This window comes from Chamaea fasciata, unplaced genomic scaffold (genome assembly GCF_029207755.1).
Source record: "Chamaea fasciata isolate MVZ Bird 193981 ecotype frontalis unplaced genomic scaffold, bChaFas1.0.hap1 SCAF_26, whole genome shotgun sequence".
Lineage (NCBI taxonomy): Eukaryota > Metazoa > Chordata > Aves > Passeriformes > Sylviidae > Chamaea > Chamaea fasciata.
In genome coordinates, this window is record NW_027094111.1 from 1,037,381 (window position 1) to 1,172,500 (window position 135,120).

The window sequence follows — 135,120 nt, forward strand, 5'->3', positions numbered from 1 at the left end:
TGTCACGTCCCATTAACTTCGAGTTCAGCTCCGATCCCTGCCCTGAAATGGATAATGAAAGACGTTCAAAATATATCAAAATGGCACCGGTATTGATTTATTAATGCTGGGGAATGCTGCCCTAATTGAATTTAGGTCCAGGAAGTCAGTTAATGCAGCTGACAGTGATACAGGAATTCAATCTCCCCAGCGCACTGAGTTAGGACTGTTTTCTTCTCTCTTTGTTGTCAGTTGGATAAATAACAAATCAATTTAAATTTTCAACGAGGTTGCTAAAAAAACGAGGCAGGCTCAGCGCGGGGCCGAGGGCTCAGCCGGGGCTTGGGCTGCTGGGGAGGGTCGGGGGTGCCTGGGGAGCACCCCTGGGTGCTCTGGGGGTCTCCTGGGTTTGTCCCGGGCTGCAGAGGAGGGTCAATCCTGCTGCGGCCCCTTTCCCGCTGATCCCGACGCGGAGGACTCGGAGTCTTCTCCTCCCAACCCCACCTGGGCTGGGAGCTGCAGCTCCTGGGTCCCTTTCCTGAGCTCTGGGGGTGTTTCCCTGCCTGACCTGCCCAGAAACTCCGACATTCCCTGGGTTTTTTTGTAGGGAAAGCAATCAGAAATCTCATTAAAACGTGCGGAGCTGCCCTTGGGTGCCGCCTCTCTCAGCATCCCCGTGGCTGCACCTTCACTTTTTTGGGTGCTGGACTCATCCATTAACTCCTGGTTCAAGCTCAGGCACCAAATGTTTCCTAACCGAGTTCAGGATTAAACAACCAACCCCACAGTGGCAGAGCCCGGTCCCTCAGAGCCGTCATTTTAAATTTCTCAGCGCTTTTCATTTTAAATCTTGAGCTCGAATCCCACCCCCGGCCTCGACCTCGATCCTGTGTTTGCTCTCCAGCCCTGCTGGGGTTGGTATGGTCAAGAAGGCAGAGGAGCCTGAGTTAATTAAATCAACAGCTAACAGTGGAGGTTACCCACAAAAGTGAACCTTGGTGCCCCTAAAACCACTGACCAGAGAATGGCTGGAAAAAAAAAAACAACAAACGAAACCACAGTTGGAGCGAAATGGAAAAAGAAATCTTCAGCTCTATATCACTTCAGCCGGCCACAGGTATCAGAATATTAATTGCTCTTTGACTTGATTTTGTTGTGGGATTAAGGGCACATTGTGGCTTATGAAGATATTCTAGGAGCCACGGGGATGGATGCAAAATCCATCTCGGCAGCGTTTCTGCGCCTGCTGGAGCCCAGGACGCTGCTGGGGGAGCTCCAGGCTCCTGTGGGGCCCGGCAGCTGCTCCTGTTGCCCCAATCCCTCTGTTCCCCTCCCTCTGCCCCAAATCCCTGCCCCTGGCAGGGAGCGAGTGGGATTTCCCCCGAGCTTCTCTGGGCGTGGTGGTTTCCCTGCTCTGCGGAGGAAACTCTGGGGTCCTGCTGCTCCCGCTGCTCCCCAACCCTGGTGGATGCTCCAGCAGGGAGGTTTGCAGGGGGGAGCGCTCGTGGGGGAGGTTATAAACCGTTTGGAAGGGTTTGAGGCTGGGGTGAGCCGCACTTTGGGATTTCCTCTCTCCTGCAAGGGGCTCTCGCTCCTCGGGTGCTCGAGGGTTCATCCTTGTCCCTGGGTGTCCCTGTCCCTTCCCCCTGGGTGTCCCCATCCTCTTTTCTGGGCATTTCCATCCTTCCTCCCCACGTGTATCCATCCCTTGTCCCTGGATGTCCCTGTCCCTTCCCCCTCGGTGTCCCCATCCCTTTTTCTGGCTGTCCCCATCCCTTCTCCCTGAATGTCTTTGGTAAATGTGTCTCCCCAGTGCAATAATTAACATTTTGTGCCCAGTCCTGGCTGGGCAGAGGTTTCCTGCCTGCTGTGGGTGCTGGCGGGGGCTGCCTCCACCCCCTGGAGAGGCCGAGGAGGATGAGGATGAAGGGATGTTTGGGACATTTGGAGGATGAAGGGATGTTTGGGACATTTGGAGGACGAAGGGATATTTGGGGGATCAACCTGCGCCCTTTGGAGGAGATGGAAAACCTCCAGCAGCTGTTCCCAGCCTGGCTCAAACCCTCACTCCCATGCCCTTCCCTGCTTTCCTTCGTTCCCCTGGTGTCCCCAGCCCCGGGGGACGCTCGGGGGTGACCTGTGCTCCTGGGGCAGGCTCCAGCTGCGGGGACCGGGCTCTGGGCAGGGCAGGAGGCTGCAGATGGAAGTGGGAGAGCAGCTAAAGCAGAAGCAGGAGGGTGGTGAACCGCCTGGCCCGGCCGTGTCCCCAGGCACAGCCCCGGGGTGACCCTGGATGGGTTTTGGGTGTCTGGTGGCCCCGTGGTGGCCTTGCCCTGCTGGGGCTGGTGGCAGCAGGGTGGCAGAGGGGCCCTGCCAGCTGTGCCCCCCCTCCCCGTGGGGCCGTCGGAGGGTGACACTGGCTGGTGTCACCCTGAGCCGGGAGCGGGGACAGGCCACCCCCGGGGTCACCAGGGACAGGGATGTGTCGCTGTTGGGGACACGAAAGGAGCACGCTCACTCAGGTTGAGAGGGGAGCAGGGAGAGAGGAAGTTCATTATGATCTGGGGTTTAAATAGGATTTGGAACGTGACCGAGGATTTGGGGGATGAGAGGAGCGCCCCTCCGACCCCAGCGGCCAGACCAGCAGTCCCTCAGAGACCGGAGCGGAAACAATCCTCTTTGTTTGTGCTACGGGTGCGAGAAAGCTCCAGCAGAACCAGGAACAATCAGCAGAGGCTGAAGGATCGGGGTGACATCCATGGAGAACCGAGAGGCTGCCAGGACCCTGCCCCGGCCCCTGGGCTTGCCCTGCCCCAAAGCTGTGACCCTGATATTTCTGGGCCTGAGGGATTTTAGCCTGCTAGCAGCTGCTGATTTTTTCCCAAGGAAAAAAATTCCTCAAGAAAGCTTCTTGAAACCATCTTGGCAAACAACTCTCCTTCCTCAAATCAATCCCTCTCCAGGCGGTGTTTGGCCGTTTCTCTGGTTTAGCCCACGGGATCAGAGAGGTGTCGTTCCTGTTCCCCAACCACGTTAAGTCCGTATCAGAGCACCTTGTAACAGGTAGTGAGAATTAGACAACAAAACCCTTTTTTTTTTCTGTGCTCTTTGCCTTCTGAAATACTCGGAGTCTTTCCCTCGTGTCCTACAGCGGCACAAAGGGGGGTTTGGGGCGTGCCCACCCTGGCAGGGGGTGGCAGCAGGGACACTGCCCGTCCTGGCCGAGGTCACCCTTTGGTCACCACCTCTGCCACCCTGGTGCCTCCTCCCGGCCCTTCCTGGGCTGTCGCTCTGGTTTTTAGGCACTCCCATCTCCTGTCCCCGAGGCCCCCGGGGAAGGCGGGAGTGGAGGACGTGAGCCCAGCCCTCATTAAGGAGCGCATTAACGAGCCCCCCGTTTGTTTATCTCCATCTCAAAATCTCCGAAGACGCTCCTGGACCCGCACAGGGCAGCCCAGCCCGGCCCTGTAATGGCTCATTAATGTGTTTGAAGCCGGGGAGACAAGTTGGGGTTGGCAGGGGAGGAGGCTCAAAAATGCTTTTACAGCAGAAGGGCCAGGAGTGCCTCCGTGATTGCCTCCAAATTCCCAGCGAATTAATGAATAATAGACAGATAGATGAATAATAGATATTCCAGCGGGTCGGGTGTTGCCAGGCAGGGATAACCAGCCCCTCTGCCAGGACACTGGGGTGACAGGACACGCTGGGAGAGCCAACACAGCTGGAGAGGCCGAGGAGGATGAAGGGATAAAGGCATGAAGGGATACTTGGAGGATGACGGGATATTTGGGATATTTGGATGATGAAGGGATATTTGGGATATTTGGATGATGAAGGGATATTTGGGGGCTCAACCTGCGCCCTTTGGAGGAGATGGAAAGCCCTCAGCTGCTGTCCCAGCCTCATTCCCATCCCTTCCCTGCTTTCCTTCCTCCCCCTGGGTGTCCCCAGCGGAAGGGGCTGTGCCCTCAGGTGACAAAGCCGGGGTGCTGCTCCGGGGGGTGTTTTGGGGGTGCTGTGCCCGAGCTGTGCCCTCAGGGGGTGACAGACACCGCTCGCTGTGCCGGGACAGCGGGACACGCCGCGGGATGTGCCGCTGGGGCTTTTTGGGGACACAACTGCAGCTGTGCCCGGGGTGGGCTGTCCTGGATGGCCACAGGCTCCGGCCGTGCCCGGACTGTCCATCCCGCTGGTCAGAGGCTCCGGCCGTGCCCGGACTGTCCATCCCGCTGGTCAGAGGGAGCAGCACTAGAGGGAGACAAAGGCCCACGCTCAGCTGGGGGTGCCCAGGGGTGGGAATGGGATCCCATGGGACGGGAATGGGAACCTCATGGGATGGGAACGGGAATCTCATGGGATGGGAGTGGGATCCCCAGAAATGGGATCCCATGGGATGGGAACGGGAATCGCATGGGAAGGGGAATGGGAACGGGAAGCCCGAAAAATAAAACAAGTAAATTAACCACAGGGAGTAAGCAGAGGCTGCTCTGCCCGGCACAGCTGAGGCTTTCCGCTCCTTTCCCCACCCTGCCTGGGCCACAGGAGCTGGGGCACTGCTGAGGTCGCAGGTGATGCTCTTTTTGGGGTCACAGGGAAACCCCCTCACCCAGAGCGGCCCTGGGCCAGCAGCTCAGCCTGGCACGAGGCAAACCGGATCAAATAGCGATTAAATCATCGATGGCACCCTCTGTGCCACGGCATCGGGGTGGGGACAGCCCCGGGTGAGATTCTGGGGAGGGGTTTGGGGTGTTTGGGGCCAGGGTTCAGTCCAGGTGTCAGACTCTGTCTGCGCTGCCAGCCCAGAATATCCCCTGTGGTCGGGCTGAGGGATGCAAACCAGCTCTTGCTTGACTCTGTTTATTTGTTTAGAGCCACCGTTTGTCTTTTTTTGGCTCCTAAGCCGGCCTCCTCCGAGCAGCCTCATTTGTTTAGGCAGCTCATCTGGCCCAGGCCTTGAGGGGAAAGAAAAGGGTTTTTCTGGGACTCTTTGCAGGCATCGAGTGCGGCCAGAGCTCCTCGGGGACAGCCCCGGCTGCGGGGGCTCCTGGGGGACCTGGCGGCTGCGGAGATTTTGGGACACCCGGAGGAGCCACAGGGAATCCCTGCAGCTCGTGCAGGGGGATCCCCGCGCCTCTGTGGGGTGGGGGGCTGGAGCATCTTTAGGACACCCCATGGAGGACCCCAGATCAGCCCCTGCTGAGCATCCCGATCCTGTTCTCCAGGACGTGTGGCACCCCCAGGTGACACCCCAGGTGACATCCTGGCCCCCCCATGGCTGGCCTGCTGGTGGCATCCCCAGGGAGGGGTTTGTAGCCAACCTGGGTGAGTTTCCCCTCCTTCCCCCATTCCTTCCTTCTTCTTTCCCCCCTTCTCTCTCTCTGAGCCGACCTTAAAGCCGTGGAACTCAATATCCAGACCAAACAGAGCAGCTCCTCCCCCTGCCACCCCGACCCATCATTAACATCCAGGGATGTTAATTAATGACAGCCCAAATGACCTCGGACAGGCCTTGCTCAGGAGCCTGGACCTTGGCAGCCAGGAATAATTTTATTGTTTTCCATCACGCTGCTGCAGTTTGGGGGGTGAGGGGTAGTTGGGGTTGTTTTCATTCCTGGCCGAATTTTCATTTGGGGTTTGTTTTGGTTTTCGGTTTTGTTGTGAGCATGTTTCACTAGTGCAATAATTAATTAGTGCAATAATTAACATTTTCTGCCCAGTCCTGGCTGGGCAGAGGTTTCCTGCCTGCTGTGGCTGTTGCCTGGGGCTGCCTCCATCCCCTGGAGAGGCCGAGGAGGAGGATGAGGATGATGAAGGGATATTTGGGGGATCAACCCGCACCCTTCGGAGGAGACTGAAATCCCCCAGCAATCGGGGTCAGAAACATCACAAAGCCACCACGGGACAGCCCTGGAGCTGCCGAATTCCTCCTCCCGGCTTTGGGGCAGATCCCCCGGCTCCCGGTGGGGAATCCCAGGGCGGGGAGAGAGCCGCCCGTCCCTTCCCAGGGAACGCAAATCCGCCTTTCCCCCGTCGCTCACACAAAGGAGGAAGGTGCAGCAGCGGCCCGGCCGTTCTCCGCCGTGAATCACTCCGTCCTGCAGCGCTGCCGCCGGGGCTAAAACGCTGCCGCTTGTGCTAATGTAGGAAATCATTAAAGATCAATAAAGGGATCATTAGCAGCGCGACGCCCTCGCCCGACCGCCCGGGCTGCAGATATATCTCCCACCCCCCCCACCCTCCCACACTTAATCCGGCCATAAAAACGGCACCATGAGCTCATTTTAATGGGTGTCAGCAAGATGGATCGGCCGGGGCCAGAGGTTACGGCGGCAGCGCCGCTAATGCACTCGGAGCTCTGCTACACTTTAGTGCCGGTTAAACAGAAAACGCCCCGAAACCGCAGCCCGGCCGCCCCTGCAGGCGCTCCGAAGGACTCTCGGCGCAATAATTGCGGGATTTGGGGAGGGATGGGGGGTTGGTTAAGGCACCACCGGCCCCGGGGGGGGGTTCCGTGGGGAGGGGTCCCTGCAGCCTCCCGTGGGGCGGGGGGTTTGGGCTTCCAGAATTATCCCATCGCCGCTTTCCCGGCTCTGGGGGGGGCCTTTATCTGCTTCACCTGCGCTTTGGAGGGACCTTTAGGGCTGTTAAAGCGTTTGTTTTTCTTCAAGAGCAGCCCCACATCCCCTCTTTTTTGGTATGTTTTCCCTGTTTTTTGTTTTGTTTTGGTTTTTTTGTGTGTTTTCCCGGTTTTTGTGTGTTTTCCCGTTTTTTGTGTGTTTTCCCAGGTGCGGGGCACGCCCCGAGGTGACCTTGGGCCGCCCCCTGCCCGTGCCTCAGTTTCCCCGGCCGTGGGATGGGACACCGGGGACAGGCCGAGCGGTGTCACCGGGCACTGAGGGGACCCCCAGAGCAGGGCCGTGCCCTCCTCCAGCCTGCGGCGACCCCCGGAATGGGGAAAATCCGGATTTCCGTGGGGAGCCCGCGCCTCCCCACGAGCCCCAGGGAAGGAGCCGGGAGCGGAGCCGCCAAATCCCGGCGCATTCCCGGGGAGGGGAAACTGCGGCCGAGCTCAGCGGGGCCACTAGCGGCCAGCGCCGCTGGAATCCTGAAATGCTGCGGGCACTGCCGTCCAAATAAACCCCGCAAACGCCGTCCCGGGCCAGGAGAAGCAGCCGCCGCCTCCCCACGGGGGATTTTCACGGCCTTGGAGGGGGGAGAAGCTCAGCCCCGCCGAGCAAACCCCAGCGAAGGGCGCTGCGGTTTCTCCCTCCCGGGCTTTGCTGTTAATCGGTCTTTTCCTTCGAGGTTTGTCCTTGGGGGTGAGCCGGAGGTTTTGGCCGGGTCTGGGATGAATTTGGGGTTGGTTTGGGTTGGTTTTCACGCCGCGCTGCAGCTCCGGTTTTGTCAGGGAGGAATTCATTCCCTTCCCTGCCCCTACACGTGTCACAGACCCCCAGGATCCTCAGAGATTGTTTTTGTTTGTGCCACAAACACCCCCCGATCCCCACAGGTTGTTTTTGTGTCACAGACCACCCGGATCCTCACAGATCCTCATTTCTGAGCAGATCAAAATATCAGAGCAGTATGTCCCCCAGTGTCCCCCAATGTCCCCCAGGGTCCCCCAGTGCCCCCCCTGTGTCCCCCAGTGTCCCGCAGTGTCCCCAGTGTCCCCCAGGGTCCCCAGTGTCACCCAGCGTCCCCCAAGGTCCCCCAGTGTTCCCCAACGTCCCCAGTGCCCCCCAGTGCCCCCCCAGTATCCCGCAGTGTCCCCAGTGTCCCCCAATGTCCCCCAGGGTCCCCCAGTGTCCCCCAATGTCCCCCAGTGTCCCCCCAGTGTCCCCAGGATCCCTCAGTGTCCCCCAGTGCCCCCCCAGTGTTCCCAGTGTCCCCCGATGTCCCCCAATGTCCCCAGTGCCCCCCCAATGTCCCCAGTGCCCCCCAGTGTCCCCCAGTGTCCCCCAATGTCCCCCAGTGTCCCCCCAGTGTCCCCAGTGTCCCCAGGATCCCTCAGTGTCCCCCAGTGCCCCCCCAGTGTTCCCAGTGTCCCCCGATGTCCCCCAATGTCCCCAGGGCCCCCCAATGTCCCCCAGTGTCCCCAGGGTCCCCCAATGTCCCCCAGTGTCCCCCGATGTCCCCCAGTGTCCCCCAGTGTCCCCAGTGCCCCCCAGTGTCCCCCGATGTCCCCCAGTGTCCCCAGTGCCCCCCAGTGTCCCCAGTGCCCCCCCAGTGTCCCCCGATGTCCCCCAGTGTCCCCAGTGCTCCAAGCTGTGACCTTTTACACCGAAACCTTCCGAAGGTCGGTGCCTCAAACGAGGCGTTTCCTCCCGGCCCAAACCTCGCTGCAATTTTTTTGTTTTGGTTTTTTTTGGTTTGTTTCTCCCTTTCTGATCTGCTTTTTAGGTTTGGATCCTTGATCTGCCCCCTCGCAGTTCTCGAAATCGCTCAGGAACCGGGAGGAGCTGGAGCTGGGGTGGATTTTTCCTTCCACGGCGGCCTGGCCCTGTGCTGGTGTCACCCATTGTCACCCGTGTCACCCACCCCCCCAGCCTGCCCCCAAAAACGAGTGAAACGTGGTCATTGTGATCTATTTTGGGGGTTTTTGGGAATTTTTTTGTTTGTTTTGGGGGTTTTTTTGCGCTTTTTTTTGGGGGGGAGGGTATTTCTGGTCGGGTTTTTCTGTTTGTTTTCTGTTTGGTTGTTTTTTGGGGTCTTTTGGGGTTTGTTTTTTTTTTGTTTTTTGTTTTTTAGGCAGCGGACTTTTTTTTTTCTGTTTGAAGCTGACACACCAAAAAAAAAAAAAGAAAGAAAAAAAAAAGCGCCTTATTAAAGCTTCATCCTGTGAAAAGATCAGCGAAAAGATGCGCCGTGGGCTCGGGGAGGCACCAGCACCAATTACCGCTGCCGGGGACCGGCGTGGGGGCGCTTTTCTTAAGGAAAAAAAAAAAAATTACTTAAAAAATTTTTTTAATTTTTTTTTTTTTTCTGTCTGGTTTCTTCCTTTCCCTCGCCGTCCCTGCCGTGCCTGTGACTCACCCGGCGGCAGCGGAGACACGAGAGGAGCCGCCGAGCTCGGAGGCACAAAAACCGCACGTCTGCAGGAGGTTCCCACGGTCTGCCTTTAAATAAAGCCCGAGCCGCGCTTCCTCCTCCCATCCTCTTCCTCTCCTCACGCCTTCCCCTTTCCCCACAACCCCCCCCCAAAAAAAAAAAAATTAAAAACCACCTCACGGGGGATTTTTATTTTTTTTTTTCATGGGTTTTCCGGCGCGTTTTTGGTGGCGCAGCCCGGCCTTGGTGGCACCTGTCACCGCCGTGGGGACAAGCGCCGCTCCCGCCGCGGGGCTGGCGGTGTCGGGGGCGGCATCGTGCCGGGAAAAGTGTCAGCGAAAAGGGAAGGGGGGGGGGGGGGAATAAAAAATAATTTAAAAAATGAATTAATAAATGAAACCAGAGCGAATAAATGAAAAAAAAAAAAAAAAACAACAACAAAAAACCAACGCGGGGTGAGAAAGGAAGGAGCGAGGGAGGAGAGGGGACAGGGACAGGGGGGGACAGGAGAGGGGACAGGAACCCCCAGAATTTCGAGACCTTCGTGGGGACCCCCAAACTTTCTCGGGGCCCTCCAGCTCTTCACCAGGACTTTCAAACTTTTGGGGGATCTCCAAACTTTCAGAGGGACCCCCGACCCTTTTTAGGGACCCCCAGAACTTCTCGGGGACCCCCAGCTCTTCACCAGGACAGTCAAACTTTTTTGGGATCTCCAAACCTTCACAGGGACCCCCAGCCCTTCTCAGAGACCTCCAGAACTTCTCGGGGACCTCCAGAGGACCCCCGGGCGTTTCTGGGGACATCGGGACCCTCACCCTTGGGTGCCTTGGAGACAAAACCAGCCCCGGTTTTCGGCAGTTTTCAGTTGAGGGATGGAGGCGAGATTTTGTATTGAAAAGCGAGAGAGAAGGGTGGGAAAAATGAGGTTTTTGTGGAAAAAAAAGCTGAATCTCAGCCAAGCTCCAGTGTAAACTTTTTTTTTCTCCAAAAATGAGTTGTTTTAAGCTAAAGGTTTTTGGTGAAAAAATATGTGAATTCTCACGTTCTGGATTGAGATGTGTGAGAGGCTCTGCGAAGGGCAGGAAAGAATTCAATTGATATAAAAATTAATTCAAATAAATATATCTGTATTTTTTTTAAATATCTGCTCATCTGCAATAAGAATCACTGAAGGTCTCCCCTCCAGAATTTCATGACAGTAATAACAATAATCATTATAATATTTATTATTATAATCTTGTTCTACTACTCCTCCTCCTTTCCTTTCCTTTCCTTTTCTTTTCTTTTCTTTTCTTTTCTTTTCTTTTCTTTTCTTTTCTTTTCTTTTCTTTTCTTTTCTTTTCTTTTCTTTTCTTTTCTTTTCTTTTCTTTTCTTTTCTTTTCTTTTCTTTTTTCTTTTCTTTTAATTATCATTATTAAATGTTTTCAACTGTTTTGTGACCACGCATCAAAAACTTTCTCGACTTTCTGACCTGGATTTTAAACTTGAAAAGGACAACGAGCCCCACGGATCAGACCCTCAGGGCCGGAGTGTGGGATCAGGAATTGCTGCTCAGGAGGAGCAGTTCCCACCTTTCCTCTGGTGAATTTTCCTCTGGGTATTTTCACGGTTTTTTTGCCCAAACTCTGCAGGCAGTGCAGGGTGTGAGGGAGGGGTCTGGTCACCCCTGTGCTGAGCCCTGACGTCCCTGAGCTCATCCTGCCGAAGGCAGTGGGGCCTTTATGGGGGAAAAATTTGGGATTTTGAGCTTGCTGAGACCCCCAAGCCCCCCCTGCCCTGTCTGCCCCTCGAGGTGACACCACCAGGGACCCCTGAGCTTCTGCAGGAAACTGTCCCTGGAGCGCAGAGATCCCAGCCCAGACACAGAAATTCCCCTTTTGGCCATAAACCGTTGTTGGTTTTCTGCGCAGAGCCGGGCAGGGCAGGGCTGGACGGTGCCCGCGGTGTTGCAGACGCCCTTGACCCCAAAAAGGGAAGCGGATTTCCTCGTGCTCCGGGCACGAACTGAGCTCTGGGGGATTTTCTGCCTTTTCCCTCCGTGGGGCTGGAAGTGGCTTCGGCCCCGTGAGCACCTCCTGGCCCCGCTGGGCTGGGAAATGTCCCGGAGCTGCTCAGAGGGGCAGGGCTGTCACCCCGGGTCACCGTGCTGGCGGGGTCAGGCAGGGGACACTGCCGTGACCTCCCTGCCTGCCCTGCCCTGCGACAGCGGCGTGACCCGGCCTGGGGCTCCTTCCTCTGGGGTGAAATGTCCTGGCCTGGTGTCACCTCCATCCTGGCCTGGTGTCACCTCCATCCTGGCCTGGTGTCACCTCCATCCTGGTCTGGGTGTCACCTGCATCCTGGCCTGGTGTCACCTCCATCCTGGCCTGGTGTCCCTCCATCCTGGCCTGGTGTCACCTCCATCCTGGCCTGGTGTCCCTCCATCCTGGCCTGGTGTCACCTCCATCCTGGTCTGGCTGTCACCTCCATCCTTGTCTGGTGTCACCTCCATTCTGGCCTGGTGTCCCTCCAACCTGGTCTGGGTGTCACCTGCATCCTGGCCTGGTGTCACCTCCATCCTGGTCTGGGTGTCACCTGCATCCTGGCCTGGTGTCACCTCCATCCTGGTTTGGTGTCACCTCCATCCTGGTCTGGGTGTCACCTCCATTCTGGCTGGCTGGCTGGCTGGCGGGATGGATGGATGGATGGATGGATGGATGGATGGATGGATGGATGGATGGATGGATGGACGGATGGATGGATGGACAGACAGAGGGATGGATGGATGGATGGATGGATGGATGGATGGATGGATGGATGATGGATGGACAGACAGAGGGATGGATGGATGGATGGATGGATGGATGGATGGATGATGGATGGAGGGATGGATGGATGGATGATGGATGGAGGGATGGATGGACAGACAGAGGGCGGGATGGATGGATGGATGGATGGATGGATGGATGGACGGAGGGAGGGATGGATGGATGGATGGATGGACAGACAGAGGGATGGATGGATGGATGGATGGATGGATGATGGATGGAGGGATGGATGGACAGACAGAGGGCGGGATGGATGGATGGATGGATGGATAGATGGATGGATGGACGGAGGGAGGGATGGATGGATGGATGGATGGTTCAATGGATGGACGGACGGACGGACGGAAGGGTGAGGGATGGACGGGGCGATGCTGTGGCCGGTCCCTGCCCAGGCCCCACAGGCAGTGGGGTCACAACGGGGGCTTTGTGCCGCCCCAGCATTCCCAGGGCGGGCTGGCGCCGGCCGGGAGGTGTTCCCGGGTCGTGACCGCGGGCATTCCGGGATCACAGGGATCACAGGGATCACATGCCTGCTTTCCCATGGCCGGGCCAGGGATGTGGCTTTGTGGCCTCGTGGCTCGGGCACTGGGTCATGCCCTGGTGAGCCCTGGGCTCCTAAAGCGGCTCTGGGGCCTCCTCCTCCTCCTCCTTCGGGCAGGAATTCTGGAGCTTGGGCACCTAAATCCTCGGGCATGGCCATGACCGTCCCCTCCATGGAATTCACCGTCCATCCCCCTGGTGTGCTGGCACTGCCCCGCAGGAGCCACCCCTGGATAACCCGCGGAAAACCCGCCAGGCTGGGGCCCTGGGGCTCCCCTTGCCCTGCCTGCAGCAGTGGCTGGGAGAACGCGGATTGAAACCCCACGTGAGGGAAGAAAACACAGTCTGGAAGTGGCAGGGTGAGAAATCTCAGGGTGAAGGTGGATTTTGTAGTTCATGTGGGAACAATGAGAAGCCCTGGCCGTGCCTGTTCTGCGCCATCATTACTTCATTACCTTAGCACAGATTGGTTTTATTACTTAAAAATATATGAATTTAATAACGAATTTCTGCCATTTGTGCTCAGCAGGAGCTCAGCTGTACCTGCTGCCTTCCTCCTCCTCCTCCTCCCTCCTCCATGGTGAGTCCAGCTGGGACCCCCCGTTCCTCATCAGCAGAAACATCTTTGGGGGTTTTGTGTAAATTTGGGGGTTTTTTTGGGGGGTGTTGTGTTCATCCGAGTGATGTTTTTGGCGAGGCGCAGCAGCAGCAGCCGAGGCCTTGCCGGTTCTCCCGGCCGGGGTTTGTGCCGTGGTTCTCCAGGCCTGGGGAGGTTTGGTCCCGTTTTGGGTTTTTCCCTTTTCTGGGAAAGGCCTCGGGCGGGGTCGGGGCTGTGCTGGGATGGGTTTGGGGTGTTTGTTGGTCCAGGTTTGGTGGGGTCAGCCCCAGGGAAGGGGAGAAGAGTCGGGGGACATCGGGGCTGCCCTCCAGCTCAGTGTTCCGTACACTGGCTTTATCTAACACCCCAAACACGCAAACACACAACTCTGTAACCCCTCCGGGAGACGGATCTGCCCACCCTGCCCTTCCTGGGGTCTCCTCGCCCCGGGACACGATCCCAGGAGGGGCTGGGAGGTCCCCAGCCGGGCAGGGCAGGGCAGGGGGGGCCACGGATGACAAAGCAGAGCCAAAATTAGTCCCACAGAGCAGGTTTGGGGCTGGCTCTGAGGGTGCAGAAGGTTCTGTGTCCTCCTGAGATGGGTTTTGGCGGGATGACGCCACCTTTGAGAGTCCTTCTGAGCAGGAGGAGCCAGGGATGTAAAGGGAGCGCAGAATCCCGGGATAATTTGGGTTGGAAGGGATTTTAAACCCATCCAGTGCCACCCCTCCCGTGGCAGGGACACTGTCCCAGCTTGCTCCAAACCCCGTCCAGCCCGGCCTGGGACATCCCGGGGGTGGGGAATGGAGCTGTGGATGAGGTGGGGATGGGAGAAGATGGAGCAAAGGGTAAATCCAGCCTGCCTTCCCCACCTCCGTGTCCCTGCTCGGGGCCGGTGGCACCACAGCCGTGTCCTTTGTACTCCCTGCAGTTAATTAAAGGCATTCCCGTGGCAGGGAAAGAAGAGAAGTTTATAAAAACCACTTGCAGGGCCCTTTTGAATCTCTCCTTCTCCCTCCCTGAGCCAGATGAAGAAACGTCGGGGTTTGAGCCGCTCGTTTAAAAATAAAACAGAAATCTCACGTCTCGTCTGCCATTTCCACACAAATAAGGGGCTCGTAAAAGCAATAAACATCTTTGTCTCAGACATCGCTTTTTATTAAATGGCGGGGGGAACGAAATGGTTGCACCAAGGCTGGAGCGTGGCCAAATGGCGAAACATTTGTTTAGGATTAGGACGAGGAATCCTTGTTTTCCTGAGGGAGCTCGGTGGGGCTTCTCCTGCCCGGCTGGATTGGGCCGAGAGCAGCAAAACCTCCCGGGCTGTTCGTTCCAGCCCCTCGTGCCTTTGGGGGGACACGACCACAGCCGCAGCTCGGCTTTGCTCTTCTGGGCACGTCCAGAGGGGATGGAGAGGTTCCTCCTCCCGTGCAGGACGTCAGCATCCACCCCGGGATGCTTCCAAAAAAATCAGGATGCTGGTCTCCGGGCACAGCCTTTATCCTCTTCTTCCTCAGCTCTAAAAAAGCTTTAAATTATTATTATTATTATTATTATTACTATTATCGTTATTATTATTATCACTATTATTATTACTATTATTATTTTTATTATTATATGTTAGTGGTTTTATTATTATATTGCTATTATCATTTTTATTTTATTTTAGTATTTTTTTGTGATTATATTGCCATTCCTATTACTATTTCTACTATTATTATTTTCAAGACAGTGGGACAGCCAACATCTCTGTGATCCGGGGATATTTTCCACAACGTAAATGTATCAAAAGGGGGAAAAAAAAATGAAAAAAAGAAAGAAAAGGGAAAATAAACCAGAAACAATGATTTTTCCATTCCCGCTGGAAGCAGTGAGCGCCTTTGGAACATGAGGAATGGATTACTGGGGCTATTGTAAAGCAAAATGTAAAAACAACCAAAATAGGAGGAGAAGGGAGAGATTTAACAAAAAAAAAAAAAAGCCTCAATTGGTGAGGGAGACACTGAAAATTTGGCTTTTATTCAGCAATTGGTGAATCCTGGGCAGAGGGAGAGGAGGCTCCGGGGTTTGAAATTCCACGTGAGGAGGTGCAGGGATCCCCACGACACTGGAAGGGGCATCCTGCCAGCACCCCCGCAAGGAGCATCCCTGAGGGGTTCACATCCACGAGGGATTCAGATCCCTGAAGGTTTCACATCCCTGAGGGATTTACACCCCCCAAAGGATTCACATCCCTGAAGGATTCACATCCAGGAGGGATTCACATCCATGAGGGATTCACATCCATGAAGGATTCACATCCATGAAGGATACACATCCCTGAGGGATTCAGATCCATGAAGGATTCACATCCCTGAGGGATTCAGATCCATGAGGAATTCACATCCCTGAGGGGTTCACATCCAGGAGGGATTCAGATTCCTGAAGGACTCACATCCATGAAGGATTCACATCCATGAAGGACTCACATCCCTGAAGGATTCACATCCATGAGGAATTCACATCCCTGAGGGGTTCACATCCCTGAGGACTTCCCACCCCACGAGGGATTTGTGCCCCGGCCAGGAGGAAACACCTTCCCCGGCTCTTTTCTCCCGGGATTTTGGGCTCCGGGGCCGCTTTTCCCCACTCTGTGCGTTCACGGCGGCTGCCCTGGGGTGTGATTTGAGAGGCCGCCTGGGTTTTATTAAAATAACCCCTGAACCCCTCCGAAGAGAAGGGCAGGAGTGACACGAGTGTCCCAGCCCGGCCGGGGACAGACAGACGGACAGAGGCTGTGACAATCCCCCGGGCCTGTCACTTCCCGGGCTGATCTGCTCATTAAAGGATAATTAATTAGTTAACGAGCCTCGCTCAGCGCCTTGCAGCACCCCCGGCTCCGTCCGGGGTGTCGTCCCGCAGCTGGAGGGAATTTTCCCGCAAGGAAAACCGCGGGCTCGGCGATCCCGACGGGATATTCCCGGGAGCAGCATCATTCCCGGCCGGCACACGCCTCCCGAGGCTGCCACGGGAACATCCCAGCTGCAGCTCGGCTTCCATCCCGGGGAAAAGCCAAAAAAAGAAAAAAAAAAACAGCAGCCGCGGAGGAAGCTCAGCTCAATCCCAAACACCAAAATATTCCCGGCTTCCGTTCCCGTTTTTTTCTTTTTTTTTTTTTTTTGTGTCTCTTCGGAGATGCTGAAGGGAATGTTGCTGCTGCATCCCAGGGTGGGGCAAGAGGATGCTGGAGCCGGGATTGGGGCTCTGGACCCCTGGAAAAGCCAGGGGAAAAGCCAGGGAAAGAGCCATGGAAAGGCAGGGGGAAAGCCGGGAGAAAAACGGGGAAAAGCTGGGGGAAAAGCAGCTTTTTTTTTTTTTTTTTTTTTTTTTTTCTTTAATTGGCCCAGGGTCAGTTTGGAAAATGAGGGAGTTTTCCATTTTGTTTTCCCATAGGATCTGGGAGGGGCAGCCCCAGCCCCGAGTCCTGGTCCCTGGGGCAGCTGAGGGGGCTTGGGGCCCCCTGGGGCAGTGGGAGCTGTCCCCGCCCGTGGCTGGGGTGGCACTTGGGTGGGTTTAAGGTCCCTCCAACCCAAAGCATCCCACGATTCCCCGCCTTGCCAAGGCCTTCCCAGACCCAGCCCGGGGGGAAAACCACAAACCCACCTCCCAAAGGCCTCCGTTTTGGAGGGTGGGCAGGTGCAGGGCGGGTGGGGACACTCCGAATCGGCGTTTCCCAGCCCGTGGGAGAGCCAGAGCCGCTCCTGCCCTGTCTGGGCGAGTTCTCCCTTTCTCACCCCCCTGCTCCAGAGCCCCCGTGACTCCCCAGGCTGCGTCTGAGGAGCCTCGGTGGTGGCAGCCAGCTGACCCAGGCACCTCCTGCTTGCGTAGGAAACTTTTCATGAGGAACTTCTGCAGAAAGCCCAGATGAGCTCAGGCTGCCGAGCGCGGGTTCCCTGCCCCAGCCGGAGGGACGAGGAGCAAACAGTGACTTCAGAGTGGCCCGAAAATAACAGCGAGCTGGAGCTGGCTCAGCTCACAGCCAGACAGCAGAAAAGCACCTCCTGCCTCGTTTTTAGGCTGTGACTAATTCCCCCAAACCGGGGGTTGCTCTGGGCCTCAGGGGATGTGCTGATGTGGGGTGGATTCACAACCCCCCTCCCTCCAGGGGATTTTTTGGGAGCTGCTCTACAACCTCCAGGTTTGTGGATAGGCCACGCTGGGCAAAGTCACAGCCGTGAGTGTCCTCATGGAAAGGCGGATCTGAAAGGAATGTTTGTGCAGGAAAAAACAAATCTGAGGAAGGAGCAGGAGAAGCACAGCCCAGCCAGAGCAGAAATCACATCCCCGGGGTTATTCTTAGAGTGCAAGTGGTGAATAATGGCCAAAAAAAAAAAAAGAAGAAAAAAAGCAGATTAACCTGGCAGAAATGGTGTGGCAGGTACAGGCTGAGGTCTGGGACAGGAGGAAACTCTCCCCCTGCAGCCGGGGGATATTTCAGGGTATTTTGGGAGTTCAGCCCCGAGGTTTCCCCACTGCCCTGCGGGGTCTGGGTGGGACAGCACAGCCCCGTTGTCCCATCCCAGCGAGGTGCAGGCGATGCCCAGGCCGGGGGGTGTCTGGGACCAGGGGCTGCCCTCGGGGTGAGCAGTCTGGGTTCCTGTGGCCACTCTGGTGTCCCACAGAGGAGTTCAGCAGAACTGGGGAGCGCTGGCCCAGCCCGTGAAGCTTCTGCTGAGACGTGACCTCCGTGAGACCCGAGCCAAAAGGGAAACTGGAGTTCCCTGTCTGACACCAGCAGCGCCTCGGGCAGCTGCCAGACCCTCCTGGGAGGGGGGGACACAGAGGGGGACAGAGAGGGGCAGAGGGGGACAGGGAGGGACAGAGAGGGGCAGAGGGGGACAGGGAGGGACAGGGAGGGACAGAGAGGGGCAGAGGGGGACAGGGAGGGACAGAGAGGGGCAGAGAGGGATAGAGAGGGACAGAAAGGGACAGTGAGGGACAGAGAGGGACAGAGAGGGACAGGGAGGGACAGAGAGGGACAGAGAGGGACAGAGGGGGACAAAAAGGGACAGAGAAGAACAGAGAGGGACAGAGAGGGGCAGAGAGGGGCAGAGATGGACAGGGAGGGACAGAGAGGGACAGACCCCGTGGCCCTGGCTCAGGGAGGCCCCGGGCCGAGGTTTGCCCTTGGCAGGGACGGGGCTGAGCTGTGGGATCGTGTTCCCCAAGGGTCACTTTCTCTCCCCACCTTCGACTTCCCCAGCGGGAACTTTCCACGGCAGAGCCCAGCACAGCTCCCTCCCCCCGGGGCTCAGGGGCATCCCTGGACCCTCTCTGGGCCACGGTTTGCTGACCCTTGCCGAGGAAAGGGGTGACAGCAGCGCTGCCACCTGCTCCACACCCGCAGCCATCCCAACATTTGGGGCCAGGCTGTGGGAACAGAGCTGAAAAATGCTCCTTGGGCAGCCCCACCGCCCCTCCACGGGACTGGGGCTGTGTTCCCCAGCCCACCAGGACGGCAGTGAGGGCTGGCTCCGGCTTTGCCCAAGCACCACGACCTCTCCAAGGCCAGAATCAACTCGGTGCAGCATTTCCCCGTGGCAGCAGGGCTTTGCTCGGCACGTGCGGGAGGATTTCCCTGTGCCTTGGAGCTCTGCCCGGGAGCCTTTCCGTGACAGGGCTGCTCCCAGCTCCTCTCCCTGCAGCCAGCACCCAGACCCTGCTTTTTCTGCTCCCCTTGTGCTTTTCTGGCCGTCATGTGCCTTTCGGTTCCTCTTCTCGCCGTCCAGACGTTTCCCCTTTTTCTTTCCTTTGGAATTTTTTTTTAATTTCTCCCCCTGTCGCGTTTTGGGCTTGGGGGGTCTGGCGGCTCTGCTGTGGGACAGGAGGACAGGAGCCTGGTGCTCTGTGACCTCCAGGGTGGGTTTGGCTGGGCTGGGCTCCGGGAAAAATCTCTCCAGGGCTTCCAGGAGTCCCATGGAATGCCTTGGACAAGCTGGAGGTGTCTCCAGCAAGGAGAGCCCTCATTCCCTGCAGGACCTGCCAGAGACGTTGCCACCCCTCCCTAAAACCCCTCCGAAACCCCCCGAGAGGGAGAAGCTCCCGTGAACCCGAGCAGCTCTGAACAAAGCCCGGCGTTTCCAGTTGTGCTCTGCACCTCTGGGCGGGTTTTTTTGGAGGAGATGGGGCGTCCTCAGGTGCTCCATAACCTTTGCATGAATGGCTCCTCTTCTCTGCACAAGCACATTCTTGAAGGAGCGTCGGGCTCTCGCTCTGCCCTCGCCCCAACCCTCCGACTCCTCTGTTCACTTGTTTAAATCAAGCATAAAGCTCGAACTGTTCTTTGAATATTTATGACCAGTTTTTATCTCATGCCATGCATACAAAACATACTTGATCCCTTTCCTAAAAGTTTTTTCTTTTTTTTTTTTCTTTTTTTTTTCCGAGTGCAAAGTTTTAAAAACATGTGGCTTTTATTGCAGGCAGGAATGAATAACAGCATTCCACCCACGACCACATTAAATGGAACAGTAATATTCGTATGCGTAAAGGGGCAGAAAGCTGCCTTGTTTCCTATTTGCAGCCCGGACTCTGAAATTAATTAAGAACGGAGAGGATCTGACAGTCATTAGGATCTTTTTAAGCAGCGGTGGAAGCGGCAGATGGGACCCACGCTCCGAGAGCGCGGCCGCGCTATCAATAGCACGGAGGATGTGAGCCCCGAGCGCGGGGCTGCCGAGGGAGGGGAGAGCGGCGGCCCCGAACAATGAAGAACGGCACTTCTCGTGACTTCACAGCCGCGGCGTTCGCGTCAGCCGCACTCGTGCTCTCCCCGGCCGCTTCGCAGCTTCTGAAAACCCCGTCTGCATCCCCGGGCTGTGCCACACCCGCGGGGCCCTGCAGCCGCGGGCGGAGGGTCCCGGGGGTCCTCGGGAGGTGACGAATCCCCCCCGAGGGCTCGGGCGGAGGGTCCCGGGGGTCCTCGGGAGGTGACGAATCCCCCCCGAGGGCTCGGGCAGAGGGTCCCGGGTGTCCTCGGGAGGTGACGAATCCCCCCCGAGGGCAGTGGGATGGCTCCTGGGGCCCCCCCGAGCCGCGTGTGGCTCCCACCGCTCCCGGTGCGGGTGTGTCCCAACCCCGGGGTGTCCCCCCGGGGGATGAGGGTGGAAATGAGGGCTGGTGACAAAACCTGCAGCTCTCAAACGGGAGCCCAGCAAGCCCCAAAGCTGTCGGGAGTGTCACTGGTGACGGTTTCTCCAGCGCAGCCCTTTCAGACGCTGCCGAACGAAACCTGGCCCGCGGCAGCCAGGTGGGAATCGCGGACTGATTTTCCCTGCCCGCAGCGCTCCATGCCAGGATCTGAAACTCCGGCTGAAACCTCGCTCGGGCTCCTCCTCCTGCATCCCCGAGCGAGGATCTCGGGCCGTGCACACACCCCGAGCGAGGTGGGACCGGGCAGCCGCGGCTCCCCGGGGTCACTGCATGTCCCGGCCCAGGATCCGACCCCAAACAGCACCTTCGGGGCCGATCCCACGGCGGGATCCTCAACCCCAGGGCACCGCGGAGCCCGGGGCAGCCCCCAGAGCCATCCCGGGGCCGCTCTGACAGCTGCTCCCTGCCCAGGACGAGATTTCCCTGATTTATGTCGGGGGCAGCCGCTGCCTTTTCCTCCCCCCAGTTTCCCCTCGTTCCTCCCGCAGGAACCTCTGCCCCCAGCGCCCGGAGCTGCCCCGTGGGAGCCCGGCCGAGCGGTGACACTCAGGGGTTAAAAACTGTCACCCCCTCGGCCCCGGCATCTGCTGCGTGATTTATGAATGAATTGCACGCTCCCTCCCTGCGTGCTGCTCTCAGATCCCCTTCCCTGAGCTGCAAAACAGATCCAGACACCCGCCCGGCCCCACTGAGCGCCGAGCTCCTGAGAGTTCGCGATGAATTTTTAATAGAAAGCTTCCTACGAGCCCCTGCGCTCGCTGCTCGGCTGTGGAAACCAGCGGCCCCGCCGCTTAAAAGAGCAGCTCAAAGGAATTAAAAAAAAAAAAATAAAACAACCCCAAAACTAACTACGGAGGAGCCTGTGAGGGAAGTAATCCCAGCGAGGGATGATTTAAAGAGCTGCTGACCTCCCCGCGATGCGAACAGTAGCTTTTGAGCGTTTGTAAAAGAGGCCCATGCAAATCCCGGGGCTGATACTCTATTAACCTCCTCGGGAGCGCGGGGAGGGCGGCGCGGGGACGATCCAAACCCCTCCTGTCGACATCTCCAGCTCTGCGGAGCACCAGAGCAGCGGGAGCTCCGCCGCTTGGAGGCTCCGGGTGCTGGAAAAGCAGAACTCGGATGGAAACTCCTTCCCCCCGCAGCCCCGTGGGTCCCCGGGGCTCTGGGGTGGCTTTGCTCTGGCAGGAGCAGCCGCGGGGTTGATTTTTTGGGGTGTGCAGCTCCTCTGGGGGGGTCTCCAGACAGTTTTGGGGGTGCGGGGAGCCGGGTTTGTCACAGCTCGCCGTGGTTTGGGTTTGTCGCAGCTCGCAGTCAGCGCCCGAGGGCAGGGCCCCGCTGCGGGCTGTGGGGTGAGGCGGCACCCCGTCACCCCGGGGGGAGAACGGGGCACGGCGGGAGGGCAGAGAGGGGTGACAGGGAGGATTTTGGGAAGGGGTCACGACGTGTTACCCGGCACACCTGGGACTGCAGCCCGCGGTGACTCGGGAGGCGGCAGGTGATGCCTCCAGCGCCTCTTGCAACAGGGGCGTAAAAAGGGGATCAGAGAAACCTGCGGATGGCGGGGCTGTGGCACCGAATAAATCAGCGAGGGCAGGGAAGGAGCAGCCCTGCTGCAGGGGAGGCACCGCGGTCCTGCAGGGACACAGCCCCAAACCGCCCCCGGCCCCCGCGGGGACCCCGGAGGGGTGACAGTGACACCGCCAGGGCCCCGCAGAGCCGGGACAGCCCCGGGGCTCGGCTCAGCGGCGGGAAGGGGCAAGAGAAGCACCGGGGCGGGAGGTGTGGGTAGGGCGGGATGATGTGGGGGTGTCACAGCCGCTCGGGGGGGTGTCGTCATCCCGGGAGGGTATCAGGAGCCCCGGGAGGGTGTCAGCATCCCGGGAGGGTGTCAGGAGCCCCGGGGGGTTTCAGCATCCTGTCCATCTCATCCCGTCCCGTCCCTTCCCGTCCCGTTCCCGTTGCCGTCCCGCCCCGGCGGAGCCCCGGTGCCAACCAGCGGCCTCACGGCGGAACTGCAGCCCGGCCCCGCATGCGCCCCGTGCCCCCTGCCCGCCGCTCCGTGCCCCTCCCGGGGCTACCGGGGGGCACCGGGACGGGCCGTGCCCGACCCCCGGCAAACCCCGGCCCCGCTCGCAGCTCTGCCCCCGCCCCGGGGTTTGTGCGGGTTCCTCCCGCTGGAGAACGGGGGGCGAAAAGTAGAACTGAAGCGGCTGCCGCTTTCGCCTAAAAAGGGCAGAATTTGAGCGCCGGTAGCGGCGGGGGCCGGCCCGACACGCGGGAACCGGCGCGGATCCCGGGGATCGCCTCGGTGTAACGGGAGCTGCGGGGAGGGAGCCGCTGCTCCTGATTTAAAAAAAAAAAGAAAAGCAATTATTGTTGTTTTCGTTGCTTATTTCTGGAGGAGCACCGCGGCTTTCTGGGGCTTGCAGAGCCCGGCCCGGGCTCGCCCCTCGGGGCACCGCAGCTCCTGGAGGAAAACGGTTCATGACAGAGTGAGGGGAGTCCGGGAAAGGAGGATTTTCTGATGTTGGGCTTTATTTGGGTTTGTTTTAGGGAAATCTGCGTTTCACACCGGGCAGAGCGGAGCCGGGAACGCCGCGGCCCGGCCGGCTCCTCTCGGACGGACGGTGCCGGTCTGCGAGTACGGCCGAGCCGAGCCGGGCGCCGGGAAGGAGCCGGGAGCAGCGCGGGCACAGCAGATCCTCCTCTGCCCCGGTTCTGTCCCGGTTCAGCCCCGGCCCGGCCCGCGGTTCGGGGCACCCCCGGGGCGCAGGGAGCCGCCGCCTTCGTTGTGCTCGTTCCCGCAGAATCGGTGGCTTCACCACCGGAATTTTCTCGCCAACGGATCCCGGCCGGAGCCGCCGGCCCTGCCCGCAGCCGCAGCCCCGGGGGAGCAGCCGGGGCCGCCGGGGGCTGCGGGCGCCCCGAGACCGCCGGGGAGAGGCGGGTCACGGTTTTGGGGAGGGCAGAAGGAGGAGGTTTGAGAGCCGCGGTTTTCAGCGCAGGCCGAGAGGTGAATCCCCCGCCGGGGACGCGGGTGCCGGTGCTGCCGGTGCTGCCGGTGGTCCCCGCGGCCGCCGCCCCGCCACGCTCCAGTCACCGCGGGGCCGGGTGGCACGGGAGCAGCGGGCGGCGGGGCCGGGCCGTATCCTCAGCGCTCCGGACGGCCGCGGCTGCGGCCCCAAACCGGCCCCACCGCACCCCAAAACTTCCCCGGCGGCGGCGGCGGCGGCGGCGGCGGCGGCGGCGGCGGCGGCGGCGGCCAGAAACCACCGGAGCCCCGACGTGCGCCGGGGGGCGTGTCCGGCACAGACCACGCCTCTTCCACACAAAACACGCCCCCTCGTGTATTAACCACTCCCCTTTCTCCATAACCAAGCAGGTGGGCGCGGCCAGGTTCTATCGCTGGGCTCCCATTGGCGCAGCGACCCGTCCGTCACGGGCGCCCCGCCCAGCCGGGGCCGGCAGTAAATACGGTACCGGGCGGCGCGGCGGGGCCGGCAGCGGGGCTCGGGCTCAGTACGGGGAACGGCACCGGGAACGGGGCACCAGGAGCGGCACCGGCACTCGGCACGGAGCTCAGCGCACCCACCGCCCGCCGGCCGCGCATCCCCGCCCGCCCTCTCCGCCGCCCCGCCGAGCACGGCGCTCCGCCGGCACGGAGCGAGGCAACGCGGGGCTCGGCCGCCTCCTTCCCCCGCCGCCCGCCGAGCCCCGCCGGGTGCCCGCCCGTCCCGCCCGGCTCCCTGCCGCCCGCCGTTGTGATGCGTATTCCCGTAGACCCGAGCACCAGCAGGCGCTTCACTCCCCCGTCCACGGCCTTCCCCTGCGGTAAGATGGGCGAGAACAGCGGGGCGCTGGGGGCCCCCGCGCCCGCCGCCCGCGCCCGGCCCGAGGTGCGCTCCGTGGTGGATGTGCTGGCCGACCACGCCGGCGAGCTGGTGCGCACCGACAGCCCCAACTTCTTGTGCTCCGTGCTGCCGTCGCACTGGAGGTGCAACAAGACGCTGCCCGTCGCCTTCAAGGTAAACCCCGAGCCCCCCCACCCCACCCCGAGGGCTGGAGGGGACCGAGCTTGAGACCCCCGGCTCGTCCTTTCTTTCCCCTCCTCTCTTTAAATCGCTCCTGACATCACCGCCGAGGGAGCGCGGGTTGTTATTTTTAATCAAATAGCCCGGTTTATTATTTTTAATCAAGTTCTCCGCGTTGCCCCGCGGTCACGGCATCTTAGATATTCCGTACAGTTAGGAGCTCTCAGGGCAACTTTGAAGTTTAATGAGATGGAGGTTAATTACCTTCCTGGGAGAGGGAGAGCGAGGCAGCGAAGGGAGATACAATCTGTAAAAAAAGTCGAGCGAAGAAGAGCCGAAGCCGCCGTGCCGGGGCTGCGCTGCCCGGGCTCCCCGGGACACCCCCGGGCTGGGCATCCCCGCCGCCCCCGGGGGAAGCCGAAACCGAGCCCGGGGAGCCGGGCAGGGCGGTAACGGAGAACGGGAGCCCGGGGGGGTGAGCGGGGCTCTGAACCGGGTTCCCCCGGCCCCGGGAGCTGCTCCCCGGGAGGGGTTCGGGCCCTTCCCCGCTCCCGGTGCTTCTCCGGGGCCTCGCAGCGCTTTATTTTTATCCCGAACGCAACAAAATAAACGCACAGACTCCTCCGACGGGGCCGAGGGCGGCCTGACCCACCCTTCGCCCCCTCCCCGAGCACCCCCCGTCTGCTTTTAACCCTTTGGGAGCTCATTTTCCCCTTCCCCCTCCGATTTTCTCCGCCTTCCTCGGGGGGCTCGGGTTGCTTTTGGTTTTGCTTTGGGTATTTTTGGTTTTGTGCGGGTTTTATTGGGGGAACAGTAGCGCAGGTTGGCTCCGGTGATGGATAATTTTAGCCTGAAATGCTCTGGCCCTGCCCTAGGTCGTGGCGCTCGGAGACGTCCCCGACGGGACCGTGGTCACGGTGATGGCGGGGAACGACGAGAATTACTCGGCGGAGCTGCGCAACGCCTCTGCCGTGATGAAAAACCAAGTGGCGAGATTTAACGACCTCAGATTTGTTGGGAGAAGCGGCAGGGGTAGGTACCGGCCAGGAAATGGTTGGCCTTTTATTTGGGTTGTTTTTTGGGGTTTTTTGTTTGTTTTTTTTTTTTAGAGGGAAAAAAAAAGAAAAATGAAAGAAAAGCGTTTCTCCCTTTTCTTTTGGTTATTTTTATTATTTGATTTTATTTTTTTCTTTTATTTTTAATTTTTATTTTGTTCGTTTGGTTTTTTCATTATTGTTTTTTAAATTTTATTCTATGTTACATTTTATTTTAACCGCTGTTTCGTTACCGGGAGGAGCCCCCCCGGCCCCCGAGCGGTTCCCGAGGGATGAGAGGGATGCGGGAAAGGTGCAGGAGGGATGCGGGAGCAGCCCCGGCCCCGCCGGCAGCTCTGCCTCGCTCCTCCCGGGGCTTCTTCTCTGCCGAGGTGTCGGGAATGGGCAGCGGAGATGAAAACAAAACAAAACAGAATTTAAAATCCAGACTTAGCTTTATAGAATTTTAGATATATTTATCTGAGTACAAATTCGGCCCCAGCCCGAATCTTCCCCAATTTCTCCCATCACGCAGGAGCAAAACCCCACCTGGCAGCTCGGCTTTAAATAGCGAAAATCAAGAGTTTAAAGTGAAATAAAAACGCGGAGCTGGGCCTGGAGGGCGGGCGCGGGCGGGGAGCTGCGGGCTCGGCTGCTCGGGGGGGATTTTGCTCCTTTTCCCCTCGCCCGTGGCAGGGAAAAGCAGGGCTCGGCTTCCCCAAATTTTTGCCCAACAAATGGGTCCGTGCCGTGCGAGCAGAGGGAAAGGAATCCCCTGGGAATGTTAAACCCTGCCTGCCCTCCCCGCACCTGAGTGTCCGAGGGTGTAAATAAACAGGATTTCGGCGTTCCATCAGCAATGGGCGCTGCAGGTCGAGGCGCTTCGTTCTGCATTCGAGTCCCAGAAAGCGCTCTGGGTTTTAACGGCCACATGGCAGCGTTTTCTCAAAGGCTTCAGATGTGTGCACACAGTGTCAGATACATTTTGACTTCTCCGCATTAATTAAAAGCAGTGATGTTAGGAATTATTTGCATGTAATAACTGTTTACTTGTTCCTCTTTATGAAACTTGAATAGTTTACATTCTTTCGTACATTTCCTTTTTCCTGTTGGCTCCTTCTCCCCTGTTGCAGTTTCTTTAAAACTCCCCACTTAACTGGTTGCAGGTTGATGGATGGAAAATGTTTTTCTTTTATGAATTAAGCTTTCATTTCTGTAATCAATTATTCTCTTAGGCTCTTTTCTTTCTGGTTGGGCTTTTTTTTTTCTTTTTTTTTTTTTCTTCATCCTCGCACTAATTTCCAAACTGAACGCAACCCAATCTCAGCGTGACTCTTGAATTCATTATTAACTCTCTTCCTCCGCACTCCCGAGCTGGGAATTAGCAGGGTTTTGGTCTCATAAAGCCCGTGGTGAATAAACTCCCTCCTCGGGCAGAGTCCTCCCGAATTCTCATTACAGCACTGGCGGCACCTCCGCTGCCTCTAACGGGCGGGACAGGGCGCTAATTATTTTAATTTCTTTTTTTTTAACATATTCGTGTGGGGTGAGGCTTTGTCATATTCAGAGAGGAACAACCCCGGGGGCGGCTCAGTGGGGTTTTCTCGCCGTGGATTTCACTGCCCGTGTGAACTCTCCCCGCACGGGGCTCTTTCAGAGCAATTTACTGTTTAAAAAAAAAAAAAATTGAATTTTTAATTCCGGGTGCCTCTGCCGTGTTTGGCTCCATCCCTGACAGCCCGGTGCCGCTTTCATTTCTCCTGGCAGAAATTCGGAATGTTGTTCCCCCTGCGTGTGTACAGATGTTTGTGTAAATCCGAAGTGAGGACGTGCGGATCCGTAAACACGGGTCCTGCTCCAGCCCCGCCGTGTGCCCGAGCTGCGGGAGCCTGGAAAACCCCGGCAGGCGGGCTCTGCTTGGGAAAACACCCCTCGAAACCGGCCAGATTCGGGTATTTTTAATCATAAGGTGTCAGGGATTATTATTTAATAATAAGGTGTCAGGGATTTTTTTTTCCTGCTGCTGTGAGCTGGGAAGAGCCGCTCCCAACTCCCCCCCCCCCAAAAAAAAAAAAAGTAAATTGCCATCTCCAGGTGCAAGAAAAGGAGGAGGAAAAAAAAATCAGTTTTTTTAAAAATTATTATTCAGATTGAGCTGTATAAAATGAAATAATTCCTGCTGCCCCCCAGCTGGAATCTGCCCCCCCGGGGCCGGCGGGGCTCCCAAACCCACGATTCCGCCCCGCTGAGGATGAGAAACCCCAGGCCGGCTTCCTGAGAAGGCGGGAAATGACTCAAAATGATGCTGGGGCACAATCATCATTTTCGGTTCAGGGCAGGGGTTTTGAGAGAGGCAGAACCGGCCCCGGCTGGGCTTGTGTCTGCAGCGAGGGATTCCGGGGCAGGGAGGTTATTTCACGTGGAGAATAAGAAAAAAAAAAATTAAAATTATAATAATTGAGGAATCAGTATAAATTATTAATTCAGAATAAATCAGTATAAATCAGTATTCAGTTAAATCAGTATAAACAGGGCTCAGCTCTGGGGTTCTCTGCCTCACAGCCGGGTTTTCCTGCCTGTCAGTCCTTCCCTCTCCTCCTGCTAATTCCCTAAATATTTGCTCCTCATCCTCCTCAGCCCGTGCTCTGGCTCTGTAGAGGTTTTTCCCCGCAAACCCTCGGTGCTGGTTGGTTTTTTTCCGTGGCCGCGGTGGCGCCGGGATCCTCGGCGGGCTCGTCCCGTCCCTGCAGGTTGGCAGCAGGGATCCATCCCTGGGGATTCAAGATGCAATCCTTGCGTTTCTTTGGCCCTCCCGAATGCAGGAGATGAGCTGAGGGTTTGCGCGCTGCCCAGTGCTGCTTTCAAAGCCGAGGTCAGGCGGGGATTGGTGCCGGCTGTCGGCGTTAGAACCAGCATTCCCTCCTCTCCGTGCTCCACGGAGGAATTCTCCCACCTGGGATCATTCCAGGATGTTCTCCGGGAGAGATAATTTCTTTTTTTTTTTACAGTTTATTCCTTTTCCCCCCCCTCTCCTCTCTGAATAAATCCTGTTTTGTTTCGCTGTGGGTATTCTCAGGTCCGACCCCGCAGAGAGCCGGTGGTCGGGATCTGAAAACCCCTGATTGCTTCGGGGGGAAAAGGGAAAGGAGGTGGTTTCTCACCGCTTTTATTTGCGGAATAAAGGCTGGAGGAGCAGAAATCCATCCCACAGAGAGGTTTATAGCTGATTTCCCGCTGGGGCCCAGACCTCTGGAGCACCTGATCCCTTTGAAATCCTTCAAGGGTTGCTGCTGGGCCTTGCTCGGGGTGGCTTGTGCAGCCTCCAGCCGAGGGTTTCCTGAATTTGGGGAGCCCTAGGGAGAGCTGAGGCCCTCCCTGGGGGGGTTTCTGTTCTCCCCCAGCCCCGGGCAGGCCGGGACAGGGCAGGGCACTGGGGTGAGGCTGCCCAGGCTGCGGGAGGTGAAGGCTTTGGGGTCAGGGTGGGCCCAGCGGTGCTACCATCACCTCTGTGATGACAAAGGCGTTTTCAGGCTGCGGGTGGGAGCTTGTTCTGCTGGGACAAGGAGTGCTCTTCTTTCAAAATCTGCCTCCCAAAAAACCTTTTCACTGCTTTATTCCTTTTTTTTTTTTTTTTTCCTGTTTTTTGGATAAAAGGTGACAGCTCGGTGCTTCAAAAGCACCTCGAGGGTGTCCAAACCCTTTTCCAGGGGCAGATTCCTGCTCTATGGGCAGGCCGGGGAGAGGGGACAGTCCCCGGTGGCCAGAGCCGGCCGGGTTCAGTTCCCATTTTGCAGTTCCCAGTTTTTGGCTCTCCCCTGCAAGGCCGAGGGCAAGCACAGCTCCCTCCGAGGGAACATCCACAGGGATCCCCCCGAGGCTGATCCCAGCTCCTTCCCAGGGGAGCATCCCGCGGAGGGTATCCGGCACCCAGCGCTGGGTTCCCAGAACATTCCCAGAGGGAAAACCCTCAGGAAGCCGCTCTGGGTGGAGGGGGCGACACGGGGCAGGCCAGGGGAGGGGGATCACTGACTTTTCCATGCGGGCAGGTGGCGGCTCCAGGGCTGTGTCTGGGCAATCACGGCTCGTTAAATGCAATTTGTGTGCGGGGATCTGTGTCCCAGCCCGCTCCGGCAGCAGCTTCTCTCTCTCTCTCTCTCTCCCACGAGAGCTGAACCCGCGTGGGATCCTCACACTCCTTTTGTGGTTTGTTTTTTTTGGTTTGTGTTTTTTTTTCAGGGAAAAGCTTCACGCTGACCATCACTGTGTTCACCAACCCCACCCAGGTGGCCACCTACCACCGAGCCATCAAAGTCACCGTGGACGGGCCCCGGGAGCCGCGGAGTGAGTGCGGGCTTGGATTTGGGGTCACTCTGGGGAGGGGCCGCAGGGTGGCTGAGGGATGGGGAGCTCGGGGATGGCCCCGTTGGCTGCTCGGGTTTTCCCGTGTGTCCCTGCCTGCCTGCCTCCGGCTCCACATCCCATCACGGAGCGATGCTTTCGAGCGCCTCGCCCCGCTCCCCAGCCCATCCTGGAGGGACAATCGCTCAGCTCCAGGTGGGGATGTCGGGAAAGCGCCTTGCGGAAAGCACAAAGGAGCCAACCCGGATCTTCACTGGGGGGGGTGGTTATAAAACCAGAGATAAAACCAGAGATAAAACCAGAGATCCGCGCTCGGCTTCGGGGGCTGATCAAACTAAAAACGCTGCAGGTTCCCCGGGCGCTCCGGCGGTGTCTGCCCTGTCCCCGAGCTCCTTCCCCTCGGCTCCGCCGTGGTTTCGCTTTCGGGGCTGTCAAAGGCTGGGGCTGGCAGCGCCCGCGGCCGGGGGCTGAGCCTGGAGAAACCAGAGAGACTCTGCAGACCGCAGAGCCGTCTGTGTTGTGCTGCCGAGGCTCTCCCGGGGGCACGGTGGTGCCTCGTGGTTGAGGGAAGGCTCCGGGAGCTGCCCTGCCCGGCTTTGGGTTTCGGCGTCGGGCTGCTCCCAGCTCCCCTCGCCGTTTTCCAGGGAATCGCTCCGCAGCTGCTGCCCGCGGGGGTTTCCTCTCGCCACGAGGATGATTCGCCCCGTGGGGACCCCGCGGTGCCGGTGGGATTTTGTCCCCGGGGGCTCCATCTCCGGCTTTTCGCTCCGGCTTCGCCTTCCTGCCCGCCCAGGACTATAAAGCCGAGTTTTGTTCCCTTTGCGTGTGAGGCTGTCAGTGCCCGCATTGAGGGGAAGCGGTTTGATCCTTCCAAAAACGCCTCAGAAAACATTTGCTGTTGATGCTGTCGCCGGGCCCTCGGTGGCCCTTGATGTCAGGCCAGGTGGAGGCCGTTACCTCGGCCGGGGGGGGTTTCGTTTGCATGGGGCTCTGGTGGATTTCCCCCCTTTCCTTGATTTTATTTTGGAGCCTGCCGAGGATGGATTTAGAAGGTGGAATGCAGGAAACCCAACGCTGCTGTTGTGGGGTGGTTTTTGGTGTGGGGTTTTTTGTTGGCTTTTTTTTTTTTTTTTTTTTTAATTTAAGCCAGAAACATCAGGCAGGTCCCAGGTGAGGGGCACCTGTGGGTGCTGGGCAGGGAATTTCACAACTCAGCCAGGAGTGTCAGGAATAGAAACCGGCCCTCGTGGCTGCCGGCTCAGCCCCTTATCGGCTGCATCAGATCGCCTTTCTAATAATAATAATCATCATCATCATCATCGGGAATACATAAATAATAATACAAGGTGAGATAGTTGCTACTCTCGGAGCTCCCCGACAGCCAAACCCCGGTGAATCACACCCGCTCCTCCTGAATTTCAGCATTTCTGCACCCCCCCCAGCTCCCCGTCCTGCATTTCCATTTTCCGATCAGGCCCAAGCCGAGGATGGAGCAGCTTGTCCTGGCTCAGGTGTGGGGTGTCCCCCCAGCTGCAAGGGCAGCGTTTTCCTGGGGTTTTCTCTCTTCTTTGTTTTTTTTTTTGGTGATGATTTCTGGACCTCAAATCGTGCAGGAAGCGTTGGCTCCTTCGGGAGATCTGTGTGGTGGTTTTTTGCTGCTTGTGCCCTTGCCTCGTGTGGCCCCCAAAGGCTGATCTCTCTCTCTCACATCTCTGCATTCCCCCAACCCGTAAATTGCTGATTGAAAAAGTTTAGGCCCAAATTGTGGCCATTTGGGAAATTTCTTTTTAGGGAATCATGGATTTGTTGGTCATGTTTTGGCTCCCTGGGGCTGGAACTCATGGTTGACGAATTTCCAGTGGGAGAAAATCCTTTTTTTTCTAAAAAAATCCCTTTTTTGCCACATTTTCAAATGAAGATGACAATTAAAAAAAAACAAAAAACGAAATAACATCTTTATGCCCTCCCCGCTCTGCAGAATCCCTAGGTGTGGAAACAGCGGCTGGAATCCTGGAAAGGCGAGGTGCTTTTCCTGGCTCACCTGCCACTGGGTGGCTCCCGGGCACAGCGCCCTGGCACTGCCAGCCCCGGGGTGGCATTTGGGGCTGGCACAGCCCTGGGGTGGCATTTGGGGCCGGCACTGCCCTGGGGTGGCATTTGGGGCCGGTGCAGCCCTGGGGTGGCATTTGGGGCCGGTGCAGCCCTGGGGTGGCATTTGGGGCCGGCACAGCCCTGGGGTGGCATTTGGGGCCGGCGCAGCCCTGGGGTGGCATTTGGGGCCGGCGCAGCCCTGGGGTGGCATTTGGGGCCTGCAGAGCCCTGGGGTGGCATTTGGGGCCGGCACAGCCCCGGGGATCCCAGCCTTGGACCGAACCCCGAGCCTGGGGCTGCCCTGCCTGCTTTGCTGTGGCAGGTGAGAGCTGCCAGCAGGAACTGCCGTTTTTATTTATGTGTTTACACGTGTTTCGTACACTTTTGAACATGTGTGGTGGTACGTGCGTGTATTTGTGCGGGCACATAAAATGCGCGGAATTTTCCCTCCTTTTTGGCTTCAAAAGATGGGCCACGGTGTGTGCTGGCTCCTGTGGTGAGGATCAGCACTCCGGGCAGGGCTGGAGGCTGATGTGGGGCTGCTGGGGAGGACAAACCCCACCCTTAATGTGGAAAGAATTGGCCATTTGTCTTGGCACCCTGGGAAAGCCCTGGGCAGCGTCTTCTCAGCTGCAGCAGCATCCCTCCAGCCAACGTCCTTGTGGGGTTTGGGGGCCAGAGCTGCGGCCGGCCTCCACCTCTGAGCATCCCATTCATCCTCCAGCCCCGGCCCATCGCTTCATCTCAGCCCTTGAGCGAGGCTTTTAACTCGGGCCGTGCGCGGATCAGGCTTGTGAGGAGCCCGGCTGGGGATGGGTGGGGAGAGCGGGGCAGGGGGGAAGGCAGAGCCCTGCCAGGGGAACACGGGAGGCTCCTTTGGGATCCCCCAGGAGCGTGGGGTGACACCAGCGATGGTGCCTCTCCCTGAGCATCCCCTCCGAGCCCTTCCTCAGGCTCCTCCCAGCGCCCCGCTCCCTCCGAGCTCTTTTTGCTCCGGCTCTTTCTGGGTTAGATCAGGAAGGGAGGGGGGGAAAAAAAGGGACATTCTGTCAAGTTGGCACCTTAGCTCTAAACAAATAGCGCAGCGGGTGCCAAGTGTTGACATATTTTGTACAAACAGGAAGTAATAAAATATTTGAACTTCCTGTGGAATTTCCTTCTTTTCCCCCCCTTTCTGCAGCGCTGTGTTCAGCAGGAGCTGCACAAAACCCTCCTGCATCCACAGCTGCTGCAAAATAACCCCCGGCGGGCACAACGTGGGGAACTGAATGGCTGCGAGCTGCACAGGGGGTTCGCTCTGTTCCTGGGGAAAAGGGAGAGTCCCCAGGGCGTCCCCTTCCCCTTTTCCTTCCTTCCCTTCCCGAGGCTCTCACCTTCTCTCCTCTCACTTTTCCTTTCTCCCTCCCAGCTCCCTCTCGCAGCTCCAGCCCCTTTCTGCCCAGAACTCTCGTGCAAAATCCTTTCCCCCCCCTTTTTAAATTCCTTTTCTCCTTTCTTGGACTTTGTTTTTAGGTTGGTTGGTTGGGTGTTTTGTTTTTTCCCCTGCCACTCAGTCTTTAACCTCTCTCCCCACTTTCTAAACCCCTTTTGGAATCAATCCCTTTTTTTTCTGAGTCGCACCCCATTGCTGCTGCCCTTGCTGGGGAGGAAAGGGACAGCAGGAGGATTTGTCACCCTCGGGGTCCCTGTGTCCCCCCTGTTCCCTGCTCAGCCCTGGCAGCGCTGTGGCCGTGCTGGTTGTGGGTGCCTCCTGCCCTGATGGGTTTTGAGGTGTGCATCAGAGATTTGGGGCTTTCGGCCGTGTCCCTGCTTGGTGTGAGCACAGCGAGTGACAGAAACGTGACAGAAACGTGTCCCCAGTGTGGCTGGGACCCGGAGGAAGGGGCTTGTGGCCAGAACATCTCACATCCCCTCTCCCACCTTGTCCCTGCAGCTTTTTTCTGTCCGGGCCCATCCTGCCCTGCCCCAGGTTCCCTCGGTGGTGGCTTTTCCCTCCCCACACAAGGCTCCTTGCCCCCCGCGGGCTGTGGCTGTCCCCAGGCTGTGGCTGTCCCCTGTCACGTAGCCAGCGGGTGGGAAAGCTTCTCACCTCCGCCGTGCTGAGGCGTTTCCAGGAACCGCCGCTGCTCTTGGGCTTTCAGAGCTCTGAGAGCCTCAGCTGAGCGAGGGCTCCCCTCCCAGCAGCGCTCACAGCCCGGCCCCGCGCCCTGGGCTGCGGAACGAGGGCTTTGGGGTGTGCACGGATGAGTCTGGGGTGTGCAGAATTGAGGAGTCTGGGGTGTGCAGAAATGGGAATTTTGGGATGTGCAGAGGTGAGTTTGGGGTGTGCAGAGATGGGAATTTTGGGGTGTGCAGAGATGGGAATTTTGGGGTGTGCAGAGATGAGTTTGGGATGTGCAGAGATGGCAATTTTGGGGTGTGCAAAGATGGCAATTTTGGGGTGTGCAGAGGTGAGTTTGGGGTGTGCAGAGATGGCAATTTTGGGGTGTGCAGAGATGGCAATTTTGGGGTGTGCAGAGATGGCAATTTTGGGGTGTGCAGAGGTGAGTTTGGGGTGTGCAGAGATGGGAATTTTGGGATGTGCAGAGGTGAGTTTGGGGCGTGCAGAAATGGGAATTTTGGGGTGTGCAGAGATGAGTTTGGGATGTGCAGAGATGGCAATTTTGGGGTGTGCAGAGATGGCAATTTTGGGGTGTGCAGAGATGAGTTTGGGGTGTGCAGAGATGGGAATTTTGGGGTGTGCAGAGGTGAGTTTGGGGTGTGCAGAGATGGGAATTTTGGGGTGTGCAGAGATGAGTTTGGGGTGTGCAGGGGCTGACACCCCCCTGTCCCTCCCGTGGAGGTGTTTGTGGCACTGCTGTCCCCACAGTGCTGGTTGCCCTCACCTCATGCCTTGTGAACTCTTGGCTTTACTATGAGGTGAAATAGCGAAAATCCTGGATCCTTTCCCCTTGGGTTCAGAGGGGTCTGTGCTGCGAGGCCTTTCACAGAACCACGGGGTCGGGAAGGACCTCAAAAACCACCTCGTTCCAACCCACACCTTCCACTGGAAGGGATTTTCCCCCTCCCTTTTATTCCTAGTAGAAGGCAGAGAGGAAAAGGAAGCACAGGATCGAGCTAAAAAAATGAGTGACCCTCCACTGCCGTCCCCATCCCTTGTGGCTGAGATTTATTCCCGGAAACAGCAAAACCGAAACCCGCTTTTACTGAGGTTCAATAAAAGAGGTGCAACATCGTCCCTGGATATCAGCAGCCTATTTCCCTGCCTTCATGCCTTCAATGCCACCAAAAGGACCAAGTGCCCTGTTTATTAGATTGCAGAGTTGAATTTTGGATTTCCGCGCTGAGTTTTGGGTTCTTTAAAAGCACTGATGGTTTCTGGTGAGATTTCTGACCCCTGGCCACTGCTTGGGACAAAGAGCATCTCTTAGGGCTCCGCTCTTTGTTTTGAAGGGAAAAAAAGAGGGAAATATGACAGGGAAACCTTCCTGTTACCTTTGAGAAAGGTGAATTACGTCTGCAGGGCTGGGAACCCCCAGCTAAGCTGCTGCCCAGCCTGGAGGGATTTTGGCCGCCCTGCCTTGGGATGTTTTGTGGCCTGGACCCGTGCCCCGAGGGGATTTGTGTCAATCCACGCTGTGCTTTCTCCTCAAAGGAGATAAAAACAGGTTTTCTCTTAGTTTTTTTATGATTTGAAGCAGCTCTGAGAGGAGCAGGGAGAGCTCTGCAGGGTTTGGGAAGTTTGGGATGATGCTCTGTGGGATGACAGCTCCAGGAACCCGGAGATAGGGAAATAAAATTCTCCCAGGAATCCGGAGGTAAAATCCAGATTTCTCCCATAAAATCCAGGGGCACAGGGAAACTGGGATTTACTGAGTGGCAGACGAGTGTGGGTCAGTGGGGGCAGCCTGAAAAGCTGAGGATGGGGAAGATGGAGTGGGGTTATGGGATGGGAGCCAAAGAGGAGCAGAGGCAAAATCATCCCCTGTTCCCATATTCCTCCGGGCAGTTTTTGGACCTCGAGGCAGAGCTCCTGTTCTTTCTGCACATTTATTCTCACAGATTTGGAGAAAAAATGATTGGAGAGCCTTGTGCCTCTCAGAAGCTGGAGTGGAGACCCAGGACAGGGGTGGGTTGGGCCAGTATTGTCCAATTCCAGATCTTTATCTCGGCCAAAAGGCTCCCTCGTGGGGCTGCGTAAAGCTGGAGCTGGGGATGCTTTCTGTAATTAAAAGCAGGCTCGGTGCTGAAGTGCTCCCGTGGGGTGATAGTTTTGGGTATTATTGAGGTCTTTTCTTCTATTCCCCTGGTTGTCCTTAGCTAGAAATAAATACATAGACAGTTCCCAGATTGTCTGGGAATAAGGGAAAAAAAAAAAAGAGAGAGAGAGAGAGAAAAAGGAAATGGCAAAAAGAAGGAAAAAATAGGAGAAAAAGAAAAGCAACAAAATCAATTCAAGATAATTTCAATAAATAAATAAATGACCTCAGCACTTCCTGGGCAGTGATTTGTCCTCGTCAGATTGTGGTTAATCTGCTCTAATTTCATACTCAGTTCTTAAAACAAGCTGATTTCTCACTTCTGGAGGCCTGTCCTTGGCCCTGGTGAGGAAGAGGAGGAAATCCTGAGTGGCCCTTTATGGCTTCCCTATTGCCTGAGCTCTGGCAGGGCCGCGGCTGTTTGAGGAAATTCCATGTGCCCATCCCGGGGCTTTGGCATCTCTCCTGCTGCTGTGGGCTTCCCTTGGGATATCCCGGTGATATTCTTGGGATGGAGCTGCTCAGAGGCATCGGGGCAATCCCAGCCCTGCTCCAGCCTCTGGTTGTGTGGACTGGGTTCTGTGCGGCACCTCGTGGGTCTCTGCTCCTCCCTGCGCTGATCCAGCCCTGTCTGGAGGAGTGGAAAGGCTTTGGTGCATCCAGGAGCCTTTGGGGGAGCCTTGGGGCTCCCCAATTCCTGCAGGAGCCTTTGGGGGAGCCTTGGGGCTCCTCAATTCCTGCAGGATCCTTTGGGGGAGCCTTGGGGCTCCCCAATTCCTGCAGGAGCCTTTGGAGGGGAGCCTTGGGGCTCCTCAATTCCTGCAGGATCCTTTGGGGGAGCCTTGGAGCTCCTCAATTCCTGCAGGAGCCTTTGGGGGAGCCTTGGAGCTCCTCAGTTCCTGCGGGATCCTTTGGGGGAGCCTTGGAGCTCCTCAATTCCTCCAGGAGCCTTTGGGGGAGCCTTGGGGCTCCCCAATTCCTGCAGGAGCCTTTGGGGGAGCCTTGGGGCTCCCCAATTCCTGCAGGAGCCTTTGGGGGAGCCTTGGAGCTCCTCAATTCCTCCAGGAGCCTTTGGGGGAGCCTTGGGGCTCCCCAATTCCTGCAGGATCCTTTGGGGGAGCCTTGGAGCTCCTCAATTCCTGCAGGAGCCTTTGGGGGAGCCTTGGAGCTCCTCAATTCCTGCAGGATCCTTTGGGGGAGCCTTGGGGCTCCTCAATTCCTGCAGGATCCTTTGGGGGAGCCTTGGAGCTCCTCAATTCCTGCAGGAGCCTTTGGGGGAGCCTTGGGGCTCCCCAATTCCTGCAGGAGCCTTTGGGGGAGCCTTGGGGCTCCCCAATTCCTGCAGGAGCCTTTGGGGGAGCCTTGGGGCTCCCCAATTCCTGCAGGAGCCTTTGGGGGAGCCTTGGGGCTCCCCAATTCCTGCAGGAGCCTTTGGGGGAGCCTTGGGGCTCCCCAATTCCTGCAGGATCCTTTGGGGGAGCCTTGGGGCTCCTCAATTCCTGCAGGAGCCTTTGGGGGAGCCTTGGGGCTCCCCAATTCCTGCAGGATCCTTTGGGGGAGCCTTGGGGCTCCTCAATTCCTGCGGGATCCTTTGGGGGAGCCTTGGAGCTCCTCAATTCCTGCAGGAGCCTTTGGGGGAGCCTTGGGGCTCCCCAATTCCTGCAGGAGCCTTTGGGGGAGCCTTGGGGCTCCCCAATTCCTGCAGGAGCCTTTGGGGGAGCCTTGGGGCTCCTCAATTCCTGCAGGAAGGCTCTGGGGGAGCCTTGGGGCTCCTCAATTCCTGCTGGAGCCTTTGAGGCAGGCTCGGCATTCCCAATTTTCCCCCTTTGGGGATGTCCCGTGTTCCCGCCGGGGCTGCGGGGATGCTGTCCATCCAGGCAGGGAAGGCAATTCTGTGAATCCTCCTCCTCCTCCTCCTCCTCCTCCTACCCCGTTGACCCTCCCGGGGCCGGTCCTGCCGGGGGAATCGGGGCTCAGCTCCTGGGGCTGGATAAAAACCCCTCGGGGACAAAACCAGCCGTGCCTGGGCTCTGTGCAAGACCCCCAGCCCCAGCGGGGACCCCAGTGGGACACGGGGATGTCCCAGGGGACGGAGAATTCCCTGGGGAGAGCAGAGCAGGGATGAAAGGTGCCTGGCGGGGCTCCAAGCGCCGGGTCTGCGGCACCAGGGCCTTTGGTGCCGCAGCTCGAGGCTGCAACCCGGCCTCAAAGGGAATAACAGAGCAGCTGGAATTCTCTGGGCTCCAGTAAAGGCACTCCTCTCATGATTCCACTCCCCGCGTGCATCAATTCCACCTCCCCTTCCCAGTGGCCTGCTGCGTGACAGCTCCAGAACCACTTCCCTTGACAACGACCAATATTTTCTAAGTGCAGCGATATTGGGAGTCAGAACAGGGAAATTGGTTTTTTGCTTGCGTCCCACAAAGGAATCTTTGTTGGGATCGGTTGCAACACCTCCTGCTTTTGAAAGCTCTGGGAAAACCCTGGGGCACGGTTTTCGCTGGGGTGGAAGAGGCAAACCCGGCCCTGGGGTGGCTTTGGAAATAACTCAGGACGGAGAAACGGGCATTGATCCTGTATTTGGGAGAGATTAAACTCATCAAAAGGCTTTCCTGGTGATCAGTTAGGGATGTTCGGGGGAATGGGTTGCCATGAAGGTTTTTTCCAGGAGGGTGTTGGTGGTGCTCTGTGTCGGGCTGTGTCAGGGGCTCTTCACAGACACAGAAATTCAAATACAACTCCAACGCACAGCAGAAGAAATTCCTGCTGGATGCAGCGGCACGGTCCAGAGGGAGCTGTGCAGGATGGGATGCAGGTGGCAGCAAAAAGGAATCTTTGTGAGCGTTGCAGCAAGGCCACTGACGAGCTTCGAAGGAGCAGCACTTTGCCCTGTGCCTCAGTTTACCTGCCTGTAATTCCTGGGGATTCCAGGGGATGTGGAGGAGGCTGGCAGGGAGGACCTGCAGGGTGGTTAGTGCAGCCCAGCTCCCTCGGGCAGGATCCAGGAGCTCGGGAGGACACAGCAAAGGCTCACAGATTGGAAAGGAGAGAGGGGAAGGGAAAAAAAAAAATAGCCGATGCTAAAAGGCAAGTTTCGTTTCGGGGAAGACAACAGCTAAAGGACCAGAACTATCAGCCAAAACCACAAGATGACATCTGATGTCAGGCAGGACACATCTTGTTTCTCCCTCCCGAAAGGGCTTATCAGTGCAACCAATCACTTTAATGATGTGGCTGAGGGAGGAAGAGGATTTGACTCAGAGTGAAATGAAATTTAGCTCCCAAGACCCTTCTCTTCCGCTGCCGGAGCGCAGTCACCTGTCCTGCAGCCAGGCACAGATAAATCACCTCCTGCAGCGGAAGGGGCTCAGACATGAGTTTGCGTTATTCTCCTTTGCTCCTTCCAGTGTCTCTGCGTGCTGCAGTGGGAGCGGGGCAGAGAGGGGAGGAAGAAGAGGAAGACAATGAGCAGGGAGTGCCCTGGTGCCCTTCCCAGCCTCTGGGGGTGGTGACAGCGGGGTGGGAACCTCTGTGCTGAGGGTTCCCCATTCCTAATCACATGTGGGGGCAGGGAACCCCTTTCCCCGTGGTCGGCTCTGCTCCCTTGGCTTTGGGGAGCAGCGTTGCAGGGAGGATGAGGATGAGGATGAGGATGAGGATGAGGGTGCTGTGCCATCACTGGGGCTCCTCCTTCCAGTGCAAAGCTGGGCAGGAGCTGTTTTTATCCAGCAGGATGACACCAGCCAGGCTCTGCAGATGGAGCCCTGGGATGGAGGGGATCAGCATTCAAATGCCAGGGCTCAGCTCCAGCTCTGCCCAAGGGGAAAAGCAGCGCTCAGCATCCTCAGACCTTGGGAAAGTTCAGGTCTGTTCCTGGCAGCACAGGCCGGGCTGGCAGAGTGCCGCTCCCTCCCCGCAGCACCGGGGACATCTCAGCTCCATCAGCTGAGCCACGGCACATTCCTCGCTCGGGGATGAACCCAGCAGCTGGTCCTCCCCATCCCGGGCACGGCGTCCCTAACCAGTGTCACCCCAAGGAATTTGATGCGCTTGCCCTAATGGAACAGGTTGTGAGCTGGGAGAAACCAGCTCTACTGGTGGGTCCCAGTCCAGGTTGTTAGATAGCAGCAGGAACTCACTGGGGCTGGCATCTCTCCACGGATCTATGGAATCTGAAAATCTGATCTCAGCCGGGGCTGAGGCAATACCAGCTGGATGTCCTTGAGACCCGTCTGCTTCCTCCCAGCACCCAGCTCAGAAATCTGGGAGTCGGGGGGGGTTTGCCTGATTCCGTGAGAACCAGATCACAGCCCAGAAGTGAATTTCGCCTTCCTGGAATGGGGAGGGACTGCAGAGAGGACGTCAGGGCTGGTGGTTTTTGCACCCTGTTTCTGAAAGCCGCCCGATTTCCCGCAGATGTGCACCCACCTGCTGCGCTGTGACACCCGGGCTGCAGCTTTCACATCTGTAAATCACAACTTTGAACCCCCACCCTGCTCACTCGGCAGTCTCAGGGGCAGGTTTTCAGGGCTCTTACGGATGGAAAAAGGCAGGAAAGCACTGCTGGGGGTTTTCAGCAAGGCACGAGTGGGCTGAATGCTTAAACCCAATGAACTTTCCCCGCTGCCGAGAACACCCTCAGCTTTCCCTGTGCTCTGAAGGGCTTCAAATATTTTTGCAAATCCAGAAAGGCTCTCGAAACCCTGGGAATAGGGATTCTGTGTCCTTCAGGCATTGGAGCTGCAGTTGCTTGGAAATCCGGGCGTGATGTTCCCTTTGATTTGGGAATGGGCCACAGCTCTCGTGTCCCCAGAGCTTTTGGAAGCACTGCTCTGGATTTCTGTTTAAATTAATGCCTGGCTTTGTTTTCCTTCCAGAGGGCTCAGTTTTGGGCTCTCCCAGCACAACCAAAGGCCCCAAAAGGGTTTATCAGACCTGCCAGGGTGGGCACAGGGTGGGCAGGGAGCGAGGCAGAGGCGAGGTCTCAGCACTAACCCAGGAGTGAGAGGAGATCAGGGGCTCCCAAAGCCTCCTAATCAATCCCAGCCTGCCTAGAACGAACATCTCTCCCATGCTGGAGCTTCAGACACTAAAAATCCTACTGTAAATGCAACATATCTCTGTGCTTCCTGCCAGCTGGCCGGGAGCCAGCCTATTTCCTTCAAAAAGAGGGATATTTATTTTCATCCTTTTAGAGGCAGCCAATTCATCTCAGACCACCACCAGCTAAAAAAGCTTTATAAATTAGCGGCCTTTTTTCTTCTTCTTCTTCTTTTTTCTTTTTTTTTCTTTTTTTTTTTTTTTTTTTCTTCCTCCTTCCTAATTCTCTCCCCCACCCCTTTAAATATTATTTTCCTTTGGTTGTTGGTGTGAAGGCTGTGCCAGGACATGCGGGCCGGGGCTCATTGCGCCACACTCCCCTTTCTCCCCGAGCTGCAGAAAGACAGTAGCAGCAGTGTCTCACGAAAGCCAGAGGAAACCAAAGCAAAGCCCGGCCGTGACTGATTCTCCTTCCAAATGGCGTAAGCAGGCCAACTTCAAACATGTGAATAATGAGTTATCTGTGCCTGACTTTGTTCGGCAGCACAAGGGACGCTGCCTCCCAACGATTCCCTCCTGTGAACTCCTGGGCTCGGGGGTTGGCGCTCACCGGGGCTCTGGAGGGCACCTCCGTCATCCTGCGTCACCCCTGAGCCCCTTCCAGCTCCCTCCCAGCTCCCAGCTCTGCACTGTCCTCCCCTCCCTCCTTCCCTGCCGGCGGGGCTCCAGGGAATTCTTCTTGGCTGGGAATTTCCCGTGGAGGTGGGATTCCAGGGAGAACCTGAGCCGTGTTCTTTGCCCTGTGTCAGAGGTGTGCAAAGATGAAACCAGCCCAGCATCTGCTGCGAGGGACAGGCCTGCTGTTCCCATAACACACGAGTTTCACATGTGGCTTCTTTCTGGAGCACATGCTGGGACTTGATAGTCTAGCCGAGACCGAGACTGGGAAAGAATTCCAGCCTCTGCAGAGGACTGGCGTGTCTCTCTGAAGTACCTATTCCGAGGGCCACGGGAGGGATTTGAAAGGTGTTTTGCACATTGAGACGGAGTTCTATCCACTGCTGATTGCTTTCTTGTGGTCCCTCCTCACGGACGTGTAGAGACTGAGCCACGGCTTCATGGGCAGGGACTGCTCCCGACGAGCTCGGCTCAGCCCTGGAGTCAGGCTGGGAATATTTGGTGGGAGGACGGTGGAGTGCCAGGGGGATGCTTTGAAGGAGGCTGAGTGTGGCTCAAGCTGCTGTGGCACCTTCTCCTGGCTGCTGTCTCCTCCTGTCTGGAGCTGAGGCTACGATCTGCAGTGTGTGTCTCTGTGTGTGTGTGTGCTCAGAACGTTCCCCGGCGTTTCCTCCGCTCCAGCTTGCCGCCAGCATTCCGCAGCCGGGCTCCCGGGGAGGGCCAAGCCACTTCCCAACATCTGCTCTCCCCGGCAGCACGGGGCTGAGCCGGGGGCTGGGGCTGAGCGTGACACCCAGCCCTGAGCCCAGCAGGGCCGTGCAGCCCCTCGGCTCCCAGCTAACTCCATCCGCAGAGAAATCAGGGAACTCGCCGCTCCCACTCGCCCCAGAGTGGTTTTCTTTCAATCGAATCTCTCCGCTCTGAGATTTTGGTGTCACTCGAGCCATGGAGCCCCTTTCTACCTTTGAGCGACTTGATGTTCTGCATCTCAATAACGTGAGGAAATCAGTTGAGTTTTGGAACTCCCCCTCCACAGCCTGGAAACCCCATCCCGGTCGCGGCTTGGGAAGCCACATCAGGTTGCACACTCCTAGAAGGAAGAGCGGGCTGTGTTTGGTCTTTGAAATATTTTAATGCAGAAAGCATGTCTTTAAATCATAGCTCTGAGGGCCTGAGCTCGTGTGGCACACACTGTTTCGCTGTCTGCATTCCAAGGAAACACCCAAAACTTCCAGTATGCTTCTTATTACTGGCCTAGAGTGTCAAATTCACGTCGGCTCTTCCAGCTGGGAAGTGTTCAATGGCATCGTTTGTTTGATATGCTGATACAGATCTTGTTATTACATCAGGATCGTAGGTGATCTGTCAATGTTTACATCATGTCATGTTCAATACTGGAGTTAACCGATTCCGAAACCCGATCCGGCGTTAAAACCCTGGCGCTGCTGACAAGGAGTGCCCAAGGTCAGGAGCTGCCACCATTTGGTCGTGCTGAGCTCCGCTGTTTCCATAAATATTGACCTGCAGGCCCAGCTGGAAACGCAGTGCAGGATCTCCAACCCCAGCAGTGCCTTTTGTGCCCCCAAAATTCACAGGTTGGGCTGATCAAGGCTTCTCAGGCAGATTTCTTGGGATGAGGGCTGGGGCTGTTTGAAGTTGGGTGAAAATCCGCCCACTGGCTTCGGGAGGCTTTGAGTCAGTGCTCGGGTGAAGGTAGAAAACCACCTTCCTGTTCTCTAAGGTATGAGCCATTGTTCGCTGGTTTCCTCTCCGTGACAGCTGTGGGCAGATGGGGAAGGGCTTTTAATGAAGCCAACCGCTGCAGAAATTAAAAAGCTCAGGTCGTTCTGATGAAAGAAACCCATTAACAGCGATTCTCTCTTGCGTGACAAAGTCTGACGTCCCCAGCCCTAAGTGACAAGCGGCAGGAAGTCCTGGGGAGACAGCCTGAGCTAAAGAGGGCTGGCAGGCCAAGCTGGTGGGGTTTAACTCATTCTCTGCCCTGTCTCACAGGGTTTGGGGCTGCCAGCTCCCGCACGTGGGGACACAGACTGGAGAGGCTCTGGGAGGGCTGGGCAGAGCCCTGATCCCACCACCCCTGTGTTTACCTTGACTTAGGTTTGCACCAAGCTTTTCACTTTCTTTTCAGCAGGATATTTTCAGGGGTTTTGGGGTTTTGGCTGGTGATCGCGGGGTCTCCCCACAAACCAGCCCCTCGTGGAGGGTGTTTGCTGCAGGCTGGCAAAGCCCACGGGGCTGTGCCCACGAGCAGACAGCGCGGGCACCGGAGCAACCAGGGTGCAGCATGACACAGCCACATGAAGCCCTTGGTGGGGCTGCACGGCTGAATAATCTTTAAAAACATTATCAGCACAGAGATCACTTGATATATTTTTTCAGGATTTCCCCCGTCACATGCCAGATACCACCACAGGATAGGGTTTGTGCTGAGATAAAGGGAGGGAATTTAATTTCCATTAGGTTTCTGGGGAACTCGGTCTTTGAAGTCCTTTTGGCTTTCCTGCAAAGCTCTACCCCAGAAGAACTGGGTAAAGGTGAAATATAACCCTATTTTTCTTCTTCTGTGCTAAAATGCATGGCGAAATTGTAAAATGTGGGCTAAAACAAGACACCTCTGTGCACACACTCTTCCCTTGGAGAAAGCACCATGTGACAGATGCTGCTCACAGCTCCAAAGGCCCTGGATAATGCAGAGGTGCCGGAGGTCTGGGGACACACGGGGATGAGAAGAGATCCTTTATGGCTTTGCTTTGAGGTTTTCTTGGTTTACTTCACCCAGCAGGGAAAATACATTTTCAAAATACCTCTGGGTTTTTGCTTTCTGCTGGGTTCGTCCTCCCCAAGTTTTCCCCCACCGGTGCCGGCACGTTTTCCCTCGGTTTGGACTCTCACATCCCTGGATGTCTGGGGATTATAGAGGATGGTGGGGCTCACCTGGATGTGGAGAGAGCAGAGAGGGGTCAGAGCCCCTCAGAATGTGTGGCTGGGAAGGGATTGCCGCTGGGACACCCCTGGAGCTCAGCTGGGAGTGTGAGTTCCCTCTGGAGCCGACGCGCTCTCCTCCCACGCCAGCCACGCAGCGTCTCCACAGACAGCCTGAGCCAAGCAAGTGGGAGATCAGGAGACACCAGAGGTTGGATTTAAAGAGGGGGAAGTGTGGGGACGTTCTGTGACTTTGCCGTGAACCGACAGCGCGCTCACAGAGCTGTGCAGATGCGAGGGGGAAGGGCAGGGAGGTGCTGGCGAGAGGTGCCTGCGTTTATCGCCCTTCAAACGCGCTGCTTCGCTTTCCTTTTCGAGAGCTGAGCTTGGCTTGGTGGATGTCGGGCTGCAGGATCTGATAAGGCCCGGCTCTCTGAAGTGCTGCAGAAGGGTTTCTCCCCAGCCTGTCTCCCGGCGTGCCTGCACATCTCCAGTGCCCCTGAGCGCTGCGGTTGTGCCGGGGTGTGGCGGTGCCACCTGGGCCAGGTCCCTTCGCGGCAGGTGCAGAGAGCTGCGGCTGTCTGGGGCAGTCTGGCTGCTGGAGGGGAAGAACCAGGAGAAGCCAGGGCCTGAACCCCGCACTGGTGTAAAGCTGAGGCTCCCCTGGAGCCCCTCCAGCTCTGTGCGGGTGTAACTGAGACTGGAATCCGGCCCACAGAGAGAGCGGAGCCGTTCGGCGATGATTAATACAGTAAAATGTGAAAGTTATGTATCGAGTGCGTTTCACGCGCCTCTCGCCTCGGGACGATTAGCATAAATTTAATAATTATTGCCCTGCGCCAGCAGCTGCTACCTAAGGAGCTGGGAGTGCTTTATGAAGGCTCATTAGCTGCTGCCCTGCCTGGGGGAGCTGAGTGATTAGTCTGCCCGTTTAATGGGGAGGAAGGAGGAACAGAGAGAAGCAAAGTGAGGTGGCCGTGGTGTGGTACCAGCGAGGGCTGATCCCATCCCTCCTGAACCTCCTCCAGCCCCACCTGGCTCTGGCTGAGTTGGGAGGGGGCTGGAGTAAGATCAGAGTTTGTTCAGTGTAGAAAATACTTAAAATTCAATGTTTGCTGGTTCCCCAGTCCCCACTTTGCCAGGACACGGTTTCTTCTGCCTTGCACGTGTCTCCCCTCCATGTTGAGAGTGGGTGAGGGCCGGTGGAGGTTGGTCACTCAGGCAGGGGCATCCTGATCCAGCTCCTTGGCTGGAGACTTTCTGGATGATGTGGAGCCTCCCCCGTGGGTCACTCGGTGTCCATCTGCCCCGGGAGCTGCTCTCTGCCGGGGCTGGCACCCATTATCCCGTGTGAGCAACAGCAAACCACAGAGACAGAGGCTGCTCTGGCTCCCTGTGTAACCAGGGTGCTGCAGCCAAGGGGGAGCTGATCAGATACCAGGCTCTTTTATCATGTTCCAGGGCACAGACAGAAGCTGGAAGACCAAGCCAAACCCTTCACCGACCGCTACGGAGAGCTGGAACGGCTGCGCCAGACCATGAGAGTCACCCCGACAACACCCAACCCCCGCGGATCCCTCAGCACCCCGAGCCACTTCGGCTCCCAGGCTCAAACTCCGATCCAAGGTAAGCGCCTGAGTGTCCCAGTGTCACCCCCGAACCCTCGTGCTCCTGGCATGGCTGACTGGGAACGAGCTCTGGACGGGATTTTAGAGCTGGAGTCCAGCTCTCCCCTGGGTTAAGGCGCCAGGGAGGGCTTTGTGTGGATTTCTTGACCTCGGAAGCTTTTTGCGCTCATTAAGTCACTTTTTGCGCCATTATATCTGGGTTTGGAGGAGCGAGCGAGCAGCAGGAGCGCGAGGGAGGTGAGAGCAGCACCCTTTGAACCCAGCAGCTCCTCCGACATGAAGGCAGCCGCGCTATGGTTATGCATCAGCCAGGGAGGGTGTTCCGTGCCTTACATGCTAATCCCAACGGTTTCTTATCATTGTGCGGGTGCCAAGTGCGGTGATCCCTCGCCCAGCTCCAGCATAATTCCCCACACGGATGCACACCTGCATGGGCGCACACACACACACACACACAGAGCCTTTGCTCTTCCCAGATGTGCCGGCGGCAAAGAGCGCCCGAGTCCCTGGGCGTTCCCCAGGAATCCGCAGCTCGCTGCCAGCACAGGGGCAGGAGCTGCCACTGGAGTTACCTGACAGAGATCAGGCCGCTAATCCCGGGGTTTCAGTCCCAAACTAAGCAAGGGATTAAAATATCTCAGCTGCTGTGCTGCTTCTGTCTTCCTGCACAGGCAGACGCCACCAGCATGAATTAAGAGAGCATCCTCCTGTCCTTCTCTGTGCTGCTTTTTTAGTCTCGCTGGTTCCTTTCCTTCAGAAATCAGCAGAGACACTAACAGGGCTTCAAGGAACAGCATTTAAGCTGTCTGTATTTGGAATTTTGACGAAGGAACTTGTCCTTCTGGGAAAGTTTCACAGAAGAAGCTCCCAAAAGCCTCGCGCTGTGTTTTCAGAAGGGATACGGTTGTTTGAAAGCCTCGGTGTCGTTGGCAAAGAGGGGGTTTTGGGTGTAAAAACATGTTTGAAAATGTTAACCCGAACTGTAAAAGCTGCGCCGCTCCTCCCAACCCAAAATTACAGAGAAAATTTAATTTATTTCTCATTGAAATGCAAATCCCCACGCTTGGAATTTTCATTGACATTAGCAGGGTTTATGAGAAGAACACGGGCACTTTGTGTAGGATTATCATTTGGGTTTTTTTAAACAAGCGAGAGAGAGAGAGAGAGAGAGAGAGAAAGAGTTCTCTAGGCTTGTCCCGTTGGCCGCATCATAAAGAAAGAGATTCTTGAGGGAAGAAAAAAAAGATTTGTATTTTAAATTAGCACAGCCCCCCGCAGTGCCAGAAACCCAAAGAGCGTCGTTTGGAGCGAAGAATCAGGTGATGACACAAATTCAACGAGGAAAAAAACGGAGTTGGCCACAAGCTACCGCCCCTGCCAAATTCCCAAATGTCAAGTGACAGCAGGAGTGGAGACACACAAAATTAGCCTCTGAAATCATTCCTGCGGAGTGAATCCGAAGTCCCAGGAATGCTGCAGAAGGCGGTTTGTGCACGCTCTGCTCTTGGCTCCCTTGTTCCCGAGTCGGAGGAACCGTCTTAAAATGACTGCGGGTTCCTCCCAGCCTGACTCGGAGCAGGACCAGCTCGGGAATTTTCATCTCAGCCCTGTCCTTTTGACACAGCTCTGGCTATGACCAATCACAACCATCATTTTAAAAACCCCTCTTTCTCTCTCTCTCTCTCTCTCGCGCGCACACACACGGCTTATTCACAAAGATCATAATTTTTACCCGAGCAAGTGGAGCCCGGCCCGTGCCAAGAACAACACGGGAGTTAACAGGCCTGTAATTCTCACGACTTGGCACGTTCTTGGGTAACACACAGGAGAGGCCGATTAGTGGGAAGCAGAAGGAGATACCAGCGGGGAGGGGCGGTGGGGCAGCCTGGGGTTCATCCGGCCCCCGCTATCTTTTATGGGGTGCTTCCCAAGGTTAATATTTTTAGCATCCCTAAAAGGGATTAACAGGGGGGACGGGGAGGTTTTTTCCCCTCCACCAGTGCCCAGCTCCCTCTGCTCGTGTGCTGAGGGTTCTCGGCCTCCCTGTTCTGCTGACCAAGCAGTTGGCACAAACTTCCTCATCCGCTCCTGGCCGAAGCAGGCTGGGAGCTGGGATGCTCAGGAACAGCCTCAGCCGGAGCAGGGGGATCCCAGCACCTCAAATCCCTGAGCACGGCACGTGGAGTTTGGGTTTTTAGGCAGACAGCGTTTATCTTTGGGAGAACTGGGGTTCTTGGGAGATGTCTTTGCTCTGGCCCAGTCCAATCTCTCCTCCTGAGGAGGGAAAGCCGTGGTGGAGATCACGGCAAGGACGCTGCTGGGAGTGGGAGAAGGGTCTGGCCCTCAGCCACTGGCAGAGGCTTTCAGTAAAGCAGCCCCTGGAGGTTATAAATAGCCCCCACGTAAAATGATCATCCTGAGGTTAAATGGTCTCAAACCAAAACCCTCCCGGTAAGAGAAAGCCGATGGTTTCTGAAGGGCATGCCAGGAAATATCCGAGGCCGAGCGGGTCGGATCCTGCTCCCTCCAGTGCCAGGGTAGTTCAGTGGCTCTGGCCCTTCCCATGCCTGTCCCCAAATGGGATGGACACTGGCACACACCAGATCTCATCCCCACTTGCGCTGCTCTGGGGGTAAATAGGGTAACTCTGAGTTCACCCGCTGTAGCTGTGATGAGAATCTGGCCCAGTGCTGGGCAGGGCAGACAGGCAGACCGCCATCACCATCCAGCTCTGCTTCCCTGGCTTCAACCGAGCGGAGCCTCTGTTGAGCATTTGGCCCAATGCTCCTCCAGAGAGGTCTGGAAAATCTGAGTGTTTGCAATCCCAGCTCTGCCATCCCCGCAGCGAGACACCAAGCTGTCATTAGGATGGCTCCAAACGGTTCCTTATTACGGGGCACGCGAAGCCAGAGCCTTGCGTGCCTGCTTCGGTTGAGTTTTGCCTTTTAGCTTAAAAAAATCGTGTAGCTCTCTCAGAAGTGAAGCAAGATGTTAAAGGGACTTCTGCTGTCTGCCTTCAGCTGCTTCTCGGGGCCCCCTGGCTCAGGGGAGGTGGGCTGGGGGCAGACACACGTCCTCCCCAGGAGCAGCCCCCCGTTCTCTGCGTCCTCCCTTGCCCGTGGTTCGGCAGTGGCTCAGCCTGAACCATTTTGTTCCCAGCACAGCAGAGCGGGACCGCCCACGCCCGAGTTCTGTGGTGGAAACATCTTCAACCACTCAAAAGCAATTGTGTGCCTTGTCCAGCAGCATGGAGGGGCCTTGCGCTCAGCAGAATAATTACAAAGGGATTTTAGGATCTCCTCGGTACTACCAGAGTGAGCTGTTTTGATTGGTGCACTTCACGTTGCCCTGCACATTCTTCTTTTGGCTCCAGAGAAGCCAAACGCCCTCGGTTTCACAGGGAGGACAGTAAATGTCGGATCCTTCTGCAAGCCTCTCCTAGCCCTAGTGCCTGCTGAATGGTTTTTGGGAGACTCTGTGTTCACTGGTGAAGAGCTTCAGATCTCCTGATCTGGAATTTGCTCAGCTTCATTCCCAGTCCATGACTTCAGGCCAGCGCAACATTTTTATCCTCAGCAGAATGCTTCCTCATATGCCTTCAAAGTAAAGTCTTTCTCTCTCTTTTTCTTTTTAAATACACATTTTTAAAGTATTACATTACTTTTAAGAAGCCTCTTGGCATAGGCAGCAAGTGCCCCTATTGTTTCCGAAATGCAACGTGGCTGCTCTGAGGTTAAATCCTGAATTATGGGCCCAGCAAATACACTGAATTGCTGCTTCCTAATCCCTGTCCAGATTGACTTATGGTTTCTTTAAAATATCCGTTTCTTAATGGATGAAAACATTCTACCACGGGCAGAGACTAAATTGTTTCCAAAGGAAGCTAGGCAAGCATTAGTGGGAAGAAAACATATTGTGGGATTCAGCTTCAGCCTCAAAGGAAGGAACACGCTCGAGATGGGTTTCCTGCCTGCTTTCAGCCTTCTGTGTCTATCTTTAAACTGCTTTTCTGCTCCTCTCCGTTTGTGATGTCCCTCCAGTGAATTTGGCATGGAACAGTCGCAGGTGAAGCACAGAGCAGTGCTGGGCTTACCCCAGGACAGAGTCCAGGCACTGCGTTTGTGCCGTGGATGTGTGGCCGTCCCCCAGGCACAGCTCAGGGTGCTGCATCCCTACGGAACAGCGAGGAGCCCCTCGGGATTTGCCTCAGGGGTGCCATCCTGCCTTTCCCACGGGATTTTCCAGCGTGCTGGGATCCGCAGTGCCAGGCTCGGGGCGGGGTGGGCAGCGCTGCCTTGCCGGCCTCCTGGAGCCCCCTGCGCCATCACCCCTCCGCTGTGGGATTCCCACGGCAGACGTGGCCTGGCCCAAACCTGCTCGGCAGGCAAGGTGGTCTAGCTGCAGGCTGGGTTGTAAATCCGGCAGCTTCCTTTTATGTAGTCAGGGCTTGTTAATTTGTTTTAATACCCTTTGAATAGAGGTAAAGAGCGCAGCGCAGGCAGCGCGGAGGGGAGCGCCTGCCGTGCCCGCTCAGCCCACCCACCCGCTCCAATTAGCACCGTTATTCATTAGCTCGGCGGGATGGAGCGGAGGGGACTGCGGGATGCGCCGGCCTGGGGGATGCGGGCAGAGGGCTCCGGGATGAGCTCGGCGGTGCAGGAAGCTGGGAGAGCCGGGCTTGTTTAGTCTAGCGAAGGGCAGGCGGGAGCGGAGCTGATTGCTCCGTGTAAATACAGCCAGGGGGTAAACACGGCCAGGCAGAGGAGCTGATGTAAGCTCCGGAGGACACTGCAGGCACAGGACATGGGGCTGAACTGGCTCTGCGTAAATCCACACCGGAGTTAGGAGCGGGGTCCTCCCCAGAAGGATGGGTCCAGAGAACTGGAGCATCCCAATGGACCTGGAAGGGTTTGCGGAGGGGGTTGAGATGCGGTGCATGATTCACCGAGAGCTGGGAGCACCTGGGAATTGCCCTGCTCTGCTGCTGCCCAGCGTATTTGGGGTGGGAGAGGACCCAGGAGCTGGGATTGTGCTGCTCAGGGGGTGGGTTTGGGGCCGCGTGTGCGTGTGCACGGCAGCACACGGCCTTCGGGGAGAATCACAAAACTGAGCAGCAAACGTGCTTGGCAGTGTTGAGGAGGTGCCTGGTGATGCTGTGATAAGGACCTGTTGTGTTTTGGTTTGGGGTTTGCGTTGTTGGTTTCTTTTTTTTTCAGACCCTGCAGAGGAAGTCCGTGCACCCAGTTCTGTGAGCTGGTGCTATCAGATACAGAGCAGTTCTCCATGGGCGTGTAACAACGGATGCTGTTCACACCCTCCTTTTTTTCTTTTTTTTTTTTTTTCAACACCTCCCCTCCTCCCCCAAAATATATTTTGCTCTATTTTACGTGGGCTGGGAGGAAGAGGCCGTTTTCTTTTTTAGTTGGCTCTGACTTGGAAACAAATGAACTTGTTAACATACGTGACAGAGGCGTGAGAGCGTGCCTGCACGCGTGGGTGGGGAGGAGAGCGGCGCCTTCTCTAGAGATGAGCTGGGGCTTCATACATCAGATGCATCTCCTGCACCTTCCCATGGAGATTCTCTCCTTCCCTTGGCCACCTGCCTCTCCGTGCTCCCACGTGGAGTTATTGTGATCAGGGGACGGAAGTGGAGAGGGACAAAGATCCGAAAAATGCTCAAAGATGGCTTGGAGGTCCAAGCGTGACAGAAAGGAGCAGAGAAAAAAAACCAGCCAAAGGTATATCCAGAGCGGGAATGTCTGTCCCCACTGGTCACACACACGCCAGTGTGTTATATACAGAAGCATAAAGTATCATTAGTGTTTACATTGTCGTCAATCACTGTGGAGTAAGGCAGGAAAGAAGGACTTTTCCCCCCGGGGTAGATTTTTCACGACAATTTTGCAAGGCACACATATGCGTAGAATTAGAACGGTGATCTATGGCCGGCCTGAAGATATTTTACATTCTATACACTTGGAGAGTGCCACGCTATCGAGTTCCCTTTAAATTCCCTTTGTTCTCTGTGTGTCTCACACACTGTGAGTATTTGTTGTGTAACATCCACACCAGCTCAGGTTTATTGCTGACTGGGTTCATCAGCCACCGCGTGCTCCCCACGTCTCTAAGGTGGGGACCAGGTGGTGTCTGGGGTGCTGAGGAGCTGCTCAGGTTCCACACGTCGCTGCCTGGCCCCAGACGATCTGATAATGATGGTCCTGCTGTACATCAGGCCCCGGTGCTGTGCTCTGCCATGTTCCTGGGGTGAGCTGGTTTTCTGGGAACCATTGCAGCACTGAAGAGGTCCTGACGTGGCTTTTGCTGCTCTTTCTTCCCTCCAGGCAGGACAGATGTGCTCCTGGGTTAGGAGGTAGTGGCAGCACCCGCTGCTCCTCTGGGATGGATGCACATCAATCCCTAAAACCATCTGCAGGGTCCATTGCCTCACCTCCTTGACGGCTTGCAGGGACCTCAGAGCAGATCCACCAGCCCTGACCCCGCCAGGGTGCAGGGACCAGTTCCACCCCATCCAAGGCAGCTCCCAAACCCATCGTGGTCTGAAGGGAGGCGGCTGAACACACCCAGAGAAACCTCTGTGGTTGGCAGCCTCACGAACCGGCCCTTCCCACCTCCTGGCCAGCCCTTGCCGCTGTGACCCAGCCGAGGTTTGGCTGCCATCAGGGGCATCTCTTTGCACTTATCTCCTGGTCACCCACCCCAGGAAGGACCTGTATTGTCTCCGAGGTGGAGAGAGAGCTGCTGTGTCACTGCAGCGCTGTTGTTTTATCTGGAAAGGGGCTGAGCAGCTTTCAAAGCGTGTTTCTATCCGGGCCCACGTGCGGGGGGGACTTGGGGGTCCTCAAAAGGTGCAAATTGCAGCTGCACAATTAAATCATGGGGTGTGTCCCGGCCTCCGAGATCCCCGGGGCAGCTCAGCCCTAAGGAGGAGACAGTGGCATTACTAATCAGGGCTTTGACCTTTACATGGCTTTTATTTAATACACATTCCACACTTCCCCAAACTCCCATCCAAAACATTGACATTTCCGCTGATAGATTGGGTCAGATTTTGGAGTAGTTGGGGGACTCAATTCACTCTTACAATGGTTAAATTCTTACAGCTAAATGGGCTTATTCAGTTAGTGCAGCAGCTGGTGTGATTTCGAGAAGAAAATAAACATTTCCTTCAAATATTTTGATTGGCAACTGGACAACTGAAGTACTCAAGCTCGGATTGCCAGGGTCCAAAAAAGCAAATGGGGGCTGGACGGCGAGTAAGCGAGGGAAAACCGTAGTAAATCCTCGGAGGCAGCACTACGGAGCAGATGTGTGTGAGATGTGCCGGGGAAAGGGGTTTTAGAGCCCATTTTCAACAGAAAGTTGGGGGTTTTTAAAGCCCATTTTCAGCCGTGATTCCAAAGAGAACCGCTCCTTGTTCCCCGGCCTTGCTCAGCAGCTGCTTGCTCCAGGTTGCTGTTTGATCCTGGCTGTGACAGAGGGTCCTTGCTGCTCAGTTAGGTGGTTATGGAGGGCACTAATGGCCATGTTTTGTTTGGATCTCACTGGGGCTGTTTCAGTGGAGATTTTCTCGGATTCAGGGCAGGGGCTGGGGCTGTGTGGCTCCATCTGAGGCAGCCAGGATGGAGGAGCAGCCCTGAAGTGAAGGAGACGGGATGGAGAGGCTGCCCTAATGCGGGGACCGAGATGGAGGGGAAACCCTGAGGTGATGGAGATGGGATGGAGGGGAAACCCTGAGGTGATGGAGATGGGATGGAGGGAAAACCCTGAGGTGATGGAGCCGGGATGGAGGGGAAACCCTGAGGTGATGGAGATGGGATGGAGGGAAAACCCTGAGGTGATGGAGCCGGGATGGAGGGGAAACCCTGAGGTGATGGAGATGGGATGGAGGGAAAACCCTGAGGTGATGGAGCCAGGATGGAGGGGGAACCCTGAGGTGATGGAGATGGGATGGAGGGAAAACCCTGAGGTGATGGAGCCAGGATGGAGGGCGTGCTGAGGTGAGGGTGCTGAACTGGAGGGACAGTTATGAAGTGAAGGAGACGGGATGGAGGGGCAGCCTGGAGGCGCAGGACACGGGACAGAGGAGCTGACCTGAGGCGAAGGACACAGGACAGAGGGGCAGCCCTGAGGCGAGGGACAGGGCACAGGGGCGACCCCGGGGCGAGGGACAGGGGACAGGGGCGGCCCTGGGGTGAAGGACAGAGGGCACAGGGGCGGCCCCAGGGCGAGGGACGGGGCACAGGGGCGGCCCTGAGGCGGCGGCCCCGAGGCCCCGGCCCCCTCTGGCGGCGCCTCCTCCCGCCTCTTTCCCGCCTCCTCCCGCCTCTTTCCCGCCTCCTCCCGCCTCTTTCCCGCCTCTTTCCCGCCTCTTTCCCGCCTCTTTCCCGCCTCCTCCCGCCTCTTTCCCGCCTCCTCCCGCCCCCGCGGGCGCCCCCTGCTGGCGGCCGGCGCTCCGCCGCCTCAGCCGGGCCTTGCTCGGGCCGGGGCCTCCCGAATTTTGTTTTTAAAATGATTTGGGGCTTTATTTGTAGCCTCAGACTGGCCAGGGAAAGCTGGAGCTTTATTCTGTGCCAGGCTTAGAGCCCTAGGCCGGCGGGGGGGTGAAAGCGAGCTGGTCGCGGTCCCTCGGACGCCTCATGGCTCTGCCGGGTGCGGATTGCCTTTGAGGGGTTCGCGCTGAGAAATCCGATTTTTGAAGGATCCAAAATCGCGGGTCCCAGCGCTGCAGAGTGCTCTGGGCAGGGGTTCAGAGCCTGGCGGAGCTCAGAGTGTCCAGGCCCCACCGCCTGGCTGTGCCTTGCCCGTCACACGCACACACAGAGCCTGTAATTAACACTCTTACCATGCTCCTGTCTAAATTAGTAGCAGGGACCCGCTGCCAAATGGTGCGAGTTCAGGCCAATAAAATGTAGCCTCTTAAAAAAAACCCTCTTTGAGTGCGTTGCAGAGGAAAAGGGAAATGTGCCCTGAGCGCTCAGGTTTGATTTCTATTTGCATTTTATGGAATATTATTTATGGAGCTGTGCAAAGTAATGAAGGAGCGTGGTCTGAGCGCTGGAGATCGTCACCTGGGAAGGCAGCGAGCAGCAGCCTGGCTGTTTCGGGGGCTGAGGGGGATTTGGGGGCTGCATTTTCTCCCTTGAAGGGGAGGCCTTCAGAAGACAGCACGTTTTCTTTCCAGCCCAGGTGCAGGCAGGATTTCTGCCCCATGCTCCTGTCTCAAGCCGTGGTGCATGCTGGCAGGCTGCTCCATGCAGAGCTGCTCTCCAAACCTCCGCTCGCAGTGCCTGGCAGCGGCTGTGGCCGCAGCACGGCTTTGGGATGGGTCCCAGCGCCCTGCTGGGCTGTGAAATCAGGTCGGGAGCTCTTTTTCCCCCTCGCCGTGCTTTTTCCAGCCAGCCCAGCACGGAGCAGGGCCGGCCCTGCGGCCTGACGGGCGCTTTTGCAGCGCCGGGTGTGTGCAGAGCGCTGTGGTTCGGGACGCCTTTGAGCTGCTCCTCTCTTATCTCGCCCCAAAGCCACAGCCACGCTCACAAACCAGGTGCTCCCCCGCCTTTCCCCTCCGTGGAGCCTGCGTGGGAAGGCAGGCGCTGCCGGGCGCCCGCAAAAGGGCCGCAGGGGAGGGAGGGCGGGGGGATCCTCCCCTTCTCCTGCCACGGCTGAAGGACTCACCTGGGATCAGGAGGGAGGTTCAACATCAAATCCCCTCCATACCTGCTCCTCCAGAGCGTGCCCGTGTCGCCAGGTAGCTGGAAGGGATTGAATCAAGTGTTTTCTCCTGGGGTAATGCTTCGGGGCCTTGAACGCCAGCCCTGAGAAGTTAAAAATGCCTCATTGTAATAAATAGATCTAAAACACACGTCCCTGTGCGTGCAGAGCAGCCACACAATCCTCTGGATGTGTGTTTGTATGTATATGCATCTCCAAAACCAGCAGGCGTGTTTAGCATGCTCACCTCACGTTCTCTTGCTCTGAGGGGTACAAAATCCAGCTGATGTGACCAAAAATAGTCACTTTTGAGGCTGGATGGCATCCCACTAGCAAAGGAGAAAGGCCCTGCTTTTAACGAGAGGAAAACAGAGGAGGTCTGAAGGGCAGAGGTTTCACTTCTCTCCTTGGAGAGCAAACCTCATTTTTCTCTGCCTTGATGCACCAAGGCCAGAGGTTCCTGGGCTCTGTCTCAGCCTTGGGACAGCTGAGAGAGCCGCAGGAAAGCCTCCAGCTCCTCAAAGGAGCTTCTGCTGCGGATTCCCACCTCTAACCTGGGCTTCCTGCGAGAGGACAGGATCCAAACCCAAGGTCCATTTCCAGTTCCAATCTGGCTGCGACCCCCTTTGGGTTTAGCCCCTCCAGGAAAAGGCGTGGGGGGCTCCATTATCCAATGGAGCTGGGGAACACCCCCACCACGCTGGCCCGAGCCTCCCTTCCCCCAGCAGAGAGCCTGAATTTCTCACTCTCTTTATCCTCTTGGAAGGAGAAAAATACACAGAGAACTCAAGCAGAGGGATATTGTGGCTCCTGGCTTGGGAGTTTTCAGCTGTGTGTTTATCAGCTCCATCCCCTGATGGTATCAGCACGAACAGGCCACCCACAAGAAGGCTTAGCAGGCTGGTCTGGGCTCCAGCTTTTCCTGCCTGTCTCCGTGTGTGTGTGTGTGTGTATACAGCAGGGATGGATGATCCCAGGGCCCGGCCGTCTGGGGCCTGCCTCCATTTATTTACTACACAGCTGATGTCATGGCTAAACATCTTTTTTTCTGTGTTTATGGGGCGTGCTGCTTTAATCTGCCCCGAGATGAATAGACCCCTAAGAGAAGTCAGCTTAGCTTAGTGTCCCTTCTTGGATAGGAAACAACAAATTTCAGGACAGGAAATGGGAGCAACTTAAACAAACGGGTTTCGGGGTTTTATTTAAAAATAAGCTCTTTTCCCTGGCGGACCCAAGGGGAACGCTCCCTGGGAACGCTCTAACCACCCCGTGTCCTCCTGCACCCCTGCAGGCACGTCGGAGCTGAGCCCCTTCTCGGACCCGCGGCAGTTCGAGCGCTCCTTCCCGACGCTGCCGGCGCTGACGGAGACGCGTTTCTCCGACCCGCGGATGCATTACCCCGGCGCCATGTCGGCCGCCTTCCCCTACACGGCCAGCCCCTCGGCCACGGGCATCGGGGGCATCAGCATGACCAGCATGCCCGCCACCACCCGCTTCCACCACACCTACCTGCCGCCGCCGTACCCCAGCTCCACGCAGAACCAGAGCGGGCCCTTCCAGGCCAACCCATCCCCCTACCACTTGTACTACGGGACGTCCTCGGGCTCCTACCAGTTCTCCATGGTGGCGGGAGGCGAGCGCTCGCCCACCCGCATGCTGTCGTCCTGCACCAGCGCCTCGGCGGGGAACAACCTGATGAACGCCAGCCTGGGCGCTCAGAGCGACGGCGTGGACGCGGACGGCAGCCACAGCAATTCCCCCACCGCCATGAGCACCACGGGCAGGATGGATGAGTCCGTCTGGAGACCCTACTGAGGAGCAGCTCGGCTGTCTTCAGCTTCGTCAGCCGCGCCGTGGCTCCTTTTGGGAGCGACCAAAGCGATGCCAAGGGAAAAGGTAAACCAAAGTCTTCCAAACCCAAAGCAAAGGAACCTCTGCATGCGAACATCAAGCGAAGATGGACCCAAGACCTTCGTTACATTTCAAGGTGAACACCCACGAGGCTTGAGGGTGTCGCTTGATGTGGTTCCTTCCGTGTGTTTTAGGTATGTGGATTGTACATAGGGAAAAAGAAACCCCAAGGACGGGTGGAATCAGATGTCTGGGACTAGCAGGACACTTCTCGTTCATCTCACTCGCACCTCTTCCCCACACAAAGCATTCAGAAGTGAGGAGAATCTCACCCTTCCTCTGCAGAACGGTTCAGAGAAGAGAAAACACCAGGGATTCATCCGAGCCATCTCTCTGCCAGTGCAGGAGGACTGAACTTAAAAAAAAAAAAGGAGAAAAAAAGAAAAAAAAGAAAAAACATTGTCTCCTGTCCTCCCCTCCCTGCTGGTGAAGGGTCCCTGAGCACCAAAGAGCAATGGGGTTGGCAGCACAGCCAGGGGCACTGGGGCTCAGTCAGCCACGTGAACAAGAGCTGTGATGTGATTAATTTTATTATTTTGTTGACGACAGAAGTTGTATTGTTCATTTTGGTGTCATTGTCGTCGTTTTGTCAATCAGTAACGTGGCTGACCCCGGGCCTGGCTGACCTCTCCCCTCCATGTTTACACACGAGATGTACTTTTTATGGAGATGTTTTGTTTTGTTTGTTTGCTCTCTTGTCCTGACCTCACCATTCAGCTCTTTGCTCCCCTTAGCAAACCTCAGTGGTGGTGGCTGAAGTGAAGGCAGCGTTCAGGACAGTCTGAGACATTTGAGATGCACTTCCAAGGGGCTCAGGACTTGGCCTTGCCACGGTTCTCCAGGTGTTCCTTCCGTCCCCTCTGAGTGGAAACACTCACAGCTGGTGGCAAAGCGTCATTATTCTGTTCTGGTCCTTTCCCACGTTCTCACCCAGAGAGGATTCATTTCTTATTTTCAGTCACATTTGTCAGCTCATCCTGGAAGCTCTGAGGTCTGGAGAAAGGAGCAGTTTCTACTGGTGGTGGGAATGTTGTGAATTGATGCTGTGCAGCCTTTTCCATCCCCTCACCCTCCCGTCCTTCCCCCAGGTGACCCCGAGCACGGGGGTCTCGCCGTAGGGGAATAAGCTCAAGAGGGGGCACTCAGGGTGCCACCGGTGGCGGTGGCATCAGGTGGCATTTGCAGGAACCAGGTGTGCCAAGCACCAGCCACCCTGGCAGCTGACACCAAAGAGATCGCAACCAAACAGGGCCATGGTGGGGGCTGTGGGCTCCTCCAAGGCCAGCTCAGGGGCTTGGCTCTGATGCACAACACAGGGTTTGTCACCTCCTGCAGGCCAGCTGTGCTCTCTGCTGGGAACCGGGGCTGGATTTAGGATTCCTGGTGCTGGCAGGGCTGGGAGGGCACAGACACAGTCCTGGGGATCCGTAAGTGCAGCACCCACTGCCCTGCAGAGCCACGCACGGTGCCACCACAACCACGCCTTTCTTTTTCCATTTCTCCCATGAACACGAGGAAACCGAACGCCCAGAGCCGCCCTCCTGGCCCCTGTGCCTCAGCCACACGGTGCCAGCCTTGTCACCTGTCCCCAGGTCCCAGCTGGCAGCCGGTCACCCCCGGCTCAGAGCGCTGGAATTGCACTACCACGGCAAGGCTGGAGCAGCACAGCCCTGCTGCCCTGGAGAGCTGCCATGACCACTCAGACTTCCACAAGCAACGAAGAACAACTCTTTTCAATAATAATAATGATAATAACGATAATAATATTTTTTTTCTTTTTTTAAAAAAGCCTTACCCCAGCAAAACTGCAACCTCCACTTGCCTTAGCGCCGGCGCTCGCCGCCTCTGGAGCTGGACAGGGCAGCCTGTGTGTTTTGATGCCTTTTTGCGTTTGTCATCCCGTCCCACTGGTTGAAAGCACAAAGGAAACAAGGCATTCGTAGCTGTAGGTTAATTTAAGACTGTTTGTAGTGAGTTTTAAAAGAGAAAATAATGAAAAGAACGGCAACGGTGTTGTTTTTATGACATATTGTCATGTGAAGGTGTAAATAGATGCACCTCTGTTGTATGCAAATGGTCACGAGACAGGCCAATGTTTTTTGCTTTGCACTATAATTTGCTTTTTTTTAAAAAAAAAAAAAAAGAATGCACAATCGCTTGTACAGTAAAGCCCCTTTGTCTGGCTCACAGAATATTTAACTATAAAATCTAATTTTTGGTCTTATTTGTTATAATAATATAATTCTTAAATGCGTTGAAGGATACGATTCTTAATAATGCTTCTAAGACTTGTATGTGCAGGGTAAAATAACAGCAGACTAAGGAGATGAGATCAGAGATCTTTGTAGATAAAGAAGGCTAAAGTTCTTGGGGTTTTTTTAATGGCGTCTTATGGCGGACATTAAAAAAAAAAAAATGCTAGTGATACCAAAAAATGTGGTTATTTGTGTAATAGCCCAGCCCTACTTGAAGGTAATGCCCTATATTTAATATGTAGCCCAAGTTTTAACCTGTAGCACTTGTCACTGGGGAGGGGAGAGGGGTGGGGAGGGGGAGAGGAAGAGGAGGGTCTGCTCCTGGAGGAGCCTCCCGGCTCTGCCTTCCCCGGGAACAGCCGGGCTGCGCGGGGCTGGCGTGGGGACAGAGCCGCGGCTCGGGGGACAGCTCTGCTTTTCTGGTATGGGGTCATTTCTGCTCCGCTGGCCGTGGCCGTGGCCTCGGGCCGCCGTGTAATCCTGTCAGTGCCGTGGGGAACAATAAACTAATGGTTACGATGGCCCCGCTGCCTCCCGCCTGTCACTTCTCGCCGGGTTCCCGGGGCGCGGGGCGTCCTCACGCTGCTCGTTCTCCAGGCTCGGATTTTCGGCTCAGAGCCGGTGGTTGGGAGCTGCTCTCGGCCAGTTTGGGCACCACAAGGGTGTCCAGGGGAGGGCAGGCCGGGATGGGATGGGGTGGGGTGGGATGGGATGGGATGGGATGGGGTGGGATGGGATGGGGTGGGATGGGATGGGATGGGATGGGATGGGATGGATGGGATGGGATGGGATGGGATGGGATGGGATGGGGTGGGATGGGATGGGGTGGGATGGGATGGGATGGGATGGGATGGGATGGGGTGGGATGGGATGGGGTGGGATGGGATGGGATGGGATGGGATGGGATGGGATGGGATGGGATGGGATGGGATGAGATGGGATGGGATGGGATGGGATGGGATGGGATGGGATGGGATGGGATGGGATGGGATGGGATGGGATGGGATGGGATGGGATGGGATGGGATGGATGGGATGGGGTGGGATGGGATGGGGTGGGATGTGATGGGATGGGATGGGATGGGATGGGATGGGATGGGATGGGATGAGATGGGGTCAGATGGGATGGATGGGATGGGGTGGAGTGGGATGAGATGGGATGGGATGGGATGGGATGGGATGGGATGGGATGGGATGGGATGGGATGGGATGGGGTGGGAGGACCTGAGCTCCTTGAAAATCCATCTCAACCTCTCCAGAGGGGTCTGGAGCACTCCGCAGGGGCAGCATCCCAGCCCAGCATCCCCTCCCTGCCCTCGTCCTGGCAGCGCTGTCCCGAGCCTCAAAAGCTCCGCACAAACCCTGCAGGACCCAAACTCCCGGGCCCTGAGCACCCAGCCCCAATGACAGCTGAAAGGCAAAAATAAAAACATCCCAGCCCACAGCGGGATCCGATGCCAAGGTGCTGTGGGCCGGGGCTCCCGGGGAATCGGGGAATTCAGCGCCAGAATTATTCGTGAGCCCGGGGCAGGAGTGCCGGGGCCATTCCCAAAGCTCTGCCTCCCCTCTGCAGCATCTCCCTGAGCGGAGCCCACAGAGACCTTTGCGTGGAAAGAGAGGGGGGGAAAAAAATAAAAAAAGAAAAGAAAAAAAATGAGGAAAAGCCCAAACCACAATAAATGCTCGTACCCGGCTCCACAGCCCCGGCCAGCAGGAATATGTTCCAAGGAAAACCCAAGGCTTAGCTGCCTTTTCTCCCCAGCTACTGGGAGAGGAAACACCCCGAGGTGTAGCTGTTATTTACAGGAACTCTCTGCTCCAAAAGGATCCGGGCTTTTCTCGCAGCCTCGGTCAGAACTGCAGCGGGAAGAGGGAAGGGGAAGGAAAGGGGGGAAAAATGAGGACAAATAAAAAGGGTCTGACTGCACTGACATGCACTGGATGGTCCATGAAATCCACGTGGGGTTGCTGCAGGTGCCTGTGGAGGCGATGAGGATGTGTGGGACCAAACCAGTGCCAGGGGGGCAACAGCCCCTCAAATCCTGATGGGAGGCCCGGAGAGCTGCTGGTGTTCAACGTGCCCAGCACCTGAGGGCCGGAGTGGTGTGATTTTTATCCGGGCATTATTTTAAAATGGGCATTGGTATTATTTGTGTTGTTCTACGGGTGATATTTTTATAAGGCTGGTGTTTTTATATTGGGGTGTTTTTTTTTTACCTGGGCCACCTACCCTGCACAGCTGCTGCATCGTGCTTCCACCACAGGTTTTGTCCCAGTTTAATGAATTTAAATGGACCCCAGAACAGCTGTGTGGCGTTGTGGGGTGCATCAGCCTCTCCCAAAGGCTCCCAAATACCCGAGGGCTCCCTCTGGCCCAGGGGAAAGCTGTCAAACAGGGTCGGAAGCCCCAGCGTGGGGCAGGAATGTTTGGGTTTTCTTTTGCAACAGAAAACTGAAAGGGTAAAAAAAAAAATTTAGCTGGAGCTTGGAAAGCTCTTTTTTGAGCATTCAGATATTAAATTGCGTGGAGTTTGGACTAAAAAATCTCCTAGGAAAAATGAAGACTATTTCCTTTGAGATCAGAGCTAACAAAAGTCTCAGCAAAAAGCTTGTTTTATTCTCATTCCAGCCCAAACTCTAAAGCCCAGCCTCTGTTTTAATGACTCTGTTGTGTCCAGACTGCCTTGGTAAATAATCTTTTGACTTGCACAAAATCTGAGACTACACAGGATATAGGGGAAGGATCCTGGCTCTTGCCTTGCCCACATCAAGCCCTTAATGAACCGTGCCCAAACGAGCAATCAGCATCATTAAGGCCCAATTCTGTTCCTCTGAAACAGGAATGAAATCCTGTTCCTCTGAAACGGAACCAGATGGCCCTGAGAGGTGCAGAGCACCCATCCAGCACCCCCAGGGACCCCCCCTGAACCTGCAAAAAATCAGCCCTGTGGGCACCCAGCTGGAGTTCCCACTCTGGCATCGTCTCCGTGGGCACCCACGGGGGGTTAATCCTCCTGCAGGGCCTTCCTGCTGGGAAGGATGGGGGCTCTGTGGGGCTGGGGTGGGTGTTTTTGTGAATGCTGCCTATTTAGAAGCTAAATGATGGAAAACATGGAAAATTCATTAGGGTGTCTGGGCAAGTGTTGGGTTACACGTCATTCACATCCACTTACTCAGCGGGACCTCGCGCCTTGGGGGAGAGATATATTTATATACATTTATATCCACGGGTTTTATATAGAGGAGAGGTTGGGGGGAGGTTTTCTTCCCCCTCCATTTAATTTCCAGACTGGCACAAAAATGAGACTTTTTGCCTCTCTTCAAAACTGGCTGCCCCCCTCGGCCTGGGCTGGCCGGGCTCTGTCCCCGTCCCAGCCCTGGGAGGTGACTGGTGACATTCCCACTGCTTGGAAAAGCTGCTCTCCCAGGATCCATGGAGGGCAAATCCATGGCCAGGGCAGGACCTGCAGCTGGGATCCCCAGCTGGCTGCTCCTTCAGAGCTGGCTGAGAGCAGGGAGAGGAGCTGGGGGTGGAGGGCTGGTCCAGTGCCCGAAGTATAAAACCCCCCAAAAAAACCCCCAATCCCTCATCCCTGATCACTCAGTATTCCTCCAGTTTGCTGCAACACAAAACCAACCCAACGGAAACATTTTTCCCAGGTCATGGGAGCTGTTTTGTTCAGGATGTTTCCTTTTTCAGGGAGCTCTTTCTCCCCCCAGCTTCAGCCTGTCCTGACACCACCTTCCAGCCCCGAACCACATCAGAGACGCCACCAAGCAGGGCCGTGTCACCTCCTGATGGCACCTGAACCTGCATCCCGGTGCTGGCAGCCCCAAAAACCACATCTTGAAAGCCTCAGCAAGCACCTCGTGTGCTGTGCTGTGATTTAATCGCACGTTTTATTTTTATTCAGTCCATGCAAAGCAAGGCCCCCGTGGAACTGTTCATTCCTGCCAGCAGCAGCTTGGGATGCAGGCAAGGTGTTTTCTTGTGCAGAGGCTGGGCCGGGCCGGGAGATCAGAAGAGTTCAAATTAAAATAGGCTCATGTGAGTCTTTATTCTTGGCTTAGCCCACAGAAGCTAAAAACGCTGTTAAAGCGACGCAGAGCCGGGATCCCGCCGCTGTCAGACACCAGGCCCTGAGCTCAGCTCCACTTCAAAGCGCCGGGGCAGGGCACGCTGGAGAGCGAGGCCTCATTAACCCGGGGATGGCGTTAGATGCGCCGATAGCGGGCTCTAATTAGCGCAGGAGGGGCGCGCAGGGGAGCCGGGGCCGCGTCCCGTGTGTCGGGTGCGCGGGGCCGTCCCGGAGCATCCCCCAGGTGAGCGCCCCGGGCCGGGCACCTGCTGCGTGGGCCGGGCTCACGCGTGACGGGGCAGGTCCCAGTGGCTCCCGGAGCCCTCCCGGAGGCACCCGCAGCACCCACAGCTCCCTGCACCTCCCGCCGGCCCCACCCGGGCACCCCCGGCCGGCGGCTCCCCCCGGGATGCGGGGAGGGATCCGCCCGGGGAGCGGGTGGGGAGCGTTCCCCCTTGGCTGGTGCAGCCCCCCGGGGTCAGGCAGGGCGCTCGCACGGCTGCTGGGGTTGTTGGTGATGTTCCCCGGGCTCCTTGCAGGCAGAGCCGTGTGCCTGGAGCCCGACGGGGCTGGAAAAGGCACGGGTGTCGTCTTGGCTGGGCGACCAAAGGATCGCCGGGATGGCAGCGGGACAGCGGGAGAGCGCCGGGGGCACCAGGTGCTGCCCCGAGCTCCTGCCCAAAGCAACGGCGGGCAGCAGAGCAGGAGAGAAAGGAAACCCCGGGCACATTCTGGGGCTGGGTGTCCCAAATTCAGGCTGTGTGAGCACCCAAATCCCGGCCCTGTGAGCACCCAAATCCCAGCCCTGTGGTCAACCAAATCCTGGCTCTATGAGCACCCAAATCCCAGCCCTGTGAGCACCCAAATCCCAGCCCTATGGTCAACCAAATCCTGGCTCTATGAGCACCCAAGTTCTGGCCTTGTGAGCACCCAAACTCAGGCTGTGTGAGCACCCAAATTCTCAGCCCTGTGAACACCCAAATCCCGGCCCGGTGAGCACCCAAATCCTGGCCCTGTGAACACCCAAATCCCGGCCCGGTGAGCACCCAAATCCCGGCCCTGTGAGCACCCAATCCCCACGATGCCGGTGGGGTGGGCGGCCAAGGAGCAGCTCGGGGTCTCCATCCCTCGGTGATCCCCCTGTGGAGATGCCGGGAGCCCCTTCCCCAGCCCGGGCCGGGCTCTGGCGGCGCTCCAGGGAGGGATATTTCACACCAGCGCTGCCAGGCGCAGGATTTCCTTTCCACCCGAGCGATTTGCAAAGCCCCCGGGTCCCTGCAAATGTCCACAGGGAGGGTTTTAAATTGGGCAGGGAAATAACCGCAGCAGAGCTGGGTTTGGCTGCCGAGGGTGGGTCCAGAGGTCCCGGTGCAGTTCCCGGTGTGTCTCCGGGGTGGCTGTAGCCCAGTCCCCCCTCTTGGCAGGTTTTACTGTTTGTCTTTGGAGCCGGTGGGTTTATGACGGCCCCGGGAACACCCGGGATTATTTTGCTGTCTGCCATGAAATCGATACAGTAATTTCGTTTCTCAGTCATAAATGAAATGAGCTGGAAAGCAAAGTTGGGTGTTTCAGCCGGAGTGAAAGAATGGATTGTTCTAATGGGGGGTTAAATGTTCCTGCGAATCCTGGGGGTCCCCAAGCTGTCCCTGGGAGTTTTTGGGGCTCCCTGCACCCCTCGCTTGTGCTGCCTTGGACCTGTGTGGTCCAACAGAGAACTCCACCCGAGCCCCTCCGGGCATGGAGATGCTCCAGGGAGGATTTGGGGCACTGGTGGCTGAGGGAAAAACCAGAGGGAAGTCCTTGCTGTGGGATGGGGCTGGTGGAGAGCTCTGCCAGCCCCTCATCTCCTCATCTTCATCTCCTCATCCTCACCTTCTCATCCTCATCCTCACCTCCTCATCCTTATCCTCGTGGCGACACTTCCACATGGAAGAGAGACTAAAAGCAACGGGAAAAACAAACCCAAAGCAAAGAGGCGTTTGTCACCAGGAGCCTTTACAGCTGACCCAGAGGCCACTGGGGTTTCTGTATTTTCACGGGGACTCAACCCCTGCTGCTTTCCCAGGAGGGTGGGCAGAGGTTTCCGCCCCCGGGGCCGGGCAGTTCGCAGCTCCGGGGATGTTTTTCCCTGGCACGGAAGGCTGGGGCTTTGCCCAGCTCCACACCATGAAGGATTAAGCCCAGAATTTGGTCTTTGCTTTCCTGCCCACAGCCTGGCAGCCCGACCTCGGGAGCCCTCCTCTCATGGCAGGCGCCCAAGACCCCCAACTCCCCTCCTGCCCCTGCTCCGTCATTTATTTTCCAGTGGAAAAATAACCCAGCGCTGATCCGGAGCGCTTTGACAAGTCCAAAAATACGAGGCCGTATTATCTTTAAACCAGTTTTTAAAAGCCCCACAGTGAAAGCCCCTGTTGGGGCAGGAGAAACTCCAGCCAAGTTCCCCCCCCGCTCCAGTTGTATTCCCCTGGAAATCCTCGCAAAGAAAAACACGGGGCCTGAAAGAAAAAAAAAATAAATAAAAAATTTGGTTTTCATTAAAACCCTCGAATGTGAGGGGTTCTGTAGCTTTCAATGGGGCTTTGATTCCTATAGATGATGGAATGTTTTCAGAACATTTAAAAAATGTTCCCCACCTTTCTATCTTGTATCGGCGGGGAACTGCGCCGGCGTTTTCCTCCCCGATAGAAGTGGCGAGGGCTGGGTGCAGATCCAAACCCTTTCCTTTATTTACCCTGAGGTTTCGCTTTAAAAATGTGATGATATTTTCTTGTGGCTTTGGAACCAGAGGAGATAATCCACGCGGGGGGAAAAGAAACCGGTGGAAAACGCTGCAGGAATTTTTTTTTTTTTCCAAGAGGGATTTTAATTATTATTATTTTTTTTTTTCCTATGGAGAGGAAGCGGGGTCACTCAGCACATGCGGGCACCCACGTACCTCTCTGAGCCCTTTCTGGGGGAAGCTGAGAGGCATTTCTAAATCATCTCCAGTTTTGTGGAGACTGCCTAAAGAGATGATTTTATTGCCGTGTTCCGTCCCTGCTCCTGGGTGCGCCAGCTGCTGGCTTTTCTAAATCCCCTTTTATAGGAGATCGGCCTTTTAATGTGATTTAATTCCATTTATTTTTTTTAGTGAGTGTAAAGTGGGTTCCCGGCCTTGGCATTTTTGAGGCTGAGGTTTAAAGGGCTGGACAGAGCTGAGGTTTCCCTTCCCATCGCCCCCAACCTCACCCGGTGCCGGCGATGCCTGGGGAGCCCCAGGGTGCTCAAAATGCCCAACTGGGACAGCCACGTGTCCCCTCCGGAGCCAGGGCTCATCCCCACCCCAAAAAATGTCCCCAGGCCGTCCCCAGGGCTCTGCACAGCGCTTTATTCCAGCTTTTTTCGGTGTCCCAGTCCCCAGCCGGTGTCACCCCCCGGACCTCTCCAGGAGCCGGCGCTCCCCTCCTCACACAGACCCCAGCCCAGCCGGCGTTTTGGGGCGGCTTTGCGCCTTTTCCTGCAGGAGCCCCCAAACCAAAGCCCTTTGCTGCACCTCGGCGGGGCTCTGGGCAGGCGGCGGGGGAGGAGGAGGAGGAGGAGGAGAAGGTGCCGAAGTCGGGCACCGTGGCTGGCGGGTCGGACCGGTCGGGCCGGCCGGGCCGTGCCCCTGGCACCCAGACACGCCGCGCTCGCCCCATGGCTGTCCCTGCCCCTCCCCGGGCGGCAGCTCGGCCTCGGCTCAATTACCGCTCATTAATCACCGCCCCACCGAGGCCCACCCAGGCTGGGGTGGCCCGCTGCCACCGCCGGGGCCACCCCGAGCCCGGGGAGCACCTGCGGCGCTCCCAGCCTGGCTTTGTCCCGGTTCATCCCAGGGGGATTAGAGGGATTTGGATGAACCCGAGGGAGATGAGCACGGAGTGCCAAGAACTGCGTCCAGCCCTGCCCTGCTGACCCAGCGCCTTGGGAAGAGGCTTTGGAGATGGGCTTGGAGCACGGCTTGGAGCTGGGTCTGGAGCTGGGCTTGGAGCTGGGTCTGGAGCTGGGCTTGGAGCACGGCTTGGAGCTGGGTCTGGAGCTGGGCTTGGAGTTGGGTCTGGAGCTGGGCTTGGAGCTGGGCTTGGAGCTGGGTCTGGAGCTGGGCTTGGAGCTGGGTCTGGAGCTGGGTCTGGAGCTGGGCTTGGAGCTGGGTCTGGAGCTGGGCTTGGAGCTGGGTCTGGAGCTGTTCCCCGAGTTGGGGTCCCTGTGGGTGTTGGGTTCAAGCAGGAGCAATCTGGAGAGGTTAGGATGCTCCATGAGATGTGATTCCATGGGATGTGATTCCATGGGATGCAGTTCCATGGCAGCCTGGCCATGGGGCTGCACTTCCCCGGGCAGGGATGAGCCTGTCCAAGGTGGGAACAACGCGGGGTCACGGCTTCTCCCTGTCCCCTGCCGAGCTCCTGGGCTGCCAGGGCGGGGGCTGAGGGCTCTGCCCATCCCTGCTCCCATCCCCAGGGAGCCTGGAGCTGCCCCAGGGCTCCGGGAGCTGAGCAGAGCGGGAGTGTGCCAGAGCTCACGTAGGCAGGAGGAGCTGCCGCCTCTCCAGGGCGGGATAAGGACGGGACACGCTCCCCTCTCACTCCCCAGCAGCAGCAGACTGGGCTGGTTCCGAGCTGGGAATGCCCAGAGCCCCCCAGCAAGGAGCCCAAGCCAGCACCCAGCTCCCCCAAGAAACACAAACGTCAGTAATTTTTTCAATATCTAATTAAGAAGTTTTAACGTGCTCCCCCAGCACGGCGGCTGCCACTGGAGTAGAGAGGTTATAAACACCCCCACGGAGCCTCCATGGGTTTGAGGATCTTTGTTAATTGTTAATTACCACGTGGAGCAGGGCTGGGTTAATGGCCGAGGACCTCGTGGTGCTTGTGTGGCCATGGACCAGCACAGCATCCCAAAATCGCATCCCAATGCAGCATCCCATGAGAACATCCCATCAGAGCATCCCAAACCAGCATCCCACAGATCTGGAGCTGCTGAGCCCCTCTGGAGCTGGGCAGCCACAGCTGGGCCGTGGCTGAGCCCCCCCAGGTCCCTCCCAAGGCTCCAAACAAGCTGAAATTATCCCAATCAAAGGCCCCTCTGTAACCCAGCCCGGGGTTCATCTGTGCCTTGAAGAGCTCCAGCATTTCCCTACAGAGGGTGGGGAAAAAAAAACCTTATTAGATTAAAGCCAAGCCCCTCTGCATGAATCCTCTCCCTCTTCCCCGGCCCGGTCACTTTAAAAGGCAGAAATTGGGAAAAAAATAAAAAACCTGGGCTAGGTTTAAAGAACTCAGCCCTTCCCAGGAGATGCTTCAGCCTGCTGTAAGTTTGCAAATAAACTTTGCTTTACACGTTTGAGTCGTGGCACGGCTTTGGCGAATTCAGAGCCCTCCAGAGCAGCGTTTCCTGCATTCCCGATGGCTATCGGGAGCCTTGGGAAAATATACAGGTGGAGGGAGCAGATTTAACTCTTCGCTCCCCAACTTCATCCCCCTCCCACGCCGAGTCAGGAAGGGCTCAGGGCTGCTCAGGAAGGGACCAACACTCTGAGAGAGGGAATAAATCCCTGCCTCAGCAGCACAGGGAGATGCTCAGGATGGGCTCAGAGAAAACCAGGATTTGGGGCTGAAGGAAAAGGCTGGAAGCCAGGCTCCAACCCAGCTTCCCAGTGCCTGTGCTGGGGAAAACCTGAGGACAAGAGGGTTTCCACACCCACGGGATAGTCCCTGGCTGGGGAAAACCTGGGGACAAGAGGGTTTCCACACCCACGGGATGGTCCCTGGCTGGGGAAAACCTGGGGACGAGAGGGTTTCCATACCCACGGGATGGTCCCTGGCTGGGGAAAACCTGGGGACAAGAGGGTTTCCATGCCCACGGGATGGTCCCTGGCTGGAGAAAACCTGGGGACAAGAGGGTTTCCATACCCACGGGATGGTCCCTGGCTGGAGAAAACCTGGGGACAAGAGGGTTTCTATACCCGTGGGATGGTCCCTGGCTGGGGAAAACCTGGGGACAAGAGGGTTTCCATACCCACGGGATGGTCCCTGGCTGGAGAAAACCTGGGGACAAGAGGGTTTCCACACCCACGGGATGGTCCCTGGCTGCCATCAGCTGCAGGAACACTGAGAGGCTTCACAGCTGCACAGGGATTTTTATTCCGGGTTTTCGGAACAAAAACCAGGGTAATAATGATAATTTTTTGTGAGAGGAAGCACAGCCCCGGGTGAGGCTCAGGGAGGTCTGGACTGGCCGAGGTTCATTGAGGAAAACCCGAGCACAGCAAGTCCAGTTCAATTCTACAAATGCCAGCGGCCCCGCTGGCCACAGCTTGGCTGGAAAGCCAAATAAATGCAAATAAAGTAATAATAATTAAATAAAATAACAAATTAAAAATGTCAGCCAGGCCTTCTGAGGCCTGGCCCAAGCAGGAGGAGGAAATTCCAGCCCCTGTGTGCCAGCTGCCACCACAGGAAAGTGCTGGAGGTGCCCAGAAAGTGGCTGGTGAGGAACGCAGGGCCTGGGCTGGGCGGGAAGGGCACATCCACAGCGGGATGGAGAGCCTGGATCCGGCCCTTTTTACCCCTTTAATCGCAGATATCAGCCCCGGCCTGGCTGGAGCACAGGGACAGGAACACTGGACGTGTGTCAGCCAGGACATTGCTGAGGGACAGACGTGTCCTGGAGCTCCCAAGAGCCTCCCAGGAGGAGCAGGAGCTCCAGACCTCCCAGGGGAGCGTGGATGAGCTGGCAGGGATGCAGGGCCGGGGCAGGGATCGTGTCACCGCGGTGGCTTTGCTGGTCCCCTCGGCTGCAGGGCCACCAGCGTGCAGAGAGTCCCTTTCCCAGCCCGCAGGGACCCGGACAGCTGCCGAGGGAGGGAGGGGATTACTCATCTCCGCGGGGATTGAGGCTCCCGGGGGAGGAAAGGATGTTCCCCACCCTCCCCTCCCACCAGGGATGGATTTGTTCCTCACTGGGGCCAGCCGGGACCTCGCCGAAGGGAGCAGAGAAAGCGCCGTCCCTGCCCAGCTCAGCAAAGGGAACCTGGGCCGCCTCCACAGGCACTGTCGGGGGTGGAAAAGCCCAAAGAGCATCTCGGGGCTCGGCTGGGGCTCGGGCTGTCCCTCCCCCGGCCCCTCGGGGCGCCCAGAGCCCAGAGACACAAACCTGCCCCGGCTGCGCCGCTTTCCAGCGATGACCTCGGGCGCTGCTCTCATCTCGCTCTTCTCGGCAGCTCGGGGTGAAACGCTGCCCCCGGGGCTCCGGGGTTGTGGGGATGGGGAGGGGGAGCTGGGGCACAACCAGGGCTGTGCCGGGGCTGAGCCCGGCTGTCACAGGAGCCACCAAACTCGGGTGTCCCCAACACGCCTCACCCTGGGAGCATCCCCCCAAAACCCCTGTTTGCTCTGAAAGAGGGGAGAAATGCAGAATTGAGCATTGGCTTTGCAGCAGGGGGAGGAAATCTGGGCATCAGAGGGGAGGGAGTTCCTGCAGTCACCATCAGCCCCCTCCTCACATCTCCAAGGGATGGAGCAGCAGCAGCAGCAGAGCCCCTCTGGCCAGATGAGAGCAGGAACAGAACCCGGGGACAGGAGCAGAACCCGGGGACAGGAACAGGACCCGGGGACAGGAGCAGGACCCGGGGACAGGAGCAGAACCCGGGGACAGGAACAGGACCCGGGGACAGGAGCAGGACCCGGGGACAGGAACAGGACCCGGGGACAGGAGCAGAGCCCGGGGACAGGAACAGGACCCGGGGACAGGAACAGGACCCGGGGACAGGAGCAGAGCCCGGGGGCAGGAGCAGAGCCCGGGGACAGGAGCAGAGCCCGGGGACAGGAGCAGGACCTGGGGACAGGAGCAGAGCCCGGGGACAGGAACAGGACCCGGGGACAGGAGCAGAGCCCGGGGACAGGAGCAGGACCCGGGGACAGGAGCAGAGCCCGGGGACAGGAGCAGCTCCCTTTGGGGCCCGGACCCCCGGGATTCACGCCCTGCTCTGCCCATTCCCATCGCCCAGCACACAGTGAGGGTGGCCGGGCTGGCCCCGGCTGGCCCTGGCTCCCCCGGGGTTTGGCAGGAGCGGAGGAAAGCTGAGCCGGGACATCGGCACAGGCGCCGCAGGGCAGAGAGCAGGACAAGGGGAGCCCGACCCCAAGCCCACGCTCGGCCGCTCTCTGGGAAGGGTTTGCGGTGACCGCAGGAAGGGCTCGCAGGTCTGGGCAGCACCGCGGGGTCACGGCCCGGCCCGGGAGCAGCGGGCCCCGCCGAGGGACGGGCAGGAGGGCTCTGCTGACCCCAGGGCCGTCACTGCCCACCCACACCCGGCCCTGGGGCGTCCTCCAAGGTCCACCGGGGCTTTCCCCGGCTCGGACGAGCCCTTCCCCGGCAAACCCGGGCTGCCTGGGGGCTCTGCTTGGCGCATCGGCCGGGGAACCAGCCCGGCCCCGGGATCCCGTTTCCCTCAGGGAACTGCTCCGAGCCCTCCCCAGCCCCGGCAGCGTCCCCAGCTCGCAGGGAAAGTGGGAGGAGAGGCCGGGCCCAAGTGCCGCTTGTGAAATCAGCCGCGGTACCTGCCCGGCTTTGAAATGCAAAGCGCTCAGCTCCGCTCGGCTGCGGGCTGAGGCCAGCAAAGCTCCCAGTACAAACGGGCTGCAGTCGCTGCTCAACCGGCACCTTCAGACCGAGAGGCATCTCGCATGCAAATGGAGTTTGCCGCTAATTAAATGCACAAAGGAGGTTTTTGCAGGCATCCAAGGTTGCTCCTGCGGAGTCTGAACTCCCACACGCGCACACACCCCGCGCCTCTGCAGAGCCAGGGCTTTTTCTGCGCACAAAGCGCTTCATTTCCCTGCGCGTGGATTGGGCAACGCCGCCGTGCCCGGCTCCCTTCCCTGCTCCTGCCGAGGACATTCCGAGCCAGCGCCAGCTCTCGGGGCTCCCAGTGCCAGCCCCGAGTCCAGCTCGGTGGGAATCACAGCCCTGGGATGATTCCAGCCCGTTCCCAGCTTCGGTGCAGCTGGGGGAGGTCCCGCAGGTGCTGGGCTCCTGCACGTCTGGGGAAAAGGTTTTGGTTCGAGGGACGAGACCCACAAGGCCCCATCTCCCAGAGGGATTCCATAAGGTCACTTGCTCTCCCGTCCCCTGAGGACAAAGCCCCCTGAGGGCACTGAGGCACCGGTGATGCCCCATGAGCCGGCCCAGGGATCGCTCTGCCCCAGCAGTGTCCCCCCTCAGCCCCTTCCTGGCAGCCCAGGGGCCACCACAGCCCGTGTTATCCAGCCCCTCTCCCCTCCTCCAGCACGCCCAGAGCCCCAAGGCCAACCCCAGCCCCAGAGCTCCCCCGTGCAGCTCTGCCGTGGCCCAGCCGCGTCCGGCTGCCCGCTGGGGACGGGGATTGCCGGGGGCGCCTCCGGAGGGTCGGGGGGCTGCTGGAGTCCCCCCAGCCGCGCTGCCGAGGGGCCGCAGGGACATGCCAGCGGTTCTCAGCCCTGGGGGGACGCGGGGGACACCCAGGAGTCAGACACGGCCACGTTTCACAACCGCCGAAGGCTCGGGCTCCCCCCCCCCCGCCACCGCCACCGCCACCCACACTCGGGGTGTGTTCGCAGTGCCGAGATGTCGAGTTTGTATCTCCTGCTCATCTCCAGCTGAAGCATTCCTGCTTGTTTACTGGTCCCCCAGCCCCAGGATCCCGGTCCAGCAGAGGAGCTTTCATTTCCTGGGGACATCTTGCATTCATTAGGACATGTTGTTATTGACTTACAAGGCTGCTAATTCCCAAGGTCCAATTTAGCCCTCAAAACCACCGACATGTGTGCTGGGGAGTTGCTACATCCCTGCCGGCAGCCAAGGGTGCTGGGCAGGCACACGGGGAGCCCGAATTTAGAGCCGGGGAGGGTTTGGGACCTCTCTGCTCCGTGCTCAGGATCTCCAGCCTGGCGGGTTACCTGCGCTGGTGGCTCCGCAGGGGACAGGGCCACCACACCAGCCCAAATTTCCCTCTGCAAACGGGAAAAATCAGAAGAGAAGCAGCTGGGGAGATGCTGTGGGGTGACGGGGACACGCCAGAGGGTGACAGGGACAGCTGGAGCCGCAGAGCAGCAGCGCTGTGGCTGCAGACGCAGGGCCAGGGTGAGCCGGGGCTGGCAGAGCCCTGGGGAGCAAAGCCCGGCTCTGAGGAGCTGCCCCAGCCACCGCAGACGGGCTCCTCGTCTGGGCCCGGCTTTGGGTCAAACAGGTTCGCTTAACTGCCCGAGATCTCGGGGTATCGCTCCCTGCCCGCGGAGCCTGGGGCGGGCCGGCGCTGCCCGTAAATAAATTTACCTGTAATGTTCAGCGTGCGGAGAGCGAGCTCAGCTCGGGCCCCCGGGGCCACTGAGTCACCCAGGCCGGGATTAAAGGCTGAAGCAATTCCAGCCCCCGGCTGCGGCCCCACCCCGGCCGGGAAGCTGCAGCCCCCGGTGGCGTGAACCGCATGGGAGCAGCGGCCGGGCCGCCGCGGTTCGGGGCCGGGCAGGGGAGCGGAGGACCGGGACCGGGCAGGGGAGCGGAGGGCCGGGACCGGGACCGGGCAGGGGAGCGGAGGGCCGGGACCGGGACCGGGCAGGGGAGCGGAGGACAGGGACCGGGACCGGGCAGGGGAACGGAGGACAGGGACCGGGACCGGGCAGGGGAGCGGAGGACCGGGACCGGGACCGGGCAGGGAGAATGGGGAGCCGGGACCGGGCAGGGGGAGCGGAGGACCGGGGAGCCGGGACCGGGCAGGGGAACGGAGGGCCGGGACCGGGACCGGGCAGGGGAGCGGAGGACAGGGACCGGGACCGGGCAGGGGAACGGAGGACAGGGACCGGGACCGGGCAGGGGAGCGGAGGACAGGGACCGGGACCGGGCAGGGGAGCGGAGGACAGGGACCGGGACCGGGCAGGGGAGCGGAGGACAGGGACCGGGACCGGGCAGGGGAACGGAGGGCCAGGACCGGGACCGGGCAGGGAGAACGGGGAGCCGGGACCGGGCAGGGAGAACGGAGTACCGGGATCCGGGACCAGCCCGGGGCCGCCCCAGCCCCGCCGCGGTGGCGGCAGACTGGCAGCGAGGCGGCGGCGGCGGCCCCGGAGGCACCCGCGGGGATGCGGCCGATGCACCTGCGGGAGCTCCCGGCCGTGAGCCCCGGGACGGGCCGGGAACAGCCCCGGGAACGCTACGGCCGCGGCGGAGAAGCCGAGACCCCCAGAGAGGGCAAAGGAACGGAGCTGAGACTGCGGGAGCTGCCCTCGGCCGCCTTCCCTCGGCCAGCTCTGGGGGGCACCGGGACCCCTCCCCTGAGTGTCCGTGTGTGGGACCCGCGGCTGAGGCTCCCGGGGTGGCCCGAAAACCCTTCAGAGGGCGGTGGGGACCTTTTCGGCGAGGCTGAGCAGCTGCAAAGGTTTTGTTCAGGGGCAGCAGCGCTGCCGTGGGCCCAGATCCCCGCGGGAATGAGCACAGGGGGGATTGGCATCCCCGGGTCCAGGCGTGCCCCGCAGCCCCGGGGAGGGAGGCTGCAGAGCATCCTCAGCAGCCTGCGGGCTCCTCCACCTTCCTGCAGGGACCCTGAATCCTGGAATGGGCTCCAGGCTGATCCTGAGCCCCGGGAATGGGCTCCAGGCTGATCCTGGATCCTGGAATGGGCTCCAGGCTGATCCTGAGCCCCGGGAATGGGCTCCAGGCTGATCCTGAACCCCAGGAATGGGCTCCAGGCTGATCCTGAATCCTGGAATGGGCTCCAGGCTGATCCTGAACCCCAGGAATGGGCTCCAGGCTGATCCTGAATCCTGGAATGGGCTCCAGGCTGATCCTGAGCCCCGGGAATGGGCTCCAGGCTGATCCTGAATCCTGGGAATGGGGTCCAGGCTGATCCTGAACCCTGGGAATGGGCTCCAGGCTGATCCTGAATCCTGGGAATGGGGTCCAGGCTGATCCTGAATCCTGGGAATGGGCTCCAGGCTGATCCTGAATCCTGGAATGGGCTCCAGGCTGGCCCTGCTGTGGGAGCACTGAGGCCCGTTTGGAAATCAGGCTCCTGGAGTGCTGCAGGAAAGGTCAGGAGCTGCTCTGGGAGCTCATTACCAGAACCAAATCCCAGGAAATCCAGCCCTGGGCTCCTCCGAAGCATCGATTCCCAGGTCATGGCCGAGAGGGACGGGAATTCATCCCCACGGATTTGGAAAATGCAGATGAAGAGGAGCCTGGGCAGGACAGAGGCACCTCACTGCAGGCAACCCCTAATGAAAGGGTTCAGCTAATTCTCCGCAGTCAGGTCACCTCTCCACTTTGTCCTGGGAAAATCCCAATCCCGGGCGGGGCTGGGAGCACGTGGGTGACACCAGACCCAGAGAGGCAGCTGCTGGTGGACTCCAGGATGGGACAGCCACCAAAAAGTCCCTTTTGGCATGAAAAATCCGCAGCTCACCCTTGGAAAAGCAACCCCAAAAGCCTTTGGTTGGGGATACGCATCTCCAGAGGCTGAGCTGTTCCTGGACACCCAGGAGAGAGGGGAGAGGGTTTTCCCAGCACAGCCCCCTTGAGAAAACGGAACGGCTCCAAACCGTTTTTAATTTCGCCTTAAAATTGTTTTTTAATTCAGCCTTAAAACGGCAGCTGAAAAATTCAACGGGATCGTTTCCTCCTGGACATATTTGGGAACGTATTTATTTTATATCTTGTTTAAAAAAAAATCCAGGATGTAAGCGAGAAGCCAAGAAAGGGAAAAAAAAAAAAAAAAGAAAAAGAGGGGAGGGGGAAAGAAAGAAAACAAATTTGAACTGGGCCTGTTTTCCGTGCAGTATTAAATCTCCAGCACACAATGAATCATGCAGTCCTCAGCCTAACAAGGAGGACTCCAGAAAGTCTGTAGGATGAAGGAGTCACTGGAGACTCCAAGAAATATGACAGCCTTGCTCCAAAGTGCACAAAAGGTTTTTTTAGTAAAGGAAGAAAGAAAAGGGAGGGGGGGGAAAAGAAAAAACCTCTGAAATTACAGCCCCACAACAGCTTCATTTGTGTAATCCCTCTCGGGGCTGGGGGCTGTTTTTGCAGCTCCCAACAGGAGCAGCAGCGGAACCCAAGGGAAGGAACATGGATGTGAACTTTTGTCCCGGATCCAGGCGCGGGTTGACGGTGGGACAGGGAAGGCGCAGGCCAGAGAAGCCGGGCTGGAGTCACCAAACCTGTTCACCCAGAGCAGCTTCACCCCACCGCGGGCACTGCCCCGGCAGCTGCAGGTTCCTCCGACATCCAACCCCAACCTGCGCCTTTGGTTTCCTCTCCCTGGGCCAGCAGTGCCCTCCGTGGGGGCTGGTGCCCCCTCCCAGGCCTGCTCCCTCCAGGCGTTGCTCTCTCTCCCTTCGTTTATCCCAGCCCAGGCTCCCGGTGCCTCCTCTCCTCCGTGGAATTCCAGGAAAAGCCACTTTAACCTCTCAGGTGTGACCTCGCAGCCTCCAGCCCCGACTTCCTCGCTCAGGAAAAGCCTCGGGGGAGGCTCCAGCGGCTCTGGCCCAGCCTCTCCCGGTGCCCAGGATGTCCTTCCTCGGGAGCAGGAGCCGCATTCCGGCCTCTGGGGCCGGACCCCCTGAGGGATGGAGCTGAGGGAGGATCCCTGGCACCCCTGACACCGCCTTGGGCCTGGAGAGAGGGCACGGAACCACGAGCTCTGCGGGGTCTGGGGAGCCCAGGAGCTCTGGCAGTGATCCCAGCACTTCCAGCACCCATGGAAAGCAGCAGAGACCCCTGAGCACGGGGCCCCCAGGCCGCCCAGCCCCACAGGGATTTGTGAAATCAGCCTGTCTGTTCTCCGGGGTAAAACCTCGGGATCTGCAGCAGCCAGAGGCAGCTCTGGATCCTGGGAGGACCAGCCTGGAGCTCCCTGCCCTCTGTGCCCTGGCAGGAGCAGCCCAGCTCCCAGTTTGCCCGCACACCTTGGCCAGGGTGGGCCCCGAACCCCAGGGCAGTGTCCTCTGCCCGGTCCCACCAGGCTCCAGCTGGGGCCGTTCCTCCTTGGAGCACGTGGAAGGAGGGATGCAGGGCTCAGCCAGGAGCAGGGCAGGGCAAGGAGGCTCTGGAAGGAGAGGAATGCCCTTTTTTGGGGGGCTGCAGCAAGCGAAAGGTGAAATTGTCACTCGGCTCAGCCCGGCCACCATCCAGGCAGCAAAAGTCTCGTCTTGCTCCATCACAGACCCTTCCTGGAGCTCCCTGGAGTGACCTCGGTGCAGGATGGATGCGCTAAACACCTGGGGAGGGGCAGAGAGCTCAGCCCTGGGCAAGCACGAGCACAGCGAACTCGTTCCTTGGCCTTTCATCTGCTTAATAACGCTCTCCGTGGCATCCGGGGAAACCTGGGAATGGCAAAGAACAGGAGCTGGCCTGAAACAGGGATCCACCTTCTCCCTGGCCGTGCCGGAGCACAGGGAGCTCAGGTGGGGACAGTCCCCCCAGGGAGCAGCTGCCGCCACCAGAAACCTCCACGGTGTTTAAACTCTCCTGGCCCGACTGGGTGGGATTTCCTGGGTGGGAAACGGGAAGAATCCTTGCTCTGATAACACCCAAAGGGTTCAGATCCAGAGAAATCCTCCCCCAAAAAACCACCCCAAGGCACAGAAAAGCACCTAAAGGAGTCCCACCGTCCAGCTGTGGTCACCTCTGCGTGCCCGAGGCACAGCTCAGCGCCTCGGAGATGTGGCAGACGCTGGCATGGGGACGCGAACGTTTCTCCCAGCCGAGCCCAGACATCCCCGTGTTCTCCCCTGGGGATCGGGGAGGAAAACGCGGAGGATGCTGCGGGAGGGCAGCGGGAGGCAGCGAAGCCGGGCGGGGCGGGAGGAGCAGCCCCGGAGGAGCCGCCGGGAGATTCCCCGGGCCAAGGCTGACCTCCGCCGGCCGGCGGCATCATCACAGCCCCGATCACAGCCCCGATCAGAGCCCCGATCACAGCCCCAGATCACAGCCCCGATCACAGCCCCGATCACAGCCCCGATCACAGCCCCGATCAGAGCCCCGATCACAGCCCCAGATCACAGCCCCGATCACAGCCCCGATCACAGCCCCCGATCACAGCCCCGATCACAGCCCCAGATCACAGCCCCGATCACAGCCCCGATCACAGCCCCGATCACAGCCCCGATCAGAGCCCCGATCACAGCCCCGATCACAGCCCCAGATCACAGCCCCAGATCACAGCCCCGATCACAGCCCCGATCACAGCCCCGATCACAGCCCCGATCAGAGCCCCGATCACAGCCCCGATCACAGCCCCGATCACAGCCCCGATCACAGCCCCAGATCACAGCCCCAGATCACAGCCCCGATCACAGCCCCGATCACAGCCCCGATCACAGCCCCAGATCACAGCCCCGATCACAGCCCCGATCACAGCCCCGATCACAGCCCCCGATCACAGCCCCAGATCACAGCCCCAGATCACAGCCCCGGTCACAGCCCCCAATCACAGCCCCGATCACAGCCCCCGATCAGAGCCCCGATCACAGCCCCGATCACAGCCCCGATCACAGCCCCAGATCACAGCCCCGATCACAGCCCCCGATCAGAGCCCCGATCACAGCCCCGATCACAGCCCCAGATCACAGCCCCGATCACAGCCCCAGATCACAGCCCCGACCAGAGCCCCGACCACAGCCCCGATCAGAGCCCCGATCACAGCCCCAGATCACAGCCCCAATCACAGCCCCAGATCACAGCCCCAGATCACAGCCCCGATCACAGCCCCAGATCACAGCCCCACTGCTCCTCGGGACTGAAAACAGCCCCAAACCCTGCCCAGACACGGGGCCTGGCCCCTCCGGACTGTCCCAGTGTCACCAGAGCTGGGGACACCTCTGGGCACCGGCAATTCCTGCCGCGCGTCCCGGAGGGAGACGCGGGAGATCCTGGCCTGTTCCTGCTCTCCGTCCCCTCTGGGGCTGTTGTGCCGCCAGTCCTCTCGCGGGCACCACTGGACTTGTCCCGCTGGCGCTTCCTTCCCGGCCTGAGCCTACAGGGAGCTTTTCTGGGCTGGTGCTGTGGGGCAGGAGGAAAGGCTCCCGCGGGAAGCTGGGGAAGGCCCCGGCGCAGTCTGATGTGCCGGCGCATCCTGCAGAGCCGAGTGTCCGCTGCGCTCTGTACAGAGCAGCAAATACAGTCGGCAGTCCAGCGCTGATTCCGGCTTGCCCACTGCCCACGTTCCCATTGACTCCAGGAGACATTCCCAGGAATTCTCCCATTTGCTGTCTGGCAGTTCAGGCTGGTTTTCCCCCCACTGTTGGACCAACACTCCTGCTGGAGCCGGGAGCCTTCCGGCTGCTCTCTGAGCGTGAGGATCCCTCACCTTCCATCCGCTGTTCCAGCCAGCGTGGCCAGAGCAGGGATCCTGGGGGATCAGGGCTGCTGGATTCCCTGCTGGGGATCCTTTCTGCTCAGGGCGTTCTGCCGAAGCAGAGCCCAGCTCCTGCAGCCACAGTGACACCAACCCTTGGGAGGAGTGAAACCACGGCAGGACCACGCAGAGGGGCTGCTCCAGCCAAAACACGGCTCTGCCCCGGGGTCAGGGCTGGGGACTCCCCCCAGGGCACCCAGAGGCAGCTCCTGCGCCCAGGGGAGCCGGAGGGACCCCCAACGATGCCGTGGAGCTCAGCCCTTCCCAGGAGCCGGCCCCGACTTGCCCGGGATTCAAGGCCCTCTCTTATCTTGTGCGGCAGCTCGGGCTCGTTGTGAAATCTCCCCACTGGAGACGTTGGCAGCCAGGATTTATGGCTTCTGTAGTTTCCCTTTCATGGCTCCAGCTGGGGAAGGGCTGGCGAGGGATGAAAGGTGCTGCTGCTCCGGGAGGGATGGCAGAGAACACTTCAAAGGCTCCCGAGACACCGAGTCGCGTTGGGGTGCTGGGGATCCTTCTCTTCCGCGGCTTCCAGCGGCCTCTCCCTCCTCGAGCACGGCCTGAAAACCATCTGGAGCCAGAGTCAAGCACCTGCAGCTCAGCTCTGGAGCAGGAGCCGCCCTCAGGAGCCCCCAGCAGGTTTCCCTGGCAGTGAAATGCCAACTGGCCCAGGCCGGGCAGCAGCCACCACACACACAGAGGGTTCACGGGGGAGATGAGCAAGTTTTGCTCCTAAGGGAAGCCTGAGGAGGGATTTTGGCCACTGAGGCCTCTGGATCATGGCCCCCTCGGGCAAGTCTGGTGCCTGCAGGGACCCAGGGACCATCTCCACCCCTGAGCTGCCTGCAAGGGTGCAAAACTTCCCTCCTCCGGGAAGATCACGGGGAAGAATCCACCCAAAGGTCAGAGCAGGATTGTTCCACACTCCTCCCTGGGTGCTGACTCTGCCTCCAAGGCCACAAAAAGCTGGGGAACTGAAGCCCCATGAAGAAATCTCACCCTGAACATTTCAAACCCACCAAGCCCCTGCACGGAGCCTGCAGTAAATGCCCCTGTGCTGTTGTGGGTCTGATTCCTGGGTGAGTGGGTGCAGCGAGATGAAGAGCCAAGCGCTGCCTTAAAAACACCCAAACACAGACTGCAGGAACTCCCTGTCCCTGCAAGAGCCATTGCCTGGGGAAATTCCAACGCAGGAGCAGCTGAAGCAGCACATGCCTGCCCACACTTTAAACCCCCAAAAGCAGGAGCTGTGGGAGCTCCCAGCACTTTCCTGCCCTCTGTCCTTGCCGGGGCATCCTGGCTCCTGTGGCACAGGTGATGCCACCTGGCAGCCAAACAGCAGCTGGAGCTGCCCAGGTGCCCTGAGTGACAGAAGAGCACAGGCTCCACTGTGCTCCAAACACATCCACAGCAGCCCAGGGATCCACACCAACCCTCCCAGGCTGGCTGGATGGAAAAACTCAGCTGCAAGGCACAGAGCAGGGCTGGGCACTCAGCCCTGCGACCCTGCTGGAACTCGGCTCCCAGCAGCCAGAGGAGCTGATTAACTGGAGTCACTGTGACCTGCGCTGCTAATAAAAGCCAGTTTCCTCAGAGCACCTGGCCTTGTCCTCAGGCAGCTCCAGGGCAGCGACCTCAGCTCCCCTCTTCACCCCAGGAGAGGAGGTGACGGGAGGTGCAGCAGTGCTGGGACTCACCTGGAGACACACGTGAGGGTTTGGGCCAGGGCAGCTCCAGCTCTGCCCTCCAAAGCGCCCTCGGTCCCCACCCAGCTGCCAGAGGGAGAGGACTGCAGCTACAGATGGGAAATCCCACTGAAACCTCCCAAAGGAAACGATCTCTTTGAATTTCTGAAATGAAATTAATTGAAATGGAAAAAAAAAACAAAACCCAGCCCGTCAGGGAAAGGGGAATGGGTCACCCCACATTCTGATTACCCCGCGTTTTCACAACAAATGGGAACAGCCTGCCTGGCACAGACAAGAAATGAACTTGCAGCCTCTAAAGCCAACTCCAGGGATCCAGATCATCCCATTCCCCATTAGGCTCTTCCCAACAAGAACTTCACCCCAAAAACAACCTCCAGCAGCTGCGCAGGAGCTCCTCGTGGCTGTTCACAGGGTCCAGCTCTGCTGTTCTCTGTTTAAAGGCAGGAAATGGCTCAGGAACACAACTGGGGGGGTCTCTTCATCTTTTTCCTGGCAGCCCCCAGTGGCAGGAGTGTCCAGGAGCTGGAGTTCCCCCGGGAGAGCTGAGTGCACACAGCAGGACCAGCACAGAGCAGCTGGGCGAAGCTGCCTGGGGCTCCTGGGCTCCCTGCAGGAGGAACCCCCTGGGGCTGCTCTGCATCACAAACATCTGCATAGAGGCAGCGGCAAGGTCGTGGAAGCAAGGGAGAAAACCAGGAGAAGCTGAGGATGGAGGGTCCTTGATGCTGGGATGGGGAGCCAGGACTGAGCAGGACTCTGACCCACAGCAGCTCTTGTCCCCCCCTGCACACTGGACAGAGGGAAGAAAACATTTTTACAAATAACTTTCCTGCTGCCGGTTCTGCTCCGGCTCCAAGCACCAACTCTCTGTAAGAGATGGAACGATCCCACTGCGTGGTCCAGGTCCCAAAGCCCCCCGGGCAGGCCTGGGAATGCACAGCAGATCAAAGCAGCCCCAGCTCCCTCCCTGGCAGCCTCTCCAACCTGCTGCCTTCAGTGTCTGACTGCCCCAAGCAGCATTTTTAATCACTGGGGATCATTTAGATTTAGAACATTGCTGTGCTCCGCACTCAGAGCTCAGCCCAGAAATGATTCCTCCTCTCCCCCACACGTGGACAGGGATGTTTTCAGCAGAGCTGCCTCCAGACTCATTAAGAGGAGCAGTATCACTTTAATCAGCCTCTTTAAAATAAGAATTCCGTGTGCAAACCGACAAAGTCATTCCCTGGGTCCTGCCAAGCCCTTTGCCGCAGGCAAGGAGCTGAGACGTCCCTCAGCATCAGTTTTGTTTGTTTATTTATAAAGTTCACATGTTTGATCTTTGTTTAGCAACCGTTCTCATCTCCCTGTCCGGTGGTAAGAACACAGCAGTTCTTCTCTTGAGTCAAAGAATCATCAGTTCTCTTCTCCCAGCTCTGGAAAACATCCAGCGTCAGCCTGGGGAGCTCATCCCCAAATTTATCCAGCCCTGGTGGGGAGAAGGGGCTGCTCCCCTCATCCACGCCAGGCTCTGGATGCCCCCTGAAATTAAAGCTTTTCATTAATTACCTCGTGACTAATTCACCTCCATGACTGTGATCACTTTTGAACGTGTCCACCACGACCCCAGCTCGCTCAGTCACAGCTTTCGGCAGTCCTGGGAAAAACACTAACCCAGATTAAAAACCACTTGGGTGCCGCCAGAGCTGCTGCGTTTCGTTGGAGAGGAAAAGACAGCAAAGAAACCCACCTGAAACTCAGAACAAGAGCTCTGAAAGGCAGGAATTCTGGAATGGGATCGATCCAACCTCAACTCCTGAAATGGACACTCAGGGGATAAGGTTGAACCAAGCTTGAGATTTTTTTTTTATGTCTTTTTAATCCATTCTCACACATCTCTGAAAACCTGACGAACTACCATGATCTGTTGTTAGCTTTCCACTGAAAAGCCTCACTTCTCTGAACGAAATTGTAGAAAGTCACTATTTGTCTTAATTTTAAGGAAGTTCTTATTTTTCAGGGCCACCAGAGCTGGTTATAATGTTAGAAATAACACAAATTCTGCCTTAAATCACATCACCACCGAAAAAAACCCCCAAACCTGAAGGCCAAAAATGGAGACTGTAATTACTAATAAGTTGTGTTGAATAGTTCAGCCCATCGCCCTGCAGTCCTGGATTACCCGTCAAATCTTCAGAAATGAGAGAAAGGTCTGCTTGGTAGTGAAAATATAATTTTATTTAACAATAGCTGCCAGCAGTATACTGGTATATCTGTAAAAGATGTTCCAGAAAGTGAAAGACATAAGCAAACTACAACAAATTGTATCAACTCTTCAAGTATTTCTGCCAACCACGCTCCAACCCTTGATGTCCCGTCTGGGGAGTCTCCATCCATCCCCTCCTCCTGCTCCCACCCCCCTCCAGAAACAAAACACAAGAGTTGGTGGCACAATGAGGCAGATGGAGCATTTCTCACTTGGGTTACAGCCTTCTCCTGAAAAGAAAACCAAAATACAATTCTCTGGATGCGTTCAGCTGGTTCTGAGTGGCAAAGGCAGCAGAGTTGGCTGCACTTCACCACTTTTTGTTCTGCACCCAGATAGGCATCGGTGGGTTTGGCTCCAGCAGCTCCCATTTATTCCTGTCTGCGCTCCTTTGATACCAAATGCTAATTTGCTGCTTTAGCATAAAAATTTGATTACATCTCTCTCTCTCTCTCTCTCCTTATCACGGAGCTGCACGCAGCTCTCGATCGGTTTGGACATGCCCGGTGTGGAGAAAAGAGGGATTTTATGGGAAAATGCAAAGCCAAAAGCTGGGACTGCCCGTGTGGGGCATGCAGGGATGGCCAGGGAAGCTGTGGAGGGGATGGAATTGCTCCACAAATCCCACACACCTCCTGTTCAGCAGGCAGCCTTTCCACAGCAGGGATCTCTTCAAGAAGGAAAGCTTAGTTAAGGGGAAAAACGAAAATAAGAATGCACCTAGGATAATCAGTTCTCCCACACACAAAGCCAGGGTGCAGGTGATGGGTTTTCCCGTTGTGTTCAGGAAATACACCAGTCACCTGTTTTAATGCGAATTTAAGCATATTTCAGCTTGAGAATAAAGTAAGTTATTCAGCATGCTAATACATGCAACCAACTTGCAAACTGGAATGCCTACTTGAAAGGGCAACTGCTGTTTTTAAATTGGAGAAGGGGCTAGAAGCAGCATTTTAAATTTAAACAGGGGGTAGATTAATTGCTGTTTGATGAAATTAAAAATGCATTTAAAGATCAGATTGTAAACAAGTTGACAGAAGTCAAGAATTTACATAGTTATGAAAGGGCTTTCTTTAATTAGTGCGGAGCTGGTGATTGGGGCCAGATGAAAGTGCTCTGCCCACACCAGACGCTGCCTTTCCCCCGTTCTCTGCAGGGATCACCTACGGAGCTGGGAGCTGCTCCTCTCCGCCAGATTCCTGCTCCCTGCCCCAGCCAGGAGGGGCTGGGCAGCTCCTGCCACAACAAAACTGCAGCAGGAAGCCCGAGAGCCAGCCAGGACAGCTGCCAGTGCCAGGCTGGAATTGCTGCTCCCAGGGAACGGCTCCGCTGAGCGCAGATAAGGAACCCACTGGTCACAGACAGAGCCCGAGCTCTGTTTACGAGCTCTCAGACACAATTCAGCCCCTGAGCGAGGAGGAGGATGGTCTGGAGGCTGCCTGAGCAGCAGAGGGGATGGATTATCTCCACAAGAAGCCGGAGCTGGTGTTGCAGGAGGTGGGGGTTTGCTTGGGGGGAACTCCAGGGATAATTCCCTGGGAACGGGAGCACAGCCTGACTCCTACAACCCCATCAACACAACTTCCAAGGGCCATCCTGACCTATTTCTGACGGGAGAGCTAAAAACTTCACCAAGATATGCCCACGAGCATGTGCCTCCTGCAGCTCTGTGAACTCCACCACGGCAAAGAGCACCAAACCAAGGAGGGCTGGCTTTGGGGTGTGTTTTTTTTTCACCCCGTGTTGTCATTAAAAATGCTGTTATTTAAATTTCAAAAGTCATTCCTTTTTCTAGATGTCACGTTGTAGCAGAGACTGAAGCCCTACAGAGGATTCTTCTGGCTGAGGAACTTTATTCAGGAGGGGAAGGTGACATCAGAATACAGTAATTATTTCAGGGCTACAGTTCAGGTTCTCCTAACCAGGTCCCTCCCCAGGATTTCCCCTCCGTGCCCAAACATTCCTGTAACAAACCAGAACAGGGCTGAAGTGCATCTAGGAGAGTTGCCTTTGAAAGAGCTGTGGCAGGATTGCTAAGTGCCTTTACATCGGAATTCTAGCTCTAGGAAGGCAAGGCAAGGCACCACAAGCCAGGTACACAAACACGGATCTGGTTCTCTGCCTCTTTTATGTCCAGCTAACTCCGTGGGTACATAAAGTAGCAAAAGCAGGATGCTTAGAAAAGTCAGGCTGGTTCTCACAAAGCCAGTGCTTACCAAAAAAAAAAAAAAAAAAAAAAAGAAAAAAGAAAAAAAAAAATTAGTGTATAAAAGTGTTTATGTGAGCATTTCCACGTTATTGCAGAATGTTAAATATTCCAAGGACAACCTAGCAGGAATAGCACTTCCCAGCTTCTAAAATCAGTTAAATATAAAAGTATCTTTACAAAAAAATAGGCATATAAGTCTAGAATTCTTTGGAGTTGTTTATGATGGTCTTTTAAAAATAACCTAGCAGTTTATTTCGTGCATCAAAACCATTAATTTTAAACGAGAAAACTATTCCCTGGCTTAGAAACATTTGAAAAATTGCTTTTAAAAAAATTGTAGTGCTATTCCTCAGTGTAGCTGTAAAAAGATTTCAGTATAGTAGTGCAATGATTATGAGTATGCAAAACTGCAGTCCAGGTGCACAGAAACAACTGGGGTCACTTCAATGGAAAGGACTGGATCCCACCACCATTTCTTTACAAAATTCCCAAATTTCCTCTCAGGAAAAAAAAAACCAACAAAACTCTACTATCATTTAAGGCAAATGTTCACTTTAAAGGTCACTTTAGCTTTCTTCAGGGAAGAAAGGGCATTAATTAAAAAGTTCCCATTTCATGGCTCTCAGTCCATTTTGCATCACTAATCATTGCACTGCTATTCCCCACCCAGAGTTAGGACACTACAGTTTCCATGGATTTGGGCTATGACAGAACAGATTTTTACGTAAAAATCACCAAAAAGACCTATACAAAACAAAAAAAGGCTCTTAACTACCAAAAAGAAAGCCACTTGCAATTCTTAAGGAGAACAAGAGGGCAGCTTCCAACTCTGCTGTTTCCTGATGGTAAATCCTGACAACTACTTGTTTGCTGCGACTCAAAATTCAGACAATGCAGATTATTTAATGTCCTCAAGCCCTTGAAGACACAATAAACATCAGCTCTGAGCTTTGAGCTTCCTGCTCTCGAGCCTGGATTCAAACTTCCCCGATGCTGAGGTCATTCAAATCCAAGGTTCACACTGAGTCCATTCTCAACCATTCCTGTGACTTCAAATCCAAGAGATTAAAAAAAAAATACAACAAAACAAACCAACAAAACATGGCCAAATATTTTGCAAATGGCTCTTTTGGCTACTAAGTTCCCTTCTCTATGTAAATAGGATAGACAAGCAGGTACAGTTCAGTGTGTCACAGGGATGACAGGTGTGTTCAGGTCTTCTGGAAAAGCAATAAATCCCAAAATACATAAATATTCCTTGTACCATACAGTGAGACAGGATCCTAAACCAATTCCTGGACAAATCATGGACCAAAGGTTTACAGAGAACAGCAGCAGGGGCAAGACAACCCTTCACACTGAGGAATTCCAGAGTCACCCCAGCGCAACGGGAACGCGACTGCATCGATCATATTCGAGGGCTGTGAGAGGAGGGCAGGAAATGACAAGCCTGTAATTAAAGTCTGCAAACTTTTAGGTAATTACTGTACCTGGTCTATCCACCGTGACTTGGAGTAACTGCGAGTTCATGCACAAAACAATTGCTATGGGATATGAAAAGAGCAGTCTGTTAGAAGCGTTGTTATGGGATATGCAGGACGTCATCCTTTGCAAGTGCTGATTACTTGGTGAGTCTCTTGGCTACATCACTGTAAGCTATCTCAATCTCCTTGTCTCCAGGACAGGTGTTGGTGAACTCATCCCTGCTGTAAGCATTTGTCAGGTATCTCCAGATCCCCGTCATCTCCTTGGGAATCTCGAAGTTGCGGTATTTTTTGGCCACCACCTGGAACGAGAGAATTACGTTACGAATTTACATCCTTGACTTAAAACACTCTTCCAGCCCTCGTCGCTCTCTTGTGGAGTTATCCTGCCAACTTGGGACACTTGGAATGACTCCTGAAGTTTCCAGAGGCTGTTCCTGAGGGCTGCTCCTGCCTGGCTCCCTTTGGGGCTGTCCTCACCCGGGGAAACTCTTCTGCAGCCAGGTGGAAACTGAGCCTGTGGCTCCACCTGCAGTACAGAACTGACACGGAGCACTGCAGGCAGGGAGGGGAATCAAACCACACTGCTGTGGGCACGTCTGCACTCCTGTGGTTATCCCAGGCTGCCTCTTCCAAGATTCCACATTGGTTTTTTTAATGCAATCCCTTTTTTTTTTTTCCCCACTGTGTCGTTTACTTTGTTCTGGAGCAGTTTCCTCTACAGGAGTGAGCAGACACGCACTTCAGCCATCACCTGCTCTTCACCTTCCTCCTTCCTGTGAGCTCTGCAGCTCCCTGAGACCACGGGGTCAGTGAGGGAAAGGGGGTTTGGCTGCTGCCATTCCAACCCTCTGCTGCCCAACCAGCCCACAGCTTCACCCCTGCGCTCAACTCCTCTGCTCAGAGCCCTCGTGAACCGCTCAAACCCTGCACAATTCCAGGTGTCAGCAGTGCAGTTAAACTTTCAGACAGCTGAAACCAGCTGTGCTCAGGAATGCCACAAACCACAGAGATTTTCCCTGGAAAGCCCCCAGGTTTCACCTTGACGATGTGCAGTTTGGGCAGCAGGTTGCAGTCGGCCAAGGTCATCTCGTTGCCGTCCAGGAACTTGCGTGTGGAGACGGTGACGTCCTCCAGGCTGTTCTCATCGATCTCGTCGGGGAGAGGCGAGTTCAGGTACTCATCCAGCTTCTGCAGGGTTTTCAAGAGGCCACGTTCTAAGGCTGCGCAGGAAGGGATGATCCCAAAACAGATATTAAACCGAGACTGCCACCAGACCTGAAACACAAACCCCACGTCCCTGTGCTGCTCAGGAACACCGAAGGGTTTGCAAGCCTCGGTTCAGTTTTTGTGGCCACAGCACTGCGGGAGCTGCCTCTGTGCTCAGCAGCACACTGAAACTGGACCAGAATCTCTTTAAATATCCCACAAATGCAGGTTATTTAAAAGCTGGCTAATACGGGAGTGTGCACTAAATTAAAATACTGTAAGAGGTACTGTAAACCCCTGTCCACAAGAGTTTATTTTTGGTTTAAAAAGTGGCTTATGTCAGTTTCTTAAGACCGTGCCTAACTGGCTTAAACTGATTAGAATTAAGCTATGCTAGGGTTTATATACATTTAAACATAATCTGTTTAATGTCACATGCTCAGCAAACAACGCTGCCCAAACTCTATTGCAGGCTGGTGCTGGAATGGAGCAGGATGTGGGATGCAACAGCAGCTTCATGGAATGCAGCAGCAGAGGGCAGCACACCCCATAAAATCCCCCTCTATTTCCCAACTGTTTACAAATATTTTGCATCTCTCCCTTTGAAAGGCAGCAGAAAGGAATCCTGATTCCCCGAGTTTGGTTTTCCCCTCTAAGAACTTGGAGGATAAAATTGGTTTGTACTGAACTACTTAAAGGCCCGGCTGTGAGTTCTTTTTTTGATCCCTCGTGTGAAATCTCCTGTTTTCCCTCCACGCAGAAAGGTTTTAATCCTTTCATGGAAGTGACACAAACTAAGCTTAGCTCAGAACTCTGAATGGGAGCCCTCAGTCCTAGAGAGGTGAAAGAAGAGCAGAAAATGCACAGAAATCCAAGCACTGGGGCATGATGAAAACTCTGCCTGAAATTTGCTGCTGGATGTTGAAATATTTATCCTTCGTTCAGAGTTTTGAGTGGCTGCTGCACAGAGAGGACCCAGTGCCAGGGATATTCATGAACCATGCACTGAAATTCTGATTGAAGTTCTCTTTCAAACGTTGAAACCTTTGACATTACATTTAAGTAAGATTTTTACATTTAAGTAAGATTTTAATTCCTGAGACTCTCAAGTGTCTCATGCAGCTAAATCTGTCAGGGAGACCCTTCCCACAAAGCTGCTCTGAAAAACACAAGCCAGGGAAAGCAGGAGTGCACTGTGCCCCCCAGTGACCCACCTTCATTAGCTTCTGGTCTAGAGTTCTTGATAAATGCAGAAAATTTGGCAAATATATCCATTCCAGCAGTGTTGGATTCTGGATGCTTTGGTGAGAGTTTCAGGTACCTGCAAAGCAGCAAGGAGCAGATCTACAGCACATTTAGCAGAATGGTGCTCATTTATCTGTTAACTGGCACAAAATGGCACTTTGCTACTAATTTATGCTTTTCCAGGCTTGTAGCATCACACATGAAGGTTTTTAAACCCTCTCCAGAGGGATGCCAAAGCACATTTCTGCTTTGTGAATCAGAGATTTGGTACAAGCAGAGTGTCTGAGGCAGCCCAGGGGCAGAAGAATTAACCCAGTGCTGCCAAGGGGGCACATCACACACATCTGTAAGCAGAATACAAAGTTTTCCATCTCAATTGACACCAGAGAATTACGGACTCCACAATTTCTAACAAAACCCTGAGGTTTTGCCATGCTGAAAGGACAAAATGGTTCACTCTGTTAAAGGCAGGGTGTGGATCTGCCTGGAGCTGAAGAGCAGAAAGCCAAGAGTCTGGAGAAAGTTTGGACACATTAAAAGACATTCTCACCGCAGTTTAGGACTAAGGAGACTCATGTTCATTTGCATTATTTGGACACAAATGTGCCTGTCACCAAAAGGGAGAGTTTGGAAGTGCAGAAAGGATGACTGGGGTATACAGAGGATAATTTTAAAATAATCTCAAAGAGAATACAGTTTTTGATATAGAGCTGAGGGGAGGAAGGTGTGACAAGTAAGAACTTCCACGTCTTCAGTTAATTGATGCTGCAGAACATCTTAACTAGGGCAGAAATGCCCTGTGAGAACTGTGCCTATCTGAGGTGACAAATCATCACTTCAGCACTTACTTGGGTGGGGCCAGAACATCTTCCAGGAACTCTTCAATCTTGTTCACATCTGTTCTCACTTCCCCGTTGTAGGTGATGAAGGGTGGGTGAGTGCCTGGAGCCAGATTCTGAAGGTCTGCTGGTTTCCTGGGGTGAGATGCAAACACACGGAGAGTAAGCAGGGGACAAAATTGCATTGCTACAACCACAAAAGCACTGCTGAGGTTTTCACATCCTCAGTTTTAAACAGACACCACCAGTTTTCTTTCTGAAAAGTGAGTTTACAACTCAACATCTCGAATGCACCTGCTAACAATTAATTTACAACAGCTAAAAACAATTTCCTCCTACCCCTGGCTGTGTTTATTCTCAAATCAATCCGATGTTGAATTAGAAGAGGGATATCTATACACACACCACACACTCTCCCTCTTTCCCCAGCCCTACAGAACAGTTTATAAATAACATAATCTGTGCTAATCCTCCCCCCTCACACAGAGCTGCTCTGGAAAGAGGCAACTCTGATACAGCCCAGAGTATAAACCGTTTATTACGTGCCCAGGGAGTTTGGTTCCAGGCAGGCTGACAGATGCTTGAACGGTTAAAATGTTAAAATGAATGTTAAAAATGTTTAAAATCACCCTTCAGTTTCCCCCAGTGAAAAAAGGTGTTTACAAACAAGAGCAGCACACCTGGGAGAGGAATCCCCACATTAGGATTGGAGGTGAGAGAAACAGCAGAAAGTTGAAACACTCAGCCATTTCTAGCTCTATAGCTAACGTTGCCCTCAGGCAGAGCAGAGCAGCCTGGCCAGCACCTCCCTGAAATCTCTGCCAAGGTAAAGCTGCCCCTTGGTCCCTGTGTGGACAGAGCCAGACTGGACCATAACCCTGAAACCCTGAACTGGGGCTGGGCCGTGGCCACGTTCCTGAGGCAGCTGCAGGAATGCAGCAACTGGACTGACTGGAAATGAGCTGCAGCCCCAGAAATCCTCCTGGCAGCACCAGACAGGGAAACTCAGCATGCACAAAGCCAGTCCTGCAGGGCAGCATGAGAGAGCAGCTGGACTCTAAACTGAGCCCAGCTTACAAGTCTGGCTTGTTTTCCATTTATTACAAAATGAAGAACCCCTGCCAGAATTTCACGTCCTGCCCACTGCTGCCCCATTTCATAGAGCCAAAGTGTGCTTGCTTGTAAGGCTGAACGAGAAAAGTGATTTTCATACTTTAGAATATTCCACACCCTGCTTTAATCCAGGCGATGGAAACCTTATGAATGCAAGAATTTAACTCTTCTTCAATTTCTCACTGAGAGTTGCCACCACTCTCTCTCACTTTTAGGACTGAAAGTCTGTCATCGGGTAATGCTTTAAGTAGCTTAACACTTCATTTAAATACAGTTTTGTAACTCCCCACAATTACAGGAAGTCACGGTGGCTCCCTTCCAGTTCCCCATGTTGGCCAGATAAAATTCCTCAAAAGGAATGTTATTTTAAAAACAAACAAAGGGGCAAGACCACCGGATCTGCAGGAATATTATCAAAGGCAAAGCTTTAGTTCAAAAGCAGATCGTTCCACAGAACTAACCAAAAAAGTTTCCCAAAGAACCAGAGTGAGTCTCAGAGCACTTTATTCCTCCAGTCAGACCACCTGGATCTTTCAAGAGAAAGAGAAATGATGATCCCACAGCCCAGGCCCAAACATAATTTAGGGTTTGACTTCCAGTTTGCTGCTCCTGCCAAGGATTCTAAACAAGCCCTGTTTTAGCACACAGGAACAACCTTAAAAGGCTCCGAGTACAAATTCCCTCAACAGTCAAACAAGGAGGCAATTAATGTAAGAGACGTTTTACTTCAGAGATAAAGCCGGAGAGCTTAAAAAACAAACCAAACCCAAACAAAAAACCCTTGTGTAAGCACTCCAAATAACTCCGAGATGGTCTGTGCCTACCCCAAAGCTGTCCGGGGTTTGGGAGGCAGGGCCACATGGATTACCCCCAGAGTTAAGGAGGAAACACCCCAGGGCTGGGCCACAAACCACGATAGTAATTAGCACGCAAATTATTTCTTGCAGAGCAGACGAAATCCAGTCCCCAAAATGTAATACGTTACAAACGACACAAATGCTGCACTGAGGAGCTGAAGAGTAACACGGGGAAGGGTCAGCACTCAAACCCCAGGTCCTCGGCAGAATTTCACGCTGCTGAAGCTGGGCCCACCTCTGGGAGGTCTTTACTATTTAACTGTAATATTTCATGGGATTATTTCAGCTTTGCCTGTCCAAGGAACTGCAAGAAGTCCAAATGAAGGTGCTTCAAAGAGGATTTCAGCCCTCAGCTGAAGGCAAGCTGGCCCTGAGTGCTGCTCCAAGGCCAACAAACGGTTCGTGCACTGCAGCTCTGCTCTGGCCCCCAGAACAAGCCAGAGCTCTGAGCACTGAAATGCTGCTGCCCAGAAGGGAAGAATGAAGCCTCTGTGTGCCCCAAGAGAGGGAAGAAATGCCTGACTCCTTGCAGAGGGTGGGACTGCCCTCCTCCTTTGCCTATGTGCATATTTTGTGTGTTGAGAGCAGAGTTGAGGACTGCAGAATGTGCCTTTGTTAGCACGGGGCAGCCACGGAGGGGAAAACACAGGGCAGGGCCAGGCTCAGATTTTCCTGTGTCTCAAGTCCCTCACTTGTGAACTTCTGTACCCAACCACGACCTTTTCAGCCTCACAAACACACAGAGCTGGCCTTGCTGCTGTGCAGCACTCATCTGATGAGGCAGAGGCAAGCAAAGCCTTTCTTTCTGCTTTTGGCCAACAGAAGAAATCCAGTTGTTTAAAACAATTCCTGCTCTGCTCTTGGAGTTTGTGTCTACCAGGAACAAAGAGCAGAGCAGGTAATTGGCTTGAACAATGTGCTCATAAAAGCAGTTTCTTGTGGCAATATTGAGGCACCACCTAACATCTACAATCGTTCTGGTGGTGATAACAAGGGAAGGCAGCTCCATCCATAGCAAACATCTCCTCTGAGCACCCAGCTGGATGCGATGCTCTGCAAGCTGCACTGCTCTGCCCATGGGTATTGATCAATCCACAGCGTCCAAGTAGTATTTGTGGGCATTTAAATAAAGTCTAAAAGGAATTAAGTTTGTATCAATATCTATTCCAAGCTGAATTAGCTTCAGTGGTCCTTTTCTTCCTTTCCCAGAGAACCCCTTCAGTGCACAACACAAAGGTGGTTTATTTGACCTCTTCCCCTGCAGATCTTTAATTTTGCACTTATTTTGTGTTTCCCCCTCCTCAACAGAGTAAAAAAAAAAACTGAAAGAAAGCTTTCCTTGTGTAAGGAAGGTCAACTTTAAACATCTGCAACCAATTTATATGCTAAAAGTTAGTCTTACATCCCATTCCCCCCATCCAATTAACTCCAAGTTGCCAAGGGGACACAAAATAAAGCCAATTCATCAGGAATATTTGGCATTTTTATGATATCTTAAACTGGTTCAGCAGTAAAAAAGAAAACCTTCCAAGCCTAAAATATCCCTGTCCACCTCCTCCTCCTGCCCACCCCAGTAACAGCAAGAGGTTAAACAATCCCATCGTTAAAGGAAAAGGAAATCCCAAACTACCAAGAGCCCACAATTCTGCTCCTGAGTCTGCACAAACCACAGGCAGGGCTGGGTGGAAGATGTGACACATTTGGTTTATGGGGCTGGCTGGCTGCACCAATATTTGCAGGGAAATCCCACACTGGCCAGAACAGCTCTTTGAGCAGCTCCAAACGCACCCAGAGCTGACAAAAGCTGCTTTCTGCCCCTCACCACACGTGGAAGTCTTTAACGCACCTTGCCAGCACTGAAGCAGCAACTCCAGTGGTTTATAAAACCCAAACAAGTCACCTCCCTCAAAAAAAAAAAAAAATCACAAGAGGTGAAGCCCAGCGGGGTGATCTCTCCCTTCTATGCTGGATTCAGTGCAGAGCACTGTGTTTCTGTTGGCTTTGTTCCTGAAATTCAGGTTTGGAGGCACTGGCAGCCTCCCCTCTCTGCAGAGCTGTGACCAACAGAGTTTTCCATCAGTGCTGGGAAAACATGACTTCACACTCAAAGCAAACACAAGGCCCCTGCTGAATTTAGGACTTTCATAAAAAAAGAATGCCCAGCCTGGGGAAATTCAGACTCCTGGATTCACTTCTCAGTGCTTTTAACCACCAAGGGACTCATTTCATAGAGGAGCAGCTGCAATTTAGGCGACAGCTTCAGGACTTACCTGGCTGACACTGAACAAAGGCAGAAAATTCTACATTTTATTCCTGCCCATTTCATTTGGATTTACCCCAGGGCAGGCATTTTCATTATTACTGCAAAATAATCAAAATGATCTTAAAAATGTTAAGAAAAGGAGGAGGCTGCACATTGTCTGTGACAATTATCCATCGCTGGAGATCTGACCAGAGGGTGGTTGACTAAAAATACCCATCCCCACTTAGGGGATCTTGATGTGAAGTCAGTAAAGGAAGAGCCAATATTCAGTTATAAAAGACTTTGTGTGAGTTTTACAGAAGAGCATCACTGAACCAACCCGAGAGAACTTCCCAGACCCATCATCATTTTTGGTTAAACCAGCAATGATTGCACCATTTACATCCAGGTTGCCTCAGTCATTTATCAGCACTGGCTTTAATTTCAGAAAACCAGCCTGTGAGCCATAAAAGCTTTGTTCCACCAAGGGTGCTCAAGTCTTGCTGGTGCCATAAATCAAGTGTTTCTTACCTCTTGAGGTCCACTGTTGTGACACTGAACACGACCCCCTTGAGCCACAGGATCATGAAGAGTCTCTGGGAGAAGGGGCAGTTTCCTATGCTCTCACCATCACTGCCAGCCTGCAGGACAGAGCAGAGCATGAATGTGGGCATTAATCACAAACACTGCAACATCTCCACTTAAACACACGCTCAGTACAGCTGAAATCACCACACTGGTCAGGTTTTTCCTCGTCACGTCCTCTAGCTGCCCAAATGATGCACAGAGCAATATTCAAATGATGCACAGAACAATATTTCAGTTCTCTTTGACACTGACAATGCTGCAGCTGCCCCTGGCAGCTGAACACCCTCCTGTGAGCAGCCACACCTTCTGATGGCACCTCTCCAATGTCAGTGCTGCTCTTTGCTCTTGATTATTCTTTTTCTCTTTCTTCTCCAAGCCATGGCTAATTAATTGAAGTCATCTTCCAGTTGAGTGCTTCTATCTCTCCCTGTGCAGTGCTCCAGGGAGCCAACTGCAGCCAGGGACTGAGAATTGATTGTGCTGCAGGTGTTGTGAGGAAAGACATAACTGTGAGTACATAGAGACTTCACTGACAATTAAATAATATCCCAAAGCCACTTTTTACAGGCAATTTATCAGTCAGTCTTTGTCCTTGCACAACAAAAGCCCATCAGAAAGCAGCAGTGAGCTCCCCAGTGATAGCACACATCTCATCGTTGCTCTGACAATGAAGGATGCATTGCTGAGTTGGAAAATTTTAGGTTTTTACTGGGTTACAATGAGGCACTGGAAAGCTTTGTTATAAAATTCAATTCTCTGAGAACTGGTTCAGTGCTTAAAGCAGCCAAAGAGGTCAGATTATCCTGACATGTGCTTTAGAGTAGATGAGTTTCAATGGATTTTGCTTATTATTATTATTATTATTAGAGTCCTTCCAAGAGTGATTTTCATCAGTGCAATTCTCAAAGCCTGGCCAATTCTTTCATCATCACAGTGAGGAGAATTCAGAAAGACTTTGTGAGTTAAGAAGAATAACAGCAGGATTTTCAAAGGCCCAGGAAAATAGAAAGTTTTTCAGTGAACCTGTCTTACATTCAGAAAGCTGTTTTGGTTTTTGTAAAGTCATGGGGCCTTTGCAGATAAAGCTGAGTCCCTTTAACAGCTGTGGAGGATTTATAAATTAATTAGTGTTCTTACAGCTTATGGACTCATTTCTGCAAGTGTCCCTCCTGTCAGAGCTTCCAAAGACCTGGCTGTAGGTACAGAGACAGTTTCCTTCAAACCTTTATTAGTGTCATTAATGAAGACTTGAAAGAGGAAGGAAGTTGTTATTCTGCCGTAAATTACAAATTGCCCGCTTTATCTTTGCAGCAGGTTACTGTTCATGGATTGTCTTAAACTCTGCCATGTGTGTGCTCAGGAGACTCAGTTCTGGAAGTTTCCAGAAAAGGGATAACCAGAGGAATCTGTACCTGTGTGAGGAGCTCCGCTCCTGCCCCATCCCCACACTCCCACCAGCTCTGCACTCTCCATCCAGCAGCAGGGCTTGAGATGTTAATATTCAACCCATTTCTGTCCCTGCACACAGCAGGCTGGATTCCAGTTCCATCCCCGTGTTTACACTGGAACTGACACTTCCCACAGGTAAACTGGAGATTTCTACTCATCTGCTTCTTCTGTTGCCACGTGGCAGATCTGATCTACCTTTGGGGAAAAGGGATTGGAAAACACAACACTGCACCCCATCTAAGGAAAATGCGTGGTTTGTACTGCTCAGGGTAATTCATGCTTTGGAGCAGAAATAATTCTTTGATTCAGAACTGATCTGAGTCTTCAAACTTCAAGCAAAGCCTGAGTTACACTGAGTACAGCACAGGCTGAAATCCCCATCCCATTAAATCTGGCCCACTGGAATCCAAACCAAAGCTACTTTAAAATCAAAGAACTGCACAAAAAGTTGTTTAAAACTTCAGGCCTAGCACTGACCTGTGCCTTTTATCAAGGCCCATCCTCCTAAGCCAAAATCAAAGTGACCAAAAAAGGCCAAAAGGCTTTTACTCATCCCAAAACTTCCCTTCTCTCCCAACACAAGTGCAACACTCAAAGTGAACAACCAACCAACAGCATCTGCTTTAGTTGAAGTCAGGATTTTTGGATTATTTGAGCCAGAAGAGGGGATGAGAGCTGTGAACAAACCCTGATGCACTCCCAAAGCCCAAACGGAGCCCAGACTTTTCTGTCTGCAAACGTTTGTCCCACTTCTGCTCCAAAAAGCCCCAAGTTATTCTGAGCACATACTGGAAAAGGAATGCACTCAGGAGGCCAAGAAACTCTGGCTCAGTGCTCTGGAGCCAAGGAATTCTGCTCTGTAACTGTTTGCCCGAGAGGCCCATCCCGTGTCTGTGTTTGATGCACAGCTCTGGGCTCCCCCTCAATCCACGGATTCTCTCCCCAGGGTCACCACTTTGGTGGATGCTCCTGCAAGAGCCACTCCTGGCTCTGGTTTTCTCTGCTAGAACAGAGCTGTGCGGGCAGGGAACTCTAAACTTTACACGTCACAAGGATATTCTGAAATCTGGCACGATTTGTCGTGCAGGGGGTTAATCACAGAGTAATTGTCTTTGAATTCAGGCCATAAAGTTCCAGGATCTCTTCAGTGGCTAATCCTCATCACCATCAGAGCAAAGCAAATATTAAATGTTGGCTTCTTTGCACTAACCTCAGCATAGGTTATTTGTTATTGAACAAGGTTATAGTCATTCTATACTGGGAAGCTTTGGGGTTTTGTTTCAAATTCTTTTTAAAACCAGTCTGAAAATCTTTACTGCCAGTAATACTGGTGATACTACTAATGGCAAACTGCCTGTAATCAGGGCTAAATTCCAATTCTACCCTCTCCCACTGAAGGATATATATTCCAAAACCTCACCACATATCTAATGTCACTGAATTTCAGGTTTTCTATTGTAGGGATTAGGAGCAGACAGAGGAAACAAAAGTGCCACACCTCTCACACAGCGAGGAAACACGGAATTTTTCACTTGTGTGTTGCCCTCTACAGACTGAATTGAATTCAAAAAAACTTCTGAGAAGGTGGCCAAAAGGACTTTGCTAATTGTGAGACGTGGCACAGGCAGAGCAGAGCACACACCCACCAGAGCTCTGCTGGGTGAAAACAAATAAAGCTATTTTTAAAGAAACGTTCAATAAGAAAGGAAGTTCAGACAAGAATGGCAGAGTTACACAGAGCAGCTGCTCATTGAGAGCTCAGCCTGGTTTGTGAAGCCACAGTGGAACTCCTGGAACTGCCAGCGCCCTGGAGCTCAGCCCATGCAGGAGTGCAGCCCTTTGGAAAGGGAAAAACCCCAAAACTCGACTTGTCCCAGAGTCTGTCTGCAAGTCTGAGCTGAGCTCAGGAGCCACCTCCTCCCTTTCTCTTCCCCTGAGCAGTGACTTCATTCAAATGAGACCGTTTTTGAAAAAAAAAACCAAAAACCCCAGAGACTACAAGTAATCAGACATCTGTTTCAGTGGCTGAACAAGCCAAGGGAAGGGGAAAAAAAAATCCATTTAAATTGTGAAATGTTTGTCTTTAGAGCTGCATAAAAATTAACCTGAGACCTGACATGAGAACCTGCGTGGATTTACCTTAGCAAGGGAGTGCTGAAGTTTATTGCAAGACTAACAAAAAGCCAGACAGACAAAGAAGGATTAAAATGGCACCAAAACTTTCTTATATAGCACAGATCTGAGAATTCTACAAACCCTTGGTCCCAAAGATTTCTGCAAAGTTGTATTAATCAAATATTAACCAGTTAAAAGGAGCCCACTCCAAGTTTCCCAAAGTGGATCAAGTGACTGCAGAAAAACAATAAAGTCAAAGTGCATCTGCTGAGCAATGTAACACAGCTCAGCCTCTGCCTGCACAAATAAAACTAAAGGGCAGAACACCAGAAGAGCATTTCTTAATTTACCCAAAGCTCTCGAGGGGATGTCTCCCAGATCTGACATACCAGAAGTGGTAGAAGAGGTTTGGATGAAGAGGGACAAAGACATTTTAGAGGCTTCTCACAGAAGACTTTTCACCAAAGACAACTGCAGCACCAAGGAAATCCCCACTCCCCCAGGTGGGAAAGCTGCCAAGTCTAGAAGAATAAGGTCCCAGCCAATAAACAGATCAGGGGAAAATGAAACTCAATGAGAGAGTATGTTCAAATTCTGAACTCAGTGATTCTGAAGCATGTCTTGAGTTCTAACAGTGAAAAGCAAACCTGCTGAGAAAACTGCCTGAGCAACCCAGCAGGATGCAAAGCCATCGCAGATAACAATCAATTCTGCATGCTTAATGAGCAGTTAAGCTCATTCCAAAAGTGAGTAATTAATAATAATCCTTTAAGGATTACTGTTTTGGGAGGAAATGGTTTAAGGTGAACTAACAAAGCGATCCAAGTGAAAAAAAACCTGCAGCAATTCCAAGGTGTGAGCTAAAGGAACAGAGGATCCAGGAAGGAATGGTTTGATGGTCCACACATGAAAAGGCTCTGCCTGCACCAGCCCAAATCCTTGCACTTTCCCCTTGCCCAGCTGAGCAGACACAGTTCCCTGGTGCTGCCTGAGGCTGTTTTCAGATAAGGAGTAAAGAATTCCACCCGTGGAAGGAGTGACAGTAGTGGCTGTGACAAACTCTCCCCACAGTGCCACTATGCCAGCCGTCCCATGAGCTCAGGGATGCTCTGTGCACTCTGCAGACCAGAGCACACCTTCAAGGCTCCCAGTGGCTCCAGCATTGATGGACATTGACGTTTTCCTCTGATTCAAAGAGCAGAACAAGTGGCAAGCAGTGAGGCGCAGGGCTGGAAAAGCTTATCTGCTGCAGTGTTCCACTCCTTGTCACCTCCCAGGCCTGCCGTTTGAGAAGGGAGGTGGTTTGTGTTTTTAGGGGAGGAACAGGTCAGGGAGCAGGCCCTGACTAAATCCGGCTCAACCAGATTTAATCTGAGTGTCAGGGACACTTCTCCTGTCACCTCTGCCCGGCCAGGACAGGGACAGCCAGGGCACTGATGGACAGAACATTCCAGCACAGGGGAGGCACAAAAACGGGGCTGACATCCCTGCCACGATGAGCAGAACCAGGAAAGGTGGGAATTAGGGAGGAAAAACCAACGGCACATCCTGCCCAGGGTCCAGGAGATCAGAAGTGTCTTTTGAAAGGGGATTTTTAATTTGGTAACGCTGTGCAAAGGTAAACTCTCCAGTGACAACCACCACACCCTGCCCAGATTTAGCTCTACTGAACAACTTTGGCCATCACTGCTGCTTTGAACAGCCATTCCTTGGAGAAAACCACAGGGAAATGGAAAACAGAAAGCATCAGGTCAGTGCTCACACCTGCAATTCTGGGGGACAATTAACCTAAGATAATTAGTGTATATTTGTTACGTGCCGACTGACATTAACACACCCAGGGCACAAGCAGCCTGAGTTACCACTGCCTCCCATGACCCCTATCACCATCTGTAACCAACCCAAGTGCCACTTCAGCTGAAATTCCTTTATACTTCATAAAAACACTTCAAAATAATTAACTCAAGCCCCTGAGCTGACCTGAGATCTGGCTCTTTTGCAGGGAAAGGAATGTTTGTCAGCCCATCCACGCTGCCTCCTAAGCCATTACCTTTGTGATAAGTCCCCACCGTGTCACACACTGGGCTGCAACAGCCACTGACCATTTTAGGGTGATGTTATTTTTAGCCCCGTGATGCTGTTCCCAAGAAAATAATTAGCAGGTTGGTCCTGCAAACTCTGCTGCAACTCCTGCTCATTGCTGCCCAGTCCTCACTGAAAAGCTTCTGGAAATTGCTGTGGGATCCTCGTGATTTATGGAAGTAAATCCACAATTCAGCAGAATTTAATGAAGTGATTCTAGTCCTTTGGAGAGCAGGAATCATTCCATGCTCATCCTTGGGGAGAATCAGGCAGAGAGTCCCAAACCTGCTTTAAATACAAATCACCGTTTTCTTCAGTGAAGAAATCAGCCTAATGACAGGAACACAGAGCCCTGGGTTTATTGTGGACAGACTCAGGACACTTCCTGCCCTGGCACAGGAAAATCCAATTATTCCCTAATGGCACAGGCCTGGCATCTCTGCTGTGGCAATACCTTGAACGGAGAACTCGTGGTGAATAAACCCCGGAGTATCAGCAGGGCCACGCTGCCTAAAGTGTGCAGGGTAGCACCTTCACACAACGCTCTGCTAGGAAACTGTAAGCAGACAATTAACTCTGCAGCACCGAGGGCTTCTTTCACACCGCCTGAGAGCTGCCTTTGGGTCTCCAGCACACAAACCCAGCGCAGGAATTGGTCATGACAGTCATTCTCTCTCCCTGGACTTATTAAATTTGTTGAAGTACAGTGTGTGCCTTGGCCACAGCCCAATTTCCAAACCTCCCCCACCGAAATGAAGCATCAAAGTGAGAGGAAGGAACAGCAAACTCTGCCGTTTGGGGCTCAGAAGAACTGAGTCAAATCTGGCTCTGTGGCATTTCAGAGCTCCTCAAATTAAACTGTGCATCACTTCCGTGGGGCAGGAGCTGTTTGTGGTATTTATTTTATAACCTCATTTCCAGAGACATGAGCCAGGGGCTGGGCAGGTGAGCAGAGAGAACAACCCAGAGCTGCTCCAGCCTCACCCTGGGCTGCTCCTCCTCCTCCCTCCTCCTGGTCATTCCAGCCCGGCTGACTTGGACTGAGCCCTCCCAGGGGCAGCAAAGCCCAGAGGAGCTCCATGGCAAAATCCCAGCCCAAAAGGCACCAGCTGGGAGCTTCAAAGGCTGCTGAGACACAGGATGTGCAGCTAAAACCACAGAGCCTCCAGCCTGGGCTGTGAGCACCACAGGAGGAGGCGTCAGGGAAGACACAAAGTGCCCAAATTCTCAGCAGCCTCTCAAAAACCAGCAGTTCTGAACCTGTCCCCCTGCTAACAGCACAGCCAGAAGCTCTGGGGAGGAAAAACTGACACCAAAAGTGGGGCTGGAGTTTTGATTTCAGAATGGAGGGTTTGGGGAAGGCTTGGTCTCCCCCCAACACATCCCTGACTGGATTTCCCCCTCCCATGGGAGATGGGATCTGAGTTTCCCCTCTGGGACGTGTGTCCTTATCTCCCTGAGCTCCAGAGCGCCGTGTCTCACCTCATGCAGCACCCTGAAAGGCCACAGAAAGCTCCTTAGGCTTGCTTTGATTTTATTATTAGATAAAACCACATAAAAAAAAATAAGAAAAAAAAGAAAAAGCCTCTATTTCAGCAAAGCAGCTCTCCTAAGGACAGAGCCAAATTTATAAAGCTCCAAGAGAGCCAAAATCCTCTGAGGCCGGTCCAGTAGCAGTGACTGATGCCATTAGCTCTTCTCAGGAAAACACACAGATATGACTTCACCCCTGGATCACACGCCTATATTTAGTTTATACCGAATATGGAGATTCAGTGTGCAGAACTCAGTCATTTCCTTTCCTCGGGTGAGCTCCTTGCCCTTTGTCTGGCCAACAATACAAGGAATAAGTTCTGGGCTCTCAGAGAATTCCCACACAAAGATGTTTGTAATTAACAGTTTAGCTTATGTTTTTCACTTCAGCAGAGGCAAACACCCTAAAAATCCAGACTGTGCCACCAATGAATTTGACCTGAATTAAAAACCCCAAACTACTCAAAGCAAGTCTAAAAAAAATTAACTGTTAGGGGGGTTTTGGGGAGGTTTTAGGGAAAAATATTCTAAATAAAGGATTTAAAGCTCCTGAAGTCAAACCTCTACTGAAACTCCTGTGAAGACAATGTAACAATTTTGGGTTTGGGTGTTTTTACTGTTAAAATATGCACAAACTCCTGATGCCACAAGGGAGTACCTAGCATCTATTTTAAGACTAAAACCGTATTATTCCACACTGAAGAATATTCAGGGGAAAAAAAAAAAACCAAACCCAAACCTGATTAGGACAATAAGCTGTTTGTTATGGGTTATTTACCAAGAACTTTGAAGATAAAAATCAAATGAGATGGATAACAAATAGACATGTAACGTATTTTTCCATCATTTGCAACCAACCACCACCTTAATTAAATTTTGTTGTCTTAGACAAACTAAGTGCCTCCTCTGGCAGACAAAAACCACCTTGTTTTCTCCCACTCTGCCCAGTTCAGGCTTTACAGAGCTGCACTGCTCAGTTCACTGGGAAAAGAGAGAACATCTACCAAAACAAGGCAACAAATCCAATTACTGCCAAGTACAGTAAGCCAGTCTCAAAAATCCTTCTTGTGGATTTTTAAGTGCTATGTCCAGCCCAGCCAGAAGCTGGGACTGATGCAGGCATTGCAACAAAAGCTTGCAGGCCTTGTGTTTGTCACATCACAAGAAATGTTTCATTTAAACACAATCTGAGCACACACTGCTGAGAAAATAACTGAAATAACAGTCCAGGGCTTTTTTTTTTTTTTTTTTTCCCTTGTCCCTTTGAGCTAATGAACAGTTAAAAAAAAAAAATCAAACTTCAGAGTCCAACAGTCTCTTCCCAGGGTACAGAGCTTACTGTTGAGCTTGGAGTTCAAGGAATTCCCCAATTAGATCCTTCCAAACAGGGATTTCTGGAAGGGACAAGTCAGCCTTCAAAAATCCACCACCAACGACTTCTCTGCTCTCCCCACTCCAGGACAGGCAGGCTTGCTCCTGGAATAAAGAACTCTTTCCATGGGCAGGATGAGGTCAGGACAGGCAGGGAAGGAGCAGACAGTGCCAGGAGTCACCCCAGGCTGGGGGGGATGACGATCACCAACTCCTCAGTGTGCTAATCCTGTCCCAGGGCTGCCCACTCCGGATTAGCAGCGCCTCCCACCCACTCCCTGAGTGGATGGGAGGATTTCTGGTAGCTCCTTACTTCTCAATAACCAATATCTTTATGTCCACACGAGAGGATCTCGCTCTCTTTATCCATTTTCACAGGAATGGTGATGTTCACCCTGCCCTGCCCTGCTGGGTGAGCTCATCCCTGCACACTGCCCCTGCCCCAGACTGACACACACAACACAGGACAAGGTCTGGATCCTCAGGGCTCCTCTCCTTTTCCTTCCACGCCAATCCCTCAGTGCACACCCTGAGCAATCCCAGCTGGGAAAAGAGAGGACAGAGCTGTGTTTTGTAGCAGGAATGTGTCCATGGAGTGTGGCCCGCGGAGGGAGGGACTCACTGCCCAGCCCTCAGCTCTGGAGGGCCACCAGCTGAAATTTGGGAATTCACACAGCTCTTACATCCCTCTGAGGGGAAAGTGCCTGAGTGTTAAGACACATTTCAGCTGCAGAGTCAAACACAAGCTCTCCTGACAATCAGAGCTGTCTGCACGTTAATTATTGGGAAGGGGAGAAGGGATGCCAGGAACACAACCATTACCCAGAAGCAATTCCTGACTGAAGGAAAGCTAACTCAACTGTGTAATCCCTCTGGAAATTATTGCCGGCAGGTTTTAGGCTTACTTACCAATGATTCGCAAAAAAAATTTAATATTTACACTTGGGACCATCCCTGTACTTTTAAACAACTCCGTACCGAGAGCAGCAGCTCGTGTGTCACCAACCAGACTCAAATGAAAAAAAAGCTGAGGATGTTTCTGGCTGTGAGGACTTTCCCAGGCAGAATTTAAAGGAATTACAGTTTGCTGGGCAGAGAAGGAAAAGGCCTGATTTATCCCCACCGAGCACAGGACAGAACTAAATGCTTACACCTCAGTTTACAAAGGGCTCCTTTACAACACTCCCAAGAAACAGCCCTCACATGACATTTTGCTGTCTGCACCAAACACATATCAAAGACACGCTGAGGAGGTTCTCAGCTGCTGAGGTTACATCAAACCCTCCAAGGATGATCTGGTGCATAAGGAGGAGACTTATCTAATAAGATTATCAAGCAATAACCCTGCCAGGACTATCTCTGAGAAGCAGCATGTCTCCAGTCCTGTTATTTCCTTGTACTGATGTGCCTTTAAATTGTACAGCTACTTTGTGGGTGAAAAAAAAAAAAATAAAAACTGATGGCAGAGAAGCTCAGGGATGGTTTGTCCTAAACCAATGGACGGAGCTACAGGACTCCAGAGTGCCACAGCAGGGCTTATGTAAGGGAATGACACAGGGCGAGACAAAGGCAGACCTGAATCCACACAAATCCATCCCGTGGAGCTGCTGCAGGAGATGCCCACATCCCCTTCCTGCCCCGGCCAGCACTGCACTCAACAAACCAGAGCCCCAGGCAGGAAGACAAACGGTTCACCTGCCACATCTCCGCTTGGTTCAGACACACAAAACCAGAGACAAGCCTCTGCTACAATCACTGGGAGTGTTTCAGAGTGGGGTATTTATTAAATGTGAAATCACGGCTTTTTCCTTCGTACTGACAGGCAATTCAAGGGTAAACAGAGAGCAGACTCTATCTGATTTTCAACACAGGTGCCCCATTTCGCAATGACACCGCGTTTGAGCTGCCAGAAATCCAAAGTGTGATTAATTAGCAAGTACACACACGTTACCCAGAGGAGAGGGGAGCCTTTCCTCACTGGATCCTGGCATCTGCTCCAAGCCATGCCATGCCAGGAGAGATACACCGCTCTGAATTTCCCGTTTGTGGAGCCTGCTGTTTGTTCCCTTTAGCACTGAACTCGTTGACCCTCTGTGTCTTCACCTCGGTATTACCAGAGGATGCAATCACTGAGTGCCCTCCAGAAGGCCCAGGGCTGAGCTTTCAGCAGCTCCATCCTCACAGGACCTACACAGGCACTTCTGTAACTCTGCTGTGATTCCTACAGGTGACTGCCTCTGTTTGACCAAGTCGCTTCACCGCGTTTTTTTATTTACAATAAAATTCCACACACCATCAGCTAAAGCACAGCTATTTATTCCAAGTGACCTGTCTGAGCTGCACTGAAATCCCAGAGCTCAAGTTTCCCGGAGCACATCCACCCCGATGCAGCCTCCACTGCTCTGAAATGCCACTAGGGCACACAGAAATATTCCTGTTAGACAATGGAAGCCTCCCTCGTTAATAAAACATGGCACAGGCAGGGAAACGAAATGAAATCAGATACATGACTGGTTCTGTCCTAATCAGCTCTCAAGAGAAAAGGCTGGGAAAATATTTACGCTCGGTTCAGAAGAGAGCACAGGCAGCCCCCCCCAAAAAAGTGTTCCAAGTTTTGATTGTGACACCAAGAAACACATACACCACTGTGACAGATTTTCATACCAAAGTACCCTCTCTCGCAGAGCAGGGAAACACAAGTTACAGCAGATTGATACACTGTCCTGTGGAAGAAATCCTGTCAAGCTGCGGGTGACAACACCCAGCTAGAGGAGCCCCCGGCCGACCCATGTGTGCGCTCCTCCTATTCTCTTACCCATCACAGTTTAACAAGGCTCAAACCCCACGGTTTGGGCACAGAGCCAGACCCTTTCTCCTGCTTCACAGGTTTGTTTCTCAAGCTTTAATCCCCACCTTTGTTTCATCTCGAGTGTGGCTGCTGCAATCCTTTGTGCTCAGGTCATGCAGTCACCGCCCAGGGCTCCCAGCTCCAGTTTGGTCCAGGACTTTTCCCACTATCCCTGCCCGAAGAGCTTCCCTGGCTAACAGGGCACAGGTAGGTCCCAGCCACGGCCTGAAAAGTGATTATCTGTGTGGAGAAACTTCCAGGAGCTTCGGGGTTTTTTGTTCTAGATTGCACCCACAACCACGTGGAAAAACTGCAAGGCCCATTCACGGATGAAAAAAATAATCACTAAATTCCCAATTTAGTGCTCCTCTGGACAGACACAGTTGGTTCTCTTCAAAAAACACGTTCTGCTAGCAATTTCTGAAGTGAGCATCTAAATGAGCGAGAAAACAAGATTGTATTTACAAAAACACTGTCCTGATAATCCTCAAGAGCTTCAATAAAGTGTGGGGCAGGCAGCGACACCCAGGTGAAACAACTATTTTGGTCTGTCTGCTCTGAAGGATTTTACAGGAAATAACCTTTACCTGGTGAAGGCAGGCAAGAATAACTTCTTATTTTAACCTGAACTTTATCCTCAGGGCAGACAGTGCTCAGCACGCAGCAGTCATCCATAACAACGGGAAAAGGTTTCCTTGAGGGAAAAAAATCCTCACTGATAACCCCAAATTTAGCCTTCTTAAACCCACGCCAACAAAGACATTTCAACTGAAAAGGAGAGAAAAATTCCCTGATTTTCCCTCCTTTCATAGCATCTCACACCTTCACTGGGCCAATTCTGATTTAATCAGAATGAACACATCTCCCTCAAAACTATTTTTACAGCTTCTTCCATGCCACTCCTCATGCATAAAATATTCTCTTTAAACACACCCACAAAGCTGATTTCCCTCTGCCCCCAAATCGTTCTGCCATCAATCACTGCTTGAATTTGTTTAAAAAGACGAAAAATCAGCTGACGAACTTTAGGACAGATGAAGATAAATTGGCATCTCTTATTAAAGATCCACTGCTATAAATAATTCAAAGTCATGTGTAATTTAATTGCTGCAGTTGTAAATTCTAACCTCTACACTAAAAGCCTAAATATTCTGACCAAAATCAGGTCTGGAATCCGCCACCGCAATGCTCTCCCTGGCTTTTGTTACTGCCTCTTGATACTATTATGAAGAAGCACGAAAGGAAGGAAAATTCAACACTTTGAGAGTACCATATAAGAAATAAAATCTATATTTAACAACTTCTTTTCAAAGGTCTAGCTGAAAATCTTTACGTTTGTCACTGCTGCTTTTATACAAAGCAATTCCCAAGTTCCCAGAAGAAGGGATCTCTGATTTTTCTCACTGCAACTGGAAGAAACTTCATCTGAAGCACTGAAACACTTTCCTGCAGAGGCTTTCATTAAAGGACGTTTAAGCACAGAAAGAGAAGATCGCACGGAGTAATTGGTGTCACTTTTGATACGAACGAAAAGCAAGATGCTGCATCACCAGAGCCCCGGAGGATGCAAAATATTGCATCATACAGCAATAAATGAATGCAAAACGCGTGGAGATACCATACGGTATCTTTGCCAGATAAGGGCAGTACAACACATGCTCATTCTTCTAGTTTGGCTAAAAACCCGGCGTTACTTTACATATTCTCTCTCCCCGTCATAAAAAGTAGACTTTTGGGGCGGGGAGCGAGCGGTAACTCGTGCTCTTGGTGCCTTTTAGCCGCCCTGCTGCGCCGTGCCGGGCACACAATGCCGAGCCAGGGCGATCCTTTGTGCCGCCCGCTCCTTCCCTTGTGCCAGCGCAGCCCGCCGTGCTGCCCCGCGCCCGGACGGAGAATCTTCCAGCAAAACCTCACCCGGGCCTCACTTTTTTCGCCCCAAAAAGAAAAGAAAGAAAAAAAAAAAAAAAAGTGACTTTTCTGGCGCTATCGCCCGCTCCATCTGCGCGCTGTGAGTCACCGCGGCTCCCGCACTCTCCTCCCGGCGCCGGGCACACGCCCTGCGCTCCGCTGCTGTGCCCGCACGGCGCCGGGAGCCGCCCCGAGCGGAGCCCCCCGCGCCCGCGGGCTGCTCGGAGGGGCTGCCCAGGCCGTGGCGGGCCGGGAGCGGGCTCCGCGGGCAGCGGCCCGAGGGAGCCGTGAGGGGAGCCGGAGCCCCCGGGCGGGAGGGAGGAGCGGCGGGAGCGCCCAACGGTCGCGGCGCGCGCGCGCTCGGCGCCCAGACGGGACGAGACTCCCCCGCCACACCTCTCCCCCCCTGCAGCCTCCCCTCCCGGCCGTACCTTGACGAAGAGCTCGATGACGGGCTCCTTGTCGCTTTCCTTCAGCCCGTTGACCGGCACGGACAGCGCCATCGCTCTCGCTGCTGCAGCCCCTGCCCTGCCCCGCCTCGCCCGCCGCTGCCACAGCCGGGACGGCGACGCCGCTCCGCTCCCCTCACCCGCCCTGCGCGCGACTGAGGCCGGCCCCGCCCCGCGCCCGGAGCCCGCCGGGGCCGCGCGGGGGTGGGCGGGGCCCCGGCAGGGGGCAGGACAAGAGTGTAGGGGGCGTGGTTTGTGCAGAGGGGCGTGGCCGCTGCGAGGGGACAATGCCGAGCAGCGCTGAGGGGGTGTGGTCTCTGTGAGGGGGCGTGGCCGCCGTGAGGGGACAGTGCTGGGGGGGCGGCTCCGGCCATGGCGATCGCGGAGTCCCCTCAGGGATTTGGGGTCTCCACGGTCCCGTTCGTGGCCGCGGGGACGCTCCCGTGTCAGCCCCGGGCGTGAGACACCGCCCGCTGCCGGTGCCGTGCTCGGTGACAACGTTTGGGAGCGGCCTTGGCGGGGCCACAGCCCCGGGGAGGGGCTCGAGGTACGTGTGTCCCCGCTGTCTGCTCAGCCCGCCTCACCCTCAAGTGAAAAACTTAAAATCTAGAAAGTTCCCCCTCGTAGACCCGCCACACCAGAGCGGCACGAACGGCTCCTTTCCTGTCAGGGGGAAAAATCCATCCCAAGAGGCAACTGAGTCTCCAGCCTAATTTTCCCCTCGCTATTAAGGTCAGGGACTGAGGAGCCGGACAAAAAAGAAATGTGCGTGAGAACTGGAGGAGAGCAAAGCGCGCTTTTTCCAGCCTTTCCACCAAAAGAGCAGAGCCTGTGATCACATTTTCCCCATGCGGCTTCACGCCTGCGGAGCCCAGCCCTCGGCAGCGGAGCGCCTTTCATGCCCCGGCGCCTCCCGCCCTCGCTCCCAGCCGTCGCTTTCCTTTTGGAAGCCCAGACTCCTATTTTTAATACAAGTCTGAGTGGAGCTGCACCTGAGCGTCTCGGCAGAGCCGTTCCCAGGGCAGGAACCCCCCGAGGTGACACGGAGTGACTTCAATGCCGTCTGTGACCCGGGAGGAGCCTCCCTGTAATTTGTACCCAAATGCGGCCCGGGATGGCTCCGCATGGGATGGATGGTTACCGAGGGTAATAACAAAACCTCCTGTCTCTGCAGGCGTTCGCTGCCCCGGCTGCTGCATAACCGGATGTCTTTACGCAAATGTCAGCTTTGAATGCCCTTGAATTCATCTGGAGCTGGAAAAACTGCTGCAAGCCCCTCTCCGGAGCTGAGAGGGCTGGGTCATCGATGTGACAAAGTCCTTTTCATTCCTTTTTCCTGCAGCTTCTGGACGGCCCCAGCTCCCCGGGAGCCAGTGGAATATCCATCCCTGGTTGGTTTAGAGTCCAAGGAATCTCGCTGATTCATGGGGTGGGACAGTCTGGGCTGGAAATCCATGTGTCACTGGAACCGAACTGATGTGGGGCTGTGCGGTCCAGCCCCGGCCAGGAACCTCCCTTGGTAATTACCCATTAATTAATTGCAGCCTTTACCACGAAGGACACTGTCCCACTGTTGCTGTTGTTGTTGGAACGTGAGTTCCAGCAGAAGGGAAGGAAAAAAGTTTCCTTTAAATGGGGCTGTCCTGGAGACTCCACAAGCATCTGGCTTTGCATGGCAGCGTAAGAAATTTGCACCAGTTGGGACCAAATGTGGATTCAGGGACTGGTTTAACGAGGGGCAGAGGAAAGTTGGATCCTCTGTCTGCTGGGAAAGGCAGGAGCTCCGTCCTTATTCCAGGACAAGGAACGCTGAGCCAGGTACTCCCCCTGAGCCTCCCTTTTCACGAAAAAGTTTAAAATCCCAGCGTTTTGTCCAACTTGCAGAACTTCCCAGGGCTCCCCACAGCACAGACCCACCTGCTGGAGAAGAGGCAGTGGTTTAGCACAAAGCAGCAGCTCTCCCATGGCGCCCACAAAGGTGGGTGTAGAGCAACAAATTTGAGGTCTGTGAGGCACTCGGGGCCTTTTTATGTTTCCCAGCCCCACAAAGGAGCTGCCAGGGCTGTTTTTCCCTCACCACTGCCACATTTCTGCTCTAACAAAAGCTCTCCCCTGCTGGTATCTCGCAGAGCAGCTAATAGCTTTATTTAATTTATACCCAGCTGCAGCAGCCCTGGCTCTGCTTTAATATCTTTTCAATTATTTCACTTTCAGATGACATTTTCCTGGTTTCCAGCTGCCACTTACCAAACCCCTCGTGCTCCCCGTTCAAATGGAACCTCGAACAGTGCACAGTCTGAAAGCTCTTGATCCTTTCCTCCTTCAGTAATTGCTGCTTGTATTATTCTGGGTTTATTTATTTCTTCTTTACAACACTTAGAATTAATTTGTCCACGCTTTACATAATAAATCACCAGTGCTCCTAACAATCCATAGGGAAATGAGCATCACCCACCTTTAACAGCAGTGAGGAATGAGTCAGGAAAGTTCAGTGACTTACCCAAAGCTAAATTTGCACCGTGCCACCGAGTGGGAACAAAGCAATCCTGGCCCCCCACGTGTGCTCAGTGGGGCACTCCCTCAATATTATTTTATGCTGCATTCAGGAGCTTCGTTCCCATTTGGCAGAGCAGCAAAACGACGTGGGGTTGTTTCACTTCTCCGGCATTTTTGGCCTTTCCTGCGGCAGTTTTTCCATCTCCAGCTTTCCAAATGCTTTTGTAACTGGAGGCTTCAGATGTTAAAGATATCAAAGCAGGCCCTCTCCTGCCCTGGCTGTGCGTGTTCCTCTGGTGGAATCTGCTGCCACGCTGACCCCGGGGCTCAAAAATGGCTTTTTATTTCCACGGGGAATTTTTCCGCCACGGGAGGAGCTCAGCACACGGGTCATGTTGTCACTCAGTGGGACACACGTGTGAACATCCCATTTTTTCAATTATAACAAAACTGCTGTGAGGAGAAAGATGCTGAGGAGGTTTGGGAAGGAGAGCATCCCGTGCTGGCTGTGGCTGGGAGCAGGAGCCTGTCCTGACTGTGGGGTTCATCAGAGCTCCTGCAAGCCAAGCTGGACACAGCTGGGATGAGAACCTGCCCAGGGACACCTATTAAAGGAAAGGCAGCCCTGACACACCCTGGCTATACATACCAGCATTCCCATTCCACAGCTAATTCGGGATCCTGGGCTGGGATGCAGCCACTGCAGGCCCAGCCCTGGTGTCACAGATGCTCGGCTGAGCTCCTGCCCCCCTAGAGTAACCCAGGAGCTCCACGTTCCTCCCTCCCATCCAGAGGGATTTCCATCCATCACCTGCCTCCTGGGAGGGTGAATTTGCTATGGCTCGTTCCTCTTATTTCCTCCACATCGAGCAGAGCTTGGTTTGGAGCTGCTGGGAGGGCGGGAGCCCGCCAGATTTCCCAGGATTGCGGGGGAAATCCAACTTCTGCCGGTGTCAGACTGTTTGCAGTTTGCCGTGATTCCCAACCAGCTGTCCCTAGATGGCTCATTTTCCTCCGGGTTGGCTGCCAAACTTTAGGATTAGCTGCAGTGAGCAGCTGAGGACAGGCATGGAGTCGGCCCCAGAGCTCACAGCTGCCACTGGGGAGAAATCCGTGGAAAACAGCTCTGTGCTGTGGGCTGAGGCAGTTGCAGCAGCACAGGACACATCCCGTGTCATTATGTGGGAAGGTGACTTCATCCCACAGTTTCTGGGTCACTCCTCTGTTCCCTGGTCCAAGTCAGCTCTGAGCACAGAGCAGAGGTTGGAGAACTCAAAGCTTCTAGGAAACGTTCATCAGGAACTTTCAGTGGCAGTAACTGCACTTGGAGTCATTTAACAATCTGCGGCCTTTCCGTGCTTCTTCCTTTTTTTGTTTCCCCTGGTTACTGGCATATGGTCCTTTCCCCGGGGAGCTGGATGGTAATTAATGCATTTTGTGGTGAAATGTTTGGACTCAGCATCTCAGGGCGCCCGAGAAGCAGGGAGGGGACAAAGCCGGCATTGTCTGCAGGTTTCCCTCTGCCCCGCGTCCCTCCACGGAGCCACCGGGGGCAGCTTTTTGGGAATGCTGACACAGGCAGAGTTTTCACCTCGCTTCCTTTGGAACACGGGGGAAGTGGAAGGGCTTGTCACCTCCGTGCCTTCGGAGGTGATACCCGAGGAGGGAAAGGAAAGTTGGCTCCCAGGACCACACACACGACGGGAGTAACTGAATGCCTGACTCTCCCCTTTCAGCAGGAGGCTGTTTGCCGTGCTCTGCCCGGGTTTCTCGCTGCCCTACATTCCCGATTCAGATGTCAGCCTGTCCTCTGCTGTGAGCATCAGGAAACAAAGATTTGGGCTTCTCCCTTCTGCAGGAAGAGACCTGGAAAGGATAAAGAGGCAGAGGTGGAGCTGGGTCTGAGTGCCGGGAAACCTTCCCATGGCAGCACTGTGCAGATGCACACACACAAGGAGGTCTTGAATAAAAACCCCAAATCCACTGCATTCCTGGTTTCAAAGGTTATTTGGGAAAGAGAAAAAAAAAAAAAACAACAAAAAATCAAAACAGTTTTGTGAGCCTGATTAAAATCTATATTTCCCCACCTTTATGTATAGAAGTTCCTTGAGAGTAAATAAATTCAGGTATTGACTGTTTTCTTTTAAGGTTAGTCCCCAGGTGATTCAAACACCTGGGCTGATAAGGAGATTTGGTGAAGAAAAAAAGCACTGCACAACCTGCTTCTCCCAAAATAACAACCCCAGCTTCGCCTGGCTGAGGTTGATGAAGTGGTTAAATCAGCCACACGCCCCTGCAGCAGCAATCAAATGCCACCACCGAGGTTTCCTGCTGGATTCCCAGCGTCTGAAAAGCCTGGAAGTTGCTGGTAGCTGAGGGCTCCCCTAATGAACCCTGTCCTTTATATCCCAGCTGGGATTCAGGGAGCTGAAATGGCAGAAACTCTGTTTGCTGTGGGTTTTTAATGGGCTGAGGGACCCGGGGAAGGAAAGGCAGAGGTGCTGCCTGTGTGTTTGTGTGTGGGGAAAAGGGAAACAGCAGCTCCCTCCCAGCTCCCAGGCACCCTCCCATGGATCTGCAGGGATCAGTCCAGTCACAGCAATGACACCAGGATGCTCTGTGTTCTCTCTGAGGTACAGCCCAGCATCAGAGAGAAAGACATCCACAAAAAACCCCAAATCCAACACAAAACCTCTTTATCTCCGGGCTGGCTTGATCCAAAGCCATATTAGGAAACAATTCTGCCCTGTGAGGGTGGGGAGGCCCTGGCACAGGCTGTTCAGAGAAGCTGCCCCTGGATCCCTGGGAGTGTCCAAGGATGAGCAGTCTGGGATAGTGGAAGGTGTCCCTGCCCATAGATCATCTTTAAGGTCCTTTCCACCCCAAACCATTCCATGATTCTCTGATTCCACCAGAGCAGGCACCTGACAATCCATCCCAGTTTGGGGCAGGACTGTCACCCTCACAAAGCCAAAACCACTCCTGTCCAGCTGGGCACCACCTGAAGTTTCACATCTCTGCTCTGCCCGTGGGGTGGAGCTGTGCATCCCAAACCCCCCGAGCCTTCCAGGAGGTTCTTTGGGCAAAGTCCACGCCTGGCAGGAAGGACATTTGTCCCAAGGAACAAAGGGAACACCTCTCCCAGAGCCACCCTGCTCACACCGATGGCGTAAATGCTGATCTGACTCAAGCGATGACATGATGGATGTGGGGTTTATTTCCTCCTACCTGAGTCACACTGCAAGGAGCCAGATTTTTTTTTCCAAGTACTCAGGAAAGAAAAGGAATTGTGGGCAGGACAAGAGGCCAAGATCTCGCAGTTCTACCAGGATTTAGAAATAATCTTTCTGATAAAGTTATTTGCATTGCAGCAGCACGTAGAGTGCTCCAGCTCTCCGAACACGGCAACAGAAACTCCTCCACTTTCTCCAAACCTCGCAGCCTGAGGCGCTGCCGAGGGAATGACACCCCAAATCCCTGGGATACCCACAGCAGCACGGGGAACTGAACCCAAACCTCCTGAGTCACCGACTCAAAAAGCAGCTGCGGTCCCCAGCAAAGCCACTGTGCCCTGCAGAAGGAGAGAACAACAACAATCCTGCGGGGCAGGACCAAGGAGTTCCCCAATCTTCCCATCTCCCTGCTCCTTATCTGCAGCACACGCTCCACCTGCCCGGGCTGAAATTCTGGTATTTCAGATCATCGGGTACTTGCTTTTGCAATTTTAATGATCACCTCTTTACCCCGGTGGTTTGTCTGTGTAATGATTGCTGTAAGGCTCTTCGGGCTCCTACTGAGGAACGATAAGAGCCGGTTAGAGAGAAAAATTAAGGCCCAAACCCGGGAGAGATAATAGAGGACTGGAGCCACCCCTCTGCCCCCCGGCCCGGCCAGGGATGTCCAAACCCAGCCAGGCTCTCAGAGCATCTCTGAGTGCCAAGGCTGTGGGGATTTTCCCTTTCAAATCCTTTGCTTTTATCCCAGCCATGAATCCCAGCTGGCGATGGGATGGAAAGGGGAGGAATTGCCACTGAGGGGGTTAAACCACAAAGGCGCAGCTGCTTTTCTAACCTTGCCCTGATCAGCTGCACAAAAGGTTTCCGTGATTCAGGTTTCTCTGCAGATTTAAAACTCATTCCAGATAAGCAAATGACCAATTAGCAACACTGCATCTGTGATGTCATTAAAATTCTAATAGTGGGACGTGCAGCCAGAGAGGATAAACCCAAATCCTCTGCTGGCAGCAGGGGAAAACCCTCTCTCCCTTCTCCCGGGGTTAGGTACCAGCAGGGCCAGCCCCTCCTCGGCCTCGGAGCTCCGGAAGAGTCTCGGTTATCAGCACACAATGTCCAGCACATGAGCTTCATCCAGCCCCTAATCAACAGGAATCTCCGTGACGTCACCGGGAATGCCGAACGCGGTGCTGCGGGGACACCGGGGCAGGACACGGGGATCCCACGAGGATTCCCGCAGCGGGTCAGCGTTCCCAGCTCGGCCCCTGCCCGCAAAAATCCCCCCGAGAAGGGCGGGGAGCAGGGAAGCGGATTAACAGCGGCGGGGCCGTGCGGGCGGGGAGGGCTCCGGGTGAGGGCAGGAGGAAGGAAACGGAGCTGGTGAGGGGCCAGATCCCCACGGGCCTTGGGACGGGCCCTGAGCAGCAAAACATCGGGGCTGCAGCAGCTCCTGCAGCTGGCCCAGCGCAGGATGGAGTCCTGGGGTCACTCAACTCGTGGGATGCAGCGGCTGAAAGGGTCTGATCCCCTGGGGAGGGGGAAAGGCTTTTATCCAGTGGAGAAATTCACGCTGCGGAGAGCTGGGAACCCGCAGACCACCGACACAGACCCGGTGCAAACATCCCCAGGGCCCTGTTCTCCCACAGAACAAGAGGATTTCTCTCTTTTCACACAGCTCCCTTCACTTATCTCTGTCCTGGATAACAGCAGGTGTCCACTTTCCCTGTCTGGAAAGAAGAGTTGAACTGAAAGCGGAGTCTGCCTGCAGCCACAGGGACGGCTCCCTTTATCCTCCCCCATAAATAATAGAAGATTCATTCCCAGGCTTGTAATAGATTAAAAATAAATAAATAAAAAAGAGCTCGATTTTGTTTTGCCAATCATGCACTTAATGTAATTTTCCCTTCTCATCCCCTTGCGGACTCACAAAGGTTTTAATAAGCTGGAAAGGTGCCAAACCATTTCTGTCTCATTAAAAAAATAGCAGCACGGTGACAAAGGTAATTTTTTTCACATCAGTAGTCAAATCCACTTGCTGAATTAAAATCCAGCTGACAGGGAGACTATCAATTTTTAATGGGAGCTTCCTCCCTCCTGGAGAGGGGAAGCCTGGTGGGGGGTTATTCTTAACAGGGATCCACATTTCTCACAACTGCTCAGTCGGCTTTGGTTTCATCTGAAGCTCAAATTTTAAAGCCTGAACGAGGAATTACAAAAAGCCCTCCAGGTAGAAATCCTCCTGAGAGCTTCCCAGGCTGTGCCCCCAGAGACATTCCCTGCTCCCGCCGCAGTGTGGGTCAGGGGCTGGACCCTTTGTACGCTTGGGGCAGGACGCGGCCTGGGACAGAGCCCAGAGGAAGCTCTGGCTGAGCAGATAAGGAGCGCACTGCCCTGCAGAGTCCAGCCCCTCACCTGGCCCTCCTCTCCAGGGGCCATTCCCCAGCCCACACCGGCAGCAGAATTCTCTATATTTCACAGCCACAACAATCTACACGAGCTGCAGCTCTGCCCCTGGGCTGAACACAAAGCCCCTGTGGGGGACCCGAACAATTCCCTGAGATTCCCTTCCCCCAAAGCGCTGCTTTCCCAGCACAGCTGTTTTCCGTGTTTTCTTTGAAGTGAAACAGAAGGATCCTGAACTTCCCAGGGATTCGGAGCATCGCTCCCCCCACGCCCGGATCAGCACAAGGACCAGCCCCACGCCAAAAGAGAGTGGCTTTGGTCTGTCTCACCAGGCTGGGGATGGACTGGAAGCTGTTCCTGAAGGGATGAGGATCACAGTTTGCCACGGAGCTGGAAAGGAGGGTTTGGGTTTTTCTTCCCTTTTTTCCCCATCTTTTCTTTAAAATCCTGAGTTCTCCAGGATGGGCCGCTCAAGGTCCCTCTCCATCTCCCGGGATTTAAGGGCTCCAGGGGCTCTCTGTGAAAGCCGCAGCCCCGCTGGCCCCGGGCCGTGCCCGAGGCTCGGCACACAGAGCCCGCATCGACCCCGGGAGCTGCCCGGGGCGGCCCCATCCTGCCTTTGTGTGGGAGGAAGGACGCTCCGGACCCCACATCCCTCCTGCCTTCAGCTCCTGGGCCCGGGGAAGCAGATGTGGGAGTTCAGAAGGATTCCTGACTTCATCCCAGCCTGGAGGTCAAGTCCCACACCTGGCCCTGGGAGGTGTTCACCACACAATTCCCGATGGACTGATCCCCAACAAGAAAACCCCACGATTCTTAGAGAATCTGCCACAACACAAACGCAAAAGATAATTAACGACTTGGTGATTAAAACACCTTGCTCTGGAGGCTCAGTCTTCTCCCCGGCAGCAAATCCCGACCCGTGGGGAGCTGCATTCCCAGCCCCGGTTTGGGAGCCAGCACGTTCCCTCCTGCAGCGCTGGTTTTTAGGATTATCCAAACCCCCAAACAGGCTGGGCACAGCCCCAAAGCATGGCACAAAGGAGCGCGGGTGGCCCCGCGGCTGCGGCACGGCACGGTGAGTCAGCCACGCTCCAGTGCCGGCTTCACCCGGGCGGGCCGCCGGGGCGTCGGGCCTGACTCACAGAATCCGACACTCCCAGCTAAGGAAGAATTCCGCAGCCTTTTCTCTCCCTGGGAGATGGGCTGGAGCCACACAACTCCCGTTTGCTGCTCATAAAACACCAGCAAATCCCAGAGGAGGCGCTTCGTGGCGCTTGATTTTAAGTAAAAGATTGGGGAAAAAAAGAGAAGAAAAACCCAAATCCTCCTTTCCAGCTCCATGACAAACTGTGATCCTCATCCCTTCAGGAACAGCTTCTGGTCCATCCCCAGCCTGGTGAGATAGAGCCAAAGCCACCTGGGGATGTTCAGGTACAAAGCTGCAGTGAGAACTGGGGACCCCTCTGAACATCATCTCCCTCTGTATAGTGGTTGTTCTCCTACTTTAAGAGCAATTAAAATCAACACCACTTTCCCCAGACATCTTCCCAAGGCTTAATCTACACTCAGGATGGGACACATGCAAAATTCACCACCTATCTGCCTGACTGCCTCCAGCCACCAAGGCAGCAAACACAAACCATCACAAGCGGAGCAGAAGATTTCTAACCATGTTGGTTGTTCCCTGAGCTCCACTCACATCAAAAGGAAACGCTCCGGCTCAAGTCAGAACTAAACTGAACAAGTGATAACAAAGCCAAGCACTTCTCTCCCCCAGAACCAACCCAGGGCTGCAGAAGAGCTGAGCTGTGTCACCCCAGGAGTGCCACAGGGCAGGAAGGAATCCAGTTCCTGCTGGACTTTCAGCAGGGACCATCTGATCCCTGAGCCAGATAAGAGTGGCTAGTCCAGGACATCCTCTGCCTCTGTTGTTTCACACCCAGCTGAAGGGACTCCAGCAGTTCCAGCCCCTCTGAACCCATTCAGGATTATTGCATAAAGTTCCAAAGTCAAACTGCTGATTAGTCTGGGAAAACACAACTCCCTATCCCATTGTGCTGAGATTCAATCATCTTTTTATTGTCCTGGAAGAGATATAATTACTTCCAATAGTAAGTTATTGGAATGAGTAAGACCTGATTTAAGAGAAACACAATTCCATTGAATTGTCAGTGCTTTGAGACATTGGTGACATCCACAATGGACTTCAAGCAGACAAATCAAGGGTTTATCATCAAGGGACCAAATCGTAAGTTATGACACACGACAGCTGGAATGGAACTCCCCCAAAATACAGCTCTGTGCCCTGCTGAGCTGCTTCTCCCAGAGCTCAGAGATTTGGAGTTTGCTGCTGCAGGAATGAACTCAGTGCAGAACTGCTCCTCCAAGCCCTCCCTGCAGCCCTCCCTGCTCAGGACGTGGATGTGTGTCAGTTGAGGGAGGTTTTGGGATGGCTCCCAGCACAGAACTCTGCCCTGGTGCTGGGGTTTATCCCTGGCCTCCTAGGGAGCAGCAGCAGCAGCACAGTTCTGTGTCCTGGGGCAATCCAGGGTAAATCCCTGGCTCAGGGAGCTCCACGCAGCACTCCCAGGCAAATTGTCAAAGTCACACAAGTGGAAAAATTTAACAATCCAGCCCTGAGTTTCTATAAGCTTGGAACTGTTGCACACACACACCTGCCATTGTCCTACCTGTTGACACAACAAACACATCTTTCTTCAGAGGCAGCTACAGAGACTGACCTGTGACTCACCTCAGCCTCACACTCGCTCCTCAGACTCAGTTCCATTCCAATTACACAGCCCAATTAAACTTTCTGTGGACCTGGATACAATTACTGCAGCAAGTCCCTTACCTAGACCCTACGTCTGTCACTCCACCACGGTGGCCTGGGTCAAGAAGGCAAAATTCAGCACGAGCAGATCCAGGGTAAAAAGAAGTGAGATCCAGGCAGCTCCTGCCTCATCACACCAGGCACATGCAGGGTCATTTCTGAACTACAAATACAAGGATTTAAAAACAGAGAGAAGAGGTTAACCAAGAAGCTGGGATGGAGAAGGGATCAGACAAGTTTGGGTTTGGATGAGGGGAGCTCAATCAGAGGATCAGGAGTGAATTCAGTGGTGTCACGAACAGCAGAGACACCGATGGAACCCAGCCCAGCAGAGAGTCTGCGCAACAGCAGGGACAGCTCAGGAGAGGAGAGGGCTCATTATCCCAATTGGTATTTAAATGAAACGTTGGTACTTGAATGGAGAAGTAGGAAGGAATTAAAATACGAAGCTAAACACAATTTAGAAGTTATATTCTTTTTAAACACTGCATTTAATCGCTCCTTTTAAGCCTACACCATTCTTTATGGATCAATGAAAAAAAAAAGGGGCAGAGGGAACACCAACAATAGAAACTCCAAGGGAGATGGAAAGGTGGAGGGAAGGCCTGGCCCATCCAAACCCAGCAGAGGTCCTTTATCATCCTGGAGGCAGGAGATGGAAATAGGTGTGAGGGAAGATAAGCAGTGACTCAGGTCCTGAGTGTATTTAAAGAACTCCTATTAGTGCTAAGATTAAAAGGCACTCAGAGGTCACCAGACCCGGGTGGCAGCAAGATTGGGCTGATAAAGGAGGAGGCATTAAAGCCTGGGGAGCTGCACCCCTGCAGGCTCTGCCTGGGACATCCAGGGAAAACCCAAATGAGGATCAGCACGTCCCGAGTTCGGGTCTGCGGCTCCACAAGCGCCAAATTCACCCAGATGGACTTTGAAAAACGCCTCTGTCCAGAAGCTGCTTGGAATTTATCACACACGTTTTACTTACAGGTGATCCTCAGCGCTCCCAGCCGCTGGAGGAGGTTTACAAGCACTTGAGCACACAATGATATTCGTGTGAAGAAACAAAAAGATTCAGCCCAGAGGGAAGTGCAGAGGGAGCTGCTCTGAAACCTCCCCTCCCCAGCCAGGACCTGGTGCAGCCCTGCCTCAGGTTAAACCCTGCACAAGGGCCAGGAAAGGCTCATCAACCTCCACACCTCGCCATGGACATCACAGCTACTGCACAAAAGAATTCAAAATTCCTTCCAGAGGAACCTCGGGCTTCAGAACTGGGCTGATTCCAGAAACACAGCTGGAGTTTTCACAAGAATTCCACAGCAGCAGCAACCCAGCAAGTTTGCAGTGTGATTAAAAGGGGGTTGGAATTGATGGTTTGTAAGGTCCCTTCCAAGCCAACCCACTCTGTGATTCTATGATTATGGAAAGGCAGGGAGCCCCCAGGAGTCCTCAGATGAGCTCTCACACCCCCACAGCCCCGTCTCCAAGTTAATCAAACCTGCTGTTCATTTCTTGCAGGGCCTTGAAACACTTGACTTGCTCTGACCAGCAATTTTCACAGCAAATATTGAGTTTGAGCTTCTCCATCCTCTCAGAGCACTGCCCAGGTAAGGCTGTTTGACTCCTGCTTGGCAAGAACTCCACAGGAGCATCACTAATTAAAGGGCTTTTCCTGCTCTGCCAGGCCAGTTAAAAGCCCCAGTTTTTCCAGAGCCAGCACAGTGGATCAAATGCTTTCTCATCTCCGAGCAGTCATTAGCCCTGCACAAAACAAAGCTGATTAGCAAATGTAAACGTCCAGATAAAAATAGCCAACATCTGTTTAAATTTAGAAATTTATTTTGTTTAATCCACAAGCTTTATATAGCTTTAGTTAAAAAAACAAAAACAAAGAACAGTGAAAACATGACAATATCCAAAGTTCAGGTTCCTCTAAACTTTCAAAGAACACAGCTCTGAAAGTTGCTCAGACCATTCTGAAGAACCGTAACGAGACAAGATTTATGAACGGGGCAACAACAGCTCACAAACAAAATTTATGGAACTGAAGGAATTTTTTTTTTTTTTTTCTGGGACTGCTGATCATGGAAACTGCCCTTTAAAAAAAGAACATAAAAATACAAATGAAATTCCAGTGTTCCAAATCAACATGTTACATCAATATAAACCCACAGTGTCCTGGTAAACAACATGCTTTCATTTATGTACCACTCTAAACTGCTATTCTTGATTGGCTTAAATGGAGACTATACAGGCAACAGTAGAAAGCATTAAAATAGAGATGTACTGCCTTGAATTCTGCAGTGGTTTTACTCCTGGGCAAGCCTACAAACCACAAAGGTTAGTAGCATCATGTAAGTGATACAAAAGAAGTCAAATGAGACCCTCACAAACTCTGCTCAAGGCTCTGCTGGATTTCAAAGAAATGAGGGAACTGACGGTCATGTTTCAAACCTCCAAAACAAATTTCTACTGCTTCTAGAAAGTCTCACTCTAAATGAAATTATGCTGTCAATGAAAGAATGTCACTAGTACACTGTGGACACCTTTTGTAATGTAAATCCATGCCCTTTGTACATGGTGAACCTCAACCTAGCAATTATTACAACAAATGTTATATTCTAAAGCTCAAACACATTTAGCAATTTTGAAATTGAATTCTGAGTACAAACCAAATAAAATGTACATTATATCAAAGGGTTGGCCTAGGAGGGGGGGGACACCTGCGCCTTCCTCATGGACCTCAGGGCCTTCTCCCGCAGGTGCTTTTCTAGGTCATCCAGGTTGTCTTCGGGTTCACTTTCTGTCTCCTTCAAACAAACACAAAAGAGCTGCTTCAAACACCCCAGGCCCAGCCAGGCTGAGCCCTCCCAGCACTGAAATCCCCACACGGAATCACGTGCCCCAAATCCCACCCACCCCAAATCCTACACACCACAAATCGCACACACCCCAAATCCCACCCCAAATCCCATACACTACAAATCCCACCCACCCCAAATCCCACCAGCAGAGCTGTGCACACCCACCCTGTCTGCTCACATTGGGCCTTTACAAAGTCCCAAATTCTCACCTTTTTGGGTTCTGTCTCTGCTTCCTGGTCTCCCTGTACTGAGGTGGTGTCTGCTGCTACCACAGCAGCAGCTGCTGCGGCCGCCGCCGCCTTCTCCTTCTTATGCTTTTTGTGCTTCTTGTGCTTTTTATCCTTTTTATGCTTCTTATCCTTCTTTTTCTTCTTCTTCTTGCCACCAGCTTCTTGATCTGAATTCTGTAAGAAATAATTCAGTAGATGTTACAACTCATCTTTAAGGCTTCAAACTTCTCTGGCAAAGAATGGAAATGCCCCTGGGAAACACCTCAGAAGAGGAAGAGGTGAAGATACCAAACAATCTGTTGGAATACTCTGAGTTTGCACACAGGATACTGAACATCAATAAGCCCCCCTCACTCTGTTGAGCATGAAACTTGTGTACATTCATGAAAAAGGACAGACTTTTCCCCCAGAAGTCTGATTTTCTACAGAACACCATTTTCTTCCACACTAGGAGATGTTAAGCTTGAAAATTTTATGTTTTAATGAAATTTTTTAATAAAAATTTTGTTTTAAAGACAAATTGTTTTTAGAAGTGTTTAACTATGAGGAATGACCCCGAGCAGGTTTCCCCCCTGTGAATTTCCCCCTTGGGGCTGCTCAGCAGCTCAGCCTTCCTGACAAGAGCCTTCCCTAGAACCCCAAGCAGTGCTGCTGTATGAGCAGACAAATACCCTGGCAGGTGATGGGCTCTGAGTTGGGCTCTTGGCCTTTTTTGCAGGTGACCAGTTTGCAGAAGGAGAGCGAGAGCGGGCAGGAGAGGCAGGTCCTTGGTGCTTTTTGGGAGCTGTCTCAGGTGACCCTGACGCAGACCGGGACGAGGACACGCGCCGGGGGCTGGGGGTGGAAGCCCTGGGGAGCACAAGAGTCACAGGTCACACACAAAAGCCGCATCAACACCTGCGCTTTAACTTGGTCAAGCCGCACTTAGAAGATTTAAATTGATTTTAAAAAAATAAATAGATTAATAAAAAGGCAAAGCAATCCAGCTGCAGAGCGGATCCATAATGCAGAGGGATAATGCAGCCTGAAAAGCTGTTAAACAACCCTGCTGCTGCTCAGAACTGATTGCTGCCTTTCTGGTTTAACTAAGTTATAATCGCATTAAAAGGCAAGAGAACAGCAATGCTATTTAATTATACAAGTCTTTTCATTCAGGTACATTTCCCTTCTGAAGAAATTCAGAAACCAGCACCCCACTTTTCACTGTCAGCTCAGAAATGCAGCATCTCACCAAAGACAAAAATATTTACAATTTTAGCAGTTTATCATGAATGGCCACTTATGGAATTATTTCTGAGCTACTGAGAAGTGCTGGACCTCTTCCACAGTTAGGCTGAAGGACAAAGTCAGGTTTTCTTTAAAGCCAGCAATTAAAGGGAAGGATCTGGGGAGACCTCATGGCAGGGTCTTATAAAGGAGGAAGAGGAGATCTTTCATGCAGGCAGCACAAGGGGAATGGCTTCCCACTGCCAGAGGGCAGGGTTACATGGGATATTGGGAAGGAATTGCTCCCTGGGAGGGTGGGCAGGCCTGGCACAGGGGCCCAGAGCAGCTGTGGCTGTCCCTGGATCCCTGGCAGTGCCCAAGGCCGGGCTGGACAGGGCTTGGAGCAGCCTGGGACAGCAGGAGGTGTCCCTGCCCATGGCAGGGGTGACACTGGAGGGGCTTTAAGGGCCCTTCCCACCCAAACCATCCTGGGAATCTATAACTCCCTAAATACTTTCACTCCATTACAACCAAACAACCACCCCACAGCGAACCCAAAGCAGCCAAGAGAGGGTTTTTTTACTTTGTTTTCTTGGGTTCTGGCGTCCTGGACACCCTCCTGATGGGCCTGCTGCTGGGTGAGGGTGACTGCCTCCTCTGCGGCGACGCCGACGCTCCCCGGCGCGGCGGCGGAGGGCTGGAGGAGGGGTGGGAAGCTCGAGGCCGTGGTGAAGGTGAATGCCTTTTGTTTTGTGGTGGAGAACGTGTTTCCCTGTTGGATCTGCTGGGAGGAGACCCCTTCCTGTGCTTGGAAGATACGGAAGGGGAGCGCCGTTTTGCAGTAGGGGAGCTCCTCTGCTTTGGAGGTGGGGAGTGGGAGACTCTGCGCTTGGACTGGGGGGAAGGGGAGGCCCTTCTTTTGGGAGGGGGAGGAGGAGAAGCTGTTCTCCTCTTGGGAGGGGGAGACGGGGAATATCGCCTCTGGATCGGGGGGGAGTATCTCCGTGGAGAGGGAGACCGTCTGCGCGGGGGTGGTGATGGAGACCTGCAAAGAGAACCAACGTTCAGGGCCCACCCAGGCATGGCAGTCAGTCAGCAGGGCACCCAAAGAGGGGGGAAAAGGACTCTTAGAGTTCTTTAAACTTCTCAAAATTTAAACTAGAATTCTTTAGAAGTTTTAAGAGTTTAAAATAAAAACATTTAAAAGTTGTTATCCAGAAAGGCTGTGGTTGCCCCATCCCTGGAAGTGCCCAAGGCCAGGCTGGACAAAGCTCGGAGCAACCCGGGCTAGTGGAAGGTGTCCCTGCCCGTGGCAGGAGGTTGGACTGGATGACCTTCAAGGACCCTCCCAGCCCAAACCACCCCATGACTCTCTGATTGCGAATTTGCAGCAGCACCCCAATGACATCCAGGCCACGCACCCACCACCCCCGACCTCAGCAGCCCAGGACATCCATCCCCCCGAGGTTCCCAGCGAAGGCGCAGGGAGCAGGGCCCTTTCCCCAGCCCGCAGCGGGGGTACCTTCGGCGCGGCGGGGACGGGGAGCGGCGGCGCCGGGGCGGGGGCGCCGGCGAAGGGGAGCGGCGCCGGCGCGCGGGGGGCGGCGAGGGGCTCCTCCTCCTCCTGCTGCAGACAACAGGCACAGGTCAGGGGACTGCCAGCTGAGCCACAAGCTGCTGCGTGCTCTGCTCTCACTGCACAGAATCTGCTCCTTTCATGCAACTTAACATGGAACTCTACCGGGAGCGCTAATGCGAAATGCTTAAATCTTTCTGTAGAGTGTGAAATGATGAGTGTCTGACTGTGACCCTGAGCCCACCACGGGGGTCTCACTGTGACCCTGAGCCCACCACTGTGTCTGTGACCCTGAGCCCACCACGGGGGTCTCACTGTGACCCTGAGCCCACCACGGGGATCTCACTGTGACCCTGAGCCCACCACGGGGGTCTCACTGTGACCCTGAGCCCACCACTGTGTCTGACCGTGACCCTGAGCCCACCACATCAGCCAGGACACAATTCCACATCTGCACAACCTGATCCATCACCACCCTGTAGCCAGAGAAAGACCAAATGGTTGGAATAAGTGATGGATCATGTGCTGATTTTGCCTTGGGTGGAGGTAATTTTCTTCACAGTGTGAAACTGTGCTCCATCTGAAATCCGAAATTATTTATTTCTTGAAATGGAGTGAAAGAAACCAGAGCGGTTGCTAAACCGCAGCTCTTTGGATTAAAATTGTTCACCAAATGAGCCCTTTTCTGCTTTGCAGGGTTTCCAACAGACTTCTGGAAGGGGGAATTTTAATCCAACACATACTTGCATAGAATTTTAAAGGAGAGGAATATTGGTAAAGTGAAATATTCCTTTTTAAAAAAAAAAAAAGCAATTAAGATAAAATGACTGGATAAGGGAAAAACGAGAGCAATTTAAAAGCAAAGCAGCTCATTTACATGAAGTGAGATTTGATTTCAAATATCTGGGTATTGTTCTCCAAGACAATGAGACACACTTTTATAGATAAAGAGTTTGCTCCAAAAAACAATGTTCTTTTATGATCCAAAAAACCCCCAGCCTTCAAACGTACTAGCTGCCCTAATTAAACATGTATTTATGCAACAGGCAGTACGTGAATTCAGTGTGTTGCAAAACAAGATCAAAGCCTTTGAATCCCAACCTGTTTTCCATAGAAATGTTTGACAGGATCCATAATTAGGAAGGTCTGTATTGGTGAAGGAGTCATCCTTATCTCCTACATCATGATGTGTGCTGTGAGTATCTGCTAGCTACGGCTTAATTACAGCCTGCTCAAGGGTCATTACATCCAATTAATAAACCCATCAAGCTTCCTGCACCTTTCTATATTCCTTGATCAACACAGAACAAAAAGTGTCACAAATAAAAAAGTCACTGCTGTTTTACTGCTCGTCTACTTCCAGTAGTTCCAAATACCTCATGAAGCGAGGAATGAGAGTTTTGAAAACTCCAATTATCTCTGACCTAGAAGATCAAGATCTTAATTGCTTGTTGCAAGTGTGCAGGAGGGTTTGAGTCAGTGGCAGCAGGAATCCAACACTGCTCACCCAAAGCTGGGTGTCTGGAGAGAGGAGACCCCGAGGAACACAAGTGTTCAGCTGTTTTCAGGCATCACTGAGATGCAACAACATCAAAGTTATTGATGTCACGGGCTGATGTGAATTAATAAGGGGTGAGCAGTGAGGGACAGAGCAGCTGCTGCTCCTTCTCTTTCTGCCAGTGAAATGGTTCCAGGTCCAGCACATCAGTCTGAATTTCCCTCACCGTGAGCGTGCAATCCTAAAGGACAAAGGATGGCAAATGCATATCCATGCCAAAATAAATGACAGCCTGTTTAAGAGGATGAATTTCTAACCAACCTTTTCATCACTGGTGATTGCCACCTCTTTTCCATCTGCATCCTGAGAGCAGTGGAGGGAAAACAAAACAAAACAGATCTGCCACGGATCTGAGGCAAAAATGAACACTATCAAAGGTCACAGCAATTTTTACCAAATGAGCGTAATGGCAAGGAAACCTTGAAAGAAGACTGGGCAGAGTGGGCATGACTCGATGTGTGTTGGGTGAGAGTTGCAGAGAGATAAACGCTCAGCAAGAGGAAGGGATGGGTTAAGCTGAAGCAGTTACCGAGGGGAGGATTCCTTCTGGCGCTTGCGGGGCGAGGGTGAGGGGCTGCGCGAGTGCGAGTGCCGGCGGCGCCTGCCCACCTCCCCGTTCTTCACGTTCGACCGCTTGGGCCTCTCCTCTTCTGAGGAAGATGAAGAACCAGAATCTGCAAATGTAGATTGAGAGTAAAATGAGCCTTGTGACACTGCTCACTAACAGGGTGCTGCTGCAGTTCAAGGCAAATCCCTGCCCGCAAAACGAGAGCCCGAAATTTAAAAGCAGATCAGCTAAACTTATAGGTTGAACTAAAGTAGTAAATAAATCTACCAGAGATGGGTAAAAATACTTGCAAAGCTGAATACACGCTGAACTGCAGTTGCTTTTTGCAACTATGTGGACAAAAATACCCAGGTGAATTTACTGATCTCAAGCATAAAAGAGTCCTATGTAAGGACAGATGAAGTAATCCACAGCACACAATATTTGTGCATGATGTTAAGAGTTTAGAAGCATGACTTTTAAAGATAAAAACCCATTAACAAAAGATGTAATAACCTTTAAAAGTCATACTTTTATTCTCCCTGAGCAATAATTAAAGTGACCTCATTATGAGTGGCAAATCCGTAATTAAGTTTACAATAGCACTGCAGAGCACAGAGCAAATAGTTTTAATCTGTATTTGAACTTAACTACTTCCTGCAAAAGTAAACTACAAGCCAGTTTTAGGGAATTTCTGTGCTCCATACCAGATGAAGACTGTTGGTTTTGCCTCCTGTACTGGCGCCTCTGTTGGACAGAATCTGCTGCAGCCATTTTGCCTCCTTTGTCTTCTTCTGTAAGGACACACAAGGACAGGGCCCTTAAACCAAGGATACAGATTTGCCTTATGCAGGCAGAAGCAAAGTTCTGGACAGCACACCACCAGCGATGGGGTTCTCCCCCACTCAAATCTCAGGATAACATAAGGCTGAATGCTTTGGCTGAACTTTTATTCCGAGCAACCTCGGATAGAGCGAGGCAGTAGGAGTGCTCATCTTTAGAGTTCTGAAAACTCTTGCTTTCAATGCCAGGCTGCCAGGAGGGCCCAGCACTGAGTATTGTGGACTGCAAACCCCACCCAGGAGCAGAGCTGAGAAGCCAGAGCCCTACCTGATTCCGACAATTCCGCTTTCCTGGGCTTGGGTGCTGGAGAAGGAGATTCTCTTTTCTCAGTACTCTTATGCTTGGGCGCTACAAGACAAGACCAAACAGCTCAGCCGCAACCCACACCATCCCTTCGCACTTTCCCAATCCTACAAAACGCACACGTGCTTTTTGAGGGAACAGAAGTCCAGGTGGAAGCCGAGCCCCGAGGAGTCCCTCACCTGAAGGCCCAAGGGGTCCCTCACCTGAAGGCCTGAGGGGCCCTCACCTGGAGCCCCAAGGGTCCCTCACCTGAAGGCCTGAGGGGTCCCCCACCTGGAGCCCCAAGGGTCCCTCAACTGAAGCCCTGACAGGCCTCACCTGAAGGCCCGAGAGTCCCTCACCTGGAGCCCCAAGGGTCCCTCACCTGGAGCCCCAAGGGTCCCTCACCTGGAGCCCCAAGGGCCCCTCACCTGGAACCCCAAGGGTCCCCCACCTGAAGCCCCAAGGGTCCCTCACCTGGAGCCCCAGGGGTCCCCCACCTGAAGCCCCAAGGGTCCCTCACCTGGAGCCCCAAGGGCCCCTCACCTGGAGCTCCGAGGGTCCCTCACCTGAAGGCCCAAGGGTCCCTCACCTGGAGCCCCAGGGGTCCCTCATCTGGAGCCCTGACAGGTCCCTCACCTGGAGCCCCAGGGGTCCCCCACCTGAAGCCCCAAGGGTCCCTCACCTGGAGCCCCAAGGGTCCCTCACCCGGAGCCCCAAGGGCCCCTCACCTGGAGCCCCAAGGGTCCCTCACCCGGAGCCCCAAGGGTCCCTCACCCAGAGCCCCAAGGGCCCCTCACCTGGAGCCCCAAGGGTCCCCCACCTGAAGCCCCAAGGGTCCCTCACCTGGAGCCCCAAGGGTCCCTCACCCGGAGCCCCAGGGGTCCCTCATCTGAAGCCCCAAGGGTCCCTCACCCGGAGGCCCGACAGGTCTCACCTGAAGGCCGGCTGGGCGAGGCGGAGGCGCGGCTCTTGCGGGCGCGGCTGGACTGCTGCGGGGTGGGCGAGCGGCGGGGCTTGGGCGGGGGGCTGGCGGGGGGCGAGGGCCGGTGGCGGCGCCGGGGGGGGCTGGCCGAGGGGGACAGCCGGCGCGTTTTGCGGGGGGGGCTGGACACGGGTCTCTTGGGAGGCTTCTTTGGTGGAGAGCGGGACCGCGACGAGGAGGAGGAGGAGCTGCTGCCGGACAGCGAGGCCGAGGAGCGTCTTCTCCTGCAAATCAAAGCTCACGTCAGGTGCCGCCCGGCCACAGAGGGGAACATGTCAGCACAAAGAACAAAGAACTGCGGTTGTTTGCAAGCACAGACACTGAGCCACAGACAACAGCACTTCCCGAACATGGTGGACAGCCTGCGACACTCGGTTTGGAGAAGAGGAGGATAATGACCAATCTTTCACAGTTATTCTTAAACTACAATCGTGAGCTAAAAATTGTTAGTGTCACCTTCACTGGCTTTCTGTCAAGCTACAGGCTATGGCTAAGCTTTGCCCCTGGAAACAATTAGTTTTGGTTGGGCTCTCTAACTTCTGGGTGGTTAAGAGAATTGCCTGTGTTAGCACGTGTGACTTAATGATCTCCAGAGCAGATCTGGGTAAGAGTTTAGTGTGCAAAGACACTAAAATGTTTTACACCAGGAGGTGAAAGTTTCAGACAACTTAACAACTTAACAATTCAGAATCCATCTATCCATCCTTATGTTTTAGTCTTTCATCTTTACTTTGCAATTTTAAAAGGTAGGGCCTCAGAATTCTGCGGCAAAATTTGTGGCAAGTTCTGTTGCAATTGTGTACCTGCAGAATCCACCTTTGGCTGCAGAATTCCTGAGAACCTGGAAAAAAGAAACCCTACCTTGAGTGAGATAAACATTTGCTGAAAGGGAGCTCTTGTACATCTTGCAACATACATGTTTGATACTTTTCACAGTTTTCCCAGTAACTGTGTGAAATGAACATATTGACAAACTCAGGAAATAGTCAACACCTTGTCACAGAAAGGAAGAGAAGTGTTCCTTCCTCAAAAACAACTGCTGTACACAAGAAGCATCACTTTGATTCTCTTCCTATGAAGAGGATCAGAATCTGTTCTCTCCCCATGAAGATAAATGTCTATTTTGACACTGCCAAAAGCACATCATTTACTCTGCAAGGCAGCTAAGAGCTTTGCCTCTGCAACAATTCTTATGCTGTGAAAAACGTGACTTTCACCACCAAAGGGCAAATCTTGAAGAATCTTAAGTAAGAGAACACGAAGAAGAAACATATTTCAAGTCCAAATTTAATTTTACGTGATAGAAATACAAGTCATAATTAAAAATTCCCAACGAGTAAAATCCAATTACCTGTTCTCATTTTTTTTTCCCCAGGCAGGAAAGAAAAGTACTTAGACTTAAGCAAAAAAGCCCTAAGAGATGTCATGTCAGTCTGTGCTGGGAGCTACCCAAAGCCATTTGAAGAAGTCAAAAAGAAAAAAAGCTCTGAAATTGCCACTTTTCAAAAAGGTGGAATCCTCATCACTACCCTAACTCAGAAGAAATCATTTCACAGCTGCAACTGCGTTCCCCCACAACACGCTTAGGAAATGTGACAGCGCAGTTGTTCCATCACTCTCATCACACACCTGCCAGCGCTAAGGTGAGATGAAGGAGGGGATTTTGCTAACACAGCTACAGCTCCCTTTAACTCTCCAGGTTTAGCACTTGCAGATGTCTCAAAAAGCAGGGCTCTTACCGCCTGACGGGGGATCTGCTCCTCCTGTGCCTGGGTGGGGGAGGCATTCTCCGGGGCGGGCTCCTCCTGCGCGGGGACGGCCGGCGCCGCGGGCTGGGTCGCCTTCTAGGGGAGGAAGACCTGTCACAATCTGAAATCCCAAGGAAAAGCAACTACCTAACTTCCCAGAGTTGAGGAAATTTGTCCTCAGGGCACTGAGAGCCGAGTTGCTTTCCTCCAAGGGCTGTATTTAGGTGAGGATGCCAAATGTACAGACACAATCAGGGCTTTGAAGTTTAACACCTTTCTATTAAGTAGTAGAATAATAAAAAAAATGGAGGTAAAGAAAGTATTTTACAGCATTTGCAGCATCAAACCCATGTCCTAAGGCAAGGCAACACAATTCCCATTATCAGTATTAAGCAGCCCACTGACCCTTCTTGGGTCAATGCTGGTCACCGTGAGCATCTTCTCATAAATCAATATAAACAAACACATTTATGCACCAAATGCATTCTTCTCATTTGGCCCAAAATATCCACAGCTCAACACCTCTAAAACATCACTAACCAAGAACTAAAGTGGCACCTACAGCAGAAAATGTTCTCAACCTTCACAGTCAGCTCTTGAAGCCCTACCTTGACCGTGATCTATGGCGCCTTCTGGGTCGAGAATGAGATGGAGAACGGGATCGGGATCTTGACCTGGACTTGGATCGAGTTGGGGATCTCTGACGAGTCTTCTCCTTCTCCTTCTCTCTCTCCTTCTTTGAATTACGTTCTGGTGAAGTTTCCTTAGTCTCTGGTACAGGAGGTTCAGGTTTAGGAGCTTTAGGGATGTCACTGTTAAAAGAAGCACTTCATTTGTAAGCACATACAAACCACAGCTTGCAGAGTAACATTTTAGAAGCTAACAAGAGATTCCCTTGCAACAAACGTTCTCCTTCCCATTCTCTGACAAACTGCTCCAGAACTGTGAAAAGAGTTAAAATGTGGTACAATGATTCAAAAAGGAGAATAAGCAACATAGAGGCTACACGGTGACAACCAGCTGGAAGTCAAGACATTGTCACAAGTGTCAGTGGCAACCAAGACAATGAAATCACAGTGGCAGCAGAGCACACTGCCCTTAGAATTCTACACAGGACAAAGAAACCTCACTGAAGATTATAAAATAAATGGTTTGGCTGTTGCAGGAGAACAGGGAGGAGCGGGCATTGCCCAAGCCAAGCTCCAGTGAAGTATCAGGACGACAACTCCACTTTTTAAAGGCAACATATGGCTCTACGCACAGATTTCTCACCTGTTCGAAGTTGCCTCTTGCACAACAGTCTCCTTTGGTTTCACGGAGGGCTCTGGCTCAGGGGTGGCCTCTTTCTTCTCGGGGGCAGGGGTGGCACTGCGGCTCTTGGTGCGGTGGTGGGGCGAGCGCGAGTGGCTGCGCTTGCGCTCGCGGCGCACGGGCGACGACCTCCGCCGCGGGGACGGCGAGCGGGACTTGCGTCTGGGGACAGACAGAGGGACACCCACAGTGAGGGGACAGCCAGCAGCCCACAGGCACTGCAGCCAGGGACAGCCAGCACACCTGCAGCACTTACAGCACACACAGGACTGAGCTTTCTGCTGCTGACTGACTGGCAAATTGAGACGTCAAACAAAAAAACCCAACCCCCTCAAAACTAAAACTAACAAAGCCTGGAACAGATAAACCACTAAAAAGAACACCCCTGTCAGAGCTGCTCTGGTTTACTTGCAGTTCCTGTTCAGCAGTAGGTCAGGCCAGCCTGCTACAATAGCTAAGGAAAGTATTTCCACAGCTCAATTAATTCCTCTCTGCCACGTGTCCTCCCTCCGTTCCTGATATGCTGCCTGTGCATTTTCATTACCTTCTTGGACTCCTGGATCTGTCTCTTTTCTCTCTGTTGTCTTTGTCTTCCTTATCTCTCTTCTCTTTGTCTTCATCTTGTTTCTTCATGGAAGCCAGTTTCTCCTGCTCTATCTGTGCAACCAAATATCAGCACTTAACTCAGAGGCAGCACACAGACCTTATCAAATATGCATGTCCAACACCAGCCTCAGGACTGGAACATTTTGCCCAGACAGCAGAGTTCTGCTGATCCCAAAATCTCTGCTGGAACAGCCACCAATTCTGCCCCGTGCTCACAACCCACCCACAACTCCATTTAAAAGAATCCTACCTGTCGTTGTTTTATTTCTTCTTTCTTCAGTTCCAGAAATGCAGTTGGA

At 54.4% G+C, this 135,120-nt stretch overlaps 3 protein-coding genes across 8 annotated transcripts in view; 1 reads left to right on the forward strand and 2 right to left on the reverse strand.

Annotated features, from left to right (window-relative positions):
* Positions 1-23,676: 23,676 nt before the first annotated feature.
* On the forward strand, positions 23,677-60,642 carry RUNX3 (RUNX family transcription factor 3). Its single transcript, XM_066204305.1, has 5 exons — positions 23,677-24,192; positions 25,074-25,230; positions 29,469-29,573; positions 46,064-46,228; positions 57,251-60,642. The coding sequence occupies exons 1-5, from the start codon at positions 23,932-23,934 to the stop codon at positions 57,772-57,774; spliced, it is 1,212 nt and encodes a 403-aa protein (XP_066060402.1). The 5' UTR covers positions 23,677-23,931; the 3' UTR covers positions 57,775-60,642.
* A 23,870-nt stretch (positions 60,643-84,512) lies between these two features.
* Positions 84,513-110,241, reverse strand: CLIC4 (chloride intracellular channel 4). Its single transcript, XM_066204560.1, has 6 exons — positions 110,086-110,241; positions 96,292-96,401; positions 91,558-91,683; positions 90,679-90,785; positions 89,297-89,478; positions 84,513-88,557 (listed from the first exon to the last, which is right to left on the reverse strand). Exons 1-6 carry the CDS (start codon positions 110,155-110,157, stop codon positions 88,393-88,395), a joined length of 762 nt encoding a protein of 253 aa, XP_066060657.1. The 5' UTR covers positions 110,158-110,241; the 3' UTR covers positions 84,513-88,392.
* Positions 110,242-122,886: 12,645 nt separating this feature from the next.
* Positions 122,887-135,120, reverse strand: part of SRRM1 (serine and arginine repetitive matrix 1) — a 17,874-nt gene continuing 5,640 nt past the window's right edge. For 2 of the 6 annotated variants that reach the window (XM_066204238.1, XM_066204243.1), the window contains 15 exons: positions 135,072-135,120; positions 134,760-134,872; positions 134,177-134,377; positions 133,513-133,716; positions 132,896-133,000; positions 131,109-131,380; positions 130,157-130,237; positions 129,754-129,840; positions 129,029-129,173; positions 128,761-128,802; positions 126,888-126,992; positions 125,949-126,410; positions 124,831-125,008; positions 124,139-124,333; positions 122,887-123,875 (listed from right to left, as the gene is read on the reverse strand). The exon at positions 135,072-135,120 is cut by the window's right edge and continues 122 nt beyond it. In XM_066204238.1, the coding sequence (XP_066060335.1) occupies positions 123,771-123,875; positions 124,139-124,333; positions 124,831-125,008; positions 125,949-126,410; positions 126,888-126,992; positions 128,761-128,802; positions 129,029-129,173; positions 129,754-129,840; positions 130,157-130,237; positions 131,109-131,380; positions 132,896-133,000; positions 133,513-133,716; positions 134,177-134,377; positions 134,760-134,872; positions 135,072-135,120 (2,344 nt within the window). In that variant the 3' untranslated portion in view covers positions 122,887-123,770. The remainder of the gene's footprint in view (positions 123,876-124,138; positions 124,334-124,830; positions 125,009-125,948; positions 126,411-126,887; positions 126,993-128,760; positions 128,803-129,028; positions 129,174-129,753; positions 129,841-130,156; positions 130,238-131,108; positions 131,381-132,895; positions 133,001-133,512; positions 133,717-134,176; positions 134,378-134,759; positions 134,873-135,071) is intronic. The other 4 variants (XM_066204240.1, XM_066204239.1, XM_066204242.1 and 1 more) reach the window with 4 other exon arrangements.

What these genes read in the sequence shown, in the direction of transcription:
- RUNX3 (XM_066204305.1), top strand. Translation starts at nt 23,932, where the DNA reads ATGCGTATTCCCGTAGACCCGAGCACCAGCAGGCGCTTCACTCCCCCG. An exon ending in TGTTGGGAGAAGCGGCAGGG is followed by an intron (nt 25,231 to 29,468) that starts GTAGGTACCGGC and finishes TTTTTTTTTCAG; the next exon opens with GGAAAAGCTTCACGCTGACC. An exon ending in CGGGCCCCGGGAGCCGCGGA is followed by an intron (nt 29,574 to 46,063) that starts GTGAGTGCGGGC and finishes ATCATGTTCCAG; the next exon opens with GGCACAGACAGAAGCTGGAA.
- CLIC4 (XM_066204560.1), bottom strand. Translation starts at nt 110,157, where the DNA reads ATGGCGCTGTCCGTGCCGGTCAACGGGCTGAAGGAAAGCGACAAGGAG. An exon ending in GATGTTCTGGCCCCACCCAA is followed by an intron (nt 90,786 to 91,557) that starts GTAAGTGCTGAA and finishes GCTGCTTTGCAG; the next exon opens with GTACCTGAAACTCTCACCAA. An exon ending in TAGACCAGAAGCTAATGAAG is followed by an intron (nt 89,479 to 90,678) that starts GTGGGTCACTGG and finishes CTTCCTGCGCAG; the next exon opens with CCTTAGAACGTGGCCTCTTG.